This window comes from Plecotus auritus (assembly GCF_963455305.1).
Source record: "Plecotus auritus genome assembly, chromosome: 11".
In the NCBI taxonomy this organism is placed as follows: Eukaryota; Metazoa; Chordata; class Mammalia; order Chiroptera; family Vespertilionidae; genus Plecotus; species Plecotus auritus.
The window spans coordinates 37,402,751-37,546,929 of NC_137777.1; the positions used below are offsets into that span (position 1 = coordinate 37,402,751).

At 40.4% G+C, this 144,179-nt stretch overlaps 2 protein-coding genes and 1 pseudogene across 5 annotated transcripts; 2 read left to right on the plus strand and 1 right to left on the minus strand.

The window, feature by feature from the left end:
* Positions 1-7,417: 7,417 nt before the first annotated feature.
* On the plus strand, positions 7,418-46,360 carry TRIM55 (tripartite motif containing 55; the record flags this gene model as incomplete). Of its 2 annotated transcripts, XM_080646793.1 has the most annotated exons (11): positions 7,418-7,736; positions 8,246-8,418; positions 13,936-14,101; positions 16,238-16,333; positions 26,189-26,422; positions 26,773-26,795; positions 26,901-27,025; positions 28,266-28,546; positions 29,859-30,111; positions 31,456-31,543; positions 46,238-46,343. In XM_080646793.1, exons 1-11 carry the CDS (start codon positions 7,569-7,571, stop codon positions 46,341-46,343), a joined length of 1,713 nt encoding a protein of 570 aa, XP_080502919.1. In that variant the 5' UTR covers positions 7,418-7,568. The 2 variants fall into 2 exon arrangements, with proteins under 2 accessions (XP_080502919.1, XP_080502918.1); XM_080646792.1 differs by lacking the exon at positions 31,456-31,543 and having other exon boundaries at positions 29,859-30,146; positions 46,238-46,360.
* A 2,616-nt stretch (positions 46,361-48,976) lies between these two features.
* On the minus strand, positions 48,977-51,027 carry CRH (corticotropin releasing hormone). 2 transcript variants are annotated; one of them, XM_080646752.1, is made up of 3 exons: positions 50,802-51,027; positions 50,406-50,544; positions 48,977-49,976 (listed from the first exon to the last, which is right to left on the minus strand). In XM_080646752.1, the coding sequence occupies exon 3, from the start codon at positions 49,964-49,966 to the stop codon at positions 49,388-49,390; it is 579 nt and encodes a 192-aa protein (XP_080502878.1). In that variant the 5' UTR covers positions 49,967-49,976; positions 50,406-50,544; positions 50,802-51,027; the 3' UTR covers positions 48,977-49,387. The 2 variants fall into 2 exon arrangements, with proteins under 2 accessions (XP_080502878.1, XP_080502877.1); XM_080646751.1 differs by lacking the exon at positions 50,406-50,544.
* A 58,612-nt stretch (positions 51,028-109,639) lies between these two features.
* On the plus strand, positions 109,640-110,095 carry LOC308236846 (large ribosomal subunit protein eL32-like; annotated as a pseudogene). The gene has a single exon. The product of its transcript is annotated as a large ribosomal subunit protein eL32-like (transcript).
* The last annotated feature ends 34,084 nt before the right edge of the window (positions 110,096-144,179 follow it).

Consider the following 144,179-nt stretch of genomic DNA (forward strand, 5'->3'; position numbering starts at 1 on the left):
GGCGCCAGGCAAGCAGGGTTGGCGTCGGAATCCCTGAGTCCTAGCACCACACGTCTCAGACACCCGAGGTGGACACCCCAGGTAAAGAGCTCCCGTGAGCAAAGACTTACTACCTTTCTGCGCACGCGCACAACGACGCAGCACGTTCTGTTCCCACCCCTGTATTACGCCTGCGCAAATCCGCCTCTGTCAAGGGTTGGGTGCGCTCTACTTTTTATATTGAATCTCAGGAGGCGGGCCTTGGTCGCCCGTCCCTTCGATAGCTCAGCTGGTAGAGCGGAGGACTGTAGTTGATTTCTGAATCATGAGTCATCCTTAGGTCGCTGGTTCGATTCCGGCTCGAAGGAGACAAGTGCGCTTTTTATTTTCTCCACCAACTTTCTGTGGTTAAAGTCCTTTCCATGGTTACATTTCTCTAATATACATTACATTACAAAGAACATTTGGAATTTCTAGCACTTGCGCTCCAGTTTGGGCCCAGGGCCGCGGCTCCCTTGTGAAGCCTTCTGCGAACCCGGAAGCGGGCGCTGCCGTCCAAGTTCCGAACGCGGCAGTGAGTCTGCGCTCGGCCGGAGGTGCCAGGACGCAGCCTTCTGCAAGTTTCCAAGTCGTCCTTGGCGTTTCCGGGCTCCCGAGCCTCGCGGAGAAAGCCAGCGCGGTCACGCCGCGGGCTCCCGGGGCCTCGGACTTCTTCCTCAGCGTCCCGGCAGGGCGGGCGCCCGAGCGCCTGCCGCGGCCCCGGGCTGCGGGAGGAGGTGGGAGGGCCACATGGAAGGTTTTATGCTCCAGGGACCTGGGAATCAGGAAGGAAACGTGGTAGAAAGTACACCAAAGCGAAGAAATATCTGAAAGTTATGAGAAGAGTCAGGACGGAATTTCTTTGCTCCCTTCGATAGCTCAGCTGGTAGAGCGGAGGACTGTAGATGTGAATCCGCTGTCATCCTTAGGTCGCTGGTTCGATTCCGGCTCGAAGGAGAGACATCTGTGTTTTGTTTCTTTGGCCTCGGTTGTGAGGAAGGTCAGGAATGAGATCAAAGAATGTTTATCTTTGTGACTACGTATGCTGACCTCTCTCTAGGGGAAGAGATAAGGCGCCTTCGTCAGCAGTGGGGGATTAGCTCAAATGGTAGAGCGCTCGCTTAGCATGCGAGAGGTAGCGGGATCGATGCCCGCATCCTCCAACTTTTTCCCCTCTAACCTCGTTTTTCTTTCTATTCTCAATTAAAATGTTGCTGAAAGTCACCCATAGGGCAAGTGAAGGGTACAGGTAGTTTGAAGTTACCGCTCTATAAAACTTTCAGACAAGGGTTATGGGTGTTCATCGTTTATCCTTCAAGTTTTAAAAGTTTAGACCCACTTATTTGGGAAGTTGATGAAATCGTTTTTGTTTTTTTCTCTCCTAAAATGGTGACAGATTACTGTCACATCTTGCCATTTCAATTCCTTTGTGATTTCCGATTGATGGCTGCACTTCCAGGGATTCATCCAGGACTAAGCTGCCCGTACTTACAATAGCTGACAAATGGAAAATAAACACTAGCAAAAACAAACAAAAAACAGAGAACTTGGAAAAGTGAGCTGACTACTTTAAATTTAGGTTGAGCTGTGGAAGCGAGGACTATTCTGCTCCATTTCAACTGTGTACAGTGAGGTTGCTGGCTAGACAAATCTGAATATAAGGTAATGTGTACCTAAGGAAAGGTGACCAAATGGAGAATGGCCTGAACCCAGCGCTTGCTGATGGAGGAGAGTTCTAATGCCATTTTTTTTCTTCTGGGTCCCTGGGAAATAACTGTGGAGAGTTAAAAGAGAGATCAGCACCAAGGGGATTAATTAGAGGAAAGTTAAACAAAAACACACATACACTCACTGAAAGATTCAGAGATTGAGCAGAATACACACAAAGGCTCTTCTGGCAATAAGTTCTCCATACCCTAATTTTCTAGACTACAGCCACAAAAAAAGCTGTTGAACTCACACTGCAATTCTAAACACAAAAATAAATCTTCTAGAGTCTGGAATCTAGACAAAGGCGGAGGTATTATTTATTTATTTATTTATTTAGGATTACAATTAACAAATGATCATTCTTTTATCCAATGTCCATTTTAGGGTTCCAGGCAACCTGTACATTTTTGTTACCAATGTGTACAATCTGTTGTATTTTATGGTATATCTTTCATTTTTTTAGGACAGTGTTTTTATCTCATTTTATTCTTTTCAATAAAGTCTTTCAATGAAATGCATAGTGATTCACTTAAAATATAACCCTCATCATTTTGGGGGAAACAAATTACAAAGTAAGGTATCATTTTATCAGATGATATGTCCCAAATTTCGGGTGTTCTAGATGGCTGACAGGAGGAGCTGGCAGTGAAACTATAAATTACTAAAAGAACAAGAAATGATCAATAAGTCAAAAGAATGGGAAGGTATGCATCCAAAATCCAGGTGGAGAACACATGTTTAGGGCAGATGAGTGAGCAAGAATTCAAACAAGATCTCAAAATCAGCAACTCGGATGTGGAATGGAATTCATGACAAAGTGGGATTTATTCCAAGAATATAAATGTGGTTCAACATTCCAAAATCAACATTAATTCATCATACTAAACAGACTAAAGAAGAAAACCCACATGATCATTTCAATAGATGCTGAAAAGTATTTGACAAAATTCAACATCCATTCCAGATTTTTAAAACTGTCAGTAGACTTAGAAGGGAACTTCTTCAAACTGATAAGGGACATCAGTGAAAAACACAGCTAACACTATACTTCACAGTATGAATGCTTTTCTCCTAAGATCAGGAACAAAGCAAGGATGTCCATTCTAGGGTTTCTAGTGAGTGTAATAAGGCAAGAAAAATGAAGTAGAACACTTCTAGATTGGAAAGGAAGAAGTAAAGAAGTAAAACTATATTTACAGATAACTCATTTTTTAAAAATATTGATCACATGTTAAAATGATAATAGTTGATCTGTTTGGGGGTTAAATAGAATATATTAATGAAATAATTCCATTTGTTTCTGATTTTCAATGTGGCTACTGGAAATTTAAATCATATATATAGCGCATATATGTCACTCAGATCTTATTTCTATTGGATAGTTAGGTCAGAGAGATAGGTAAGGGCCAGATCAGGCCTTAGGGATCACAGGGAAGATTAATATCTTTATCCTAGGGGTAATATGACCATTAATGGGATTTAAATAGGGAGTGACATATGAGAAATAGATTGCAGAAGGCAAGAGTGAATTCAGAGAAATTAGGACACTGGGGTAGAAGGGAGGTAGGGGGGAACTGTATATACTGAGGATAGAGTCAAGGAGGGCCTGGAGCCAAGGTGAGGAGTTCATACATGGCCAGTGGAAAGCCTTAGCTAAAATATTTGCTCCTTTTTGGTAGTCACTGTTTATTTCTGGCATGTGGATTATGCCAAGGAATATTCAGAGGGAAGTACAATATGTTGGTTTTCAAACATTTCCTCAGAGATATTTATGATGAAGTAAAATTTATAAACAACAGATTTGGAAAAGGAGTAATTATCAATATGAAAAAAAAAAGCTTTCAGCCAGAAGTCTGCAAACTATCTAATGAAAGAAATGCCATAGTGTTGGCTTCTGTTAAGTACTTTTCAAAGTAGTTCATTTCTAATTTTAGATTTTGTAAATTTTTTTCATTAGAAATTTAAAAACCACATATCCAAACTGTCTATTGGCAGATAGACAGCTAAACCGAAAAGACTGACAATGTAGACAGAAGGAAAATGTTAAGTATTTTTTAGATGCCATGAGCTGAGTCCTTGTTATAAGGCAATTCTTGTTTTCTCTTCCAGTAGGGCCTCTCTGCCTTGCGCTTTACTTCAAACTGTATCTATGTTTTACTTCCCTTTATCTCTATCTGACCAACAGTTCTGTTTTGTTTGATGAATTACTCAGGTTCTTAGAGACGCATCTTTCATCCTCTGACTTAACCTGGGGGATTGGGAAACTGCTGGAGGAGGTGAGAACAGTGGTGGTTTTGCTTCAGCTTCTAATGTCTAAACATACTCCTGCCCCCGTCTAGTGAGACTCAGGCATGAGGGGCATTTGAGGCTTCCAACTTATTGCTCCCATTTGGCTTCAACCCCTTGTCCTAGTGTGGGGGAGGGATGGGGTAGGAAAAGGGGAGGAAGTCATGCACCACCTCCTATAGAGTCCAGGATACCTTCAGGAGATTAAGCTGGTTTTCATGTCTCTGTGGAGGCCCAAGTCCACCCCAAATCCCAACGACTTGAACCAGACTTTAATTCTGATTCAGTTCCAGAATTCTACCTGTCTCTCAGACTATGTGAATGATTTGGGAGTGGACTAAAATTTTCTGGTTCCTCCCTAGAACAGAGTGCTACTCCCATGTCCCATTCTCAGCTCACATGCCCACCCTATAGATTGCTGGTCTCTGAGAGCAGGGAGGATGGAGGAATGGAGAAAAGCAGATGAGGAGGAAAAGGAAATAATTACCCATCAGCTTCACTCATATTCCTATGGGATTCTTTCTTGTTTCCTGTGTAGCCTCCAGAGGCAATTCTAAGAAACAGTAAAAGGCAGAGAGCAAGAAGGAGTAGAGGGAAAAAGAGGAGAGGATAGGGACTAACTCTATGTTAAATAATCAAATTGGGGATTTTCTATGTCAAAATTAATACTGTTTCAGAGGGGAGAGGGGTTTCCCTACTAATTCTGCTAAATTAGGTTCTGAAGTGCTCTCACTTATCGATAAGAGAACTGAAATCCAGCTGGGTGAGGTCAGTTCCCTGAGATCACAAAGCGAGGAGGCCATCAGTGCGGAATAGGCCTGTCTCTGACTCACTGTGCAGCCTCCCACATCATTGCTCGTTGCTCAGACTCAGGGCATCTGAATCATCTCTGTGAGTTCTACTTTGGTAGTCAACCCAGAGTCCATTTCCTCCTTTCCTTCCCCACTGCCATCGCCTGGTGCCAGGGCTTTGTGACCTTTCACCCAGGCTATTGGCAACAACCTCCCATCTGGTCTTTAGCCAGGTCACTGTCATTTTTATCTGTTCCAACCACCACTGTGAGATTATAATCTAGCCAATGCACAGCTCTCATGGAAACATCCCTCAGAGAAACTTTTAACAATTTCCTGTTGTCTAATTTATTAAGTGTTGAAAACCCTTTAGCCTGGTGTGCCTGGCCTGCCAATGAGCCAGCACTATGCTCGGCACTCCATCCCAAAGCACCATACAGCTCTGGGCATTCCCAGCTCTCCGGTGCTCACAGTCTTTGCTTCTGTGCCTTCTCTTAGGAAGCCCCACCTATGACCCACCTAAATTCCTCAGTGGATCAATTCAATGCTACCCCACCCATGAAGTCCTCCTAACTCCTCCAGCTCTGAAATTCTGTAGCTCTTTATAACATGTTGTCTTGTACTGTGGTTCTGCATATGCATGCCTCATCTCTACTATTAGACTGAGCTCCTTGAGGACAATAACCTGTGTCTACTTTGTCTTTCAATTCCCAGAGCCCAGCACAATGGAAACACATGATAAACACTCAATGAATGTTTTTTGAAAGAATGAATTCCTCTTATAAGGAGACCCTGCTATACTATAGTATATCATTAGCTTAAGTGCTTTTCTTTCTTTATTATTATTATTTAAATATATTTTTATTGGTTTCAGAGAAGAAGGGAGAGGGAGAGATCAAAGCATCAATGATGAGAGAGAATCATTGATTGGCTGCCTCCTATAACCCCTCCTCTCCCCCCACTGGGGATCGAGCCCACAACCTGGGCATATGCCCTGACCAGGAATCAAACCATGACCTCCTGGTTCATAAATCGATGTTCAACCACTAAGCCACGCCAGCTGGGCTAAGTACTTTTTTTTAGGTCGCAAGGGCTTTTAGAGTAGAAACTTTCTTTTATTGTGTTCAGACCTTCATAGCTCACACAATGATAAACACAATTAACTGCCCAGGCTGACTGAACTGAATTAAAACAGTAAAAAGATTCTACCAATTCCCTTCTTCACTATAGTTGCTAAATAGATATTGAAAAGAATAACAAAATTCTCCAAAGATCCCTGATACGTTTATGAATATATATAACTTATTATTAGTTAATGGAGCTTTTTAGATTCTCAATAAGCTCTCAGTAAACACAGCATTAAGACCACACTTAACCAGTCACACCTACCTAGTCTCTACCGGTAATTAAGTACACATCAGGGATATGTTAACAAAGTATCTTCATTGTTTGATGTTTTTAAAATCAAAGAGGAATGAAGCTGCAAATTCATCACATAAAAATAGACATGCATTTCTTTTTCATTTTTAATCTAATTTAAAAATTTTAATGAAATATATATTAATGAAACAGTTGTTTCACAAAATCTTGGCAAATAACAGACCAGATCAAGAATATCAGAAACCACCAGGAAACTAGCATTTAAAAAAATCAACTTGGAGGACAAAGCAAATGCAAAGGGGTGTAGGGATTTCAGACCAGATAAGAAACAGGTATGGAAGCAGGACTTCATTTTCCCTTTAGTTGGCAATGGCACTGATATCTGTCACCCATCGTATGTCAAAATGGGACCATGGGTCTGCTACCCCAGGTGCCAGTTACTACCTCATTACTGACAGTCATTGCAAACTGTTTTAACCTTTTAAAGATTGTTCCCTTTTCTTTGTATTTTGGGGTGTGTGTAGGGGTGGGAGTGAGGGTACAGGATGACAAAAGGTTAAGGAAGAGGAAAAGCAATGTAAAACAGAAAAGAACACCCTGGAGTTTTATTACACAGCTTTTAATTGAAACATCCACTGTTATTTGATTTTTTTTTTTTTTTACTTTGTAGACACTTTCATAGTGAAAAGATTTGAAATCAGCTTTTAAGTTAGAATGTTTTCCATGCCACAACCCTTGCGAAGATGTAATATTTAATACTGAGCACGTCTTTTCAATGATTGTCCTTATGAAGCTGGGATAATGATTTTCAAGGCATGGTTTATTTTCACCTGAGATGATATGATCATGCTACTTGGATAACTCACTTTCTAAATTCTCAGGGCAGAAATGGCATTCATTTTACAGTCAGAGTCTTGCCTGGGCTGCATTTTCCCCGGGTCCCGGAGAAACCCGTCACCACGTCCTACCAGAGAATCACAGAGGGCAGGGCTCTGTGACTCCTCGGCATGCTCATTTGTTGTTGACAGCTGTCTGCTTCGACCTCCATCTCCTCACAACCCCGTCTAAATGGAGTTTGTAATCCTCCTTCCCACTCTTTTCACTCCCTGGGGTAGGAATGTTGGCTCCTGTTGTATGTCACCTGTCAGAATCTGTCCTCCTGTCACTGGCTTATATGGACAAGTAAGCCTTCTGTCACATGACTCCCGCTGCTAAAAACAGCCCCAGCTCCCACTCCAAACCTGGGCCTGAAACAATGTCCTCCACGGAAAGAAACATGAAGGACACTTGATCACACAATCCTTGGAATTATTTCCAGGAAACACTTGTAGAGACCATTTGGAGCACCCTTTCCCTGGTGGTGCACACTGTGACGGCTAGGAGATGAGCGCATCTTTGAATTATAAGTCTTTTTCCAAAGAGCAGCAGACCATGGACAACTTGGAGAAGCAACTCATCTGTCCCATCTGCTTGGAGATGTTCACGAAGCCTGTGGTCATTCTTCCCTGTCAGCATAACCTGTGTAGGAAATGCGCCAGTGATATCTTCCAGGTAGGTTTGTTTGGAATGTAGGAGTGGAAAAGATTCCTCGGAATCAAGTGCTTAACTTTGAGGTGAATTCCTTTAGAAAACTTTAAAAGGCTGCATTCATTTTCAAGAAAAAAATTAATGATTTGCTTTGTGCTTTGCTGTTAGCCTCCTCTTATTTCAATGCTACGAATCAAATTTGTGTGTGTGTTTTTTAAATGGAATCTGTTTCAAATTTGTAAATGAATTACTATCCAATACATTAATGTTAGAGTTTCTGGCTGGGAACTTTTGGTTATGAAAACACTGGATGGAAAATTACCTCATGGTGAAAATGATACATTGCAGTTGACTGTGGATGGGAGCTGGGCCTGTGTTTTAGGACTACTTGCCGATAAGGCCCTAAGGGATTATCTTATGGCAAGCTTAAAGTAGAAGTTGATGTTGTTTGTAGTAACAGAGAATGAAGAGGTGTCTCAGAAAAGCTATCCATGGCATTACTCAATTCCTCTTTTCTTGCTTGGCAAGAACAGGCCTCTAACCCGTACTTGCCCACAAGAGGAGGCACCACGGTGGCATCAGGAGGCCGATTCCGCTGCCCATCCTGTAGGCACGAAGTGGTTTTGGACAGACATGGGATATATGGACTTCAGAGGAACCTGCTGGTGGAAAATATCATTGACATCTATAAGCAGGAGTCCACCAGGTATGGTTCTTCCATGTATCAAATCCATTGGAAGCTTGTTTTTATTTATTTGATTGGTTGTTTTAGTGTGTCACTACACTGAATGCTTGTTTAGCAATCACAGGCTAATTGCTTTATAGCAAAATGTTTTTCTAAGTCAGTCTTTTCCAGTGGGATTGAGAGTTGCTCATGGGAAGGGAGAAGGGAGATAGTGACCAAGCTTTTGTATCAATTTAAGAATGAAGTAATTCAACACTAATCCAGTCCAAATGGTGACATTGAAAGAGGCATAATGCTGCTCCACCCAAAGCTTTGTATTACATTCAGTGTGGCCATTTCTGTACTTCACAGGATTTTTGTAGCTCCAGATTCAACATAGCCAAAAATTTATCGCATAAAACTTTATAGGAAATTACAGAAATGGCATCTTCCCAAATAGTCCATTCCTAGTTCATACAGTCTCATCTTAAAATTATCTAGATGATAATAAAAACAAAATCCTCTAACATGTCATGGAATTGACTCTGAAAATTGCAAGGCAAGATATAGTCCTGGCCTTTAGCAACTTAAAGTGTAGAGACATGGGAGAAAAATAAAAATGGAGTTCAGGTTATGTTTCCCTATCTCTAGATTGTATTTACTGCATACTATTAGCATTTACCTATTGATTGATTGATATGCAGTATATACATCTGATCATTTAAAGGGGAGGAGGCTTCTTCTTCATCAAATCATATTGGCTACAGAGTTCTTTTCCTAGAGTCAACACTGTGAGAATTCATTCCTAGAAGGCATGGTATGAAGAGCCCTCCTTCAATTGTATGCAGGTCAGGCGGGTCCACAAAGCTTGATAGCAATATTAAGACCATTTAGAAATGACCTCATTGTGATTCTAATTAGAAGGCATGTATTTATGGAACATCTGCATGCCTCTGAGAGCCTTGCACTCTTAGAAGGAAAGCTGCTTTATAAATCGAACATATAATTAGTATAATCACTATAGCTATTAGTTTCTGCTTATGATTCAAAACTAAATGAGATAGGATATAGATGGAACTGGGGAAGAAGAATGATTGCTGATGACATATTGCAGAGATACGTAGTCGACTATTTCCCTTGAGTCAAAAGTCTCTTGAGAAGAAAGGAAGTCCTATTGTTGCTGTTGCTTGGATTTCATTGTATTTCATTAATTTAAAATGCAAATACACACACTATCTCTTTAAAAAAGTTAACCAGCCAGTGAGTTATCAACCAGTTATTAAGGAAGTTTATATAATAACTGATTCCATGCCTACTACAGAACCTTCCTACATGTTCTAGTTATTGCAATGATTTTCCATTTTTCTACTTGCCACAGCAAGACCTTGAAACATGTGAAATAACAATAGTTGTTATGAAGTCCAGAGAAGAGGAGATGTTAAAATTTGTAGCATTAGTAAAACTACAAGACACCTTAGTTAACTATAAAATCTGTGTGGTACATGTGTCAAAAATAGTGCCCAGGTGAGCAAATTGTATAAAAGCAATGAACCAAATGTCCAGCAATGAAGCTCATATCCGAGTGTACTAAGGGTATTTCTGTGATTATTGAATTCTTCTTATGCTGTTGTTTTTTAAACTTGAGACTTGCCTTTGGGACATTTTTATTTGGTAACAAAACCACAGGTTGCACAAAGGGCTCAGACAAATATTTGGGCAGAAACCCAGTTGTTCCTTAGTGTCTGGAAGCCTTATCAGCTCAGAATCCTGAATCTTAGGATATATTAGGTGACTCTGGAATAACCTGGGATATATAGAATGAGATAAACCCAGCTCTGACCCACAGTCATTGGGGTTGGGGGCAGAAAGGGGAGAAGCTGGTGAACTTTGACCTCCTACAGAAAGGCTAGAAATTGTTGGTCTGGACAAAACTTGGCCTTTTTATCTAGAATTCTGCATGGTGTTGAATTAGGCACAGTTAGGGGGGGAATGACAAGAGCAGGAACTAATTTTGCTGATATTAATAATGAACATAATAATTAACTTTAAAATATAGGAAGTCAAACTAATACATATGGAGTATATGTCAACCACTGTTCAGGGTGCTTTACACATGGATCATGTGTAATTCTTAAATTATCACAACAATCCTGTGAGGTTGTGGTTAATTATTATTATTATTACCTTATTTAAAGTTTTCAATATTTTACTCATAGTAATTCATATGTATAATTTTAAACATTCAAATAGTACTACCAGGCCTCTTGTTTTAGTAGGACTTCAACAGGAAACATAAATAGACAAATGAATATGTTTATTTAAATTCTGCCATATTTAATTAGAAGACCCTTAGCCCAGTTTTTAAATATGAGTAAAAGCTGAGCCTGAAATAACTTGCTTGAGGCCACGCAGCTACCACATGGAGAAGCTGAATTAGAATTAAGCTTTGACTCTAAAGGTACTGCCTGAAATGCCTCTTTAAGACCAGATGCCCAACCTTCAGAAAACTGTAGGATGGTCACAGCAACCTCAGAGACCAGAGAGTGCAGTCTACGGACTTCTTGAGTCTAGCCTGCACTGAATGGCTAGGGCCACTGCCAGCATTTGGCACTGAGCCCTGAACCACAACTGTGAGCTTGGCTACCCTCTTGTTAGGAAAGGGCATTTACATCTTCCTTCTACACACCATGCTTGTCCCAAGTCTGTTATATCTTTTAAGTTGTCTAAAGATTTTCATTATATACTCATTTATAAGTGGGGAATGCTTGTGGACCTACATTGCCACCTAAACAAGAAAAACCTAATAAGGGACATGAGAAGTAGTTCTTAGTCTATTGCATTACAAAAAACAAATAATCACAATAAAAAACTAAACAGAGAACCTATGGCTATTTCCTTGTCTTAAGTGTATATACTGAATATACCTGAGTTCTATAACATTGTCTGTGGTCAGAGTTGTTGACATCAGAACAGCACAGGGATGAAGGCTGCCCACAGGAAGTGTCAGAGAGAGGTGAGCTGCAATAGCATCGCCTATGCCATTTTTCAGTAAGTGTGCTCCAGACACTTGCTTGATATTTACTATGAGGTGGAAACACATGAGGGAGAAAGTTTTAGAGGTGGAGAAACCTTTGACCAATCAAAGACCAAATCACCACTCCCAGTCTCCTCACAACCCCCAGAGGGCTTTGTCTTTTATCAATGGAGTCTTTAGGCTGTTGTCTGGTCTCCTAACCACTCATAAGAGCCCAGTGACCCGGGGCTTTCCCCATATCTCACATGCCTTTTCCAGATGAGTGGTTTGATTAATGGGGAGTGCTATCTATTAATCTGGCAAATTCTCTTTCAGTTCTCACTCATTCATTCAATAAATATTTACTGAGCACCCACTCTATGCAAAACTTTGGCCCGGGCCCCGGGGACCCATCAAAAAAGAAGACAGACCCTCTGCCCTCATGGAACTCACATTCTAGTGGAGGAAACAGGCAGATCTGGGAGGGGAGATAAATGTTCTCTGTTTTGGTTTATTTTCCTCTGTAGCTTCCAGGCATATGGCAGAAATCAAGTCTGGAGGTCACAGACTTCATGGAAAACGTATTGCTATGAGACCAGGCAAAAATTCCTTTTATAAAAATCAGATTCTGAAATTTTGAAGCTGGCAGGCCATACAATTTCCTTACCAGACCCAGGACTTCTCCCAGTCTCAAGCACTCAACTTCAACTTAGGAATTTATAGATGTAAATTGGCACATTCACTGACTTTCTCTGAGTTCTGGGTCTGCACCTATATTATACCACACATCAATATTACTGGTTTTCAAACATCTTAATTCATGTATCACTTAGGAAGTATATTTTGCTTTGTGATCTAGTGACCTTTACATACATGGATGGATGTAGGTATATCTGAAACAAAATATTTATTTCATGTATACCTACATCCATCCATGTATGTAAAGGTGTGTGAGTGTGTATATATATATATATATATATATACACACACACTCACACACATATGTATGTACATACATACATGTACACTGAAACAAAAGTTTCACATATCAATACTTATTCTTACTACATGCAGTTCATAGTATTGGCTATTTTATTTTAACAATGCTGGTCATAATCCCTTATATTGATATCATGGTCCATAAAAACCTGCAGTGTTTTTAAAGTAGATCTTGATAACAGCTAAAAAAATATTCAGTTTCAAATCTGAGATGCTTCTAAATAACCATGTGTTTGGCAAGGTTTTGGATTTGTATTTAAATTTTTCAAATACTTATCATCAGCCTCAGTCTTTAGATAAGATATATAAAAATTCCAGATTTTTGTGTGAGTCAGCTACATCCACACCTCCCACCATACTCACCAGAAGGAACCTAAAGCACTACAACTTGGTGTAATTTTTTTAAAAAATATTTTTTATTGATTTCAGAGAGAAAGTAAAAGGGAGAGATAGAAACATCAATAATGACAGAGACTCATTGATTGGCTGCCTCTTGCACACACTCCCCTACCCCATATCAAGCCCACAAGCTGGGCATGTGCCCTCAATGGGAATCGAACCCGGGACCCTTCAGTCTGTGGTCCAACACTCTGTCCACTGAACCAAACCAGCTAGGGCAACTTGGTACAATTTTTATCTTGATCATAACATCTAAGCCATGCTGACCGTTAGGGGAATATACAGGGTGCTATCATGCGCTATGAATTTTGGACACTACAGGTGATTCCACAGCTAACAGGTTATCCTTAAGTAGCAATGACTTGTCACCCCTCCCTCACTGTTTCTTTATTGCTTGTTCATCTTCTCTCTAGCATTTACAAATCCGATGCTTCATTATTAGCTGCTGTAGCTCGAAAAGTTTTAGCTGGTGTTGACCTGTTGGGAAAACTAAAACTTGGGGATTACCTGTGAGATTTGCACTTCCAACACTCACTATGTCCCAGAACAGCGTTTTGCATTTTTCTGATTGCCTATTCAGTATAATTGTTCACATTCCCTGAGCACATACTGCCCACTCCTAACCACTAACCACTGCCAAGTCCTCAGGAAGTTAATTACATTTAGTTTACAGGAATTGCACTAGTTGTTTTTTTAAAAATTCTTTATTGTTTAAAGTATTACATATAGTATTACATATGTCTCCTTTTCCCCCCATTGACCTCTCCCCGGTCACCCCCACCCTCCAGCACGTGCCCTCACCCCCTCCTGTCTGTGTCCATTGGTATGGTTATATGCATACAAGTCCTTTGGTTGATCTCTTACACACACACACACACACACACACACACACACACACACACACACACCATAACTTGAAATTTGCCATGCTGGGAATACTCAACACCACGGAAGTTGGCAAATGCTACAGATCACTCTCTACCACCCCAGGCACATCACTGTAAGGAAACTGAATTTGGAGGGCTCTGGGAGCCCTCTGGAATGGGTTGCTGTTGAGTACAGGGGCTAGTTGGGATTTGCAATGCTGATCACCCATCTCGGCTCTGCCCCATTGGGAGCTGACACATTTATCTGCTACCTCCTCCCAGACCAGAAAAGAAGTCGGACCAGCCCAGGTGCGAGGAGCATGAAGAGGAGCGCATCAACATCTACTGTCTAAACTGCGAGGTGCCCACCTGCTCTCTGTGCAAGATCTTTGGGGCACACAAGGACTGCCAGGTGGCTCCCCTCACTCACGTGTTCCAGAGGCAGAAGGTAATGGACTCCCTCCTGCCCCTCCTCTGCAGCCCCTTGACACAGGAAGGATAGAGGGTCCAGTGGGAAGGGATGCTGCGTGCCCATGACTTCATGTTTGAGTCTCTGGAGGGTGGTGGGGAAGACCAGAGAGGGAAGGGATGCGGGAGTGGGGGTGGGTAGGGGAGGGGGGCGGTCAAGAAGGGGATTGGAGGGGAAGGGTTGTGTTTTTGCGCCCTTTGGAGGTTGCTGAAGATGAACAGTGTTACAGGAATCTGAGCTCCAACTGCTCAAACATTAATTGAAGTTCAGACTACAGATAAGAAAAGGATACCTTTTTACTCCAGTCACAGAATATTTTTCTTCATTTACCAACAAAAGATTTCTTCCCCCCCACTCTCCACACCCCCACCCCCACCCCCGATTTCCTCCACTCCTAGTACAGGAGAGATACAATGAATGGCATTTCTTTAAGAACAATTTAAAACATTGCTGGGCCCTAGCTGGTTTGGTTCAGTGGATAGAGTGTGGGCCTGTGGGATGAAGGGTCCTGGGTTTGATTTCAGTCAAGGGCACATGCCTGAGTTGTGGGCTCGATCCCCGGTGTGGGGTGTGCAGGAGACAGCCGATCAATGATTCTCTCTCATCACTGATGTTTCTCTCTCTCTCTCTCTCCCTTCCTCTCTGAAATCAATAAAAACATATTTTAAAAATAGATAAAACATTGCTGGGCTGACCCTCAACACTAGGTTAAACCCACCTTCTAGCCTTTCGCCCTAGGCCAGTTGATGAAAGGCCTCCTCTGAGTACCCCCAACCCAGGGTCTCAGTCTCAGTCCCCTCATTCTGACCAAATGCAGCATCTCTACCAGTTTACCACCAACCTGCCAATATGGTCTCACCCATGGACAAGTAGGAACTTATCCATTTGTTCCAAATAAATGTGGAGTCACATGCTCAAATAGGTGTAGCCACTCTAGACACCTCAATTTTTTTTTTTCTGTTAGAATCATAGATTTCACATTTGCTCAGTGTTTTACTGAGTTTCAAATTTGGAAGCCAAACTTTTGGGCAACACCAGTTCCCACCAGTGAGTACTAACTGCTAAAAATGCAGTATTTCATAAGACGTCTATAACATTTATTTTTTAATTTAATTGTGATTTATTCCTCCTTTCCTTCTACCCCTAGTCTTAGTGTACTAGAACTGACTAGTACCAGTTTCACACTGCTTCCCTCAGAGCCCGGAGACTCAGGAGGGATGAACAGAAGGATAGATGTCAGGACTTCTACCCCACTCCTGTTTGGCCAAAATAGCTTCACTTTCATCCATTTATTCCATTTGAAGAAAGCATTCTGCAGCTTTAAATTGTTTTACAACTACTACTCTTGTCACTTAAAGTGTGAGAAAATTAGATTACACATTTTGCACAACATCATAGAGAAGTTAAAGGCAGAGTTGGACCAAGCAGGTAGATCTCTTACTTCCCCATTCTGTGTTCCTTCGTGCTCCTTAGCCAACCTTGGGAAGGGAGTAAGTACAAACAATGGAATCTCTTTGCATCAAGAGCCTGAAAGGAATTTCCCCTAGAACCAGTTGAATGTTAGTAGTTTCAAGTTACATTGTAGTGACTTAGTCTAGTACACGAGTATGTGTACACCTAGCACATAGAAGGCGCATGATAAGTATATGTTGAATAAGTATAAGGGAATAGATGAATGGTAATCACTATATACATTTCCCTAGTAAAACTAATCCTCAGCTGTACTCAGCAAATCATTTATTTTCTGTTCCTGATGTCACATATTGGGCTCCATTCAATTTATAAACAATCCTTAGAATTCTTTAGCTTGAATATGCTATTTTCTATCTATGGCCTATAATTAGCATTCTTAATGTTTTTAACAGGGTCACAGTCTGGTAAGAATTTGATGAAAAATATGAAGCCTCTCCTCACACAAATGCATTTCTATACTCATCCATACGGAATTTATTTACAAGATTAGGAGGTTCACGGACCTCCTGAGACTCTCTGTTCCTCCTTTGGGTTTTATGGATCCTAGGTTAAGAACCCATGAGGAAAATACTATGATTAATTCACAATCAGTGCTGACTAGAAAATCCCTAATATCTTGCACCCCTCTTTTCTCGTCATTAGTCTGAGCTCAGTGATGGCATTGCTGTTCTTGTGGGAAGCAATGATCGAGTCCAGGGAGTGATCAGCCAGTTGGAGGACACCTGTAAAACTATTGAGGTAAGTAAGACTCCACAGAAGTGTAACCCAAGATTGAACTCCTAGGGGTGTGGCTTCCTTAACACCACACTAGAAAACCGTTTCAATATTTCAATCTCCCCTTATAGAAGGACCTCCTTCCTGATAAGTCTCTAAAATATTCACCTCCTGTGATTTTACCATATTTACTAGGTTTTTGTTATATGCATTGGTCTTCTTGGTCAACCCATTTTGAAAGATTAGCTACAGGGAAAGTATTCCCCATAATAAAAATGAGTGTTGTCAGCCTTTATAACACAATTTCTTTGTGGAAATCTAAATTGTCTTAAGAAATGCTAGTTGGTGCCTTAGGAATTCTTGTTCTAGTTTGAGCTGCATATCTGTGCTCTGACAGTGGGGCTGCGAAAGGCCAGCAGGAAGAGAGATCTGCCCGATTGTGCTTAGGGAATGGCTCAGAAACTGGGAGCTCATGGAGGCCCGAGTTCTGGTTTGTTCAACTCTGTTTGCCTTCTGCCTGGCTCAGTACCTGGCACATAATAAACACTCAATGAAAACTTGATGAACAAGTGGATGAATGGCTGGCTATTTAGTTCAGACTTAGATTTGGCATGTTAACAACATAGGGAATCCACTTTTTTCCCAAGGTCAATGATAAACTGTGTAATTGCTGAAGGCAAAATGCTGGAACCTAAAAAGGTTTAGCTCTGTAGCAGATATCTTTTCAAGACTTGAAGATTCACAGACTAGTGGAGCCATGTTGCAGAGAGACAGGTGTAAGACATCTAGGTCTCTGGCCCTGTACCCTGGAGCCATTTACTCCTCCCTCTCTGCTCAAAGTTTTAGGGTAATTTGTTTTTTAGTTGGACTTCAGGTGCAGAGAGTTGAGGCATTGTACTGCTCAGTTCATGGCTTATTTTCTTCATATTTGTGGGCAAGGCCCCTCTTGTTATCTATTTATTTCCTTTTATCCCTATTTTGCACTCCTGTTCTCTTCTCTGTAAATAACCATTCTAACATGCTTGATGTTCCATTTACCTGTATCCTTATAAAAATGTATTGTTTTATATGCATGTTTTTTAATTTTATAAATGGCATTGTGTTATATTTCTCATTCTGCTTCTTACTTTTAAAAAACTAAGCACATGTACATTCAGTCATTCAGCTTTCTCCTCTGTAAAAGTGGAGTAATCATAGTACCTACTTCATAGTTACTGTGAGAAATTAAAGGAGCATAAGCAAAATGTTTAGCATGGTACCTGGCATATGGTGAGTGCCCAGCAAATGCCCTAGCCTTATTATTTTATCATTAGAAAGGCACTTTCTATCAAAAGCCAAAGGCCAGTTCCTAGGTGATGACTTCAAGATATTGGCCATAATCATCTCATTTTAGATTCACAATTCATGAAAGTCAATCTTCTCTCTTCTCCACACTCATATTCCTATGAAAACCCATAAATCTGGGATCCATTTATAGAAGAAAAATTTTCTCTTGGTGAAAAGCCCAAACAGATTCTGAAGTGGACAATATTAACTTTTTTCTTTTTACTTGTTTATAGTAAAGATCAAATACAACTCAATCAATAAGACATGAATCAGCACTCCAGTGTAGTACCACACTGAGTCTTGAGTGTATAAATAGGAGTGTGTTGCTTGTGGGCCAGTGAGATAATCTCTATACTTGTCTCTGCTTGGCCTTCATCAGAGATACCTCTATCATGGGATGGCTTTCTGTGAGGGACGTTTAGGTTGGGGACACATACAGGAAAAAAGTCCTGTGAGTCGCAGTTGGCCTTGAGCAAAGCCAGTGTCAGAGGACACTGAGAGGGCATGGCGAGATTAGACAACAGTTTTGTTCCTGGGAGCTCAGGTGCAACAGGAAGCGGCTGTTTTTATTTCCACTGAGAACAAGACTAGAAGGAACAGGTGTGAAGTTATGTTAGCAGAACGGATTTAGTGCAGATGTCAGGAAGAACTTCCTGGAAGCCACCATCAGAATTATTATCTCTATCATTACTGATAAAAACATTTCTCAAACAGTACTTTTATAAATACTTTCACAGGTTACTAGAGGAGGGTATGTGATTGTCTCCTGGAAGGCTTCAAGATGAGACTGCAAATTGGCAGGAGTCTTTGTTGTTGTTGCTAATCCTCACCTGAGGATATTTTCCCATTGATTTTATTTATTTATTTATTTTTAGAGAGAGTGGAGGGGAGAGAGAGAGAGAGAGAGAGAGAAACATTGATATGAGAGAGACACATTTATTGGTTGCCTCCCACCTGAGCCCAGGGATCCATTCTGCAACCGAGGAACATGCCCTTGACTGGAATCAAACCTGGGACCCTTCAGTCCACAGGCAGACTATCTACTGAGCCAAACCAGCTAAGGTGGCAGGAGTCTTAAAAGTGCCTATCTCTTTTACCTGTTTATTTCAACTCTGGGGTTTTATCTTAAGAAAATCTGATGAAAAAGTGGTATATAAAACAGTATGGAATGTATATATTAAAAAATAACCCCATATACATCCATAGGGGGGTGAAACGCCAGGTTAAGAGCAATGAATAGTAGGACCACAGACAATTTTCAATGCCTTCCTTATATATCCCTGCATTCCACATTTTTCTAAAGCAAGCTTGACATTTTTAATAACCAATAAAATAAGTAAGGGTGAGTGAATGAATGAGTGAATATGGCTCAGATAAGCATAGTTCCTTCAGATCAGTTTAGGTGGCTTATCAGGAAATGCAGGGATTGGTTCAGAGTCCCATGGAAGTATCTGCTTTTAGGATTCCTACTTGAAATACAGTGGGGTATGCAGGAGGCCCTGAGGATAGAGATGCTGACACAAAATGGTCACATTGTGCACACCTGTAATCACTAAGGTGCTCTCCTGTAGAAGTAGGACCTTATCAGTGGGCAAAGCACCAGCGCTCACTTCCTGCTGGCCCAGAAGCCAGCTAGTGAAGCACAGTGGGTCTTTGGCTTGGAGTGAAATTGTCCTACATTGCCAAGCAGGTGAATTCTGTACCCAGGTCAGGGTCCCAGAGTTCCTGTGTCCCTTGTTCTGCCTGGGGTTGTTCTTTCCCTTTCTGGCTCTGCTCACCACCTGCTGGAAAGCCTTTGGTGGCTGTGGACCAGGGGGTGGGGAGCTGTTGTTAAAGAATTCTCCTTTCTGATTGGTGAGGAACCCCTGAGGGACAGGAAATGGAGCAGCCCCTGGAGTGGGCTCTGTCCTTCCCTAATTACTGGCCTCTCCCCACGAGGAGCCTGACATCTGCCCTTTGGTCAAGTGTCCATTCCCTTTACATGTCTAATTCTGTCCCTAATCATGCAGTGTCTTGCAGAGCTGGCCTGGGCAGGCACCTGGCCCAGGACTGGCCCTGGTGAGCTGCTGAGCTTAGGATAAATCACATTGTGGACTCCTTGTTATCCTTTAAAAGTAATGTGTTCAGTTGAGGTGAGTTCCCATTGATGATGAGAGTGGCATAGTCACAGGAGGGCAGTCTGAGCTGTGTGAGAAGGGGAGTGGCATTTCCCCTGTTGCTGTGTTCTGATGATGGATGAAAGAGCCTTCAGTCCTTCTAGCCATCCTGGCTGATGTGGCTGAGGCTGGGGCATTCCCAGGGCTCTGGATTGCAAGGGCATGGTCTGGGGCTACCTACCCTCACCTTACCAGGCCCAGAAATGTCCTGGGACAGGCTGGGACTAAGGAGGGGGGCTGCTAGTGGGAGTGGAGAAGTGTACTTCGGGAGCTCTCTGCTTCCAGAAAAATGTGCTTGACTTTCATTCTTCATCTCTAGAAAATGTAACCTCCCCCATATAGTCTTTGTAAATGGCACTTATCCTATATCACTGGACCCCAAGAGAGCAGGCAATTAATATTGGCCTTCCTGAGGCTAGTGGGCAGGCTGGCTAGAAATAATCCTGTTTTCTTGGATGCCTGTCTAGGGGAAACAGTTACAAATTGAATAATAAATATTTGATTTTGAGCATTTGCAATATCTGAAAAATGTCAACTTTAATAAAATTCTCTAATAATTTTTCAGTGAGAAAAAATCCACTGTATTTCCAAAATAGTGATTTTACCCAAACAGCTTTGAAACATTGTCCATGACTATAATAAGAATCATTTTAAAAAGCATGCCCTAATTTTTAAGGCAGTATTCAAACGGCAATATAACATGTGCTTAAAAGAACAGAATTTAGAGTTTGATTTTTATTGTATTTTTTTGGAAGGGTGATACTGGTTAGCAAAATTATAGAGGTTTCAGATGCACAATTCTACAACATATCATCCGTACACTGTATTGTGTGTTCACCACCTCAAATCTCCATCCATCACCATTTATCCCTCCTTACACTCTTCTACACCTCCCCACATCCCCACCTCCCCTCAGCAATCACCACACATTGGTGTCCATGAGGTTTTTCTTTTTTGTTCAATCTCTCTACTCCCCCGGCCCCTACCCCCCTACCCCGGACAGCTGTCAGCCTGCTCTCTATCTATGAGTCTGTCTTTATTTTGCTTGTTAGTTCATTTTGTTCATCAGATTCCACATATGAGTGAAATCATATGATTCTTGTCTTTCTCTGACTGGCTCATTTCACTTAATATAATGTTTTACAGGTCCATCCATACTGTCAAAAGGGGTAAGATTTCCCTTCTCTCTCTCTCTCCCTCTCTCTCTTTCTCTCTCTCTCTTTAGTGGCTGAGCAGTATTCCATTGTGTAAATGTACCACAGCTCTTTTTATCCACTCATCTACTGATGGGCACTTGGGCCACTTCCAAATCTTGGCTATTATAAATAATGCTGCAATGAACATAGGGGTGCATATCAGAGTTTAATTATAGCACTGTCACTTAATTATAGGACCCTGGGCAAGTAGTTACTTCAGCTCTCTGTCCCTTAATTTCTTTAACAATACACTGGGAATAATAATACCTTCTTCACAGTGTTGTCGTGATGACTAAATTGATGTAAGAGGCACAGGCCAGGGGCTTGATAAGTGTCACCTTGTATCATCCTCAGAGTCATTTTATTCTAATGATGTTCATGGTCATTTAAACCACTGGAGCATCTGTAGCAACTTTTAAAAGGAGTCAGAATGAGCATGTCAGGCTCTTGGTTGATTATGATAGGAGGGTGAAGCAACTCCCTGCAGAGGGAATATTTGAGAATGAATGGAAGTTCTATCTTTATCTAGGAAGCTTTATGGTAACTTAAAATATTGGTAAGCAAGGGAGACTGAACCTCTTCCGGGAAACATACTGACTACCCAGAGCACATGGGACTGAATTAAACAGCTGCTCAGTTTGCCTCGGTCTCATGGCTTTTACTGAACCATGGGGCTTGAATCAAGATGCTCTCACCTGGCCCTCAGCCTTCAGGGAGTTTACTCAAGGAACTTTTAAATGATCAGAACGAATTCATAAAATCCCTAATGCCAAGAACTCAGGAGTAAGCATCAGAATTTTCATAAATTATAACATTATTTTTCTAACATGAAGTGGGGGCGATACAATATGGTATAAATAAAAGCATGAGTTTGGGAGTCTCAAGGCCCAAGGCCATTGAACAGAGTTGTTCCACTGACCACAGCACAGAGGCCAGATGGCTGGAGAGGGACTGAACTCCAGCCCATGTGCCTGGAGAGACAGTGTCTTTCTAATGTGTCGGTCTCTTTTCTAGTGCAGCCTAGCAAAGACCTGGACTCTCATCCTAGTCTGCACTCTTGGGACTTCTTCCAGGTGCTTGTAATGGGCCTTTATAAGTGAGGAGTTGGGTTTGATTTCCTTGAGAGAATCTTCCTACCTTAATATAGTTCTTCCTCTAGTATTATTAATCGACTGTCTACTTTTTAAACCTTCATTTTTGCTTATTGAAGGGAATTTTGAAGCACTGTATTTCAAGTGAAGCTGAGTGGGCACTTACAGACCCAGAGCTGCAGGTCCAAACAAGTGTATCTTGAGTGGAGGAATGTGGTAGACATATGAATACTGGTAGGCTTGGCAGAGCCAGTTGCTCAATGACAAGTGGTGGGGCTAAAAGCTTATCTTCAGCTCTATTTTTGTCACAAAGCCATGCTCCTTACATGGTAAGAGCAGTGGTCACAACTGTCTCAGGTTTTTTTCTATCGTGACCATGGCACAATGCCAAGCTGACATTGCAGGGCTAGAGCATGCAGTTTATATCTTAGTGCTATAAATGACCATTTTGAAACTCGCCAGGAATCAAAAGAGGTATTTGAGATATAAAGAGGCATTTCATAAACTAAAATATTGGAACTGTACAGAAAGAAGGGATCTGAGCAACTATTTAATCCTATCCCTTAATGTACAGATTAAGAAAAAAAAACTGTTCTGAGGTAAAATTAATATATTTAATCCTTAGGGTTGCATAGCAATTTCTTGCTTTTTTCTTTTGAGCATTGAATTAAGAAGAGGCTTGGGATATCCAGTTAAATACCCATTTCTTTGGAACAGAACAAAATAGAAACTTTTGAATGAGGACTGACCATTCCTAGATTTTATTCATTCATTCAATCATTCACACCATATTTCTCATGTGGGCATTGTCTGCACAGGTAATGCTGGGAAAATATTGGTGAACTAAACAGAAGAGGCACCTGCTTTTCAGAAAGATGTTATTCTAGTAGAAGAGATAGATAATAAGCACATGAATAACAAGATAATTTCAGACAGCAATAAGTGCCTGGGGAAAAAGTGAGCTGCTGGAAGTCTAGCCATGGGGTAGCATTTCCTAAACTGTAAAGTATAAGCAAATGATAGTTGCTATTAAAATGATAGCAATTTTATAAAAAAAATCAATAAAGTGCAAATCATTAAAAAACCAGAATAGAAATAAAATAACACTTGGTATTCCACTTAAGCCACTAAATAAAAATTATATGGGCCAACTTAGTGATCTAATCTTTGACCTGAGAGAATACACTAGCCATGACACATGACTTCACATTAGCCTCACTGAAAAGAATGTTCTCACACATATTAAATCATGTAGGAGAAAACTCTTATGAAACAAAGACATTCTGCTAGTATCACATACTAATATAATACTCATTATTATGAATGTTTTAAGTGCACAATTCATTTTAGAAAAATAAGCTAGAAACGATCATATAGTCACAGTAAACAGTACAGCATCTGAACATCAAAGGCATATTTCAGGAATGCAGTGGGCACATAGTTGCTTGTAAGCTTAGAACAGGAGGTAATACAGAGAAAGAAAGTTTGATTGGGAAGCTACTAACAGGCTTCAGTTCCTAGGCTGCATAATAGTCTAAATCTTAAGCTAAAGGGCTGGAAATGGATGGGAATTTGGTAAGTCCAGCAATTTTCATGTCTGGACATGCTGTGTGGGCCCTTGTCCTATTACTTTGACAGCTTCCAAGTATCTACACATTTTCATACCCTCCTGTATTCCTGTTCATCCTTTATGGCCAAATTTGGGCACCACTTCCTGAGCTAATATCACCACCCTCGTCCTGTTCCCCTCAGATATCCTCCACCCACACAAAGGGTTGATTAAGGCCCCACCTCTATGCTTCTATGAAGCCTGATATAAATCCTTAATATATTTCAATTATTCAGCCTACTAGGTTATATTATATTATTGGTCCATGGTCTTTCTCAGTCAGTGAACTGAGAGCTCCTTGACAACAGGAATTATGTTTAATTTATTGTTAGGTCCCCAGAGCCTTGCACAGTGGTTGGCACAAAAGACATGCTTAAGAATCTTTTGTTAAATGAATGAATAGTTGGGTGGATGACAGTAATACTATTATGAGAACTAACTATATTATCCAACTAGAGGCCCGGTGCATGAAAATTCATGCACTGGAGGGGGGATCCTCAGCCTGGCCTGCCCCCTCTCACAGTCCAGGAGCCCTCAGGGGCAGGAGGCAACCTGGCCATCAGGGGAAGGCAACGCCCCATCACACCTTTGGTGCTGCCACTGCCGGCAGCACAAACATTGGCCAGCCCTGGTTACCTGAGCCTTGGGCGGCCCTAGGCGGCTGGGCAGCCAACATCCAAGGCTTGCCTGTGCCTCGGGCCAGCCCTGGGTGGCTGTGGGGCTGAGGGGACTGGGGGACTCCAGAGACAGGCACCCCAGTGGGGCTGAGGGGACTGGGTGCCGCCATCTTGTGGCTGTGGGTGCCGCCATCTTTGAGGGCGTGGTAGTCAATTAGCATATTCCCTCCTTATTGGCTGTTTATTCCCCCTTTATTAGATAGGATGGAGGCAGTGGAATGAAGGATGTATTGCTTGCACATTTGTGGAGCATCTTCATAATTAACAATTTGCTTGAAGTCATTCTTTTTCCCCTTTTAGTCTGAGAATAGTAGAGAAATGGGGGAAAATGAAACGTGATTTTAAAAAATTTATTCAGCAGATATTTATTGAGCATCTGTCCAAGGTGGTATGTGTCCTAGGCAGACCCAGATTCTATCCCCAAGGAGACTATAATTTAGATATTTAAGAAACTCATGTAAAGAAAGAAATATGTGATATCAAAGAGAATAATATTTACTAAAATAAAAGAACAGGTAATAAGGGTCGTACAAAGGTCAGATATGTCAGAGATAAATTGGCTGGATCTAGGAAGCACCAGGCAGGAGAGCTAGGTTGGATCATCATGGCTCAAAACCTGCTCTCAGTCATAAAGGTCCTGGACCCAGATGGTCAAGTCCAAGGAGACAGGTATACACACACACACACACACACACATCAAGCTTACTGGAGCTTGAAACACCAAAAGGCCAATGACCAGGCTAACTGGATTTAAACATGGATTCAGAGTATAAAGGGAGCTGGATGGTACTGGAGATGCTTTAGTCACACGTGCAAGTGGATGAGGCTGACTTCCCATACAGCCTTTCCCTTCAGGAATCCAAGACTAGATTCAATATTTCACTCTATTAGACAGTATTGGATAAATAGAGCACCTGAATGCAAGTATATGCCATAAGTGATAAGTATTATGGAATTTCAGAAGATTAAAAAATGACATTCAACCATAGAGATCAAGGACAGCTCCATGAAAGAAGTGATATTTCAACAAGTCTTCAAGATAGTTTAGTGTTTGCAACTGTGAATTAGGGAATAACATTCTAAACAGAGGGAGAACATGAGAAAAGAAAGTGAGTGATTCATCTTTGCTGGACACAGGCATGGTATGTGATGGAGAAGAGTAAAATATGGCGAAGGAAAACTGGAATCAGGTAATAAAAAGATTTGAAAGCCAGTTGTAAAGTTAAAGTGTTATTCTTTAGGCAATGGGAAGTCATAACAGAGAAAAAGCACTGTATCCCAGGAAAATGAATTTGGCAGCAGCGTGTTTGTTGGCTTGAAGGGGGCATCCCAGATGCTGAGGCCTTTGGAAGCTTCAGAATCTACATGGGATGACTGAGCAACAACAGTAGCAGTATAGACAGGACAGAGAAAGACTGAGGGTACAAACCAGGAAGTACCATAGTTTTTTCCTTACACACACACACACACACACACACACACACACACACACACACACACTCATTCCAAAGCAAAATATAAACCTATAAGCTATATAACCAATATATAATTTAAAATAAAACCTGTCTTAATTTGTATGAAATTATCCATTTATAAAGAACAGAAGATGGAAAAATAATTGATCCATTTAGCCAATTTGAATGCTCTTGGATTGGCCAAGTATCAAAATTGATAAAAGTAGGATTTTCAAAGTATTAACACAGTAGGTATCTGTAAGTGATAGCTTAAGGGAAAAGTATCCTACATAAATAAATTTTCTTATCTCCCAAAATGCCCAGGTGATTTTTCCAAACACTTTCTAACATTAGCTAACCCAACTAATAGGAATGCTGCAAAAAACAGAAACAGGAACTTTGTGAGAAGTTTGATTACCTGTATGGCATCCTGGAGGAGAGGAAGAATGAGATGACCCAAGTCATTACCCGAACTCAAGGGGAAAAACTGGAACATGTCCGTGCTCTGATCAAAAAGTATTCTGATCATTTGGAGAATGTATCAAAGTTGGTCGAGTCAGGAATCCAGTTCATGGATGAGCCAGAAATGGCAGTGTTTCTGCAGGTAAGTCTCCTTTTGGCATTGGAGGAAACTAACGAAGCAGATGGGTGTTGGAGAAGTAGTTGTCATCACATTTTTGTTATGTACATCTCATTCTGATCTATTTTACTAACTAAAATATAAGTTCATTATGTGCTTATTTTCAATCTGCTTAAACAATTTCATGAGCATATACTTAAGGGACCATGACATTGCTTAAATATAAGATGGTTCTGGTATAAAGGAGCAGTTATTTATGGCATTTAAAATTTAAACTATGAGATTTTCAGAGTCAGCAAAGGAAAGAATTAAGTCTCAACATCATGTTTGATGAAAAGAATTTAAGTAGGCTTGTCTTTTGTTTGCTTTCACAGAATGCCAAAACCCTGTTACAAAAGTAAGTAATTTTCATTTTATGGAAAAAATGCAGTACTTTTCATTTTTATCCAAGGCTATCAAACTATAAACAGTGACAGAAAGTAGCAACTTTTCTTTGTTGCAGAATTTCTGAAGCATCGAAAGCATTTCAGATGGAGAAAATAGAGCATGGTTATGAGAACATGAACCACTTCACAGTCAATCTCAATAGAGAAGAGAAAATAATACGTGAAATTGATTTTTACAGAGGTTTGTTATTCTTGTGACCATTTGGCCAAAATTGCAAGTGTGTGAAAGCTGCAGAGGAGTTCAGTGGGAGGAAAGGTGGATTCAGAGTCACTTTCAGAATGGATGGTGACAATTATACAAGGATTATAATCTAATGTGAAGCTCTATTTCATTACAAAATCATACAGTTTGTTGACAGTGTTAATTTAGCTTTGCATATCACAGTGCCCATTATAATGCCATTATTGAGCATTTGACTCTGGGTAGTCAAAACTTAATAGTTGATGGTGATGATGAAATCTCAATTTCAACCCTACACACGGTGTTAGCCACAATGATGTAAGATATCATCAGGTGCAAGGTTAGAGATGAGATAAAAATAAAACATAGAAGACATCTGGATAGATAGTGTAGCACATCTACTTAATCAAACTTTCAAGGGCAAGAATAGTAGAAAGTCAAGAATAAGTCACAACCTGGTAATAAAACTTGGTCCATGTGACCAGATGTACTCCATGAGTTATAAATGCATCACTATCATTTGGCCCAGAAATCCCACTCCTGGAAATTTATCCTAATGAAATCACTGAAAAGAGGAAAATAACCTTGGAGCTGACCAAGTCTTTGATGGTCTTGATCCATCCTAGCCCATTTAGGTGATGAGGCACCTCAGCTAGACTACTGTTAATGCCAGGAATCTGTATTAGTGTCTACAGATATAACTTTAGAAGCGAATTTTCTGGATGGATCTTTTAAAAAATTAATATTGTCTGTCCTTAGTATTGTCTGAGGGAATATTAAGAACAATGGGCTAGGAAAAGATGACATTAATTGTGGCAAAAGTCAGCATTCACTGAACAAAGGATGTAAGAAATTAAAATAAGACTAGATAAAGAAGAGAGTTGCATTTTCATTTGACTTGATGGAGATAAATAAGTGACAATCCTAACCTTTCAGGAGCTTGTAGATGTGACAGTGTGTGGTAACAATGTGAACAGGCTCTAGGGGTCAGGGGGATGGTGCTTGGTGGTGTTGAGAACTAGACATCATACTGGGGAGGGGAGCAAGGAAGATGGTAATGATTTGGCCCCCTTCACATTTGTCCTGTCCACATTTAACCAGAAGCGCGAAACTCCAGCATGATGGTGTACTTGGGCGATAGTCAAGTTCTGTTAGAGATGATTTCCCTAGCCCTGGCCATTAATTGTTTTCATGGCTGTAGTAGTCATTGTAATGATTTAAAAATACATTACCTTACCAGAAGATGAAGAGGAAGAAGAAGAAGGAGAAGGAGAGGGAGAAGGAGAAGAGGAAGGAGGAGACAGAGAGGGAGAAGGACAAGGAGAAGAAGAAGAAGAAGTAAAATTCGAAGAGGTAGAACATGTTCAAACAGAGCCATCAGAAGAAGATGAAAGTCCAGAGAAAGCCTTGGAGCCCTCTCAGCTGGCCTCAGAGGTCCAGGCTGCCCCAGAAACACTTCCTGTTTCCTCTCCAGAGCCACCTCCAGTCCTGCCACCTGCTGCAGATGCCCCAGTGACACAGGTAACTGTTCATGAGTACTTTCCTACAGGACATGCCGGTGTGCTTCCTTGACCAACAGCCTAAACAATTTATTCTGTCTTGAGGAAAAGATAACTATATGCCAGACATTTGTATGTGGAAGACAAAAGATTTCAGGGCAGTCACAATGTTTGGGAGAAAAGTTCCTGTAGGTTAACAGATCAGTTGTTATAACTGGTTTGACATGGTTTTCCATTAATAACACCCTCAAATTTGAGGCAATCTTCATCTAGAAATTGTGTATATGTAACATATTCATAGAGAGCCAATATCATGAAGATTAGGTCTGCTCTGAATACAGATTTATGGTATAGGGTGAGAGTATGTAATTTGGGATGAAAAATAACAATGAATATACTTTTGAAACTCTGCATTTTCTATAGATAATATAGAAAGTGAATAGAGAAGCCATGGTAGTTTACGTCCCTCTTACCTACCCTGAAACACAACTTTCATTCAGTGTGCAAATGAAGCATCATTTTCTATGTATGTCATTTGATAAGATTATGTGTTGACAGAATTGTTTAAAAATTTTCTAAGCCAATTAGCTCATCCCAAATGTTGTACCTGATTGGCTGACCTTAAATTTCTAAGATGTCACTGGCCAGTTTTCAAGCCTTTGTGCTGACTACATGACACCTTCAGCAGATGAGTGCCAACTTGCTGAGTTTGTGGACAATGCAGACTCATCACAAATGAGCCCTGTTTTTGCACCTGCTTTCAAAGTGGATTGAAATTACCTATATAAATAAAACCTCAGAGCAAGAACTGGGGGATGGAAGTATATAATCTATGCTCTGCCTCCAAAGACAACCAGGCTAAAATACTGTTATTTATAGTTCCTAAAATCTTGAAAATCTGAGTATACCAATTGCACTGAAATTGAAAGAGTGGTGATAACTAAATGGAAATAAGCTCAATGGCTGGTTTTAGAAAAGAGGTTTCAGGAGCCCACATATATTAAAAATTAATTTTGGTCAATAGTTTGACCTTTCTCCCATATCAAATGTTTTGTAAGTCACCTTCATTTTAGGGTTCCTGGTCAGGCTACCATCTTGTGGAAGACAAGCCCAGAAAAGGAGAGGGGGCACTGCAGAGGCCACAAAGAGGGTACTGTTAGCATTTCTGCCCTTAGCGCTTGCCAAGGGTGGGATGAACTAAAGCATGCACTGAAGCAGGCACTGCACACACAGCTCACAATTGTCAAACCCGAAGGGAACTAAAATCGACTGCCTTTTTTTCCCCTCTTCTTCTTTTTTTTGTTTTACTTTTGAATGTATCTGTCCTGATTAAGGGGGAGGTTGTAGCCACTGGCTCTCTGCAGACCACAGAGTCTGAAACTCCAGCCCCTACAGCAACGGACACTGCGGATCCCTTGCTTTACCCTAGTTGGTATAAAGGCCAAACCCGGAAAGCTACCACCAACCAACCTTCCACCCCAGTGAGCGAAGGTCTGGGGCACATAGGGCCTCCTGGTTCTGAGGATTCGAGTGTGCAGAAGGCAGAAGTGGCAGAAACCGCAGCCAGTGAGAGGGGAGCAGTGAGTGGTAAGGAAACTAGTTCACCTGCAGCTACTTCTCAGGTTAGTGTTGATGCTCTTGTGTCTGAATGCTCCCCTGTGCCACCCAGGGTCCTGCTAGTAACCAGGGCTTCCCAAGGGGCAGACAGAAACCATGGCCTGGGGAAAATCTCAGGAACAGCTCAGCCCCAACCTTGGCTTACTGTTTAAGCCTTCTATTGACTTGTTTTTTAAACCTTATATAAAACATAAAACAAAAAATAAAAACCAATTTGACCTCACTCTGTGCATGAGTGGTGACCTCACACCTGGCTTCCCAGGGGAGGGGTTCCAGAGAGCCTGGCTCTTAGGCATGCAGTTGAAAGCTGCTTTGCCTGTAGTGACTGGTTGGTGTCCCCGTTCCCCTTTGCAAGGCCACTTGCCCTTGCTCAGCCTAATCTATGTCCTCCCTGGGCTTCCAAAGACTAATAATCTGCTTTTGTGCCCTTCCCAGCAATCCTTAAAGAGTATGTTTGAATTGAGTTCTAAGTCTGCTCTGGAAAATAACCCGTGATTCACGGATTCTGGGAGTGTGCTGGCTACAGCTAGGCAAAGATAGTCTTGGCTTGATTAAATTAGTGCTTCCCCTAAGCATGTGCTCCTGGGAACAGAAAAGCACAGGTTTTCTTCCATTGAATTTTTAAAAAAGGGACACTTACTTACTTTTTTCCTTTTTCTTATAATGAAAGTTTGACATCAGTGTCTTCTCCCTAACACTGGTTAGATGTTTTGCATGGCTCAAAGATTCCCCAGAAGAAAATTACAATTTCTTCATGAGGAAGACTGTTCATGGTTACTCAATACTCTTGAGCATTCTTAAATACTGTGTGGGTGTGAGTGTCACCCAGACAAGGGGGCTGTCAAACAAATACTCTCGTTCCATGCTCCTGGGTCATCAGGATTACGAACAACAAACAACATTTTTTCAAAAATTAGAAAATTAGCTACTATCTTGACTGTATCTGCTCAAGTGAGCCTTCATTTCATGAGAGAAAAAACCAAATGAGTTTTGGAAAATTAAAAGTAACAAACAGGCTTTTGTGCCATATACTTATTTTCACAGATAAAAATGACAAAAATAAATATTTGGTTTGAGGAAAACTTTTGAAGTGGATTTCAGGTTTAAAAAAAATGGAGTGGGCATTGATTATTCTTAGAAAATATGTGGGAATTCTTACATCTTTAGTGGAAGTTGAGTGAGGAGGAGATGTTTTCTGAAAAACCCTGTGAACACAAAATAGGGCTCTGAACCAAAATGAAAAGTCCATCTGAATGATGTTGGGAAAATTATTTGTGATAATATCAGTGAAGTTTTCTTCTTGTTTCCTCACAGGAGTTAGCAATCTGCCTAGCACTTTTGGCTTTTCTTATACTTCACTACATCTGGAGTCAGATTCAGTGCTTGATTTTTACTTTAATGGGTAGGAAACATTTTCTTTTCCCTTGACTAACATCTCATGTAGTTTCTTTTATCATGTTTCTCTTCTGTAGGCCCAGAGATGAATTTCTCCCCAACCTTGAGGCTCAGCCACCTAAAAAGAACCAAGTTCCTAGACAATACTGTGGCATCGAGCTCCCACAATGCAATCACCTCAAGGCACCTTCCTGAGGAGAATTGCTCCATTATCTAATCCTGCATGGAGGGGATCCTGATTCAGAAGTGACTCCGTGGGCAATTATTCAGTAATCCAGTAACAATGGACCCTCCAAACCTCCAAATGGCCATTAAGGGGGGGGGGGCAGTTTCAAAAGGCATCCATGATGCTGTGGGAATTCACTACTCTTAAAATACAGGGAGGAGTAACAAAGGACTCTGTAGGGTTTCCATAGATTAAGTAGCAGCATTTCATCTGCTTATACCAGAGGGGCCCAGGAGGTGGCCAGATGACTCCTGTTGGGGATACATAGGCAATTCTTGGTCTGGTGGGCAGTTGGACTAGGTGATTTCTCAGTTGTCTTTGAACCCTCAGACTCTACAGTCTTTCCTGGGAGAGGGGGGCCAGGGGGGTTGCAGCCAGGTGAGATCTGAATGAGTAAAGAGTCAGAGATCAATGTTCTCTTACCAGCCATAAAGAATTAGAACCAGAGAAAAGTCATAAAGCCAACATTCAGCTGGTTATTTTTAAGACACCTCTCTCATAGTCAATCCTTTTCTTGATTACTGTTGGGAGGTTTGCTCAGGGACTGACATCTTACTACTTTAATAATCCTTTGAATGTTACCAGTTTAATAATATTTAAAAATTCAAACCCCATGAACTTTTAGTAAATGACCCTGCTGGACCTGAGACCCAGCTCCCTGTGCCTATAGCTCAGAAGCAATTCAGGGTGACTGTGCTGAAAGGCCTCAGCTATTTCTGGCTCACTGACTTTTTCCAGGGTTGACATCAACTCTTCTGAAAGCTCCCATCATACAGTTCCTTTTTGCCTCATTAGCTATCTTCTCAGCAAAGGCAGTGGGATCTTAGTGGATTCCTGTCATGTCTTTAACTGTGTGTGAGTGGGACCTGCCCCCACTGGTTAATAGTTAGTCAGAAACCTGTGCCCCTAGAATGTTCTGAGTGCCCTTATAGTCTGCTGTCATTATTTATGTGGAAGAGTAGTGGGAGGATGTATTGGCCATGGACTCAGTAGGGCAAATGGGGAGAGAGAAAACTCCATGCATTACTGGAATAATCTAATGTGGATCTGAATAATTGTCTGAAGAGTCTAGCTTACATTCTGAGAAGTCAGGTTTTGGGCTTGGTTGCCATACATCCTTGTAATACTTCTCTGAGTCTGCAGGGGGAGAGTCATGCTTCTTGTCTGCCATCCACTGAGCCCATGTCATGTACACTGACATTCATGTGTCTGTTTGGTGGGATGAGGGTGAGGCAAGTGGGGACGAGGGGAGGTAGGGTGAATTGACATTCAGTTTTGCAAAGAGCCCTGCTTGTGTAGTTCTTGGTGTTTGAGAAAGGGCCTTTCACATAGAGAAGAAAATCTGTTTATGATGAAGTACCGTTCTTTGATCCATGAAAAAAGATATGGACAGATAGATAGAGACCTCACCAAAGTATCAGACTCCTGGCCTCTGAACATTTTGCGGGCCTGATTCACCTTCATCACCTCAGAACCCAGCTCACTAAATTAGTATTTGTCCAATGCAAGGTTAGCTTGTTGGAATTTCATACTTCATGATCAATCTTCCCCTGAACATTTAGAGTGTGATACAAAGTACTCCTTGATTCACTGGTCCCATGTCAGGGAATGAGGTTGCCTCAGAAACTCAGAAGCATCTCAGCTCACTTGCTCATCTGTAAACTCACTTCATACTTCATCAGCCAGACTGCAAATCTTTTGAGACCAGTATTCTATTATTAGGTGCTTTCCTCATGGCCATTCACCTGCCTTTACTTTTGCTGCCTGTGATTTCATGCAATCTCTACTTTATCATGTACCTTCTCTCTTCACCTAATCACATAGGCAGATTGTGTGTTAGAAGCTGGTCATGGCAAGAACTAGACATCAATTCCCTCCACCAGTGGGGAATGGGGACTTAGCTTTTTGATAGATCAGAAGAGCATTGTTGCCTTCCCCATCCTCATTCTGGAAGAAAAAATAATTTCTGAACAAGGTTTGAATTCAGCCCTATATCAAGTTGGATCTCATAGAAGACATCCTTCTGCAGGATACACTTTGAAACTGTTCACACCCCATTCCTTCCAGAAAACCTTGTGAAACAGGTCAAACTATGCAAAGTCTCTATACATGAACTCGTCTTTAGCTACAAAATTGCCCTCTAAGTTTCACCATTCTAGGCCATGACTGCTATATACTCAGTCAATGCAAAGAGTATGGTGGAAATGATATTTGACCTATGTCATGTGTTAATTTTAAATTTTATTTTGAAAAAATTACACCAGGCCCTAGTTAACCTCAGAAGACAGGACAATAATAAGGTAGGGAAGACTTTGTGAGACGTGTTGGCTTCCCTTGGAAAGCTGTCTCTATGAGCCTCACTTCCTGGGGATGCCTGGTTCAATCTGCTTCCATCTGCTGTCCTTCCTCTTCCTACACTACTTACATGAAAATTATACCTGGGGATTAACACAGGGACTGCCTCCACTCCCATCCCACCCTCATGGACAATTGGGTATTTTATTGGGAATGTCAGTGGCAATTAGATTTTTTCAGAAGTGGGAGCAGTAATGTTTCTGTTCCCCTTTCTTTCTTCCCAGGGAGGTTTAGTGGCCTTGGGTGAAAGAATTTGTCCAAACCATTTAATAGGAGCTGTTCAGGGAACAGGGATTTCCAAATAAATGTCTCCTTATTTGGTAGATTAACTTTGCAGCTGCTCTGGCTGATACTTGAGCTTGACCATGGCAGCTGCCTCAAGGTCAGAAGACCATCCCATCTCACCCTCTACACACACACACACACACTCTACAAACAGCTAATTACTTTGGAAATAGGGACTTTGACATTAAAATTTCTGCCTCTATGAAGAACCACAGCTCATATATTTTACCAGAGCATGAATTTGTAGTTATATAAGACCCAACAAACTTTACAGCTATTTGTTGTTTTCAAGAATAGAATATCCACTTGTTACATTCCATTCTTCAAGTGTGAAAATAGACAAATAAGTTGGTCAGACATTCTGCTAAGATATGAGGCACTGAAAAGATCAATGAAATTAGGAGAAAGAATTTAGGTCCCAGACTTTCTGCTTCTACACCTGACTCTGGGGATATTTCTTTGAACCTCAGTTTTCCCACCAGGAAAATAAAGTAACTATCAATGAGAAGATTAATCTATTTATACAATGGTAGTACTAAAATTTTAATAAATTGTTTCAGGATGTTTTCATTGGGAGGATTATGGACTTAGGACTGATACAAACCACTCTGAGTGACAATAACAACAAAAGATTCTCACTAAAATTGATAGCCCATTGCATTTTCCAAAATATATTTCTTGTCTTGAAGCTCTTATATAAATCCCCATTTCCCAAACTGTTTTTCCAACACCCATTTAACTGAATGCTTACACAGCTCTTACTACCCCTTTAGATGCTATAAACTCCATAAAAACCCATCATGACTCAACTCTGAAGTCCACCAAAAGACATTTTTAGAATCCATTGCCCAGTAGAGCAAAGACAGAATGTACACGTTAGAGACAGTCACAAAATATTGGTGAATGAAAAGATCAAAGATGTGATTTTTAAAAATTTACCTATTTTATGTGTAAAGTTCAAAAACTTTTTACAAATATGTAGCATTGTATAGCCACTACCACAATTAAGATATAGTATATTTCTGTTATTCCAAAAAGTTCCCTCATGTGTCTTTGCAGTTAAGTCAACTCCCTGTATCCCAGCTGATTTTTTGCTTGTCATTATAGTTTTGCCAATTCTAGAAAGTCATATAAATGAAAAGATGCATTCTGTAGACTTCTGTGACTGGTTTCTTTCACTTAGCATAATGCTTTTGAGATTTCTCCATTTTGTTTCATGTATCAGAAGTTCATTTCTTTTTATCCCTAGTAATATTCTATCAAATGGATATGCCACAATTTATTTATTCATCACTTGATGGATGATTGTTGTGTTGTTAGCAGTTTTTGCTATTTATAAGTAAGGCTTCTATGAACATTCACATACAAGTCTTTGTGAATGTGTCTTTCAGTAAATACCTAGGAGTGGAATTGCTGGATTATGTGGTAAATTCATGGTTAACTTCATCAGAAACGGTCAAACTTTTCCATACTGGCTTTTCAATTTTGTGTTTCTCCCAGCAATGTAAGAGAGTTCTAGTTACTCCACATCCTAGACAGAACTTGGTATTGTGCTAATCTTTTACATTTTTGCCATTGTAATGGATCTGTATGGTATCTTCTTGTAGTTTTAATTTGCATTTTCCAGATGACTAATGATGTTTAGCATTTTTTCATGTGCTTCTTAGTCATTTTAAAATTTACTTTAATGAACTATCTGTTCCCATATTTTGCTGACTTTTTATTCGGTGTTCGTCATCTTGGAGAATTATAAAATTTTGGATAAAACTCTCTTACCAGACATGTTTTGCAGATATTTTCTCCCAGTCTATGGCTTGCCTTTTAATTTTCTTAATAATGTATTTTGAAGATCAAACATTTTTAGTTTTAATGAAGTCCAATTTGTCATTTTTCTCCTTTTGATTTGGGCATTTTGTATCCTATTTAAGAAATCTTGGCTTACCTTAAAATCAAAAGATTTTCTCCTATGTTTTCTACTAGAATTTTTTTATAGTTTTAGCTCTTAAATTAGATCTAGGATCATTTTAAGTTAATTTTTATATGTGTGGAGTAAGAATAAAGGTTTTTAGTTTTTGTGTGTTTGTTTGTTTTCCATATAGATATTCACTGGTTTCAGCACTGTTTGTTGAAAAGACTATCCTTTCCTCACTTGATGATTGTAGAAATTTAAATGACCACATATGTGTGGATCTACCTCTTGACTCTCTATTTTGTACCATTGACCTGTATGCTTGTCCATCTACCAATATCACACGGTTGTGATTAGAATAATTTTATAGAAGTCTCCAGAACAGGTCATGTAAGTCCTCCACTTTATTGGTTTTATTTGGCTTTTTTTCTTTTCTTCTATTTTTGGTCTATTTCCTACTGCATTCATTTTTGCTCTTCATTATTTTTATTCTTATGCTTACTTTGGACTTCATTTATTTCTTCTCATTGTAGTTCCTTAGGGTTAAAGCTTGGATTATTGATTTTAAATATATTTCTTTTTTTTTCTAATAAAAGCACGTAATGCTATAAATTTTCCTTTAATCACTGCTTAGATCATCCCACAAGATTTGATATGTTGTATTTTTATTTAATTCAAAATATTTTCTAATTTACCTTCTGCTTTCTTCTTTGACCCCTGTGTTATTTAGATGAATAGTATTTAATTTCTAGATATTGGGAGATTTTCTAGACATATTTCTGTTTAATTTCTGGTTTGATTCTGTTGTGAAGAAAGAGTATTCTTTATATGATTCCAATCCTTTTAAATGTATTAAGATTTGTTTTATGGCCCAAAATATGATCTAACTTAGTGAATGTTCCATTTGCAATTGAAAACATTGTATTTTCTGTTGTTGTTGGGTGGTGTGTTCTATAAATATCAATTAGGTAAGTTGATTTGTAGTGTTGTTCAAGTGTATTATAACCTTACCAATTTTTGTTTAATTTGTTTTATCAATTGCTGAGAGAGGGATTTTGAGATATCTGACTATAATTGTGGATTTATCTACTTATCTTCTAAGTTCTATCAATTTTGAAACTCTGTTTAGGTGTATTCACATTTAGCATTGCTATATTGTTATATTTTCTTGAAGAATTAATCCCAAGGTAAGTGCTTAAAAAAAGATAACTTCCATCTTTCTTCTTTTTCTGTCTGCCTACTTGAATGGCTATAAAGAGGGGTCTTCATTCACATATACTATCTTTTAAGGCAGCTTAGAAAAGAGAGGGGGCAGGTAAGAAGGAACTTGGAGGAGGAAGGTGCTGACAATCCTTAAGGCATTCCAAATGGTTGGCCATAGGGAAGGCCTCATGGCCTCAATCTAACAAGTCTGTCTCCCCTTCCTCCTCCAGCCATGCACAAAGTCAAATATAGCAAAGGCCGGGATGACTGAGGTTCCCGATGCTTTTAAGTGACTAGGCTGAACTTTACAATCTGGTGATCAGTTGTCACTGGTCTTTGGGTTCCTATTTTTAGTTTTGATGTAAATTGCTTTATGAGCTAATGTCTCTGTACACTTTCATGACACATCTGCACTCTAGTTCACTCCTTGTCCTGTCTAAACCTGTCAAGAGCCAGGGACTTCCAGAACCGGGCTTGTTTTCTTAGTAAAGAAGGTCCAAGGTTCCAAATCTAAGAAGGTGCAGTTTGTCCCTTCTGTCCTAAGTGTTCCTCTCTCCATATCATAAGCTCAGAGACAGAACCTGAGGAACAATGTGGGTCACCCCGACCTGTGAGCTCTTCATTCTAAAATAACAGAAGGATGTGTGGAGATCAAGGCCAGTATGAAAAATGTCACCAACAAAACTAGCCCATGGCCATCTTAGTTCCCAAAACAGGCTCTATAAAGGTACTTCCAGAGGAAAATTTTTTTAAACAATTGAGAAAGAAAGGAGGAAAGAAAAGGAAAGGTAAGGAAAGAGAAAGACCTATGGTTTAAATGGTTAAAAAGACACTTGGGAGCTAACAAAGATTCTTTAGTCTTCTTGAAGCTCTGGGTTTAGTACTAGGCTCTCAGAAACTAATATGTGTCCAGAGACCTAAGACCTTATCAAATGTTTTATCACCCCAAGATTCAGTCCCCTTGAAAATATTCATGTGTTCCTAAACTAGAATGAGCAATAGGCCAAAGTATCCTTGGGGAGCCCTGGGTCTCCACAAGGTGTCACACACAAAAAAGATAAAACCATTTTCATGCAAATAACCTTTGAGACCAGATCTTTGACTCTGATTTCAAGGGCAAATATCAATTCCAGCTGCTACCAGAGACTGAGAGGTGAGAGATACCTGAGGCTTGAGGGCTGGAAGGCTTCTTTTCTGAGCAAGATTAATTTCACAAGTTATTACAAGAACATTTAAAAAAATAAAGCAGATCAAAAACATGATTTCCCACGAGTGTGACTCTAGGTTCTGTGTTTTTTGAAATGATCTATTTAATCTTCCAGAACAGCAGAAATGAATGAAAATGTAACTATGTTCTCTAAATTTAATTGAGGGATTCAGGGTGTCAAACTATTTTCTAACAGAAATCCCTACCAAGAGTGATTGAATTAGGAGATTTGAGCTTACGAATCACTGATACGCCCTGTGTCCTGACTGTGCTGGAATTTCAAAGCTTATAAAAAATAGATAGGAAACCGACCAGTGGACTGGCCTGCATTTACTGCTTAACATTGTCCAGGATTTAATAATTCTGGAAATCATAAGACGTTATAATAATGAAATACACGCATTTTTACATAGAAAAATTATAGAAGAGAGTAAGGTTTTTCTTAAACAAGTAAGCTTTAGTGAGACCATTACATTAACATTATTAATGCTCTTTCATTTATATCCTATAATTGCAATTTTCTTTTTCTGGGATTTTTTTTTAGTCTTGCTGGAAAAGTGACATCCTAATAATTGTCAATTGGGGGCTTTTCTAGAAGGACAAAAAAAACAACTATATTAAAAAGTGTAGAATAAATTTCTCAGGGTCAAATAGCATCCTTAGTAAATGTCACTCTAATAGGAAGCTAAATGGATGTATCCATTTTAAGGGAAAATATAATGTAAATTATGTGTGAGCAATGTAATGAATTCATTTCCCCTGGCAACCTGTGCTTACAGCTCTACAATTCCATGAAAACTGTAACTCAGGTACCAGGGAGAGCTCTCTGGGGAAGTTGTTATGACATTGCTAATTGAGTTTTGCTTCCTGTGTTTTTAAATTGTTTTGTTATTTTCATTAAATCTAAGACCTATATCAGTGTTGTACATCCTGTGGATTTTTTCCTGTCCTTATTTATGTATCTCAGTGATTTCCATGAAATGCCTTTGTCCCCACTGCAGCCCACAAAAATAAGAATTAATCCACCATAATGTTAAAGCATTTAAAAAACCAATTCTATGTGGCAACGGCTGTAACTAATGTGTACATATTGCTTTATCATTTACAAAGTCTTTCATAGAGATTCTCTCATCTAAACCTCTCAACCACCCTGTACATAAGGAATTGCTAAACTTCTCCATTTTATATTGAGGGGTCATAGAGGATGAGTGACTTGCTCAAGATCACAGAGCAGTTGGAGCTTGGTGCCCTATGATCCCTCGTCTTTCCCTATGGAGTGTGTGTGTACAGTACAATAGAGGCCAAGCCCACATCTAGGAAAAGTGGGTAAATCCCCACTTCACCTGGGCTGATGTGACTGAAGCAAAAATAGTGTGACCAAAGGTTCCCTTGGTTTGATTCACTACTCATGACATATTGGCACAGCCTCCAGAGGGCAGAGGTCGTTTCTGGCCTCCACTGCTTATAGGGATGCGACTGTCTATTGCAAATGAGAGCATTCCTATCCTGTAGTTGCACCCCATGCTGCTGGCCAACCTCCTCTCTAGCTGACTTCCAGGGTGGAGTGGGCCATCCTGAGTCTCATCTGCTCAACAACAACACAAGCTGCCCCTTTTCTCTTTGAATTTGTGGTCACTATTAACAACTCTCAGCACTTTATCTTAGAATTACTTGGAGCAAGTTCTTCAATCTTTCTGAGACTGAGTTTTCTCATCTGTAAATTGGGTATAATAATACTATCACCCTCCCATAGCTCTTGAGAACCTGTGGACCTATTTGTCTAACACAAGACAAAGAAGCCCTTGACTGAAGAATTATCTAATTAGCAGTTCTTTGTAATTCAGTTCTTTCAGAAACAGTGAGGACACACACACTCTACACTGGACACACGATTGTCAGGTCCATATCTGAGAAAACAGCTGGCTTTACGTTTTTGCTAGACTCTGACACATGTGTTTTACCTCCTTCCAGCTCCCCACCTGACCCCATCAATTCCTAGACACCATGTTTAAAACAAACCACACAGAATACACCGTACATCTTCCCCTGGGTTAAGAGCTTGTTTCATAAGCCTGAGGAAATGACTCTGGCTTCAGATCTTCCCTTAGCAGAAGGAAGTGGCTAATGGCAATGAAGCTCCCAAATTAATTTCCTTCGCCCATCCCCTCAGTATGTATAGCTATAAATCCTCTCAAGGGAAAAAAAAAAATGCTCTTTAGCGAGCGTTTCCCTTCCAGAGCTCCTTTTGGAGTAGGGGAATACCTATTTTCTTCTTCCTCTAGCTTTCATGGAGACTGTGCTATATTTTCACAGTTCTGTGCTTCATTCCTAACATATCTTGGTTGCTCTGCCACCACGCGGAAGTGTCTGCGTTCCTGTGAGAGAGATGCCCACAATGTCAGACCTGAAAGTTTCCAGGCTTAGACTCTTGCCTGTGTGAGTCACAGACCTGCCTCAGTTACTTCTCAGACATAACAACTGGCCAGGCTCTTGGCTGTGCTTTCTTTTCCAGTCTGGAATCCATAATGCTTGAGCTATCCAAGGGTCTGAGGTTCAGGAATGCTAAGTAGGGGAGCGGGCCAATGCCTAGGTTTAGTCTTTCTGAATGAGCATTCTAAATGTGACTTCAGAGTTCATATTCACACCTGTTTCCAGCATCTGGCTTTGATTCTCTGACCCAGCCTAGCAGGTGCAGAGTGCTTGCCCACTCAGAAGCCTCAAGTCTAACCTTACCCCTCCTATCCACATTCCTTTAAGGCAAATGTATTTCATTATAAACAGGCAAGGTTTCTTCTGAATTGGCCTAGAAAGACTGGCATTTCACATGCAGTGGTTACCAGATCCTGCTGTCAGGTTGGATTTGTGATTAACACTCAGAGCAGAAAGGAGACAGAGGCCCAAGAATAGAGATCTGGACACAAACTTCCCCACTGTCCCTAGAATCTCTGTCAGTGCCTAGCATCGTAGCTAACATGTCCACAACAGTCATGGCAACAAAGTCCACAGACAAACCAAACAGAATACACTGTACATCTTCTCCTGGGTTAAGAAAAAGTGAACGAGTTTCATAGGATAAGACATGGATATTTCTAGGCAAAATCTTATCTTGCAGGAGTGTACATCAAGCCATGGTCACCCATTAATATATTACTTGCAATTCAGTTAATCAGATTAATTACTATCGCTTGGATAAGCCTGAGGGAATGGGACACAAGATTGATAAATTTTAATGGATCAGGATCATGGGTGATATAGGGGATGATCATTTGGGGAAGGACTGAGGCTGGCACCTCATGGAGTCTTAGAAAGCTTAGAGGCAGCCTGAGGGCACTGATTACGGATCAAAATGACCTAGCAAAGCTCACCCTTTTACTTTGGGTCAGTCAAAAATCTAATAATTCTCCTCCCAAATGTGGCTACCCAGACTTGTGCTGGAATGAATGTCAGGAAAGCATCTGTTTAGTTTTGTTCAGTTGGTGGACCATTTAGGTAAAAAGGGGTTGCTGGCATTGCCCGCAAGCCAAAGCAAGAGCATGTTCACCAATCTGCACCCAGTTATATTCCTATGCTAAGTGCCCAGGAACACATCTGGCCTCAGCTGAGCAAGGAAAGCAGTTTCATGCTTTGATTTTCAAGAATCTTGCCACAAGAAACATGTTGGCTTTAAAAAAAATTCATCACACTTAGCATAAAAATCAAGTCAAATATTCCACTGAGCATTTTACTCTCTTTTCTTTGACACCTTCCTACTAAACCTAGCCTTCTATTAAGAGCAACAAGCTGGTGTTGCCCTTCTGACTAAGAAGGTAACATTAATGGAAAAGCAGGTCAAGTAAAAGAAAATGTTGACAGATGCATAAATACAAGATATAATTTGCTTTCCTCTTAACTCTGCTCTGAGCATAGCAATTGTACAAGCACAATGATAAGTAGCCACTGAAACCAGGCTTGCATCAGGGAGGCAAAAGGGGGTTGTGGACACTGGAAAGCAAAGCAGGAGAGAGAGAAAGACAAGAGAGAGAGAGAGAGAGAGAGAGAGAGAGAGAGAGAGAGAGAGAGAGAGAGAGAGAGAGGACTAACTCAGTTCAAAGGAGCAGCGCTGCTCAGCACTCCATGCAGGTTATTTCTGGGTGCTACATTTCCATTTTGTCAAGAGAACCTACAAATTCAGAATTTAATGTGAAGTCTTCTAATTAAAAAAATAATTGTGGTAAAAATATATAACATAAAGATTACCATTTTAACAATTTCTAAATTACATTTCAGTGGTGTTAAGTATATTCCCTTTGTTGTACAACTAATCGCCAGAACTTTTTCATGCTGCAAAACTGAAAGTCTGTACCCAAACTGAAACAACTCCCCATTGCCTTCTACCCCTAGCCACTGTCAACCACCATTCTACTTTGTTTCTATAAATTTGGCTACTTTAGATATTTCATATAAGTGGAATCATACAGTATTTGTCTTTTTCTGATGGGCTTATTTTATTTAGCCAGTGTCCTCAAGGTTCATCCATGTTGTAGTGAAATGGAATTTTTGGACCAGAACACGCAGTGTTCCTCTGGGCAAGATGGTTCCCGGGCTCTTTGTCCACGGACGGAAGGTGGTACAGCAAAGGTGGAAATTTATTAAAGAACAAGTACAGACTCCCATGTCGGGCGGGGGAAGAGTCCCACTGAGTCCCTGTTTCCACAGTTTATAAAGGCTGTAGATCTGTGTGCCCTGATATCCCGTCTGATTAGTCACTATTCCCTTAGACTGGTTACTATAGTAACTCCTGAGCTCCCGTCCCATGTTTTCTTATTTTCTTTGGGCTTTCTTCTTCTTCCTCTGAATGAGGGGCTTCCTTCCCTTTATTTTATAAATATAGACCTTCTGCTGTTTCCAGCTCCCTCATTCTATGGAAATGTACCTGTTGGAGCTTTTCAGCTCCCCTATTCTATGGAAATACACCTTCTGCTGCTCTGCAGCCCTGTGCTTCTTCCATGGTCCCCTTAATTTCTAAAATTTCCTAAACCTGTCTTTTTTCACCCCTAAAAATTCCTATTTCAGTAGCATGTGCCAGAATTTCCCTTCTTTTTAAGGCTGAATAATATTCCATTATATGTACATGCCACATTTTGTTTATTCATCCAGTGATGGACACTTGGGTTGCTTCCACCTCCTAACGATAATGAATAGGGCTGCTATAAACACAAGTGTGCAAATATCTGTGTGAGTCTCTGCCTTCATTTCTTTTGAGTATATAACCAAAAATGGAATTGCTGGGTGATATGGTCTTCCACGTTGAATTTTTTGAGGAACCATCTTACTATTTTCCACATAGCTACACCATTTTACATTCCCATCAACAGCAAAAGAGTTTCTTTTTCTCCACATCCTTGCCCCTGATTTTTAAATACTTTTCTCCCAAAGATATTCTGGATAACCTATGCTCTTGGCCCCCACTCTGGCACTGGCCTTTCTTCTCTGAAAGACAGCTTATCTGAAAGATAAGTTCCATATTGTTTGGAAGGAAATCTCATAACTGACTGAGAAGATGAGGGTGTGAAAGCAGCAAACTGTTTAATATCAAGTTTTGAAGGCTGTAGGGTATTAGCAACTAACAACATTTAAAATGAAAGATTTTAAACTCGAGTACAGAAAAGCACAAAAATATATGGAAATTCTGAAAGCAGTCCCAAATGGTTTGTTAGCAACCAGCAGTTTCACACAGACTATATCCTTCTGCAGAAAATACGTTACCCAACTAGCATCATCCTTTAGATATTTTAGAACAGCTACTGTGGTAGTTTTTTTAGATTAGAAATTGTCTTCAAGGAAAATAAGCTACAAAATGGACTTGGTGGTCTGTTCCTCCAGGCAGAATTCATATTCACTCCTTCAGAATGGTTAGAAAAAAGTATTTTACACATCAATGAGATGCCCAGTTTACTTAGTGGTTGTTGTTTGTTTGTTTGTTTTTTAGGATTTGTGAGAGTAAGGTGACTATGGTGGGGAGACTAATTTGATGTGTGTAAATAGGCACAGGATTCTGTCAAAATGATGTTCATTCCACCTCAACTTCAAGCACATTGAAGTAGCCAGCCCATTACCAACAGAATCCAATAGTAACTTTTTTGTAAAAGCCCAAATGCACTTGATGTCTCAACTGTTCCTTCATAGAAAACCACATGCCTCAGTTTTATTCTACTGTGGCTAATATGATTTCATCATCTTAGGGAGCAACATAGCCATGGAGAGATAATTCCAAAGTCATAAGGACTTGGGATAATTTTGCTGAACTTGAAACAGTACCCCAAAACATATATTTAGGGTAAAATCTGGTAAAGTGCAGGACAGGCACTCATTTTTCACTTGAAAGTATTTTGAGTGGCAACAAAACTACTACATACTAGTATTTATCCAAGTTCTGCTTTGCCTGTGATAGGTATTGTCCATTCATATAGCAGTTTCATAAAATCATAAGGCGTGTCTAAGTTGAATGCATGTGCCTACCTCATTGCTTTGAAATCAATGGCGTTTTAATCCAGTGGGATAATCTAAGTCATCAGAATATGTCTTAGCCTGTCTTTGGTAGTTCTAGGAAGACCTGTGTTTGTCATGGTCCCTTTAAGTATAAGGAGTTTGAGTTTATACATCGAATTGCATTTCAACAAGACTTCTTTATAATTGTCTCTCATTTTACCAAGTTATAGTTTAAACTCAAAACAACATAAATACAGGGTGTGGCAAAAGTAGGTTTATAGTTTTAAATATGTGAAACATGTTATTCTTGTATTATTATTTTATTATTATATTATCTTCTACACAAATAACTGTAAACTTACTTTTGCCCTACCCTGTAAATTTCACTTATAGATTAGATTGAACAATTACTTCAAAATTATAACTTGTATCTGTCATGTATCTATAAAAGATAAGTGTTTTTATAGTGTTATCTATAAAAGACAGATATTTTTTTAGAAGTATTGACGTTATTAGATTTTTATGGCCTAAAGAAAAAAAGTCCTTTCATTCATGATTTGCTCAAAACTAAGCCTGCATTTTTGCAAAAATTATACTATATATATTCACATCCTAGTAGAAATTCTTACTTTAGCAGTGCAGAGATTTGTCCTGCAATATCATGTTATATAACAATGTCATTTAAAACAGGATTTTATTTATTCTGCAGATTTTTCTAAATCCGAATTCCCATTAGCTTCATAGCAACTTTCCTTTCAGTAAATAATGTACAAGTGGCCTTTAAAAAAAGTAGAATAGCCTGGACTCTTTCCCAAGAACTTCCCACTGCATGCATTACTGTTGCCCCTTTTTGGATCATGAGTGTGCATTTTTCATGGCTCTTGACCATGGCCAAAATAACCTGAGCTTGCTTCCCATCCCTAATAATAATTATGTTCTATATAATTATTATTGTGATGATCCTTTCTCCTCAGTAGAAAAGTGGCTGGACCAACCCAAAAAAGGACTAGCCTCTTCCTCCTCTCATTCAGATTTCCTTCTGTTGCAGATTGGATTTGAGGATCCTCCCTTCCAGGGACAGGCTGCAGCTTCAGGGAGTGGGAATGGAGCTGATTCTGAGCCAGCTCGCCATATTTTCTCCTTTTCCTGGTTGAACTCCCTGAACGAATGATGTTCATTCCAACTGCTGTCCCTCTGTCTGCCTGGCTGAAATGCACACAAGTAGCAGGGAACCTAGATGAAATTAATATGATGTAAATGATGAAAGGGACCTCAGAACAAGATTTCTGCAACAAAAGAAAAATCTTTAATTCCAGATGACTTATCTAACACATTAAGGGAAAACAGCTGCAGAAAGCATTGGGAAAAAGAAACTTGATCTTATGCAAGTCTTTATTGTGTGGGAAACAGTATGAAGGATGTGTCAGTGTAGTATGTGTGAGCATGTGTCAGTAACAAGTGGCAAGCACTGAAAAAAGTGGGCACTACACTCTTGTCTCTAATAGGCACTGGTTTTTGTTATTATATAATAGCTCTTTTCCTCTTTCCTTGTTAACAATGCATATGGTCAGTGAAATTCACTATTAATGTAGAAGTGACTGATTTATCAATATATGGACAAAAGGTAAATCATTGACCAAAGGTATGATATGTTTCACAAAGGTTTCCTCTTATCCATAATATATGTTGCTGGACATATATCTAGAAATGTTCTTTGACTCTGACACTTTCGTAGTCCAGAAGGCTGAAGGCCTAGGACATTTCTTGTGACATTTTTCTAATCTAGTTTTAGATATGCAGATAACAAGCACTTTAATTGGGGGAAAAAACCTTTCCACAGGAACCATCTACTTTCTCATGTATCCAATGAGACACAACTTCATGTATTTAAATATATATATGTATGTATACACACACACACACACACACACACACACACACACATATATATATACACACATATATACATATATATACTACATTATATATGTATATATATTTAAATCATGTTTTATTTGTCCCACCATAATGCCTCCTTCAGAACATAAATACAACTTTACTCTGTATGAACTCTTAAATAAATGCTGTTTTTAACAACTTAGTCTTATAATGATTTATTCAGTGTTTTATTTTATCTTATTAATCCATTAGTCAAGTTATTTAAAGGGTCCCAAGGGAAGAAGCATCTTCATACATCCAAATTAATTTTGAAGTATTAAACGATCAATTGATTTTTTTTACCTAGGAGTTTTATAGTCTTATATTTTAAAATTAACTCCATGATTAATTTTGTGTTAATAATTGTGTAAGATGTTAAATTTTGGATGAGATTCTTTTTTAAAAATATATTTTTATTGATTTCAGAGAGGAAGGGAGAGGGACAGAGAGATAGAAACATCAGTGATGAGAGAGAATCACTGATCAGCTGCCTCCTGTACACCCCCCACTGGGGATCAAGCCTGCAACCTGGCATGTGACCCTGACTGGAATTGAACCCGGGACCCTTTAGTCCAGTGGTTGCCAACCTTTTGGACCTCACGGACCACTACTAGTAGTCCACAGGCCGATGCTCTATTCACTGAGCAAAAACCAGCTAGGGCTCAATTGAATTTTTTAAGTTGTAACTAAACTTACCAACGGTGAATGCGTTGTAAAACTAACTAGATATGTTGTTTGAATTTAGAAGTGAATAGAGATAGTTTATATTACTAAAATGAAAGTGATTACTGTTGGCATAGACATAAATGAGGAGGGTATTTGTGGAGGTATTAAAGTCAAAATATTTATAGAAATTGTCTCAAGTGCCATTTCATAGCAACTAAATTTAGTTGTTTTAAGTGGAGAGGCTATCAAATTTCTCCTATTAGAAGTAGGCATTGGAAAATAGCTTAGAAAAATTATTTATGATAGCAAAATAATGGCTGAATAATGTATGAAACTTTCTCATAGGAAAAAAAATGAGGCATTTGGCCCTATAGTTTGTAGACGTGCCCTTCCTCAACCATTCTCCTCTTTCCCTTTCCTCCTTCCCCACCCTCCCCAATTAGTTTACATCTTATAGTTAATCATGCTAAATGTTATTTCCATTATGAATAGATCTTCCATGTATAGAATTAGCAAGTCTTAGAGCTGGAAGCAACTTCTCAAATTATTTAACTCAATCTTAGAAGAGTAATCTGAGGTACAGAGATGAACCCAAGGAGACTGCAGGATCTGTGTTAGCCACTAGCTTATCTTTGTATTTGTAGTAGAAAAAACGCAAGGGATTTTGTCTTTACTTGTGTCTAAGTAAGTTTGGAGGAGTCCAGTAGCTGAGACTATTTCTACTACTATTATTGAAAAGAAAAAGTAATCAGGATTACCTTTGCAGCATTTATTAAAAATAATAGAGGCCCAGTGCACGGAGTGGGGGGGGGGGAGGGGTCCCTCAGCCCGGCCTGCTCCCTCTCACAGTCTGGGACCCCTCAAGGAATGTCCACCTGCCAGCAGTCGGATATCCCCAAGGGGTTCTTAGCACTTGTGTGGAGGCGGGAGAGGCTCCTGCCACTGCGCTCGCCAGCTGCGAGCCCGGCTTCTGGCTGAGCAGCACTCCCCCTGTGGGAGCGCACTGACCACCAAGGGGCAGCTCCTGCGTTGAGTGTCTGCCCCTGGTGGTCAGTGCATATCATAGCAACAGGTCGTTTTGCTGTTTGGTCAATTTGCATATTAGCCTTTTATTATATAGGATAACTATTGCACACTCTCTTACACAAACAAATTGACCAAGGATTGTAAGGATGTTTTATTACTGAAACATTTACAAGGAAAAGTTGATTCAGAGAGCTTACATGATTTCTCTCACCCACCAAAGAGAATCACATTCTCTTTGGTTCAGACCACAGCAAAATCAATTGGGTGATTTCTGTCTGCTTCTTCAAAACGTTTCCTCCTGGGTCTATACTCTTTTAATTACATTAAGCACACCTGGAAATGGAAACTAAAAGTAGACAATACAAATACCATTTTGTTGCTATTACTGCACATGAATACACTTTGTGCATTCTAATTAAGGAGAAGAGGCGCTCTTGTTATACATCCTCTACGTTTCAAGCTATATAAAAATAAACAAATGGTATCAGAGCCACGCTATGGTACAGAATACTATATTATTTTTTATTTTTGTGCTAAATGCAGAATCGCTTTGGCCAAACGCGCCGTTTCATTTCCCAACAATCTCCATCAGTTTCCTGTTGCTTTTAGCTTGCTGTGCTAACTGCTCGGCCTTGGCCATTTTCAAGACTTCTCGGAGGATGTGGAAGGTGAGATCCAGTGAGGTGGTAGTTTCCTTGGATCGCCTCTCCCTTTCCTGGGCCTCCTGGCGACCGCTGAGGGCGCTCTCGGCACCTCGCTCAGCAGGACCCGCAGGTCTATTGAGCGGGCGCCGGGGAAGCGATCGCAGCTGCCTCAACGCGTGGAAAAAGTTGGCGGCTACCTTGTGAGGGAAAAGGTGGCTGCTGCTGCGGCCGGCGAGGGGCGAGGAGGCTGACCAGAGGGGAGCAGCGGGGCTCTTATTGAGGTTACCTTGGCGGAAGAAGTATTCTTCCCCCATGATGAGCGGGACCGGCCGAACTGGAAGGACCTGCGTCGGTGGCGGCTGGAAGAAATCTAGGGGTTGGGGAAGTTGTGGGGCCTGTCGGGCGCCTGGAACAGGCCCCCGGATGAGGAGGGCCCTGCATGGCGGGCAGGGCAGGAGAGCCACGAGCAGGACGCCCGCGGTCATGAGCAGCGGCAGTCTCATGTTAGAGGCACTAGAAGAAGGAAAGAGAGAAAGAAAGAGTTGGTCATAGTTTAGCTCAACTGGGAGGTGCGCTGTGCTGTGTGTGTGTGTGTGTGTGTGTGTGTGCGCGCGCGCGCGGGGGGGGGGGGTGCGGGGGGGAGGGTGCGGGGGGGAGGGAGGGAGTATGTCGTCTTCCCACAGGACACTCAGACTTGGCTGGGGCTCGGGCGGGCGCTGTCCGCGGTGCTGAAGCTCCCGAAGTAGGACTTACAGAGCTGGAGTGAAAGGGGGAGCAGGAAAACGGACGCCTGCGGGGCTAGGCACCAAAGCTCAGCCCCTCGCCAGGCTGGAATGATCCCTCTCCTTCCGAAACCCCCAAAGAGACAGTCCCCAAATCCCCTTCCTAACGATCTCTAAAACTGATTTCCCGAGCTCTAGAGAGGATCTACAAATTTAATACCTCAACCGCTCTTAACTCCCACTCCCTTTCGGATGTATCAGCTTTTTCCTCCAAATTAAAAGCTGCGTCTCGTCCTCCTCCTCATCCATCCCTGCTCCAGCGCCCTTCTTTCGGGGATCGGGATCAATGGGGTGCTCGTCTACACAGCCGGAAAGGAATAATTGGAAGTTCGGGTAACGATGAGTAGCCGTCTAAGTTTGCTTTTGCCATATCCCAGCTACTATCGGGATCTTGAGGCAGTCAGCAAACACAGACACAGACACACACACACACACACACACACACACACACACACACACACACACCACTGGAAGGGCAGGGTCAGGGCTCCGCAGCGCGCACGGTGGCAGCTCAGGCATGCGAAGTTGGAGCCGCGTTTCCGTCTAGGCTCCCTACCTTCTGAGGCGCTGCTGCAGATTAATGTCTCCGGGCTTTTTCAGGGGTTTTCTTTCTTTCTCCTTTCTGTTTCCACTGTGGGTTTTTTCTCCCCTCTTCTCTTTCTCTTCAGTCTCTCAACGGACTTGGGCTCTGAGTTTCTCCACACCGGAGCCTGGAGTGGGATTTTATAGCGTCGACCCTCTTCAGAAATCACGCAGCATTTGCTTAATAAGCTGACGCTCTCTTGACAGCTCGATTGCGTGCTGCCTCTGCTCCTGCATAAATCATTGGGCCCTGCCAGGAAATCAGGGGCAGAAATTTTGCTATCTCAACACTGAATCTCACATCCAATTATATCAACAGATATTTATCGCCTCCTTGGTGACGTCAACCAGCCCTAAAATGGAAGAGCTTCTTATGACTTGTCCATTGACAAAAATTCTTGAATGAAATTTCCCAAGCGTGAAAACATATTGACCTTTTACTAGGAAAGGCCAATTTAAGGATCAGAAAAAGAGACAGCGAATGCGAGGGGAAAGGAAGGGAGAGTTGGAGGAAAGGGAAGTCTATCAATGCACAGTACTGCAGGGAAAGCAGCAACCACTTATGGGGGTGGCTCCCGATCCTCCTCTTCCCTTGCCCTCCTAACTTCTCTGACCAGTTGTCTTGTGCAATACCTCAATATCTGAAAATATTCCTTTGCTAAGAGACAAAGTGTCCCATGGCCTTCCTGCCTGGATAAGAATGAAGAACAAGGAGACAGGAGTGTAGAGGCACTCAGCTTTCAAGCCTCTTTTTGCTTTTTCCTCCCAAGAACAGGTAATGGAATTATGAGTCTGCAGAGGCAAAACCAATAATACCAGTAAGTCTCTTAAAATGCAGGTCAAGCTTTTTAATGATGGCAAGAGCTATTCCCATGATGAAGGGGCACAAACCGGGGGCAGTCTGGGGTGCAGCAAAGATTTTAAGTTCTTCCAGAAGCTTACTGCTCCTCCTTTGTCTCGTCTCTCAGTAATTGTAGACTTTTTAAATTACCAAATTAGAGAAAGGACCAGTAAGAGGTGCCTGAGTTAAACAATCTTTATTTAGTTGCAAGCCCAATGAGAAAAGCATCGATTAACTTCCTATTCTATATTGGAAAAGGTTTAAACTGCTTGCTAACAGGGCATGTTTGCACTGATGCATACTGAGCCTGCTAAAAGGTAAATTCATTCATTTTACTTCCAAATACTATGATAGTATCCATATCAAGGGCACCCAGGTTGTGTGTTGTTTTTTTTAATTAATCATTTCTTTTTCCAAATTCAAATGTGCTCCATGGGAGCCTGATAAATAAATGCTCTCTGGCACTACCACAGAATGGAATGACTATAAAACCACACTCACATTTGGAATTAAATTGATATTATTATGTAGGTGGGAGGCAGTTATCTCTAATTGTGCAATTCAAATTGCAGTGTCAAACTCTGATATCTATGATTCAATTCACCTTCTAGATAACCATCAGAGTTGTTTATCAGAAATTTCCTCGTTTTCATTTCTGGTACCTCTGCTGCTTCCTTTGTAGCTAACATGACAAATGATGCAATGCACATTTCAACTCCCATTTTGGCTCTATGCCAATCTACAACTGGTGTTAGAATAAAAGGAAGGTAAAAAGAGAATTCTGGCAGTTTCCAGAGAAGTCAGCCCATAGTCGGATCATTGCACTATGGAACATGCTTTAAAATATATATATATATATATATATATATATATATATATATATATATATATATATATATATATAATTGATTTCAGAGAGGCAGGGAGAGGAAGGGAGAGATAGAAACATCAATGATGAGAGAGAATCATTGCTTGGCTGCCTCCTGCACACCCCTTACTGGGGATCAAGCCCGCAACCCAGGCATATGCCCTGACCAGGAATCGAACTAGTGACCTCTTGGTTCCTGGCTTGACACTCAACTGCTGAGCCACACCCGGCTGGGCTAGAATGTACTTTTGACATGAGAGAACAGAGAAAGAAATGTGTTTCCAGGAAAGATGTGAATTGTTAATAGAAGATCAGGATTATGAATAATGATTGAGATTTTAGAGAAAAGCTGTGTTTTATGTTGGTAGGGAGCATATAGAACCATAATTTTTGCTTCAAGTTGAAATGAATCTCAAGTTTTTTGCTGACTGTCTTTCATGAACCCTTCTCTGTCTGCATTGGCAAATATCAGCTTGGATGTCAATCTAGAGGTGGAAGTAGATTCGGAGGGGAAGTTCAGATAAGTGCATGCAGAAGAAGAATGAGGAAAGGGATAAGACCAGGACATTAAGCTAGGGAGGCCTGGGAGGTTCCTCCAGAGAAGACACATGCTTTGGATTTACCTTATTGGGCCAGATGGAGGATGTTGTTTTAGTATAGCTCCCTCATCACTGTTGAGTCCTTGTAGTGAGATTTTCCTAAAGTAGGTATTGTTGGTTAGGAACGAAGTGGCTCTGACTAAAAGTGAGGAACAAAAGGCCCATACCCAGAGGAACAGCGACTGTGCAGAGTAGTCCCTACTCACAATTTATTCAAAAGATAGATCTCATCAAATCACTGAATGTTCACTTTAGAAATGACTTGAAGAGATCATTTGGTTTAAATGAGAACCAGAAAGGTTAAAATGACTTACCGGAAGTTACTCAACTAGTTACTGGTAGTTCTTTTGACTACCAGCCTTTTGTAGCAGAGACACATGAACAAACTGAAGTGAGAAGATGAATTTAGGTAAAGTGTCATATTCACACACCAATGCTAAGGTATCTTTTCTTAGACTTTCCTTATATTGGTAAATATTATCACATGTAAATCTCCCTAGGCATGAAAACACACATAAGTTTCTGTATGTATATACTGCAATTTACCTTTAAGCTGAATCTTGTAATTATAACATTAGGTTTCAAAAGACATTGCCAACTTAATATGCTTACTTTGATTTTCCACATAGTTCACCTGGGAAAATAGAAATCTTTTGATAAAGTATAGAGTTATGTGCTTTTCAAAATAATTATAGAGATGTGTGGCTGGAGAAATAACATGATGTAGAGGACTTACATGTGCAGTAAGCTAAATACCCAAGTCCATAAAAATCGCCACTGACAGATTTTTATCTTACATGTAGGAATAATTTTTTAAAAGGAGTCTTTGGAGAACCAATTTAAATAAAACAGAATATAGGGTATGGGTAAAATTAAAAAAGACAAGGCACAGCAATGCAATGAATAAAGAAATATTAGAAATAATAGGTAACTGCTGGACTTATTCCTGCTGTCTGCATCTCCTTGCCCTTTTGAGGAGTACCCCAATGTGTGCTTCAACTAGCAAAATTTATGGCAAAGACAATCTTCAAGTTGCTAACTGAAACATTTGTGTGTGTGTGTGTATGTGTGTGTGTTTGTTTGTTTTAAATATATATTTTTATTGATTTCAGAGAGGAAGGGAGAAGCAAAGAGAGATAGAAACATCAATGGTCAGAGAGAATCATTGATCGGCTGCCTCCTGCATGCCTCACACTGGGGATCAAGCCTGCAACCCGGGCATATGCCCTGACTGGTAATTGAACCGTGATCTCCTGATTCATAGGTTGACCCTCAGCCCCTGAGCCATGCCGGCTGGCATATTTGTTGAAATGAATCTACATCTTCAATGACAGCCCAGGTTGGACAGGTGGCCTGGTAACTACTTGTAACTGTGCTTTAGATAGATAGATTAGTAACTAACTACCTTCTGCTTCCATAGGAAGATCTCAAATTGCACAGATATCTAACTGCTTCACAGGTAACAGTAACTTCTAATAATCTCTTTAGATTATCAAAGCTATTCATCCTCCTTGTAGGAAACTTGGAAAAATTACAGAAGTATAAAGAAGAATACAAAATTACTCAGATTCCAGATTCTAAAGATGATCTCAACTAATATTTCATTGTTTCCCTTGAGAAATTTTCCTGAGTTAATAGATTTTTAGTAATTGAGGTAACACTGCTCCTACTAAAAAAAAACAACAACACACAAATAAAAAAAACCCTCTTATTTAAAAGAAAACTAATTGGTTGAAGGAATCTTTCCCAGATTCCTAGATTAGGTTTAGGACCTGTGTTCTATGTTCTACTAACATCATGAATGTCCTCCATCATAAAGATCACTTTTTTTTTAAGATCACACTTTTAAATCATCACTGGTTCAATATGTATCTTCCTCGCTGAAATGTAAACTGTGTAACAGAGATTTGATTGTATTTATAAACTGTCATATTCACTACTTCAGGCCCTAGCAAATGTTAAAACATGGTAGATACCCAATAAACCTTTTGAATAGATAAACTATAAAAATTTGTTGGATGAATGAAGCATAAAACAACCATCCATAAGTCTATCATCCAGAAATAACAAGATATTTTATAACAAAAATTTTATAACCTACTTTTTTTACACTTAAAATTATATTTCAAACATTTTCCTATGTCTAAATGACATCCATTTTATTGACTGCATGGCATTCCATCAAGAGATGTATTACAATTTCTATTCATTCCTCATTGTTGATCATCATCCTAATAACCTGCTTTAAAATTTTTCTTTGCTATCTTACCCTTGCACCTTTAAGTAATATTCCCACAGAATAATTTCCTGGTACCTCTGCTGCTTCCTTTGTAGCTAGCATGACAAATGATGCAATGCACATTTCAACTCCCATTTTGGCTCTATGCCAATCTACAACTGGTGTTAGAATAAAAGGAAGGTAAAAAGAGAATTCTGGCAGTTTCTGATCTTTCAAATATAAACAGTATCTGTTAATTCCCCAGATTATAAAATGAGCACCCTGACTCACCTACCACCTTCTCCCTTGCATGTCCACTCCTTTAAGCAAGTCCTCAGGACAATGAGGTTCTGACCAGCATCAAATAATCTTAGGAACAAAGCCTCAGGTCTGTTGACCACAGAGACAGAATTTTGGTCAAACTAGAGATAACATCTAGGCTTCAGCTGTGTTTCAGTTCCAGACCCAGAAAAGCAGCAAAACCAGAGGAAAACCATGGCTGACATCAGGACCAGATTCAATGACTAATGACCCCCTACCCTAGCACTGACCAACCAATAGAGACCACAACCTTGATCTTATATGCTCATTTTTATGAATCATCATATTAAAGGGCATAGGGAAAGCTGATGAATATTCTATTGAGACCCTCCCCTAAAATGTCTGCCTTTAAATAGAGACCCTTAAGACAAAGGACCTAGTGCACACTTTCTCTCTAGAGCATCCCAAGTGCCTTCTTTCCTCAGGCTCCTATCTTTGCTTTTTCCTAAGCTGTAAGGGTCCCCATGAAACTTGCAACCAGCGGAGCAGTGGGCAGCGGCAGCTCACTCCAGCAAAACCCCAGAACCTGTCTCCAAGGGCCCTTCTTTTGCCTCTGTAACTTGTTTCCTGAGTCCATGCAGCCCAGCTGGCTTACTCTGTCTCCCCAACATTCTTTGTAAAAGGCCAAAGCAGCTCTCTGAGCAACCTAGTCTAATCTTCTCTTTGAGTGTGCTTTTGCTTTGCATGCTAAATAAACTTCCTCTTATGCTAGAGTTCTTGGCTCTGAATTCTTTCTTTGTCAAACTCAAGAACTGAGAGCCAAAATCACTGGTAACAATCACCAGTGGACCTCTATAGAATGAGGATCAAATGCCAGTTGTGATAGGAGCTGTACAAGACACTGGCAGGGTCTCCTGTGGATTGCTCAAAGAGCCCAGGATACGACCTTTGGGCAACCACACTCCTAATCAGGGGTTTGTGGGGCAGGGCTTCCTTTCAGTTCCCCATCAGTCAATAAACATCTCAGCAACCAGAAATTATCATTGGGTACTTTATATCCTTTCCTCTGTGAATGGCAAGGACTTTGTTACCTGTCCCTTTATTTTTCCAGAAGTTAGGAAGTAATCTACCCTGAGGAGATGATTCAGAGCATTAGAAAAGGGGCATAGTTCTGTTTCTCTAACAAGCTTTTGTCTTGATAGACAAGATTGACCTTTCTGTTTACATCGTAATACATCAAATTTTCTGTTTTAGGCTCCAGATAATGAATGGAGGGCAGTGAGAGGATGTGTGTGAACTTTCTGTCAAGAAGGGCAATTTGCAGAAACTGATTCTCTAACAACAGTTGGTCATGAGAAAGAAATCCATCATCCAAGCATCCTGAATAGGTATTTATATTCATGAACATTTCTTAACTCTAAAGGACGATTCCCAAAGAACTCCCCTATACATGTTACGTGTGTTACAAAGGGGTAAAAAGGGTGTCTGTGGGTGGTGTTAAACAAAGGTTAAACACTTTTTTACTGCAGAATTTTCTAGTGTTTTAAAATATTTTTTTTTGTGGTGTAAATCCCCAAAATTTCAGAATTCTCCAGACTTATTTGACCACAGAACATGTTTACTGTGGGACTAGTTGGGAAATATAATAAGACAAGGCATCTTATGAGGAGTCCAGCTACACTTCTTTTCTTTGCCATTCATATCAAAGAGCTATTGAGTCATTTTCTACCACTTTCAGGAGAAACTTTTAAAATGACACGTCTTACCCTTGAAGAGATAGTTTCAAGGTATGGGAGACATCTATTTCCAGGGCTTCTGAGGATTACCCTGGGAAGAGTCACCTTACAGCAAGGAGCTACTGAGCCCTCCCTCGTTACCCAAGAAATGGTCAGGTTTGTTTGCACACTTCCTAGTCAGGGAAAGGAGTTGGTCTCTACAGTAATTTAGCACAGTGGAAATCTGTGGGCCCACCTTGCAAAGGAGGACCTCTTTTGGGTGTGAAAAGGCAGAAGTGTTCTAGACAGAAATGATTGCAATGCGTGACACTGGTTTTTTCATAAAGAATATTCAGTTATTCAAGAGGCAATAGGCAATAAGGGTTGCAGGGGTGAACAGAGACAATGGACTGCCAACCTTCAGGAGCTATGGATTTCAAAGATGTTGCTACTGGTTGTGGGTTCAGACCTTTTGTGAACATTGCCACAAACTCTGTTTATCTCTGAGGCTTCTATCATTCATCTGTGGGAAATGTGATGTTAGCTATCATGATAAAACCTACAGTTAATTTTCATGAGTGTACTTGTTTGTCTGTCTCCCAGTTTGTTGTGAGCTTACTTCTCACTTCTTTGTAGTCTGTAACTTCTATTACTCTGCTTACACATGGTAAGTGTTTGTTGGTTGTTGGAGATTGACTATGTATTTGCTGACCTAAGAGAAAGACTATATCAATTGAAGGTGGTTTCATAACTGTGAGTCAGTGAACTTTTGAAAGAATGGTTATATGAAATCAATCTGTGGGAAAGAAAGGATCCGTCTGATTTGCCACATTCACTGTTCTCTTTTGCTTAAATTTTAAAAGTGACCTGAGCAAGAATGTTCCCAGGATAATGGAAAAGACTTAACTGCCTCAAGATGCAGCAAAGTTTAATACTCCTATTTATATAAAGTTAAATACATATTACTGTATATAACTTAATGTATTTTTATCTTATCAGCAACAATAATTGCAATGAAGGGATTTTATTTTAATGAAGAAATGCAATTAAATAATTTGATAGACTTCTTCTATAAAATAGTTATTCAACTTTTTAAAGCAGAACACCATATCTGATTCCTGTTTATGATGGAATTTGTTCTAATATCTTTACTCAAAGACTTCACTAAGAATAAAAATTGTCTGTGCAGCCTTGCAAATAAAGTGTTACCTGGCTCCCTTTCCCTGTGGAGAAACACTAGATTTCCAAGTATGGCAGTTGTCTAACTACCTTAGTTCTGTTTTGACATGATTACTTACTAGCTAGGTGACCTTGGACAAGTTATTTAAATTTCCCAAACTTGTTGCCTTATTTGTCAAAACATTGTAAAATATCAGTTTCCTTATTTGTTCCTCTTAGGTGTGTGGGGGTTAAGTGAGATAGTGAATTCAGGGCCTAGAATATAAGAAGCATTCAATTAACATTAGTTACTGTTGTTGGGCTAGTGATATGGTTGTTGTTATGTTTGAAGGTAGTGATTCTCCTATCTAATCTCAGCTCTTCAGAGCCTAGCATTGTGCCCAGTATTTATTAGGCTTAATACATGTTTGTTAATGAAATAAAATAAGTGTAATCACTAATTTTTTTTCTTCTAATACCAGAGGTTTTCAGCTATCCAACTGATTTTTTTAAAAATTTAATTAATGGACTTTATTTCATAAGAGCAGTCTTAGGTTTACAGAAAAATTAAGCAGAAAGTAGAAGCAGTTCCCATATAATCTTTCTCCCCCTCACCTATCCTCCTCCTAGTTTTTCCCTATTATTAATATTACTATTAGTATCTTACACTGGTGTGGAACATTTGTTACAATTGATGAGCCAGTGTTGATGCATTATTATTAACTAAAGTCCATAGTTTACATTAGGGTTTGCTCTGTGTTGTACATTCTGTGAGTTTTGACAATGCATAATGTCATGTATTGACCCTGATAGTGTCACACAGAATCCCAGGCCTAAAAATACCCTGTGCTCCAACTATTCATTTCCTTTTCCTTCCATTCCAACCCTTGGCAACCACTGATCTTTTCACTGTCCCTATATTCCAGAATGACTTATAGTTGGAATTATACAAATTATAACTTTTTCACACTGGCTTCTTTCACTTAGTAATACAATATGCATTTTAGGTTCTTTCCTGTCTCCCTATCTTTTTACTTATAAATAGCATCATTTTGACTTGGGAAGTATCTTTTGCCTGATGTTTCTCTACTTAGTAAATGTCTGCTCACTTAAGGATTATTTCTGTGTTGAAACTTCTATTCTCAATCAAAGTCTTTACTGATTTAACTAAAAATAGGTCACTCAAAAGGGAATTTTGCATCTTTAATTAACATTTCTAATTAAAAATAAAATACTTTTCTATTCTAAGATCAATAGGCCCCCACTTCCCGTGGAAGCCTCTGTTGCCCCACAGGCTGCTATGTATCTATCAGATTCTCCAAGTGTGACCTGGATAACCACTGCCTTTAAACTGGCGGAGAGTTCATTTTCCTCCACACTCCAAATGCTCCTAGACAACCTTACTATTGTTTCATTCTTAGCCTCTGCTCTTAAGACAGGCAATAGAAAACAATCATTCACCATACATTTAAAAATTTGACTTTTATTCATCTTGTCTGTCTCCCTGAATCAATCCCTGGAAGGCCCACCTTCCAACCTGAGAGAGGAGGCCAGAGAGCACAGGTACACTGCCTTTCCCGAATGCCAGCCCCCAACTGGCAGGCCTCTTCTGGACTTCATTTCCTTGATAATTTCATGTTCATCCTATTCCACAAGACATTCTAAAATATAGTCTCTTCTGCAGCCCTTCAGTTTTCTCTTACCTTAATGTTTGGACCTTTCAAGTACTTATAAACAGGATGTCTCTCCACTGGTCTAAATTTAGAAAATCCATAATTATATAATATATTTGACTGCTTCAGTGCTTTGTTAAAAGCCATCTTCCTGGGTGCTTAAACTTTTCATAGGGATTTTTGCTGGGGAGATGGAGAAAGAGTAGGCTTTTCACCAAACCTCTTGGAGCTAGGTGATTTGGATTTCTCCAAAAGATCTGTTGTATTCATTCTGTTTCTGTTTCTTTGTCTAATTATGGGGGTGGCTCCTGATCATGGAGTGCAGTACCACTGGGACCTCCATTCCCATTTGCACAGGTAGACTCCCTAGTTCAGGGCTAGGGTGTGAGACTGGTCTGAAAGGTGTTCAGCATATAAAGAAGGGGACAGCTCAAAGCAGAGTCCTGTGTCTTTCCAAGTCTCAATCACATCCCCAAAGCAATGTCAGAGCCCCTGAAACCATGTCACCTCTTTGGGTGAACTCTGTACTTGACTAAGAATCAAGAATAAGGCTAAGATTAAACATAAGCAATGGCTGTAAATTGGGACTTCGGGGTTTTGATGAAATATAAAAATGCCAACCTATGTTTGTATCTGCTGGGGTTTTATCAGAAATCTTCTGGGGTTTGCTGAAAGGGGCTGCACAGGTTCTCAGAAACTACCCACTGAGAATTCTCCTCTGGGAACCTTGGAACACTGAAGCTTTCTCCCTTTTGGTCAAGAAAAGTATAATAGTGGCTTGCCTTGTTTATGCTCCTTCCAGAAACCCCACTGCCCTTATTTCTAATCCTCACTAGAACCCTGCTAGGAAGTAGATATTATTATCCACATTCCATAGTTGAAGAAGCAGAGGCTCAGAATGGGCAAGTAACTTGGCTGGTGTCTCCCAGCTGATATGTGGAAAGGTGCTGGGATCCCCAAAGAGTTCCTCTGTTCTCTCTCTCTCCTCATTCCACTCAGGTCCCCCAGGAGCTCTGGGGAGGAGTGGGCAGCGTTACATGGTTGTGAAGGAACAGGTCCCATATTTACGGCATTTTCCTGGGTTGTCTCTTCCATCAGCAGTAACCACAAGGTGTGATATGGAAGAAAACCAACCATACTGTTTATGCTCAGGTCACTAAAGAGAACACTAACTAAAATGTCTGGGCTGAGTGAAAGTCCCTGAAAACTTGTCCAGCATTATCCAGAGCCATTTGCTGTTTGCTTTTGGTTTTTCCTCTTTAATTTTAATTCTCACACCTCTTTTGTGTACACCATGCTCAACATCACATTCCATCCATTTTTCACTGCCATTTCCAGGAGCAATTGGGACAATCTACTTACAACTGTGCTTATGTATTTCCTCAAAATAGATTCCAACCTCCCCAAATCACTGGGCCTTGAAAACCTGTGCACAGTTTCTCATTTTATAATGGATGATATAAATTGATGCTTCTGCTTCACACCAGTTTCTACATTAATATTTGCTCTACGGAGTCCTACTAATTAACATGTACCTTTCCTGAGATTTCAAATCATCTATCTGAAATGGGAAAGAGGCAGAAAGCAACTTGTAAATTCTGTGCATAATGAAGTGAGGAACAAGCTCACATAATGAAGACAAACAATTATACAACATTTGCATGATTCCTTTTTTCTTGCAACACGAGACAAGACACAAGGAGCTGATTAGCATGCTGTCTTTGCTGAAAGTCTTGTTTCTTATTTCCCTACCATTTGGTAGGATTCTCAAAGCCAAAGGCAGGTCACACTATTTAATTATATTATTCTAAGGACTGTCAGGAAGCCAAGATCACACTGCCAAATTCAACCTGACACAAATGACTTCTGTTTCTGTGACTGTCCGCAAGGGTGTGTCCCTCAGCTGATACACCTATGCCTTGAGTTAGGCTCCAATTCATGTTCTAATCACTGAACTCAACTGGCTATAAAGTACTAAAACAATTCTTACTAGTCCCTGAAATATTTACTGAACATCTCCTATGTCCCAGCCTCCGTAAAAACCCTGCTGCCTTTAGGTGTTCACTGCCAACCAAGGAAGACATGTCAACAACAGCATTTGTAGTGAGTGCTCTGTGAGAACAGAGAAAGAAGTGTATCTGATGGGGACAGGAGGAAGGGTTTGGGAAGAGCTCCATGGAGGGGGAAGTACCTGAGATGAGACTGAAAGGTAGAACAGGAATGGTCAGAGCTATGAAGAAGCTCCTGGTGTTCCAAGAATGCAGGTGGTTTCCTGTCATGTGTGAAGATGTGCAAAGAGGAAAGTGCTTGAAGGCAAAGCTAGAAAGGCCAATAAGGACCTGCTCCTGAAGGACTCTGAACCGGAAACATGATCCTGGGCTGATTGGGACCCACTGAGATTTTTTTTTTTTTAAATATATTTTATTGATTTTTTACAGAGAGGAAGAGAGAGGGATAGAAAGTTAGAAACATCGATGAGAGAGACATCGATCAGCTGCCTCCTGCACGCCCCCTACTGGGGATGTGCCTGCAACCAAGGTACATGCCCTTGACCGGAATTGAACCTGGGACCCTTCAGTCCGCAGGCTGACGCTCTATCCACTGAGCCAAACTGGTTAGGGCGACCCACTGAGATTTTAAGCAAGGAGATGACAAGGGAAGATTTGCATTTTAGAAAACACACTCAGGCTGGTTGGACTAGATGGAAAACATGTAAAATGATGATGATGATAAATACTTTTAGGTCCCTTCTGTGTGCCAGGTACAATGCTGGACAAGACAAGAGCAGAGGCACCAGTCAGAAATCTTTAGACCTATTCAGCTGGGATCAGTCCAAGGTGCGTGGGAAGCTATCAAACAGCATGGGTAAGATCCTGTCTTCCCAGATTTCCAATCCCATATCTGTTATTTACCAGTTGTGTGACTGGGTAAGCAATATAAAACTTCTGTGTCTTAGTTTCTTCTTCTGTGAAATGGGGATAATAATAGGACTCACTTCACAGTTATTGCTGTGAGGATTACATGAGTTTTATGTAAAGTCCTTAATAAAACGTGTAGAACAGACAGAGACAAAATAGCGGCAGAATAGACGGATGTGTCCTGAGCCTTGTCCCAGAGCAGATAGAGGGAGCAGCTGAAACGAGTGGAATCCAGCCTGAATTGGCGAAGGAGGCGCAGCTGGTGAGACAGTTTGCAGCTGGGAAGGGCAGAGATCCCCCGATAAAGGTAAAGTCAAAGATCTAGGCATTAGAATCTGCTGGACCTCTGAGCCCAGGTCAGGGAGAAACTACACAGTGCCAAGCCGCGTCCCTGAGGACAGGCAAAGCGTCTGACTGGGGAAAAAAAAAGTACAAAAAACGGGTCCACGGGACTGCGGGAGAGAGGGGATTTTAGACCTTGGAGTCTGGATTTGGGATCTGAGCTCTAAGGCAGCCCTGAAGAGCTGCCGGACCGCGCAGTGCCAGCAAGAAAGGAACTTGCAGAGACACGGTCCCTCCTCGTGCTGGGGCCTGCGCCTTTCTCCACTGAACCTGATTCGTAGGACCCTTAGGATACAGACGCTTACCTGTGGTTGAGGTGCAGAAGAGGGAGTGGGGTTGTGGAATCTGGGGAGAGTAGGCAGTGGATGGTGCAGGAGAGGTGGAAGCGAGTCTGGTGCTGAGTCATATCTAGGCCCCATCGCCATTTTCTCCTGAGGGATAGCCCCTCCCTCCAGTCTCCAGGCAACCAATATAGTCACACCCAGATCCCACCCTGAATAACACCATGGCATGTGAATACTCCTTGAGGCCATAGGATCTGCCCTAAAGAGAAATCTTTAGAAGTTAAGCACCTCAATTACACAGCTACACTGCCAGAGCCCTTCAGAGTGCTTCAGTGTGCCTTGCTGGCAAACTTACCGCGGGTGCTCCTGTGAGCCGGCACTGGGAATAAGCGCCTATCCACCACAGGTGCAGCAGTGAAATCTGAGTCTGCCCACCCCATAACTACAGAACTCTGGGCATCACACTCACACCTTTCCAGAGTGCAGGCCCCCTGAGCCACATCACCCCGACAGACAGTTCCTTGGTGCCACTGTGAGTCCCCACTGGGCACACGTGATTTCAATTAAGGGTACAAGACAGCAAAAATTGGGATACTCCCCTCCACGGCTGCTGACTTCTAGACACGGCAGTTGTGCCTCTCAAGCTCGCAGGCCTACATTAAGAGAACCCAAATAGCTCAAGTAGGGAGCTACACTAGATTACCAAGCCCAGGAGAACTGAGAGATTACACCAGTAGCACCATCACCAAAAGAACCTGGGTAGCAAAGCAATTGGATCTACAATTAAAACATTACAGGAAAACATGGGGAGACAAAAAAGCAATCCCCAAAGGAAAGAAAAAGAGGAATCACCAGAGAGGGAGTTAAATGAAATTGAGGCTAGTAGCTTAACAGAGAAAGAATTCAGAGTAATGGTTATAAGGATGTTTAAACGGATGGATGATAAATACACACAACTCAATGACAAATACACACAACTCAATGAGAACTATAAGGAGCTGAGTGAGAATGTCACCTACATGAAAAGAAACCAAGAAGAGATGAAAAATGACATAGCTGCAATAAAGAACACATTGGAAGGCTTAAACAGTAGACTAGAAGAGGCTGAGGACCGCATCAGCGAAAAAGAAGACAAGGTAGAAAAAAACACACAAACACAGCAGTAAATGGAAAGAAGACTTAAAAAGCAAGAGGAGAGACTAAGGAAGCTTTGGGACAACACAAAACGAAACAATATTAGAATAATAGGGATACCAGAAGGAGAGGAAGAGAAGTAAGGAATAGAAAACCTGTTTGAAGAAATAATGACAGAAAACTTCCCTGATATTGGCAAGAAAAAAACTATGCAAGTCCAAGAAGTACATAGAGTCCCAAACAGGTTGAACCCGAAAAGACCAACACCAAGACACATCATAATTAAATTGGCGAACACTAACGACAAAGTAAGAATCTTAAAGGCTGCCAGAGAGAGACAGAAAGTTACCTACAAGGGCTCTCCTATTAGAATATCAACTGATTTCTCAACAGAAACACACCAGGCCAGAAGGGAATGGAATGAAATATACAAAGTGATGCAAAGCAAGGGTCTGAATCCAAGAATACTACACCCAGCAAGGCTATCATTCAAAACTGAAAGTGGAATCAGGAGCTTCACAGACAAAAAAGGGCTAAGAGAGTTTATCACTACCAAGCCAGCAATGCAAGAAATGCTAAAGGGACTGCTGTAAAAAGAAGAAAGAGAAAGACCAAAACAAACATAAACTCTAAGGCAAAATATGAACAAACATGTACTTGTCAATAATAACATTAAACGTAAATGGATTAAATGCACCAATCAAAAGACATAGGGTAGCTGAATGGATAAGAAAACATGACCCATATATTTGCTGTCTACAAGAGACCCACCTCAGAGCAAAGGATTCACACAGACTGAGAGTGAAGGGATGGAAAAACATCGTTCAAGGAAAATGGAAATGAGAAAAAAGCTGGGGTTGCGATACTTATCTCTGATAAAATAGACCTCAAAGTAAAGGCCATAACAAGAGATAAGGAAGGCCACTACATAATACTGAAGGGAGCAATTCAACAAGAAGATATAACTCTGGTAAACATATAAGCACCCAATACAGGAGCACCCAAATACATAAAAGAACTCCTAGAAGACATCAAGGGAGAGATTGACAACAATACAATCATAGTAGGAGACTTTAATACACCACTGACATCGCTGGATAAATCCTCTAGACAAAAAATCAGCAAAGAAACAGCAATTCTAAATGACGCACTAGATCAAATGGACCTAATTGACATCTTCAGAGCATTTCACCCCAAAGCCACGGAATATACGTTCTTCTCAAGTGCACATGGGACATTTTCAAAAATAGACCACATACTGGGTCACAAGCAAAGTCTCCCCAAATTCAAAAAATTGAAATCATATCAAGCATTTTCTCAGACCACAATGGCATAATATTAGAAATAAACTATAATAAAAACATTCCAAAAAATTTAAACACTTGGAAGCTGAATAGCATGCTATTAAACAATGATTGGGTGATAAATGAGATCAAAGAAGAAATTAAAAACATCCTGGAGACTAATGACAATAAAAACACAACAATGCAATTGCTATGGGACACAATGAAAGCAGTCCTGAGAGGAAAGTTTATAGCTCTACAGGCCTACCTCAAAAAACAAGAAAAAATGCTAATAAATCATCTAACTCAACAACTCAAAGAATTAGAAAGAGAGCAACAAGAAAAGCCCACAGTGAGCAGAAGGAAGGACATAGTAAAGATGAGAGCAGAAATGAATGACATAGAGACCAAAAAAACAATACAAAAGATCAACAAAACCAAGAGCTGGTTCTTCGAAAGGATAAACAAGATTGATGAACCTCTAGCCAGGCTCACCAAGAAGCAAAGAGAGAGGACCCAAATAAACAAAATCAGAAATGAAAGAGGAAAAATAACAACAGACCCCAAAGAAATACAAAGGATTGTTAAAAAATACTATGAAAAACTCTATTCCAACAAACTGGACAACCTGGAGGAAAAGGACATATTCCTAGAAAAATATAACCTTCCAAAACTCAATCAAGAAGAATCTAAGCATCTTAATTGGCCGATAACTATGGAAGATATTGAAGCAGTCATCAAAAAGCTTCCAGGAAACAAAAGCCCGGGGCCAGATGGCTTCACAGGGGAGTTTTACCAAACATTCAAGGAAGAACTAAAACCTATCCTCCTCAGACTATTCCAGAAAATTCAAGAGGAAGGAACACTTCCAAGCTCCTTCTATGAAGCCAGCATCACCCTAATACCAAAACCAGATAAAGATAACACAATGAAAGAAAATTACAGGCCAATATCCCTCATGAATATAGATGCCAAAATCCTCAACAAAATTCTAGCAAATCAAATCCAGCAGTACATCAGAAAGATCATACACCATGACCAAGTAGGATTTATCCCGGGGATGCAAGGATGGTACAATATCTGCAAATCAATAAACGTGATACATCACATAAACAAATTGAGAGATAAAAACCACATAGTCATATCAATTGATGCAGAAAAAGCATTTGACAAAATCCAACACCCTTTCTTGATAAAAACTCTCAGCAAGGTGAGAATAGAAGGATCATACCTCAACATCATAAAAGCCATATATGACAAACCCACAGCCAACATCATACTCAATGGGCAAAAACTAAAACCATTTCCCCTAAGAACAGGAACAAGACAGGGATGCCCACTCTCACCACTCCTGTTCAATATAGTGCTGGAAGTATTAGCCATTGCGATCAGACAAGAAGAAGAAATAAAAGGCATCCAAATTGGAAAAGAAGAAGTAAAACTCCTTATTCGCAGATGACATGATACTGTACATAAAAACCCTAAAGACTCCATCAAAAATTTACTAGACTTAATAAATGAATTCGGCAATGTAGCAGGATACAAAATTAACGCCAAGAAATCTATGGCATTCCTATACACCAATAATGAACTTACAGAAAGAGAGACTAAAAAAGCAATTCCATTTACCATCGCACCAAAAAAATGAAGATACCTAGGAATAAACTTAACTAAGGAGGTAAAAGACCTATACGTGGAAAACTACACGACACTGAAAAAAGAGATAGAGGAAGACATAAACAGATGGAAGAACATACCATGTTCATGGATTGGTAGAATCAACATCATCAAAATGTCCATACTACCCAAAGAAATCTATAAATTCAATGCACTGCCCATTAAAATACCAAAGACATATTTCACAGACCTAGAACGAACTTTCCAAAAATTTATCTGGAATAAAAAAAAAGACCCCGAATAGCTGCAGCAATCCTGAGAAAGAAGAACAAAGTTAGGTGGGATCTCAATACCGGATATCAAGCTGTATTACAAAGCCACTGTTCTTAAAACAGCGTGGTACTGGCACAAGAACAGACATATTGATCAATGGAATAGAATAGAGAACCCAGAAATCAACGCAAATCACTACGCTCAATTAATATTTGACAAAGGAGGCACGAACATACAATGGAGTCAAGACAGTCTCTTCAACAAATGGTGTTGGGAAAATTGGACAGATACATGCAAAAAAATGAAGCTAGATCACCAACTTATACCATACACAAAAATAAACTCAAAATGGATAAAGGACTTAAACATAAGACGGGAAACCATAAAAATACTAGAGGAATCCACAGGCAGAAAAATCTCAGACATATGCCGAAGGAACTTCTTCACTGATACTGCTCCTAGGGCAATGGAAACTAAAGAGAAAATAAACAAATGGGATTACATCAAAATAAAAAGCTTTTGCACAGCAAAGGAAACCATCAATAAAACAACAAGAAAGCCCACTACATGGGAGAACATATTTGTCAATGATATCAACGATAAGGGTTTAATCTCCAACATTTACAGGGAACTCATGCAGCTTAACAAAAAGAAGATAAACAACCCAATCAAAAAATGGGCATCTGATCTAAATAGACACTTTTTGAAAGAAGACAGAAGGAAGGCCAAGAGACATATGAAAACATGCTCAAAGTCACTAATCATCAGAGAGATGCAAATCAAAACAACAATGCGGTACCATCTTACACCTGTCAGAATGGCTATTATCAACAAATCAACATATGACAAGTGCTGGCGAGGATGTGGAGAAAAAGGAACCCTCGTGCACTGCTGGTGGGAATGCAGACTGGTGCAGCCACTGTGGAGAACAGTATGGAGTTTCCTCAAAAAACTAAAAATGGAACTCCCATTTGACCCAGTGATCCCACTTCTAGGAATATATCGCAAGAAACTAGAATCACGAATCAGAAAGGATATATGCACCCCTATGTTCATAGCAGCACAATTCACCATAGCTAAGATTTGGAAACAGCCTAAATGCCCATCAGCAGATGAGTGGATTAAAAAACTGTGGTATATCTATACAATGGAATACTACACTGCGGTAAAAAAGAAGGAGTTCCTAGCATTTGCAACAACATGGATGGAGATGGAGAGTATTATATTAAGTGAAATAAGCCAGGCAGAGAAAGATAAATATCACATGATCTCACTCATTTGTGGAATATAATGAACGGCATAGACTGATGAACAAGAACATATCTAGAGACTGAGAAACGTTGAACAGCACGTCATACCTCAGGGAAGGTATGGGAGGGTGGGTTAAGGGGGAGAGATCAACCAAGGGACTTGTGTGCATGCATATGAGCCTAATCAATGGACACAGACAACAATGGGGTGGGGCATAAGTGGGGGGTGGGGGGTTATGGGGGAATAATTTGTGTTTTTGCCTCCCTGACAAAGTTTATATAAAGTTACAAAAAGAAATTGTCAGCCAGTTTGAAATTGAATTGCCATGGCCTAGAGCAAAGAATATCCTTACATGATATTATTCTACAATGTCATTATAATTTTAGATATTTTACAACAGCATATTGTACAATTATCCCAAACAAACTTACAAACTAATTCTTGGAATGTTTGGCAGCAATTTTAAAAAAAAGGACATGAAAGGATTTAATCCCTTTCAGAAGGAATTAAGGCACTGGGAAGGCACTTGAGCATTCTATATTGGCCCCTCTTGCCTTTTGTGCCAAGAGGGACCCTCTTCTCACAATCCAATTGCCCTCAGCTGTTGCCTGAGCTTTCTGTTCATGCTGAGCTTGAAGCCTCGTGGTGGCTGGTACCATGGATCTGTCTCTCGCCCAATCGTGTGAGCTGGGCCCTCCCTGGAGAAGAAACCTGAGTTCCCTGAGATATGTGATCAGTTCTGGGGATCCCAAGGCAGGTGCTGGGCGTGGAGGCCACGGGGGCATAGGCTACCAAGGAGACAAAACTGAACCTCACATCACCCTGCTTGGCCCCGGAGGATGACTGGTTAGCCAGAGACGGGTAAGATTCCTCAGGTAAGGAACAACCTAAGACAGGCACAGTCGCAGAGGGGCCATCAGGAGAGAAGTTGGGGATCATCAGAGGTGGGGCACAGACCGCCACCCTCCCAACCTTGCAGGGGCCTGAATCCTCACCCCGTCTGAGGGAGGTCTCCTGCTCCCATGGCTGCTTTGCTTCCCACGCCCAGCTCAGATCGGGACACAGGTGACAGACAGTGTGACTTGGCCCAGCTCAGATTGGGACCCAGGTAACAGACAGAGACTTGGCTGACAGCAGCTGCTCTATATCTAAATCCAGCCTAGCACTAGGAATGCTCAGGGCCTACTCAAGAATGCAAATAATCCTTCCCACTAATATTTACAGGGTAAACTAAGATTGTTGGTAGAGTATTAAATTTGACAGTAAAATAATAATCAAGTTTTCAGATTAATTTAAATAGGCTAATTGAAATAAGTGAATATTAAAGAAAATTTAATTGTACTGGACAAAAAACTGTTCCTAAAGTGTTAACTAAAATTTCTATTGGTAGTTCATCTCATGGTAAAATTCCTGAACATGCAATGAAACTAAAGCAGTCATGTTTTTGTGCAAAAAATTAAAATTTAAAGTTATCAAGACTGCATTATAAAATTTACAAAAGCCTCCATTAATCAAAAAAAGGGGGGATAGTAGGGTAATATCATGTAAGGAAAAATATCCTATAAGTAAATTACATCTAGAAAATTTTTACTTTACAAAATTAATTTTCATTTGTAATACTAACAGCAAGACACCCATGAAAAACACACATGGTGTCTAAATAAGACAAAGGAAAATCGTTTGGGCAAAAATAAAAAGGATCCCAAATCAATTATATAGAAAAGATTCCTTTATTAACTTTTGGTTGAGAATATGTTTGTATATTTTCAGAAAACAACTCCAATACCATGTGGATTCCTGCAACAGAGAGGAATTGACAGGTCTGCTCCAACCACGAAGACAAGAGGAGAAACAGTCCAGAGATGGGAGACGCTGACGACGCCTTGCCACGCTAGCAGTCAGAAGCTGTGCGATGCAGCAGGTTGCCTAGGACCAAACCAGAGAGGGTTGGACCTGCATTGCCACCATGTGCCCACCATCCACATATCATTGCTGACATGTACTCATAAGGAACTGTTTGACATTGAAACGGGGACTCAGAACTGTTGGACATTGAAATTGGGACGCAAACATTTTTTGTTATTATATGTTTATTTCTAGTCTGCAGAGGCAAGATTTTTTAAAGGAAAGAAAAGGGGGGAAAATAGATACAGAAGCAAAGAAGCATTGAACAGACTGTCAAACTACAGTGGGAAGGCAGAGGAGGTTTTGTTGGGGGGGTGGGGGGTTGTAAGAGATCAACCAAAGGACTTGCACGCATGCATATAAGCATAACCAATGGATAAAAGACACTGGGGAGGGGGCAGGTAAAGGCATGTACTGGATGGAAGGGGAGAGTGGGGGGAGGTTAATGGGGAAAAAAAAGAGACATATGTACTACTATTTTTAATACTTCAAACAATTAAAAAAATGTAAAAAAATAAAATAAAATAATTTTTTTAAAAACGTGTAGAACAGAGTACATGCTTTATAAGCTTGTATTATCTGAACTATGACAGGGGCTGGATATGGAAGCTATTGCCTCAAGAAATGTTAAATGCAAGAAAAAGGCAGGATGTGAGGGAGAGGGGAAGTCCAAACCAATCTCATCATTTTGTCTTAGGCAATGGGGCAGACAGTGAACATAGCAGGAGAGCAGTTTGGAATGAGAAAATGACAAGATTTATATGGGAAATATTGAGATTAAAGAACTTGGGGCATAATCAGGTAGAAACATCTAAGCAACAGTTGTAAACAGGAGTGTGACCTCTGGAGAGAAGTCTGAGCAGGGTTGGAAAACTGGAATCCTCAGAAAAAGGTGGAAGCCATGGCTCAGAATGACCTACAAGGAGCAGTATGAGAAGACCAGGGAGGGAGCTAAGGAAAGCCAAGCATTAAGGGGTAGACAGAGATAATGGGGGAGACTGAGAAGGAGTCATTCAAAAGTGAGAATGAGAACCAAGAAAGAATGGTATCATGAAACCGAAGGCATGGGGGGCAGGAGAGCTCTTGAAGAAGAGAGTAGTCAGAAAAGTAAAATACTGCACAGACGTGCTATGGTGCAAAAATTGAAAGAGATCCATTGGTTTTGGCAACCAGGAGACTTTTGGTGACTTGTGTTCCTCTCTCAAGCTTTTGCTGTTACTATGGTGTATTATTTTTAAAAATCCAATAATGTGCCATAGCCAGTTTGACTCAGTGGATAGAGCACTGGCCCACAGAGTGAAAGGTTCTGGGTTCAATTCTGGTCAAGGGCCCATACCTTGGTTGCAGACTCAATCCCTAGCCCTGATCGGGATAAATGTGGGAGGCAACCTATCGATGTGTCTCTTTTACATCCATGTTTTTCTCTCTGTCTCTCCCCCTCCCTTCCACTCTAAAAAAAAAATCAATGGAAAAATATCATTGGGTGAGGATTAACAAAAAATATAAGTAAATAAGTAAGTAAGTAAATAAATAAAATAGTGGTGGGATTATGGTGGGGGAAAAAATCCAATAATTCGTTGGGCATTTTTTCCTTTACAGAGAGGAAATCTCTCTCTGAAGAGAATGGCAGTGGAAACTACCAGCCTGCAAGCATCCCCTTCTCCTGACAGACTCACACACACACACACACACACACACACACACACACACACACACACAACTCAAGATGAGCCTGTGGTCTGGTTCATATCTGGTTACAATGATTCTCAAACTATCTGAAGTAAAGGTAAGTTTTTTGTTTTTGTTTTTTGTTCTTTTTTTCCAAACTTTGATACTTTTGTAAAATACAATGAAAATAAAATGCTTGAATACTTAAAAAGATATTCTAATATTCCCAGAAAGAGTAAAAGTTATTGCATTAACAAAATTACCAATAGCCAACAGTAAGAACTATTGTAAAATTAAAATCTGACTCTGAAATTCAAATAGATTGTAAAATCTAATAAAACCACCAGGTGGTAGAATAAAGAGATATGAAAAAATAAAAGGTAAGACATATGGAGGATCAATCCAAGAGGTCCTACATCTAATCAAAAGAGTGACAGAAAGGAAACAAAGAGAAAGAAATTAAAGGAATATCACAAAGGATTTTCCAAGGTTCAAAAGACATGAAGGTACAAATTAAGATGCTAATTAAGTGTCCAAGACAATGAGTTACCTAAGTTATTTATATGCATATACATCTAGACTCAGTATTATAAAAATTCAATACATCAGAAATAAAGAAAAGATACTAAGAAGCTTCAGCAGGAAAGAGAGAAGTTTAAAAGTTAACTATAAAAAAAAAGAACTCTGACCAATTTCAAACATCTCTTCATCAGCTACACTGGATCTGAGAAGACAGTGGAACAAAAGCCTTCAAAGTTCTGAATTAAAATGGTAGTCAACCTTGAATTTCATACTCAACTGAACAATCAAGGATGAGGGTGGAAAAAGCCATTTTTAGGAATGCATAAACTGAAAAATATTACATTTCACACTTGTAAGCAACCCTATCTTGAGACTCCTACCCCCTTGAGGGTACTTTTCTTCAAGTTCTAAGTCCCCTTCCTGGGCCTGGGACTTAGCAGTGCTGGATAAAACAAGCTCAGTTCTGGTTTTTCATGAGAGCTGGTCTCCAGAAGTATCCAGAAATATACTAAGGCCTCCCTCATCTGGTGGCTGGGACCAGCCAGGGCCAGAAGAACCCTCCTGGTAAGACATCCTAGGATCCATAGGGGCTCCAATCCCCTTCATCCCCTTACCAGTGCTCTCCTATAATCTACCCTGCACCAGAGTTTGTCCAGATACACCAAGGAGTTCTGGACTCATGCCATGGGTTTTCCCGAGATTCTGAACTAACCCTGGTTCCAGAAGGGCATCTTGGCAAGTAAATTGCTCCTGCTGCCTGGTGTCATCTTTCTTTCACCGAATCATGTGAGATTGGGCTGCCAGAATGGCACTGACATGATTACTTTAAGTGACTCTCAAACATCAAATACAGGACAAGTTCTAGGTTCAACATTGTGGACCCTTGGCTTGACCTGCATGTGTGGGCCCATCTGTCTGTCAACTCTTGCCCAGCTTTGTGTTTGGTGCTGCCTCCAATAGCAGCCCAGGGTGGAAGGAGGCATCCTTCCTTTTGTGTGACCCCAAATGATGTCTTTTCCTGTCTCCTTTAATGTGAGGCTGAAGCCATGCCTTAAGAGGGACAGACATCCCTTGTGCCCATAAGGCTGCTCTTCTCATTCCTCCTACAGTCCTCTCACTGGTGGTAGTGAATGGAAGGAAGAGTGCAGTTAACATTAAAATAAAAATCAGAGGAGACAAAACGGTAGCGGAATGGAAGGAAGAGTGCAGTTAACATTAAAATAAAAATCAGAGGAGACAAAACGGTGGCGGAATAGATGGACGAGTCCTGAGCCATGTCCCAGAGCAAATAGAGGGAGCAGCTGAAATGAGTGGAATCCAGCCCGAATTGGCGAAGGAGGCGCAGCTGGTGAGACAGTTTGCAGCTAGGAAGGGCAGAGATCCCCCCAATAAATGTAAAATCAAAGATCTAGGCAGTAGACTCTGCCAGACCTCTGTGCCCAAAAGGTAAGGGAGAAACTACACAGCGCCAAGCCCTGTCTCTGAGGACAGGCAAAGCATCTGACTGAAAAAAAAAGTGTCCATGGGATTGCGGGAGGTAGTGGATTTTAGACCTTGGAGTCTGGATTTGGGATCAAAGCTCAAAGGCAGCCCTGAAGAGCTGCTGGACCGTGCTGTGCCGGCAAGAGAGGACTTGCAGAGACGCGGTCCCTCCTCGCCCTGGGGCCTGTGCCTTTCTCCAATGAACCTACTTCGTAGGACCTTTTGCATACAGACACTTACCTGTGGCTGAGGTGCAGAAGAAGGGGTGGAGTTGTGGAATCTGGGAAGAGTAGGCAGTGGACGGTCCAGGAGAGGTGGAAGCGAGTCTGGTGCTGACTCATATCTAGGCCCCGTCGCCATTTTATCCTGAGAGATAGCCCCTCCCTCCAGTCTCCAGGCAACCAATATAGCCACACCCAGATCCCACCCTGAATAACACCATGGCATGTGAATACTCCCTGAGGTCATAGGATCTGCCCTAAAGAGAAATCTTTAGAAGCTAGGCACCTCAATTACACGGCTACACTAGCAGGGCCCTTCAGAGTGCTTAAGTGTGCCTTGCAGGCAAACTTACCGCAGGTGCTCCTGTGAGCCGGCACTGGGAATAAGCGCCTATCCACCACAGGTGCAACAGCGAAAGCTGAGTCTGCCCACCCCATAACTACAGAACTCTGGACACCAGAGTCAAGCCTTTCCAGAGTGCAGGCCCCCTGAGCCACATCACCCTGACAGACAGTTCCTTGGTGCCACTGTGAGTCCCCACTGGGCACGCATGATTTCAATTAAGGGTGCAAGACAGCAAAAATTGGGATACTCCCCTCCACGGCTGCTGACTTCTAGACACGGCAGTTGTGCCTCTCAAGCTCACAGGCCTACATTAAGAGAACCCAAATAGCTCAAGTAGGGAGCTACACTAGATTACCAAGCCCAGGAGAACTGAGAGATTACACCAGTAGCACCATCACCAAAAGAACCTGGGTAGCAAAGCAATTGGATCTACAATTAAAACATTACAGGAAAACATGGGGAGACAAAAAAGCAATCCCCAAAGGAAAGAAAAAGAGGATTCACCAGAAAGGGAGTTAAATGAAATTGAGGCTAGCAGCTTAACAGAGAAAGAATTCAGAGTAATGGTTATAAGGATGTTTAAACGGATGGATGATAAATACACACAACTCAATGACAAATACACACAACTCAATGACAAATACACACAACTCAATGAGAACTATAAGGAGCTTAATGAGAATGTCACCAACATGAAAAGAAACCAAGAGGAGATGAAGAATGACATAGCTGCAATAAAGAATACACTGGAAGGCTTAAACAGTAGACTAGAAGAGGCTGAGGACCGCATCAGCAAAATAGAAGACAAGGTAGGAAAAAACACACAAACACAGCAGTAAATGGAAAGAAGACTTAAAAAGCAAGAGGAGAGACTAAGGAAGCTTTGGAACAACACAAAACGAAACAATATTAGAATAATAGGGATACCAGAAGGAGAGGAAGAGAAGTAAGGAATAGAAAACCTGTTTGAAGAAATAATGACAGAAAACTTCCCTGATATTGGCAAGAAAAAAACTATGCAAGTCCAAGAAGTACATAGAGTCCCAATCAAGTTGAACCCCAAAAGACCGACACCAAGACACATCATAATTAAACTGACGAACACTAACAACAAAGTAAGAATCTTAAAGGCTGCCAGAGAGAGATAGAAAGTTACCTACAAGGGCTCTCCTATTAGAATATCAACTGATTTCTCAACAGAAACACACCAGGCCAGAAGGGAATGGAATGAAATATACAAAGTAATGCAAAGCAAGGGTCTGAATCCAAGAATACTACACCCAGCAAGGCTACCATTCAAAATTGAAGGTGGAATCAGGAGCTTCACAGACAAAAAAGGGCTAAGAGAGTTTATCACTACCAAGCCAGCAATGCAAGAAATGCTAAAGGGACTGCTGTAAAAAGAAGAAAGAGAAAGGCAAAAAGAAACACAAACTCTAAGGCAAAATATGACAACAAACATGTACTTGTCAATAATAATATTAAACGTAAATGGATTAAATGCACCAATCAAAAGACATAGGGTAGCTGAATGGATAAGAAAACATGACCCATATATTTGCTGTCTACAAGAGACCCACCTCAGAGCAAAGGATTCATACAGACTGAGAGTGAAGGGATGGAAAAACATCATTCAGGAAAATGGAAATGAGAAAAAAGCTGGGGTTGCGATACTTATCTCTGATAAAATAGACCTCAAAGTAAAGGCCATAACAAGAGATAAGGAAGGCCACTACATAATACTGAAGGGCGCAATTCAACAAGAAGATATAACTCTGGTAAACATATATGCACCCAATGCAGGAGCACCCAAATACATAAAAAAAAAAAAAACTCCTGGAAGATATCAAGGGAGAGATCGACAACAATACAATCATAGTAGGAGACTTTAATACACCACTGACATCACTGGATAAATCCTCCAGACAAAGAAATCAGCAAAGAAACAGCAATTCTAAATGACGCACTAGATCAAATGGACCTAATTGACATCTTCAGAGCATTTCACTCCAAAGCCATGGAATATATGTTCTTCTCAAGTGCACATGGGACATTTTCAAAAATAGACCACATATTGGGTCTCAAGCAAATTCTCCCCAAATTCAAAAAATTGAAATCATATCAAGCATTTTCTCAGACCACAATGGCATAATATTAGAAATAAACTATAATAAAAACATTCCAAAAAATTTAAACACTTGGAAGCTGAATAGCATGCTATTAAACAATGATTAGGTAATCAACGAGATCAAAGAAGAAATTAAAAACATCCTGGAGACTAATGACAATAAAAACACAACAATGCAAATGCTATGGGACACAATGAAAGCAGTCCTGAGAGGAAAGTTTATAGCTCTACAGGCCTACCTCAAAAAACAAGAAAAAATGCTAATAAATCATCTAACTCAACAACTCAAAGAATTAGAAAGAGAGCAACAAGAAAAGCCCACAGTGAGCAGAAGGAAGGACATAATAAAGATGAGAGCAGAAATGAAGGACATAGAGACCAAAAAAACAATACAAAAGATCAACAAAACCAAGAGCTGGTTCTTCGAAAGGATAAACAAGATTGATGAACCTCTAGCCAGGCTCACCAAGAAGCAAAGAGAGAGGACCCAAATAAACAAAATCAGAAATGAAAGAGGTGAAATAACAACAGACCCCACAGAAATACAAAGGATTGTTAAAAAATACTACGAAACAACTCTACTCTAACAAACTACACAACCTGGAGGAAATGGACACATTCCTAGAAAAATACAACCTTCCAAAACTCACTCAGGAAGATTCTAAAAATCTCAATAGGCTGATAACTATGGAAGAAATTGAAGCAGTCATCAGAAAGCTTCCAGCAAACAAAAGCCTGGGGCCAGACGGCTTCACAGGGCAGTTTTACCACACATTCAAAGAACTAAAACCTATCCTCCTCATACTATTCCCAAAAATTCAAGTGGAAGGAACACTTCCAAGCTCCTTCTATGAAGCCAGCATCACCCTAATACCAAAACCGGATAAAGATAACACAATAAAAGAGAATTACATGCCAATATTCCTAATGAATATAGATGCCAAAATCCTCAACAAAATTCTAGCAAATCGAACCCAGCAGTATATCAGAAAGATCATACACCATGACCAAGTAGGATTTATCCCAGGGATGCAAGGATGGTAAAATATCTGCAAATCAATAAACGTGATACATCACATAAACAAATTGAGAGATAAAAACCACATAGTCATATCAATTGATGCAGAAAAAGCATTTGACAAAATCCAACACCCTTTCTTGATAAAAACTCTCAGTAAGGTGGGAATAGAAGGATCATACCTCAACATCATAAAAGCCATATATGACAAACCCACAGCCAACATCATACTCAATGGGCAAAAACTAAAACCATTTCCCCTAAGAACAGGAACAAGACAGGGATGCCCACTCTCACCACTCCTGTTCAATATAGTGCTGGAAGTACTAGCCTTTGCGATCAGACAAGAAGAAGAAATAAAAGCATCCAAATTGGAAAGGAAGAAGTAAAATTGTCCTTATTCACAGATGACATGATACTGTACATAGAAAACCCTAAAGACTCCACCAAAAAATAACTAGACTTAATAAATGAGTTCAGCAATGTAGCAGGATACAAAATTAATGCCAAGAAATCTATGGCATTTCTATACACCAATAATGAACTTACAGAAAGAGAGACTAAAAAAGCAATCCCATTTACCATCGCACCAAAAAAATTAAGGTACCTAGGAATAAAATTAACTAAGGAGGTAAAAGACCTATACGTGGAAAACTACACGACACTGAAAAAAAGAGATAGAGGAAGACATAAACAGATGGAAGAACATACCATGTTCATGGATTGGTAGAATCAACATCATCAAAATGTCCATACTACCCAAAGCAATCTATAAATTCAATGTACTTCCCATTAAAATTCCAACGACATATTTCACAGACCTAGAACAAACTTTCCAAAAATTCATCTGGAATAAAAAAAGACCCCAAATAGCTGCAGCAATCCTGAGAAAGAAGAACAAAGTAGGTGGGATCTCAATACCAGATATCAAGCTGTATTACAAAGCCACTGTTCTTAAAACAGCGTGGTACTGGCACAAGAACAGACATATAGATCAATGGCATAGAATAGAGAACCCAAAAATTGACCCAAATCACTATGCTCAATTAATATTTGACAAAGGAGGCACGAACATACAATGGAGTCAAGACAGTCTCTTCAACAAATGGTGTTGGGAAAATTGGACAGATACATGCAAAATAATGAAGCTAGATCACCAACTTACACCATACACAAAATTAAACTCAAAATGGATAAAGGACTTAAACATAAGATGGGAAACCATAAAAATACTAGAGGAATCCACAGGCAGAAAAATCTCAGACATATGCTGAAGGAACTTCTTCACTGATACTGCCCCTAGGGCAATGGAAACTAAAGAGAAAATAAGCAAATGGGACTACATGAAAATAAAAAGCTTTGTACAGCAAAGGAAACCATCAATAAAACAACAAGAAAGCCCACTGCATGGGAGAACATATTTGTCAATGATATCAACGATAAGGGTTTAATCTCCAACATTTACAGAGAACTCATACAACTTAACAAGAAGAAGATAAACAACCCAATCAAAAAATGGGCAACTGATCTAAATAGACACTTTTTGAAAGAAGACAGAAGGAAGGCCAAGAGACATATGAAAACCTGCTCAAAGTCACTAATCATCAGAGAGATGCAAATCAAAACAACAATGCGGTACCATCTTAAACCTGGCAGAAGGGCTATCATCAACAAATCAACAAACGACAAGTGTTGGCGAGGATGTGGAGAAAAACTCTTTTGCACTACTGGTGGGAATGCAGAATGGTGCAGCCACTGTGGAGAACAGTATGGAGTTTCCTCAAAAACTAAAAATGGAACTCCCATTTGACCCAATGATCCCACTTCTAGCAATATATCCCAAGAAAGTAGAAACACGAATCAGAAAGGATATGTGCACCCCTATGTTCATAGCAGCACAATTCACCATAGCTAAGATTTGGAAACAGCCTAAATGCCCATCAGCAGATGAGTAGAGTAAAAAACTGTGGTATATCTATACATGGCATACTATGCTGCGGTAAAAAAGAAGGAGTTCCTAGCATTTGCAACAACATGGATGGAGATGGAGAGTATTATGTTAAGTGAAATAAGCCAGGCAGATAAAGATAAATATCACATGATCTCACTCATTTGTGGAATATAATGAACGGCATAGACTGATAAACAAGAACAGATCCAGAGACTGAGAAACGTTGATCAGCACGTCATACCTCAGGAAAGGTAGGGGAGGGTGGGGGTAAGGTGGAGAGATCAACCAAGGGACTTGTGTGCATGCATATGAGCCTAATCAATGGACACAGACAACAAGGGGGTGGGGCATAAGTGGGGTTTGGGGGGTTATGGGGAATAAGGACACATATGTAAAAAATAAAAATTAAAAAAAAGTTTTAAAAAATTATAAAAAAATAAAATAAAATACTAAATCTAAAAAAAGTAAAATAAAAATCATTCCTTTCTAGGAATGCAGTGATTATCCCATAAAGAATTTAAGAGAGACAGAGTTGGAAGACATGCTGCTCTATGTTTATGTTATAAAATTCCAAGTGGTAAATTTAACATAAGCAGGAAACAAATTATTGTTCACATTTTCCTGCATATTCTGGATAAGACTTGCATTTGTGGTCATCATCAATGAAATACAGCAACAACCTCTGAGAGTCATTGGAAGCCAATATTCATGAGCGGCATGATGGATGATGCGGCATCTTAAGCAAAAATAGAACCAGCATTCAATAAATGGTTATTTCAGAATTGCAGAAATACAGATCTATATTGTTTCAATGCAATAAGTTCCCAAGATCTTGGCATTTTGAGTAATAATAGTATTGCTACTCTTTTCTCATGGTGGGAAATAGTCAGGAATAATGCATTTAACAATGAAGAACATGGAACAAGTCTTTACATACAATGCAAATATCTCATCTTTATGCAATATTCTAAATTAGGTCCAATAAAAACGCTATACTCCACATGAGTCCATGAATTTTGTAATATTTTAAAAAATCAAGTTATTTATGTAAGAAAGAGGCCCCACAAAAATTATTTGTCTGAGGCAGTCCTGTTTTTAGGAAATTACTGGAGGATCTGCTTTAACCCATTAAGTAAAATTTAAAAAATAAAAACAAAAATGAAAAACTAAAAGAAACATATAAGTCTTGAGATCCAGAAAGTGCAAGATTCAAAGATAAGTCTAAGAATATCAAATATGAACACAAATATAGAAATCAACCAGAGGAGAATGGAAGCTTCCAGGGGGGAAAAGAGGACTCGAGGAATACCTAATATAATTTAAAAATTTTGAAATAAGCAAATGACAAGAGCAAAATTTTGATAAAGAAAAAAAGTTCAATTAGAAACTCCAGGAAAAACAAAATGCTGTACATGAGGCAGTGGAATCATTGTCTTCCACTTGGCTCTACAGTACACCACATTTACTTAACCACTTAGGTAAACAGTTTACTGATTTTAAGCCTTTAAAAACAATCTATAAACAAGGCATGAGACACTTAATTATAATTATAAAACAGAATGTAAATGTCACCAACTTTAGCAACATAGACATAAAAATTCAAATGATAGAAACTAGGAAGTGGGAAGCAGTGAAGAGGGGTGAACGGAAGGGAGGGGTGCCAATGGCCTCATCTTTCAAAGTGTGAAGTCAAGGATTATAGCCTCATGATAAATTTAGAAATAAAATTGGTTAATTTTTGAAGTTACAAAGTTATGCTTGAAGAAACTAAAAATAGAGATAAGACTGTATTGGGAGGACAGGTATAGATGGTGGGTATAATAAAATAAATATTCATATATCAGAGCAGCAAATACAAGATACTGTCTAAAATTAAATTTGTCAAGACATTATCTTCTAGAGAGTGGTATCTGAGGTAAGAAATTGTTGTTTTTTATTATATTTTATTTTAAAATTATATGCAGGTATTTCTTTAACAAAGAATAAATTTTAAATACAAACTAAAGTATGATGGTTGGACAAGATGATTTCTAAGATTCCTTTCATATCTAAAATCCCAGGGAAGTGCTCCCAAAGCTTAGTCCACTCAGGAGGAATCTGGAATTTTTCCCTTCAGAGAGGCTGACTATCTGATCAGAAGCCAGTCCTTGCCCCTGGGAATCTCACAAACATTATTTTGATAAATGTCAAATTTTCACTCCTGACCTTATTTTATCTTCGCAACAGCTCTATGAAGCAATTATTTTAATCATCTGCATTTTTAAGATGAGATTCAATGAGGCTAAATTAATTGTCCTGAATGACAAGAGCTTTAAATTGCTAGAATGCGATTGGATGCATGGCCTCCTCACTCTAAGTTTTTACTTTCCCACCACATTTTGCTTCTTGTTGGGAAGAAAAAGAAAAGTCAGAAAATCCTCTGCCCCAGAGCCAATCCCCCAGTGAGATGTTTATATAAATGCCTTGTTCTGCTGTTATAGGTTTGCTCCTCTGGGAATCCCTTGGAAGAGGCTGGCAACCTACAGCCTTCTTCTCTACTTGGGCTCATGAACATCAGTGATCTGTCAGCACATTTAACCAAGGCTTTAAGGGCTCATCAAGAACCTGGAAAGATCCACCCTAAGTGACTGGCACCAATGTAGTGTACAGCCTTCAAAGGGCTCTGACAGTGATCATTTGGAACCCCAACTATAGCCCTTTTTCTTATGTTTGACCCACCCTCATTCTTGACATTTTTTACAAGTTCCAAGACTTAGGAGATACTCCTGCATTTCTTGCTCATGATGCAGTTGGAGAGAATGTTTCCAGGGCAAGTGGCTATCTGGAGTGGGGAACTCCAGGAAGATTCTGGATGGGATGCTGCTCTTGGCTGCTAGAGAGAAGCTCCCAATACCTGTCTTCATGGAGCTGGGACATTCAAGTTACCTGAGTCAAACTCCTGCTGTGCCACAGGGCAGCAGAGTTTCTAAAGAGGGCATGTTTTATGTTAATATAACAGCAGAGTCCTTGACCTGTGGAAACTCCATGAGAAACTGGAAAGAGCTTATACAAATTTCCTCTGAAATATTACTTATTCCACGTGGCTCTGCCAACTTGGAAACTGCAGCCTCATAGCAGTGAAGTCACTGTGGTTCCCTCCCCCCGACCCCCCCCCCCCCCCACTCCGCCGCCCGCTGCCCGCCATGGCAACCACCTGATCCTTCCTTCTTCCTTTTCTTAGTGTTCTCCTTTCCCTTCCCCCAAAACTGGCTGCCCAGAGACAGGAGGTGCAGTACTCCTTCCATCTGGGCCAGAACAAAGTTGCCTCTCCAGATCTCCTCCTCCTTCCTGTTTTCTCTGAGCCACACTTAGGAGACAGGCCAGTTAACTTGATAACTAATGATATCAGATGCTATGCACTGATGTATTGTCCCTCCCAGAAACATGTTTGCATTCTGCAGGAGGCCTTCAGTGCCTAAGTCTTGACAGATGGAGGAACATGTGTGCCCTGTGGCAGGTATACTGATGTAGTGGCACTTGGAAGCAAACAACTCAAAACTCCTCAATTTACCCCAATGAGGCAGGATGCCAGAGCTGTCCTGGGACACACTATGGATGACATAGGCCACTTAAAGGTCCTATTGTCAACTATGCTTTACTGTAGTAATATAGAATATTTTTCTTTTGGCTCCTATGTATTTCTTAATTTTACATTTTAATACTATGTCAGTTTTATAGTCAGGTCTCCTTGGCCACAGTAAGACCCAATTTATCAAAATTCTACCATTTAGTAAAATAAACTCAGATTATTGATAGTGGTCACCTCTCCACTACAAAGAAATAAGTGCACAAAGTCTCCTTGATATATGGACTTATATTTTTAATTGATGTTTTTAAAAACATTAAAAAAAGACATAAAGGGAAAAAACTCAAGGCTCAAATTCAGACTCAAGAAACACAAGAAATAATAAAACCGTAGCAAAATAAATATGAGGAAAAGAGCAGCTTACATATAAATCTTGTAGAATAATTTTTTATATTAGAATAGTATATTCTAAATGAAATAGGAACCAAATGTTTTAAATGAACACATAGGCGCTCTCTTTTAGTGGCTAGGACATATAAACATAGTCTAAATTTCTTGAATGAATATGCAATAAACTATTTATGATATTTTTTTCTGTCCTACTTAACTTATGGCTAATCCTAAACAATTAGAGAGCCATATGGTTAAATATTTAAAGAAACTAACATCCCAAGTAAACAGAGGGTCCATTCTACCTGAAATGTGGACTCCCACACCCCTTTAGATACATGGTTATGGGCTGCTCAGCAATAGCTACAAATGAAAGCTGCAGAAGGAATCCTATAGAATCCAGCAGTCTGAAAGTAAGGAAAAATGAAGGCCCCTTAAGATCTGGATAGCATGGTCATATGGTGGGGGCCAGAAGGACTCCACAGGCACCTCTAATAACTTGAAAAGCAACTTTCAGTTTTCTGCACATCGCATGATATTCTACCATGTGGAGCCTTCTCCTGAAAATTTGGGAAATAAAACCTACAACTACTGCTAATTTTTTATGATGCCAACACCACTAAAATCCCTCACCCCCACCTCCACCAACCCCAGCACCAAGATAAATTTTTTATAAAGCAAGCCTGGGTCTGCCCCCAAAGCCTATCATTTCACTAACGCTTAAAATATTTTCTCAACATTCTCAAGCAGTGTTCAAAATCAGCCTGATATATATATGTATGTATGTGTATGTATATATATATATATCCTTCTTTGTGGAATAACAAGATTATTTTTATCATTTTCCGATTCTCAAAAATCTGACCTGTCACTAAAGTACTTCTAAAAATATCAGGACAATAATGATATCCTTTGTCATTTCCCTCCCAGCTTATGGCTGCATTACAGGAGTTGGATTTTCATTTATTTCTGAGAGTCTCTCTGAACACAGCACTCATTGTCTCATTGCTTCAAAATGTGGGACAGAATAGCCAACTTGGGAAGGTGGCTGACTTTTCCTTCCACCTTTAAAGATAAGTTGTTTTGCAAAACATTCAGTTTCATTCACTTTCTGCCTGTCTCATAAATCACATTTTTGAGTTGGAAGTATATTGGAATGGATCCTAGAAAACAAATGCTGACTGAGAAGTATTTTGTTCTTTTACTTTCAGCAGCAGCATTTTCAAGTACCTACTATGTGCCAGGAATATAAAGATGAATAAAATACTCTTTGCCCTCAAATAGCTCATGGCTTACCAGGATAGACAGTCCTAATAACAAATAACATTATTAAACTGCAATAGAGCTATAAATTGTATTGTTGTTTGTATAAATATACAAGAATGAGAGCACCAATAAGGGAACAACAAATATTGTGTGGGGGCATCAGAAAGGAAATGTAATGGGAAATCAAATGATATTTTAGAGATAGACCTCAACAATCTCTTGTTGCTCAGAGATTGTGTCTCAATCTTGATATATCTGGGTTAGTTTTTTTGTTTTTTGTTTTTTAACAGTTCTAGACAGTTTTTAGAAGCATCTGCTTTTGGGGTAGAATTTAGAATACATTCTTGAGGGTAAGTAGTCTCCCATTTGTTCTTGGTGGTTCATTTTTGTGAGTTGTCTTTAGTCATGGACAGAGAGAAGTAGCTACTTGTTGGTCTTTCAGAGCACTGAATAGAAGGAGTCCTGAAACGTTAGATGTTTCACATGGATAATGTTTGTTACTCCAAAAATGACAAATTCTATCTTCTGATTGGGCAAGATCTGCCAATTATATTGTCAACTATTGTATCATCTATTACACTGTCAACAGGTTATCCCTTACTTTGATTGTAGATCTGGGAACACAAGATAAAGGATATTTCCAGGCACGGAGAAGAGCAGACCCTTGTTCCAGGGGCAAGAGGTGAGGGGCAGATGAGAGAGAGAACCAGTAGGAGATTGTCTACCATGTTCAAAGGGACATGACGACGGAATCTAAAAATAGTGATATACGTTATCTTGTTTTAGGTTTTCCTTTTTATCATTATAAAGTTTGTTGAACATCATTACCTCGTATTGTGTTAGTAAGTATTGGAGAATGAAAAAAAGCTTCTGTATCCATGCTTTGGAGTAAAGTGGACTAAAAAAAGCTGTGGCAAATTCAGAAAAATTCTTATGAGAAGGCCAGAGGTGATTGTGGAAAAGCTGGGAAAGAGGTGGGGCTCAGGTACCCATCGGGCTGAGTGGTGAGGCAGAGACCTGGGGTCTCAGTGCTCCTTCACCAAACTCTCAACCAAGCCTCCTGCTTTCAGCCTTGCTCAGCACCCTTGCCTTCAGCAATTCCATGTGTTTTCTTTTCTAAGGCTTTCCAAGATTCCACATCAAAATTTGCTTGCTTGCTCTAGTTGGTTTTGATCAGTGGATAGAGTGTCGGCCTACAGACTGAAGGGTCCCAGGTTCAAATCCAGTCAATGGCACATGCCCAGATTGCAGGCTCGAGCCCCAGTAGGAGGCATGCAGGAGGCATCAGGAGGCAGCCGATCAATGATCCTCTCTCATCATTGATGTTTCTATCTCTTTCTCCCTCTCTCTTCCTCTCTGAAATCAATAAAAAAATTTAAAAAATAAAAAAATTTTATTCTTTCTTGTGGGCTTCTCCCCTCCATATACTTGCAGCTTTCAGCTGTCCCTAATCTACTAAACATGTTACTGCTTAGTAGTATTTGCTTTCCAGCTTCCAAAATTTTTCTTTCTCATCATCTCTTCTCTTCTCTTGTTCTTATATGTTCATATATTTTAAATGCCTTTACTGTGAAGTTTTGCACAAGTGTTCAATATGTGGTTTTCTTTCTCATTTATATCTTATTTATCTATTCATTAATAGCCCACCTAATTAAAATTAACATGACACTAGGATCTTGCTTAAAATTATCATTCAACTTCTAAAAGGGCCTATAAAATGAAGACCCTTAGGATTAAAATGAATTGTAAGGTCAACTTGTCTAAGCTCTCATCAGATGTTTAATCTAGGAGGCTCTTCAGCATGCCTGATATAAATTTAATGTATTGAATGAAAATGTGTAAAGCTATTATTTTGCTTATCATCACACATCATCCTATCTAATAAAAGGGTAATATACAAATTAATTATCACTCCAACACAAAGATGGCGGTGCCCATAGCCACAAGATGGCAGCGCCCAGTCCTCTCAGCCCCGCCAGAGTCCCCCAGTCCTGGGGCAGGGGCCGTTGAGAGTGGGCAGCATGAGTGGCCTGGCAGAATGCTTGCTTAGTCACCTTGATGACGAAGCAAGCGTTCCATGCCTGGCCAAGGATGGGCCTCTGGGCCGCCGAGAGCCTCTGGATAGTGGGCGCAGAGTGGCCAGGCCCCACTAAGAGCTACTGGCGCATGGATTCGTGTGCAGGGCTACTAGTATTTAATAATAAAAATAGCTTCCACTTACGGTACATTTTCTATGTGCCCACCCTGTGCTAAGAGGCATTTATACCTCCCAACAATCCTATCAGGGAGGTATCATACTGTGCTCCACCCCCATGCACACCATTTTTCAGAGAAGGAAACTGAGGTTTAGTTCAGGTTTAACTCACTTCCTAGTTGCTTGTAGCTGGTACATGACAGGCAGAGATATTTTTGAACCGGCTTTCTTAGACTTGATAGCTTATCCTCTTAGCTGTGATGGTTCCCAGATTTAGGACTGCTTGACTCTTAAAGAACTTAATTGTTTCTGCAGTGTGACTGGTGTGTGCTTTTTCCAATTTGATGTTCTAGTCATTAATATTATTGTGATTGTATACTGTTGCTGACATTTGGGTTCTTGGGGTTATAACCCACCATACTCCCAGTCTGACTTCTAGCTGCTATCCAGATTACTTCTCTTTTGACTTGATATGAGCCCAGGAAACAACAACTTTTTCAGTTAATTTTGAGCAAATAATGAAGGTTAAATCTATCATAAAAAGATGTGTAATATATTTTTTGGGTAGACTATAAATTGTATTGCATGTACTATCCATTATATCAAATCACCATTATTTATGTGTTGAGTATAGTTAAGTTAGAATGTTGACCAAAGATTTTGACTGATGGATTTTTTTTTCAGGTAAAATAATCACACACAATTTCAGTGACTGAGGGTACACTATTAGAATAGGCAAATATAGTAGAAAACCACCCAGAAGCCCAAATCAGCAGACCCAGGGTCAAGTCACAGTTATGTGTCTTTGTTTATTTTGAACAATTCACCTAACTTCTCTGAAACAAAATTTCAGGATCTGTATGAAAGAGAACCTAACACACAATGGTATTTTGAATGCAACCGAGACAATGTGTGTGTAAATGCGTGCTTGGCACAGAGTAGGAGCTTAATAAAAGCTCATTTATCAGCTTGTTTCAAGAATCTCCAACAAATGTTGAAGGGATACTTGTTGAATAAATTAGGGAATGGAAGATAGACCTTGAGAATGTGTATAAGCAAATAAAAGAGCTTGTATGTCTAAAATTTCACCTTTCAAAAATATCCCCAGGATTCCCAGAGATGGGCCATCTACCTCTGATAGCTGCACTAGTCATAGGAATGGGCTCAGAAACTCGGAATTGTCAGGTTACTTAACTGTGCCATGATTTGCAATGTTGAGTGTGGCACACAGTGTTGGCTGCAACTCCCTTTACCTCTACTGCTATTAGCTATAACCCTGCCTGGCAAAACTCTGGTCATCTACAGAGCAGAAAATAGCAGAATCTTCTCTTGGACCCACTATGGATGTCTTCTGAGGATAAAAAATGCCATGTGAAAGGCAATTTATCTAAATAAACACTACAGTCTCCTAATGTTCAAATTCTGCTAGACTTAAATTTAAACACTAGCTGAAAGTCTCTGAGAGGTTTGCCTCTGTCTTAGGTCTTCCAACATCAGAAGGACTTTAAGGAGAAGGGGAGACATTTTTATTCTCTTGGGTATTTGGGAATCATTGCACAGACTCAGCGGGGAATGTCCCACAAAGAATTGAATCCCTGAGCTTAAATCAGAACAGCTCCCATCTACAGATGTCCCCTAAGACCCCCAAGGAACCCTTATACCAGCAATGGGTCAGTGCACAACCAACTCTCCCAGAGCAATTACAGATTGAAGCAGGCTCCTTAGAGGTCCTTGGTGTTCAGTCCCAGCCCCACAGTGGAGCTGAAAGTGCCTGGACAGTCTCGATTTGTGGAGAAAAAAGGGCATGGGGGAAAATAGATTCATCTTATTTCTTTCCTTATTATCTCCCAAATGGTCCTCATCCTAGAGACATGTACCTCTCAGGCAAGAAGTCAGAATGACACGGAAAAACTTCTACATGAAGTGGGTCATCAGAGTGGCACAGTAAATAGAGTCCTTAGTGAATTGGGGAGGTGAGTGCAAAACTGAACCACAGTCCTGATGTAATACTTCAGGCAAGTTACTTAATCTCACTGACCCTAGAGTTGTTTTTTAATTTGAAAAAATTTTAATGGGACCATGGGATTCTCTCTGGACCCTTTTAATTCTAAATACCTCTAATATATCTATTAATCTGACAGGAATAAGCGGAGCTAATAGAATCATATGACTAATAGGGAACACTCCACACTACAGTCAAATACTTCCTGTTTCCTTTGCTAAGTATTTGACAAAACTATGAGTTATAGGCTGGGGCTTCTGGATCCTGTCTGAGCTGCCCATACTAGAAAAAAATACAAGAACTGTGGCCTTTAAACTGTTGAAAAGATATATTTTTCATAATCTAAGTAATTGTGACACTACTCACCATGGCCTGACAATTAAATTTTTTTTCTCTCTCTCTAAATTTCAACCAGTGAGTATGTTACATTTTGAGTTGAACTGTTCTGATGTGAAGACATTTCTTTTCTCTCATCAGAGCCTGAGAAGCTGCCAGTGCTAGTAAACAATCTGCATGATCAGACAGTTCCTCACATTTTATACCAAGTGAAAATGCTGCCGTCCGAGAACAGCAAAGCAAACACAGCTGAGGAATGGAGAAGAGCTGAGTGGTTTGCAGAAGGCTTTGGGAGCTGAAGTTAAATGTGCTGCTCACCTCACTAAGGCAGGAGAAGCAGAGTGCTGCTCAAACCACGGGGAAACTTTCCTTGTCAGTGATGTGGAGCCGGTGCCCTGGAGAACATTTTCTATGGCTTCATTCGAGGAATTGATCAGCTCAGGCCTTAGCCTGTGACTGCTTTTTCCTTTCAATAGGTACTCTTTTCAATCAGCACAAGTGGCACAGTTTTCTCCAAGGGAGCTGCTGCCAACTTGACAAAATTACCAATGTACCCTATTCCTTCCCTGCCATTGCATGGGAAACATACTACATACCATATACATCTTATCTGTGACTGATTTATCGCAGGGCAAGGGAATCTGGAAGCTTGGTCTGCCTCCCCCAAAACGGTAAGGCTCTTGAACAAACTGGTCTCAATGAAACCTGCTGAGTGTCATTTGTCACAAAAGACCAAGACCCCCCCAAGAGAGGTGGCCATTGGTCCCAGTGGAGAAAGTAAACAAGGAGGACACCCAAAGGAGAAAGGGTTTTTACAGAATTCCATGTGCGTATACTGGGGGTGTAGAATATGGGTAATGGAAATGAGGGATGGAAGGTGGAGCAAAAACTGGAATCCTGGAAGATCCCAACCAGTGAGAGCCCTGGATCTGAAGGGAAGGGAAGTGAATGGAAAGCCAACAAGGTCCATGTTTTAAATGGGCATTTTTATCCACTCTGTACTCCCTCTTCTCTCCAGCTAATGTAGCCAATGGTTCTCTTGTTCTGCAGTCTTGGATCCCTTCAAAGTGACGAGTGAACAATTTTCTGCCTTCAAAGGCCCCTATATTCCTTGACTCACCCTTTAAGCAAGGACCAGAGGCAAACTACCTTTTTTACAGATTTCAGTGACAGTACCCATTTTACTGTAATAAAAATAAAAATATCTTGCTAAAATAAAATGTATCACCCAAATGGCCAAGAAAGCCAGCCATTTGGATATGAGCACTATAAGTCTCAACACAAGTTCTTGTGTGTTCTCTAATAATACATACTCACTCTTCTGTCATAGCCTGATGATTGAGTGCAGGTACTTTTTTTTTTTAAGACAATTCCTTTTAAATATATTTTTAGTGATTTTAGAGAGAGAGAGGGAGAGGGAGAGATAGAAAGAAACATCAATGATGAGAGAGAATCATTGATTGGCTGCCTTCTGCATGCCCCCTACTGGGGATCAAGCCCACAACCTGGGCATGTGCTCTGACCAGGAATCCAACTGGGACCTCCTAGTTCATGGGTTGACACTCATCCACTGAGCCACACAGGCCGAGCAAGTGCAAATACTTTTAATTTTTTTTTTTTACTCCAGTAAAATATACATCCAGAAAAATGCACATATCAGAAGCGTAGAGCCTCATAAACTGAACTCGCCATGCAACCATCATTCAGATAGAGAAACAAAATCACCAGAAGCCTTTTCCCTCATCCCTTCTAAGCAATTCCTCAAAGAGTAATTATTAACCAGCCTTACAACAGCATAGATTAGTTTTGCTGCTGGGTTTGTACTTTATAAAACTGAAATCATACAGTATATTCATTTTTGTATGCATTATTTCGCTCACCACCATTTGTGAGATTCATCTACATTGTTGGGTGTAGATGTAGATTATTCTCATCACTATATAGTACAGTATTCCACTGCTAATAACCACACTGTACCCATTCTGCTGTTGGTGGGCATATTGATAGCTTCCAGTTTGGGGCTATTTTAAACAGTCCTGCTATGAACATCCTGATACATGTTTTTGGTGAATATATGTAGCAACTCATATTTTTCAGTGATATCTGGCCCCATAATAGATGGTCATGTGTTTGTCTGCCTTCCCCGGCCCCATTTCAGAAAGCTCAATAAGAAAGTATGTGCTGTGTGTATTTAGGAATCTATTAGAAAAAAGTAGCATGATTTGATATTCACATAATCTCTCCACAATATTTTGATAGTTTGTTCTCTAAAATCAAGCAGCAATGAGTAAGCTTATGCCACAGCCCTGATTCTCACTGCTGTGGGATCGCAGCGTTCTTGCCTGACAGACTCATCCTGCCTCCTGGCAACAGCTCATGCCATGTCATCTATTTTCAGCTCACATAAATTTTTTTAAATTAAAAAATTAAAAGAAAAGTTTTCAAAAATACTTCCTCCTAGTCTAATTTTTTCTTCTTTAAAATTCTTTGGTGATTTTTAAATTAAAATATAAAGATACACTAGTTCAGCCTAGTATCCTATCTCAAAATAACACTGCAAGATGTTTTATGGAATGTGGGAGAGAATAACCTTTCTATTTCCTCAGAGGAGATCCTGTGTTCTGTATTTTAAAATGGAAATCAAAATGAGCAAATTCAGAAAAACTATTCCAAGGCTATGTGTGTGTGGTGTGGGGGAGTAAGAGGGGGCGGTGAGGTAAAGTATAGCTTCAACACTCCTTGACAGTCCTCCCATGAAGTGATAGAATCTGAGTGGACTGTGATTGGTTTGACCAATTGAGTATGGCAGAAATCACACTGTATGACTTCAGGGCTGGGTCATAAATAGACAAATTGGCTCCTATATGGTTCTCTTGGAATGCTTACTTTCAGAATGCTCCCTCTCAGAATCTAGCCACTAATATGTGAGATGCCCAAGCCTGAGAGAACACAAACAGGTGCTTTAGTCAATAGTGCCAGTTAAGCCCAGCCTTTGAGTAATCCCAACGGTTATGGGTTGAATTGTATCTTCCCAAAAGATATGTTGAAGTCTAACCCCCCTCAGTACCTCATAATGTGATCTTATTTGGACACAGTCATTGCAGATGTAATTAGTTAAGATGAAGTCATATTGGAAAAGGGTGGAACCTTAACATGTCCTTATAAAAGCAAGAACACCCTGTGAAGACAAAGACACACAGAGAAGATGAGCATGTAAAGGCAGAGGCAGAGATTGAAATTATGTTGCCACAAACCAAGGGACACCTGGAGACTACCAGAAGCTGGAAGATACAAAGAAGGATTCTTCTCTAGAGGTTTTAGAGGGGGGAAGACCCTGCCAACACCTTGATTTTAAACTTCTAGACTCCAGAACTGTGAAAAAATACTTTTCTATTAATTTAAGCAACCCAATTTTTAGTATTTTGTTACAGCATCCCTAGGAAACTAACACACCAGCCCAGGTGCCAGACATGTGACAAAGCCCTGGTAAAGCCAGCCCCAGCCAATCACATCTTCCCAGCTGAGGAACCAGGCATTGTAGAACAGACAACATCCCCACTGTACTCTGAAGTCTTGCCTCACAGAATATGTGAACATAATAAGATGGTTGTTATTTAATGCTTCTAAGAATTGAGTATTTTTCCAGGTGCCTCACTCTATACTATACAAAAGACCAACCAGCCACATCTACTCTGAAAGTGTGCTGAGCATCAGAGGTGTCCATCAACAAAAAAGAGGAACTCAACTGGCTGTCCTGTGGGAAGTATGAGCATTGAGCCAGAAGTAACAGATACTATAAGCCAGACAATGCTATAAGATTTCACATGGATTGTCTCATTTAACCTTCCAACAGCCCAATGAAGTAGGGCTATTTTAATAGAAGAGGACCCTGACACACTAAGAGGTTAAGAGACCTGCCAAGTCACACAGTTGGTATGTGGCAAAGCATAGGCTTCATTTACACTTAGGAAACTGACACCAAGAGTCAGGTTTAGTCATTGAAAAAAAGTGGATGTGCTGCAGCTAGTTTTCAGTGGCCCAAGTGTTTATTTGCTTACTTAGTGGACATTAATGAGTTCTGCTCTGTGTCACTGTGTCCCTTAGAGAAAGGATGTCTAATGGAAGATTCAGACATACAAATAGATATCTTTTCCTTTTCATTCAGTCCAAAGTTGAATTACTTCAAAAGAAACTGTAGTGATTAGGAAAATAAAGCAAATAAGAGAAAAGGAACAATGGAGTTTCTTTGCAGATAGAAGCAGAGAGAAAGTTGAGGTCAAAGGTAGTTAAAGTTCTTAACTAGAAAACAGAGGTTTGGGTTAAATCAAGAAGTGGAATGTGAAATTCAGCTGTGACCTGGTCCTATGAATCTAAGCCATGTGCCATATTCCCTCGGTGCTACACAGCATCTGATAAGATCAGATCCAGCACAGCTGGGACAAAAACATTTATGACCACATCTAGATGAGTTCACTTTTGAATTGCATTTTCCCCTCAACCAAAATGCACACTTTGAGGTCCCAAAGGAAAGGAAAAAGGAGGAAAAGGCAGAGATAATAAGTTCAATAGGAGCGGGTGTTCTCCTGCTCTCCTTCTGCTCACCACACTGCCTCAGAGTGGTCACCTGGGCAGATGTGTAGAGAAATGAATTCCAGACGCAGGGAAGATGCCTGTCATTGGGTCACCCTGACTATCATCCAATCAACCCAGGGTGAGGGTGTTGCACTTTTGCAAAACTGGCAGAAATAGTTCAATTAAGTCCCTAGAACTTGAGCTCATCCTAGATTTTTGTCCCTCAACCTAGTCACAGTTACTTTACCTTTTTTTTTTCAAATGGAATGTTCCATCAGCAACTTAAAATAGTTTCAAAAAATGTTTCACAGAAAAGAGAAAAGCTCAAGGTTATATGAAGCTGGCTCAATCACTTTGTGAGATAAGATGAGAACTTTAATTTTTATTTCTGGTATATTTTATTGCTGCTTTAAAAGTGAGAGAGTGAAAGACATTTGGGGATGTTAGGTCAGGGAAGGCGTGGCCTGTACCAGTCCAGAATTTATGCGGACTCTCTCTCACATCCAGTACCCACTAGTTGTCAGTGAGAAATGGAGGAAACTGAAATTTCTAAAAGCCAAACAGCTTTCTTTGCTTCTGTTCACCAGACAGCAACTCATTACCTACTGGGTACAGAGTGAGGAAGACATATTTCTATAGAACATACCATGTCTGCTTTTGAGGACCTTCTATCACCTTAATTGTCTTTATTGTGTCTAATGGATATGCAGCCAGGACTACAACCAGAGCATACCTGGTTTTAGAATTCTTCCAGTTCCCAAAGAGAGATGCTTTAAAACTCTTAATAATAGTTGTCCTTTTTTCCATGAGTTAAGCAAATGAGATTGGGATGGACAGGTGATAAAAGATGCACTGGGACGAAGACCTCTTTGAGTCTCTTTGTCACATCTAATAGTGAGTGAGGATATGACAGATGAAGGATATTTCCCTAATTGGATTAACTTTGGTGTGAGAAGCAGTGAAGTTGGAGCCTTCTAGGCCAGACATTTTGGGGTTGAATTCCAGCTCTGCAATTTACCAGCTGTGTACTTTTAAACAATGACTCAATCTCTCTTGGTCCCTCTTCCTCATCTGCAAAATGGGGATAATAATATCATCTACCTCTTAGGGTAGCTGTAACCTTGAGTTAATATAGGAAAGGCCCTTTAATAACTGTCATAATGTGTTTGCTATTATAGTATTCATGTAGAAAAGGGAGGATAAGTTGGGGCAATTGAGATCCTGAAAGATAGAAAGCTAGTCCCAGATTCTGGGTCCTCCTTCAGAAACCACTTAATCATTAGCATCGATGATGGTTCTCCCATCCTTGTGGAAAACACACTCACAAGCAAGAAAGAACCCTTAATACTTATTCTCAAATCACCAGAAACCTATAGGAAGTCACAAAAAACCAAAGTGAGAACTCTATCTTGTTAACAAACTGCCTTATGTTGTACAATTTGTAGGGCTAATTAGTTAAGGATTATGTGACAAACATTTGGTAAGAAAAAAATCAAGGGATTGGTAAGGTTCAGTGGATTTGCCTACCTGTCAAATTCTTCAATGTAGAAAAATAGAGTGAGTAGTAAATGGATAAGAAAAGGTAAACCATGAAGGTTATGTTCTTTCTGATCCTGTCTCAGATCAGTCCTTAATCCATATAAGTGTTCTTTTAAAAATCTTTTTTTTAGGAGTCTTTATCCTTTGAAGTTTATAACCTTTCTCTGAACACAATGCCTGACAGCACTCCTGATTTTTAAAAAAGAATGACTGGATGGATGGATAGATGGATGGATGGATGAATGGATGGATGGGTGATAGATAGATAGATAGATAGATAGATAGATAGATAGATAGATATTCAAATACCTGACCCATATGAAAGATTAGTATCTAGGTTTTTTTTCACAAATCTCCAAGATCTTAATTATGGAAACTTCTAGAAATTTACCCAAATCAGTTTTCTGTATAGACACAGACTTCTTGTGCATATCTTTATAACACAAATTGTCTTTTCAATTTCCACTAAAATTTTATCTCTCGCTTGATGAGCAATTTTTGTACTAGCTGAGACCAGCTGAAACTGTTTCACAAAGTACTTTTTTCTTGAAAATATATGGTGAATTGCTTATATTCATAGAACCGGTTCACTGCTGAATTTCACATTCCACTGCTTGATTTACCCCAAACTTCTGTAGTTCTAGTTAAGAACTATAACTGTCCTTGACCTCAACTTTCTCTTTACTTCTATCAGCAATGGGTTAACTTTCTTTTCAAATGTTTTTAAACCCACAGAAAAATCTAATTCTTTTTATTTCGTGAATACTGTCATGAGATGTGGAGGTCTGGGCAGTTGGCTAGGTGAACTCAGTACCTAAAAGTCTTAATCTCACATATCAGTCTGGAAATATGACATATCATAGAACTTGCTTCCAACTTGAGTCCCCATGATCTAATATCTCAACTTGCAGGCCACCTTTATATGAGTGTGTGTGTGTGTGTGTGTGTGTGTGTGTGTGTGTGTGTGTATATATATATATATATACATATATATATATATTATATAATTATAGCTAACACTTGTATGACTTTATCATCATAAATAAAACACCTCAGTACAATCCAAATCTCATACATACAACCATCTAAAGAATGTGACATCAGCTTGGCCAGCATGGCTCAGTGGTTGAGCGTCAACCTATGAACCAAGAGGTCACTGGTTTGATCCCTGGTCAGGGCACATGCTCAGTTACAGGCTCGATCCCCAGTTGGGGACATGCAGGAGGCTGCCAATCAATGATTCTCTCTCATCATTGATATTTCTGATGTTTCTATCTCTCTCTTCCTCTCCCTTCCTCTCTGAAATCAATAAAAATACATTTTTTAAAAATGTGACATCAATATGATCAATATTTCAAAAACATTTTCTATAAAGTAAGACAATATTCATTCAATCAGTGAGGAAGGCCTTCACTTTTTTCAGGTAAGATAATATAATGTCTATTTGGAAATAATGCCATTTACTTTAAGATTTAGAAATGAGGAAATATTTTTTATAAAGAGTGATATCAAATAGCATATGTGAGATAGTATGTGCACCTCATGTATATATATCCTTGCTTTATGGGCTGGTCTTTCAGTACCTATTTCAGGAATTCAAACACCAGCTTCTTAGATTTCTGGACTTGATTTTGAGGTTTGAGCAGATAGAGCACTACCTACTTTTCTGGAATGACTTTGCTTGTATTGCACCCTGTGAAATATTCCAGGTGTTGTCTACTAGTTCTGAATCTATCTGTATATTAAAATATACTGGATATCTCTAAAGATACCGTCTATGCTACCTGAAAATGGATTAAGCTTATATTTCAAGTCTCCTATTAAAGCTACAAATGCTACCATAGAAAATCTCCTTCAAGATCATCCTTGCACAATGGAAGATGCTCCTGGGTTGAATGTTCTTTTTTCTTCCCTGTTAGATGTTGCTCTTCTTTCATCTTGGTCTCAGCCCAGTCCATGCTTTATTAAAGCCAATTCATTGTGGACTGGTGAATTAAAAAGAAACCAATGACATGTAAAAGAACTTTCTTTCTCACAACCCTGGCTTCATAAAAGACAAAATCTCTTTATTGATAACAATGCCTGATGTTGGAGCAGTGCTTTAGCTTTTCAAAGCTTTTGGTTCCACAGGCATTCTTTCCTTGGAGCTCTCTGAGGTTGACAATTATCACAGTGAAGTGCTTGTAATTATCTGCTCAGGCCTCTTAACTATTGTGAGATAACCCTGGGATCTCCATTTAGGGAAGGGGGTCCTCAAACTTTTTAAACAGGGGGCCAGTTCACTGTCCCTCAGACCGTTGGAGGGCCGGACTATAGTTTAAAAAAAAAACAACTATGAACAAATTCCTATGCGCACTTCGGGCCCGGGATGAGTCGGCTGCTAAGCAGGACAGGCAGCGGCACCCGGTGGGCCGAATAAATGTCCTCGGCGGACTGCATGTGGCCTACGGGCTGTAGTTTGAGGACGCCTGATTTAGGGCAATAGATGTAACTAGGCTTCAAGTTATCCCATTATACAGCCTTGAAATGAATTGAAATTTTCACTCAATTAATATTTTATTCAATTAAGAAAATACTCTGTAGCCCACTTAGAGATGCAATACCTGCTCTAGTAGTTAATGGAACCCAATGATAGCAAGATGGCAATGTTACTTATTCACACTATCCACCTCTTCTTGTTGGTCACTTTGGCCAAAGAGGTTGGACAGCAATGTGAGTCAATTATTAAGAGGCTGGTTTAAATCCATTCTTTTTATGCAACAGATACCCTTATATAGTAATGGAGGGTTTAAAGCATCCTTTGAGTTTATAGCTGTTTTTCTAAGTGTGAAGATGATCATGCTCAAAGTCGCTACTCCAGATCTACCAAATTAGATTTTCCAAGGGATTCATATGCCCAGGAAATTATGGGAGGTACCAGTTTCAAAACAACCTTTATCTAAGAAATGATTGCAAAAACACAATTCAATTTTATTTCAAACTAGAGGCCCAGTGCACAATATTCGTGCATGGAGGGGGGTCCCCCTCAGCCCAGCCTGTACTTTCTCCAATCTGGGACCCCTCGGAGGATGTCCAACTGCTGGTTTAGGCTCAATCCTAAGGATCAGGCCTAAATCGGCAGTCAGACATCCATCTCACAATCCAGGACCACTGGCTCCTAACTGCTCACCTGCCTGCCTGCCTGCCTGATCACCCCTAACTGCCCCCCCTCAGGGCCTGGTCACCCCACACAGCCTGCTGCTCAGTCATTTGGTTGCCCCTCTCTAACCCCCCTGCCAGCCTTGTTGCCCCACGCAGCCTGCTGCTCAGTTGTTTGGTCGCCCCTCACTAACCCCACTGCTGGCCTGGTCACCCCACACAGCCTATTCGGTCATCTGTTCAGTTGTGATGGTCGCTTAGGCTTTTATTGTTATAGATATTTATAAACTGAACTAGGGGCCTGGTGCACGAAATTCATGCACTGGGGAGGGGTCCCTCAGCCCAGCCTGCCCCCTCTCACATACTGGGAGCCCTCAGGAAATGTCCTACTGATGGCTTAGGCCCACTCTCCGTTGGGAGCGGACCTAAACTGCAGTCTGGCCTCCCTTTGCGGGAGGCAACCGGGCTGATCAGGGGAAGGAGCCAACCCTATCACCCCACTGCTGTAGCCACTGCCAGTCACCACAGCTGCCAAGGTATTTTCATCAACATGGACTCCAGTCCCTTCACCATGAAAAAATGACAACTTTCTTTAAGCATTTTCAAGATGTGTCTTTCATAGGATATGACATTTCTTTCTTTATTTTTCTTTTTATCCTCACCTGAGGATATGTTTCCATTGATTTTTTCCCCCTTCCCTCTGGTCCCAGGCTCAGCCTCTGCCCAAGCCTAAAGCCACTGCCCCAGGCTTTAGGCTTGGGAAGGGGGACCCCCAGCACCTCCGATCACAGGCCCAGCCCCTTCCTCTGCCTAAAGCCTCCACCCCAGGCTTTAGGCTTGGGAAGGGGGACCCCTGGCACCTCCGATCGCAGGCTCAGCCCCTTCCCAAGCCTAAAGCCTCCGCCCTAGGCTTTAGGCTTGGGAAGGGGTTTCTCCCCTCCCTTCCCCCTGCACCTCCGATCACAGGCTCAGCCCCTTCCCAACCCTAAAGCCTCCACCCCAGGCTTTAGGCTTGGGAAGGGGGACCCCTGGCACCTCCAATAGCAGGCTCGGCCCCTTCCCAAGCCTAAAGCCTCCACCCAATGGCCAGCTGGGAGTGACCTGGGTGCCAAGGAGGTTCCCAAGACCCAGGTATGCATGGAAATTAACCGCCATCTTTGTTGGGTTAATTTGCATACTTGGGTGTAGCGGAAGTACAGTCAATTTATATGTTTCTCTATTATTAGGTAAGATAGTGCCCTACCTACTAAATTCTCCAACAGATATACAAAGAGAGAGAAGATAGATAGATAGATAGATAGATAGATAGATAGATAGATAGATAGATGATAGATAGATAGATAACCAGATGCTTTGCATAGTTTTCTCTAAATCTTTATGACAAATGCATGAGATAAGTCATAGATTCCCATTTTACAGGTAAGGAAACTGGGACTTAGAAAAGCTAAGTCACCTGCTCACATAACTAAGAAGTAATGGAATCCCAGTCATTCTGGCTTCTTATCGTCTAACCACTACCTCCACTGCCTTTATTTTCTCCAAGTGAGATAAGATCTGTGCCTAGAGCAGAATACAAGTTAAATGTTGTCTGTACCCAATGAGGGTATAGATAGATCTGGACCAAGTCAGGAAGACTTCAAGGAGGAAGCAGGAGGACAGGTAAGATTAGGCAGGTGGGAAGAAGGAGAAATGGTATTATAAGTAAGAGGAAGGATAACACAAAAAGATAGTGTTGCTCTATTTATCAATAAGTATCTATTAAGCACTTAAATGCCAGACACTTTTTATGTACTTTAAATGTGTTCTCACAGTTAGTCCAATCCTCACATCAGCCGAATGAGAGCAGTGATTCAGTCTCATTTTAACTTAATTTTTTAAGGCCACCTGTCATAGAGAATAACTAAAGCTCCATCCACTTTCTCCCTACTGCAATTCCTTCCCTCCCCTTGTCCCGTGTCCACAACCACACCTCAGGGAGGAAATGCACTGAGTGTATCTTCTGTAGGCAAGTCCAGATGTTGGTCATATTGGGGCCCAATATAAGCAGGGGTCCAGCCACATTGCAAATGCCATGGAAAACTTTATTTCATGTTCTCAAGTAAATTCTGATGTATGTGGGATTGTGAATACCTCATTTGAAATGGGCTAAATGGTTCATGATAATTTAGATGTTCAGTCCTCTTCAAAAAGTTCCAGGCCATTGGTCACATTGTTCTGTTCCATGAACTTGCTCTCACTGGATTATGAATCTGATGTGTGGCCCTTTGTGTGAGTCTCTGAAGGGCCCTAAGGGGAAGGCAAGTGCTCTCAGAGGGAGTCAGGTGTGGTGAATGCTGCTCAGAGAGGCAGGACCACTTCTCTTCCTCATGGTTGCTTTTAATGTTTCTTTGAAAAACTTTACACTAAAATTTACATGGAATGGGAATTGGCCTTAAAATAGTAAAATGATCAAGTATGGTCTCACTTCCATGTCCCCTCCCTCCCTTCCTTTGCACCCAGCATCTTCATGCTCCCAGGCACCAAAGCCTTCTGTGGGGCCTAACCCAGGGAGCCAGGCTTGTGGTGTAGAACTGTTTCTTCCTCTCTCACTTCTTTGCAATCTCTCATCATGACATTTATTTCAAAAAATTTCTGAAGGATGGAATCTTGAGATCAGGGTGCCAGGGTAGTGAGGTTCTTGGTGAGGGCCCTCTTCTAGGTTATGTCCTCGCAAGACTTTCCTTGGTGCATTGGGGCAAACACACACACACACACACACACACACACACACACACACACACACACACACAGATTTCATGTCTCTTCTTATAGGGGCACTATAATCCCATCATAAGTTCCCTACCTTATTGACCTCATCTAACCCTGATTACCTCCCAAGGAGCTCACCTCAAAATACCATCACATTGGAAATTAGAGTTTCAATATATGAATTTGTGGGCAAGGAGACACAAACATTCAGTCCATCATACCTGTGGTCCTTGCCAGGGTGTTAATGCTCATGTCCCTAGAAAATGCCCCCAAGAAAGTAACTTCTTATTAATCTAGTCATATATTCTAGTCCCCTTGATCAAGTACCCTCAAAATCTAGTTCCAAGAGTACTTGTTCTCCTGATGGCAGGTACATTCTAGCTAATTTTTAAAGCTCCTTCAGTGTATAATCTCTTTCCTCCTTTATCAGGCCCACCATGGTTCATCAGGTTATGCTGAGATTTAAATTGTTATCCTGAAATGACAATGCGGTACCATCTCACACCTGTCAGAATGGCTATCATCAACAAATCAACAAACAACAAGTTCTGGTGAGGATATGGAGAAAAAGGAACCCTCGTGCACTGCTGGTGGGAATGCAGACTGGTGCAGCCACTGTGAACAGTATGGAGTTTCCTCAAAAAACTAAAAATGGAACTCCCATTTGACCCAGAAATCCCACTTCTAGGAATATATCCCAAGAAACTAGAAACACCAATCAGAAAGGATATATGAATCCCTGTTTTCATAGCAGCACAATTTACAATAGCTAAGATTTGGAAACAGCCGAGGTGCCCGTCAGCAGATGACTGGATCAGAAAACCATGGTACATCTACACAATGGAATACTATGCTGCCATAAAAAAGAAGGAATTCCTACCGTTTGCAGCAACCTGGATGGAACTGGAGAGCATTATGCTAAGTTAAATAAGCCAGTCAATGAAAGAAAAATACCACATGATCTCACTCATTTGTGGATAATAAAGAACATTATAAACTGATGAACAAAAAGATAGATACAGAGGCAGTAAAGCATCAAACAGACTGTCAAATTACAGCGGGAAGGTTAGGGAGAGGTGGGGGAGATAAGAGATAAACCGAAGGACTTGTATGCATGCATATAAGAGTAATCAACAGATGCAAAACATTGGGGGGTGAGGGCATGTATGGGAGTGGGGTAGGGGGGTAATGGGAAGATATGTACACATGTAATACCTTAATAAAAAAAAATGGGGAAAAAATAAACTGTTATCCACGTGGCAGCCAGGTGAGGAAGTGGGAGTAGCTTCTGTTGTTTTGTGGAGATGAGGTCTCTTCAGCATCTCTTAGCACAGGGGAAGTGCTAGCTTGTACTGGGAAAACTCTGAGGAATTCTTCTGAGACAGCCATTCAGATGTCTCCCTGCCATGTTTCAGGGTATTAGGTTTTCTCAACAGGGCCCTGACCTTAGTGTGACAGATTTGCCTCAGTGAACATTGGATGTCTCTGAGTTCTGCAATTCTCTCTAAAGACACTGCTCAGCGGGATCTCTTTGAAAGCTATCAAAGGCTCTTATGGTTAGCCTTTAACTTCTTGTCAAAGGCCCCCAGTTTCTCCTAAAAAGGCCCCCATCTCTTTCTCAGCAGGGAATGAGTACAACTACAGACATACCTCAGATATTGAAGATTTGATTTCAGACCACTGCAATAAAGCAAATATCACAATAAAGTCACACAAATTTTTTGGTTTCCTAGTGCTTATAAAAGTACACTATACTGTAGTCTATTACATGTGCAATGGCATTATGTGTAAAAAATATATACATACCTTAATTTATAAATACTTTATTGCTGATTGAACCTAAAGAATTTCACTATTGGAAGAGATCTTAGAGTTACAGCTTCTAACCTGCTGTTTGATTCTCCTTTTCAAACCCCAGCACCATGACCTGTTATTCCTTAAATGCTGCCATAGTCTAGGAACTCACCACACCCATAAGCCACACATTTCATCTTCAGTTAAGTCTGGCAGCCAACTTCCTCCTCAGACTGAGTTGATAAGTTTACCTATGCTACTTCTAGCCTCCTGAATGGTCTCACTGCCCTGGATAACCCTTACGTTCATTCTACTCACTGCTTCCCAGCTGGTATATCTTATAAATATAAGTATCCCATTAAGGATTCTACATCAGGAAGTTAGTGCTGAAGGCAAGTAGAGCTTTATCCTATTTGGGACCTCTGAAGGACATTCCACAGTCAGCACACCTGAGGGGCGAGGAAGTTAGGGTATCCTCCAAAACGCACCTATCATTGGTCAAAGGTTATTTTTAGGGGCACATTGATTCTCTGTCACTTTTGTTTTGCATTATGGGCAAAGTTAGTGTGTTGCCACAGTCAGAACAAGTGCATAATAGAGGAGCCTTTGTATGTAGAAATCTGTGTCTTAGAGGGTATGAGCAGGACACCAGCAATATCTGCTATAGGGAGTGGGGGGTAGTGGGGGGTAGAAAGTTTTTGTTAAAATAGCGATCTCAGCTACTGAAGAACAGAAACAGAAAATAAAAAATACTTTATTGCTAAAAAATGCTAACCATCATCCGAGCCTTCAGCGAGTCATAATCTTTTTGCCTTCAATTTGTAAAAAGTGCAACATCTGTGAAGTGCAATAAAGCAAAGCACAATAAAACAAGGTATGCCTGTAAGTAGTAACGAGCCAAGTCCACTGCCTTTGTAGACATTTCCCTCACCCCAATCATATTTCAAATGCTGACAAATTGCTCCCTAAAGGAAGTTCTCCTCACTAGAGCATTTTCCCACGTCCCCACTCGCAAAAAGTTTAGTCCTTGAACCTCCATCCTATGCCAGGCATTTTCCGTTCCCATATACTACTCAGGATGGTGCCCTCTTTGCTTTATGGGCTTACAGCCCATTTTACAAGCCCATCTTAACTGTTTTTTCAGATCACTCCTGGCACAACTTGTGTTAGTTTAGGTCCTTCAGGGGTTAGATGTGCAAAAGATTTGAGGGAAATGCCTCTGTCAGAATGCTTCACTCTCCCTTCCTGCTCACAACACAACTCCTAGACCAGAAGCATTAGCTTTACTTGGGAGCTTGTTAAAAATGTAGACTCCCGGGCCCCATGCCAGTCCTACAGAATCAGAACCAGCACTTTAACAATATGCCAAGTGATTCTGTGTGCACTTTAAATTTTAGCTGCTCCAATCTCATGTACCTTGAGCAAGTGATTTAACTACCTCAGTTTCCTCATCTATCAAATGAGGGAGAAGGATAAAAAGCTAAGAGCCCTACAGCTCCTAAATCCTCAAATTCTCTGCTTCCACTCCTTATCCTTACTTTCTCAGGTGCCTTGACCTGTGTCCAGAATTATCCCGCAGTCTGACAATGAAGGCAGGGGAAAATTGATGGCTGATACAATGATATATCTCATCTCTTTCAATATTAATAGCTATAAATGAGAATCTTTAACTCAGGAGGGGCAAGGCGCTGGTTTTGCAGCCTGGAGTCATTTGATCTCTCTTCTAATTGAATACCAGACTTTTAGCCGAGTTCCAGAAATACGACACTAGCACAGAGACCCATTCCACAAAAGGGCTCTGAGATGTGTCTTGTTCATCAGAGTAGGGGTGGAGGGATGAAAAAGGCACCTCTCTGTGGGAGAAAAGAAGCATTCTTTTGGAATCAGCTGATCAGAGTTCAGGTTGTAGCCCAGCCTGTGTTCCTCAGTGTGCTCATTTGTGACTAAGTAGGAGTAAGAGCACACATGCCAAGAGTCACTATGAGGCTCAACAAATACTCAGTGTATTTTTATTTTGGTCAAAATTCATTTTTACTAATAGAAAATAAACATTCCACTTTCAGTTGTCATACTTGAGGTTTCTAATTTAAAAAAAGAATTTAAAAGAATCATTTAATAATCCTGTTTTAACTAAAACAATGAAACTGTGGCTTTAAAAAAAAACAGTAGTCAGCACCATTTACTCACAGGCATTTCAGAATTTGTTCTTGAAGTTTCTGGAACTTTGCTTTCTATAAAGTGCAAGAATTGCAGAGCTATCTGGGACAACCAATGAGAAGTGAAGAAATCATCATGAAAGGAATCAGTGAACACTCAGCAGGGTAACTTGGACTGTAAACACTCCCCTCCCCTCCACATTAAGTCGTGAAGGACGTGCTTTGAAGCACTGAGGTATGAAGTGTCAGACTGTTATTTGATGTTAGAGTTAACTCTCTGGCATAGATGCTATTGGTCTTTAATGTCCTGTGACTTTTAGGAGATGTTGTAAATAATTTGTATTTAATTCAATTTATTCAGAAATTAAATATGTTTAATAAGGTTCACTACTTTGCCAGAGTATCTGCTGGTTTACTACCCCTCTAAAATATAAATAATACATGTAAGTAAATCGTAGTCTTAAAATATACTTAGAATGCTGCATTATATAAAGCAAAGTATATTTTTAACAAAATGTCTATAATTATATGCAGCTGACAAAATAAATCCGAAATTATGACAGGGGAGACTCACTCTCCCTTAAAGCTGTGCTACATGGAATGCTTTCAAAATCATGGGCCCTTAAAGCCATTCAAAGAGAGGTAAGCAGGCACTATCTCCTCATTCTTTACTATAAGATTCCAATTGGGGCTGGGCCAGAGATGAACATTTCTAAATACTTCAGAAAAGTCCATAGAAATGTTAAAAGACTTTTAAGCAAAAGAATGTCTGTCTTTCTGCATCCACGAGTAGTAGTGCTCATCAGACTTTCCTAATAACACAAAGGCAAAGGCAAATCCATACACTTGATCAGATGTCAAAAGAATGGGAGGTGGACTAGTAGGTCACCTTAGTCACCCTTAGTCAGAGCTTCTTCTGGCTTTTTCCTATATACTGTGCACCAATATGAGTCAGGTGGACCTTTGTGAGAGAAGTGTTTGGTGGCCTGGACCTCTTTGGGGCATTTCTTTCTAAATAAAATACATAATAGATAAGGGAGTAGAGGAGGTAATACAGGGAAGCTACTCTTTCAGTTCAGAAGGAGTTGATGAAGCCCATACATGCATTCAGGAAGACCATGGGATTCTCTAGCTGTGGGTAGTGGCTAATGTGGTCATTCAGAATCAACACTGTGGACCTTGGCAGTTTTTCCTGTACAGCTTCAAAAACTTCAGATAGGAATTCACTGGATTCAAAGGCCCATAGATAAAATGAATTGGCATAGCTACAGAGCAAAGAGCTCCCACCCAGTGTCTTTAAACCTCTTCCTCTGATTGATGTACTGTAAGAGACTAAGTTCCCATCATTGCTGTATATCACTGTCCACATATCCCACAGCTCACTCTCAGAGGGTCAGGTATACGGCCCAAAGATTGGGATGAGACTGCTACAGAATACAGAGAAGTTAATCAATAGTGTGAGGATGGGTGACAGCATGCCCTTTGAGAAGCTTTTGGTAAGTCTCAAGAAATATACCTCCATTTGACAGACAGAGACTCCTTATGGTAAGCCAATCAGATCTATTCTGCTTGAACCTATATTAATATAATTTTTACATGACACAGGAGCCTTTATAAGAAAGTGAAGACCTGAAGAAGTAAGTTTATTGCAGATTTGATGAAAACTTGGAAGTTGTGTGAAAATGTAATAGGACAAAGGGTGTGAGTTAAAGGTATAAACTAGAAGAAACTTAGCAAGGCCAGTTCATTTGTATTCCTCTTGGCATCTCTCCATCTTCAGAGATAAGGATGCTTCTTTCCTCCAGGTACAGGGAAAACATCCCTCACATGAGGGTCTTATGACCTACTACAAGGTAGAAGGGAGAAATCAGAGATTTCTTCCTACACCTGCCATTTCTCAAATTTCCTCAGCTTAAAAGAGTCAATATGCCAAGGCTCCATATTTTGGGGTAGCATGTCCTGAATCCCACCATATTTAAAAGGATATTTATTTCAACACTGTTCATAATAGTAAGAGCTTGAAGGGGGAAGGAGCCCTAAAACTAAATACTATTGATAGAAGGATGGTTAAATAAATTATAGTAATCCATACTATGGAATACTATACAGTTATGAAAAAGAATAAAGTAGCCCTAGTGAGTATGGCTCAGTGGATAGAGTGTCAGCCTGGAGACTGAAAGGTCCTGGGTTTGATTCTGGTCAAAGGCATGTACCTCGGTTGCAGGCTTCTCCCTGGCCTGGGCCCTGGTTGGGGCACATGCAGGAGGCAACCAATCAATGTGTTTCTCTCACATCACTGTCTCACTGTCTTTCCCTCTCTCTTCCACTTTCTCTAAAAATCAGTGGAAAAATATCCTCGGGTAAGGATTAAAAAAAAAAATAAAGGGGACCAATGATACTGGAATAAAAAAATCTCTAATATAACATCAAGTGAAAAAGAGCAAGTCACAGATGCTTCTTTGCAAAGCAAAACAAGATAAAATAACCACTATATTAACATATGTGTGTATATACACATATGCATGCAAAACAGCAGTGAAATGACTAGAATTATGTTATTAATTGTGAAGAGGGGAATGTATGTATGTGTGTGCACATGTGTGTGTTGGGTGATGGCAGGTGTTAGGGGTCTACCATATTTTATTCTACATCCTTTTTATTGCTTGAGTCTTTTACAAAAATGCAGTTATGCACTGCTTGTATAATAATATACAATTTCATAAACAATAATATTTAAAAATCAAAAATTTTTATCTTCTTTTGGGAAAAACACAATAGCATATAAAGTCTTAGGACATGCCTGGACGGCATGGCTCAGTGGTTGAGCATCAGCCTATGAACTAGGAGGTCACAGTTCGATTACCAGTCAGGGCACATGCCTGGGTTGTCGGCTGGATCCCCAAGTGTGGGGCGTGCAAGAGGCAGCCAGTCAATGAGTCTCTGTCATCACTGATGTTTCTATCTCTCTCTCCCTCTTCCTTCCTCTCTGAAATCAATAAAAATATACATATTTTAAAAGTCTTAGGACATATCAGTTCTGCCTCTTAAATTCTCTGGACCATTATTCCTTATCTATAAAACGAGGTCTTGGGCTACATTATCTAACTTCTCTATCAATTTTAAAGTTCTATGAGCCTATAAAATATAATTTTTCACTTTGTTATTTTTGTGTTTTTATTTATTTTTTGTTGACGAGAGGGGGAGAGAGAGAGAGAGAGAGAGAGAGAGAGAGAGAGAGAGAGAGAGGCTGACTTGTTGTTCCTCTTATTTATGCATTCATTGGTTGATTCTTGTACGTACCCTGACCAGAGATCAAACCCACAACCTTCACAGCCATGGTGTATCAGGATGATGCTCTAACCAACTAAGCTACCCGGCCAGAGCCTTTCTGTATTTTATTTCTAATTTGTATTTAACAATTACTAGGGCCCCTCTCTTCCTCGGCACTGCCTACGGAGGTGGCAGCCATCTCCTACTTGGCACCATGACTGCCCTCAGACCCCTCATGAAACCCAAGACTGTCAAAAAGAGGACCAAGAAGTTCATCTGACACCAGTCAGACCAATATGTCAAAATTAAATGGAACTGGCGGAAACCCGGAGGCATTGACAATAGGGTGCATAGAACATTCAAGGGCCAGATCTTGATGCCCAACATTGGTTATGGGAGCAGCAAGAAAACAAAGCACATGCTGCCCTGTGGCTTTCGGAAGTTTCTGGTCCATAACGTCAAGGAGCTTGAAGTGTTGCTGAAGTGCAACAAGTCTTAATGTGCTGAGACTGCTCACAACATCTCCTCAAAGAACTGCAAAGCCATTGTGGAAAGAGCAGACCAGCTGGCCCTCAGAGTCACCAATCCCAATGCCAGGCTGCGCAGCGAAGAAAATAAATAGACAGATTGTGTACACATTGTATTTGTATTAATAAAGTCATATACCAATGTAACAAATAATTTTTTTTGTCTGAGTAACTAAATTATGTCTACCATTAGTGTGGCTAACTACTTTTACATTTAAAATGATAGAGTTCAGTTTAGTTCTTTATCTTACCATAATTACTATAATGCAATATGATTACTGCTATAAAGTAGGTATATGTGAAAAAGTATGAAGGAATATAGGGAAGGGAGCCTCTAACTATGTTTTGGGTAATCAGAAAATGCTCCATAAATATTTAATCTTAGTTCTATATTATTAGTAGAAATTCCAGAATTATGCAGTAGATTATTATCTCCAAAGTAGGAACATTAGTCATCAAAAGCAATGGCTGAAGCACCAACCCAAACATAGGAATAGAAAGTAAAAAAATGTCCTCTGGGATACAAACATTGGGGAAATAGAAAGAGTTCACAAGCTCAAAAGCAAAGCAAGAATACCCACTCTTTCCACGTCTATTCAATACTACAGAGCAAAATGACCAAATAAGATGCCCCACGCTTGATACCAAAAGCAAAGGGCAATAAGAGCAAAAATAAACATCATGCTAAAAACTTTCTGCACAGCAAAGAAAACCACTAACAAAATGAAAAAGTCACCTGCCAGGGCTGACCAGGAGACCCTGAGCGATGAATAGATGAATAGATTACCCCAACACACGTTTCTGTGAAAGAGAGGCTAAGGGGCTAGTTTACTTTAGGAGCAAATAGCCCTGATTGCCTGCCTCGTTAGCTTTTTATTGTAACAACAGCTTGAACTCAAATTAACTTCTAGATACACTCAGCAGGGTAACTATCCTTGAGAAAGTATATGCTTCTACAAGGTCGGGTCTTTAAAGACTAAACATAGAGATTCTAGCAAAACACCCCAGGGATCAGACTTGTTTGGAAAAGTCAAGGTAGGGGCTGCCGCCTTTGGCAAGGTCCCCTCAGAGGCCCCTGACCTTTTGAAGAATCTTCCTTACAGACCTTCCAACCAAGTCCCGTGCTTCCCCACAGTCACCTACCAAATGAGAGAAAATATTTGCAAATCATATATCTGATAAGGGGTTAATATCCAAAATATATAAAGAACTCACACAACTTAAAAGCAAATAAATAAATAAATAAATAAATAAATAAATAAATAAATAAAATGATTTAAAAATGGACAGGGGATCTGAATAGACATCTTTCCAAAGAAGACATACACATAAACAACAGGTACATGAAAAGGTGCTCAACATCACTGGTTATCAGGGAAATGAAAATCAAAACCACAATGAGATATGACCTCGCACCTGTTAGAATGACTATTATAAAAAGATAAGTGATAATTAATGCCATGGAGGATGTGAAGAAGAGGAGAGCCTTGTGAACTGTTGGTGGAAATATAAATTGGTGCAGCCACTATGGAAAACAATATGGCAGTTCCTAAAAAAAAAAAAAAAAAAATAGAACTAGCATATAACCCAGCAATTCCACTTTTGGGTATTTATGCAAAGAAAATTAAAACACTAAATTAAAAAGGTATATGCACTCCTGTGTTCATAGCAGCATTATTTACAATAGCCAAGACATAGAAACAACCTAAGTGTCCATTGATAGATAAATAAGTAAAATATTATATATATCACATATACACTGAGTGGCCAGATTATTAGTTTTCCTTACAATGCCTTTGTTTTTGCTTTTAACCTCACATCTCCATAGGGCAGTCAAGTATTACTTGTCAAGAACAGCGCCAACACTATGAAGATTCCCAAATAATTAGACATAAATGCCAAACATTTAAAAAAGCACAGATATTAGATACCAATCCTTCCTCTCAAAGACACAGTCCAGCTTACAAGACATATCTAGAAATTATTGCAATAGTGGAGCTTGAAAGCATTTGCTTGAAGGTATGAAGCAAGGAGGAAATTTAGCTACTATTTTATATTTCACCCCTGCTGTGAGTAACATGGTTGAGTCTAGTTTTAGCTAAATCCTTGTCTAACCGTCCTGTCCTATCATTGTGGATTCAAGATCAGGCCACTGATGGAACTTAATGACTCCATAAGAAATATGGATTCATCTGTACAATGCAGTTAATTTCCAGTACTATTGCTTTGAGGACACATTTGGTATTTACTTAATATAATGCTTATTAAATAAAAATCAATATGTTAATTAACTTGAAAGTGTTATCTAGTTTCCTAATTGGTATTTGTGATATTGTGATTAGTAATAAGAAATACACATTTGGTCTTCATCCCTTTTTCTTGGCTCACAGCTCTGAAGAAACCCTTTGGAAATCCCTAAGTGATAAGAGCAACAATGATATCTTTTGTTATGTTAATGAATGAACTTTGGCCCTAACCCAAGGATAGGAGCTGATTGTCAATAGGAGCCTACCTTGTGTTTAGAGGATTGGAACTTTCAGTCCCACCCCCTGATTTCTGGTAATGAAGCCTCAATAAAAAAAAACAAAAAAAGGACAGCTCACTGGTGCTTTTTCAGAGAGCCACCTTGCCAGTCCCAAGCTCCATGAGGACAAAAGCTCTTTGTTGTAGCCCTATGTATTTCTTCATCTGGCTGCTGATTCATATCCTTTAATATTCTTTGTAATAAATTAGTAATCTAGTGCATAAATGGGTTTTCCTGAGTTCGCTGAGCCATTCTAGCAAATTAATCAAACGCAAGGAGGGAGTCATAGGAACCTCTGATTTATGATCAGAAGTACAGGTAACAAGCAGGGCTTGTGACTGGTCTCTGAAGTGGACTGAGCCCTTTACTTATGGAATCTGATTCTATCACTGGGTAGAGAGTGTCAGAATTTAGTGTCTGAAAATTGCTTATTGGTGTGGGGAAACTACCACATACATGCACATTAAAATTGGTACCAGAACCTCTTTAGTATTAATGCTGGTTTTCAGTAGCAAATGCTTTGGAGTGAAAATCACTTAACTTAGGTAATATTTACCAAGTTTCCCCCATTGTGTTTAGTTTTCATTTGTGTGACAAGTTTCACCTCACAAAGTGCTTCCTCCTACTTGGTTCTTTTAAAACACACATTAAAATCTGTGTATATATTAATTTCTGCTAGAATTACAGACATCTCCTCCCCCATGTCTTCTTTCCAAAGGACTAAAAAGGCCTCTTGAGTGGCTATTTATATCATTATAAACACTTAATTACTAACTATGCCATAGTTAAAGTCCATCTGGTCTATACTCTCCATGCCAAAAGCAAATTCTTTCAAGCTGTGTATTTTTACCATTAACTTTACAGTGTGGCTTTCGAATATCAATCAATTCTTTAAGAAATGCAAATGTTCTTTTCCCTTAACTTAGCAGTAGCCTTGGGAAATATATATGTATAATTCCTTCCTGGCTGTGCACATTCTGTAACAATAATGAAAGCTAGAAGCCAGCTTGCTATTGGAGGCCATTTAACTTTTTGCTTTCCCCTTGGTACAGCCAGAAAGACAGTGAAAGTGTCTTTATGCAGGCTGTTCACAGGATTAATCTTTTTTAAAATATTTTTTATGTTTTATATTTTTTTGTTAATCCTCACCCAAGGATATTTTTTCCATTGATTTTTAGAGAGTGAAAAGGAAGGAGGGAGAGAGAGAGAGAGAGAGAGAGAGAGAGAGAGAGAGAGAGAGAGAGAGAGAGAGAGAAACATTGAATGTGAGAGAGACACATTGATTGGTTGCCTCCCGCACACACCCCAACCAGGGCCAGGGATTGAACCTGCAACCCAGGTACATGCCCTTGACTGAGAATCAAACCTGTCGGTGCTCAGGCTGACATTCTAACCACTGAGCAACACTGGCCAGTGCACAGGATTAATCTTAATCCATTCTCATAATTCTATTTCCATTTCTGCTGTTGGGCCCCTTGCCTACAGTGATCTCTCTCTCTAACTCAACCTCCACTCTCTTGCCAGGATGTTCTATGGCCCTTCCTAGCCTGCCCTAGACAGCACTCCAGGGTCATCATTTGTATTCCACTTAACACCAATCCCAATAACATACATATGCTCTATTGACATCACTAGCAATTCCCAAACACACAATGGGGTTGCTTGCCCCTTGCCTTTGTACACATTCCCTCTGCCTGCAATGTCCCTGTGCCCCTGGGTGATCTCCCATCCATCCTTCTAAACTCAGTTTAAAAGATATCTCTCCTGTGAAGTCTTCTCTCAGGCTCTATACTGCCCTGGCACAGTTGAGAATTTTCTCCACTGGTTCCTATAACACTCTGGGCCTTCCTCTCTCCCAGTATTTATCACAACATATTTCATTATGAGTTTTTTGACTATCCCTTTAGTATCTTGTGAGCTCCTTAAAAGTGGGGATTTTTTTCATTCTTACATCCCCAGTTGCTAGCACCATGTTTGCCACCTGGCAAGTAATCAAGAGGTCTTTATGCAATGAACATAAGGAGGTGATACAAATCGTACAAGTATGCATTTTCCATCTCCCCCATGCACATGGAAGCATGTGAGTCCCATATTCATGAAGATGAATGACCTCTGCTCCGAGTAGGTTTAACTCCCTAACCAAGAAAAATATATTGGAAATGACATCATCATTTGCAGATCCCTCTCACCAACTGTAAACTCTGTGCCTAATGGGACATAGGCATAGATCATGGAAATACATATGCCATGAGGGGGTCCAGAATACACCACTGTAACATGAAAATTATTTTGAACTGAAGGCATTTGAGTTCCTGAAATCCCTTCTCTGCCTAAAAGCAGAGCCTCCCAAAAGAACTCAATGGTCATAAATCCTGTTCCCAGGTATAACCAAGGAAGACTGACTCTTACCACAACACATAGACAGTGTCAAAAGAAACTATCACATCTCCCATCTATACTCCTAAGAGCCCATTTATCTTTCCAAAAAGTAATTTCTTTTCTCATAAGTGTCCTTTGTTCCTTTTCCCTTCCTCTATTAAGAAGTCATATATTTGCCCTAGGTGGTTTGGCTCAGTGGATAGAATGTCAGCCTGCGGGCTGAAGGGTCCCAGGTTTCGATTCCAGTGAAGGGCACATGCCCAGGTTTTGGTCTCAATCCCCAGTCGGGGCATGCAAGAGGCAGCCAATCAATGATTCTCTCTCATCATTGATGTTTCTATCTCTCTCTCCTTCTCCTTACCTGTCTGAAATTAATAAAAATATTTTTTAAAAAAGAAGTCATGGAGGAGACAAAATGGTGGTGGAATAGACGGATGTGTCCTGAGCCTTGTCCCGAAGCAAATAGAGGGAGCAACTAAAACGAGTGGAATCCAGCCCGAATTGGCAAAGGAGGCACAGCTGGTGAGACAGTTTGCAACCGGGAAGGGCAGAGATCCCCCCCACCCCGATAAAGGTAAAATCAAAGATCTAGGCAGTAGAATCTGCCGGACCTGTGTGCCCAGAAGGTCAGGGAGAAACTACATGGTGCCAAGCTGCGTCCCTGAGGACAGGCAAAGCGTCTGACTGAAAAAAAAAGATCCACGGGACTGGTGGTAGTGGATTTTAGACATTGGAGTCTGGATTTGGGATCTGAGCTCAAAGGCAGCCCTGAAGAGCTGCTGGACCACGCTGTGCCGGCAAGAGAGGAACTTGCAGAGACGCGGTCCCTCTTCGCCCTAGGACCTGCGCCTTTCTCCACTGAACCTAGTTCGTAGGACCTTTTGGATACAGACACTTACCTGTGTCTCAGTCATATCTAAGCCCCGGTACTGATTTTCTCCTGAGAGATAACCCCTCCCTTCAGTCTCCAGGCAACCAATATAACCACACCCAGATCCCACCCTGAATAACACCATGGAATGTGAATACTCCCTGAGGCCATAAGATCTGCCCTAAAGAGAAATCTTTAGAAGCTAGGCACCTCAATTACATGGCTACACTGGCAGGGCCCTTCAGAGTGCTTCAGTGTGCCTTGCTGGCAAACTTACCGCGGGTGCTCCTGTGAGCCGGCACTGGGAATAAGCGCCTATCCACCACAGGTGCAGCAGCGAAAGCTGAGTCTGCCCACCCCATAACTACAGAACTCTGGACACCAGAGTCAAGCCTTTCCAGAGTGCAGGCCCCCTGAGCCACATCACCCTGACAGACAGTTCCTTGGTGCCACTGTGAGTCCCCACTGGGCACGCGTGATTTCAATTAAGGGTGCAAGAGAGCAAAAATTGGGATACTCCCCTCCACAGCTGCTGACTTCTAGATACTGCAGTTGTGCCTCTCAAGCTCACAGGCCTACATTAAGAGAACCCAAATAGCTCAAGTAGGGAGCTACACTAGATTACCAAGCCCAGGAGAACTGAGAGATTACACCAGTAGCACCATCACCAAAAGAACCTGGGTAGCAAAGCAATTGGATCTACAATTAAAACATTACAGGAAAACATGGGGAGACAAAAAAGCAATCCCCAAAGGAAAGAAAAAGAGGAATCACCAGAAAGGGAGTTAAATGAAATTGAGGCTAGCAGCTTAACAGAGAAAGAATTCAGAGTAATGATTATAAGGATGTTTAAACGGATGGATGACAAATACACACAACTCAATGACAAATACACACAACTCAATGAGAACTATAAGGAGCTGAATGAGACTTTCACCAACATGAAAAGAAACCAAGAGGAGATGAAGAATGACATAGCTGCAATAAAGAATACATTGGAAGGCTTAAACAGTAGACTAGAAGAGGCTGAGGACCGCATCAGCGAAAAAGAAGACAAGGTAGGAAAAAACACACAAACACAGCAGTAAATGGAAAGAAGACTTAAAAAGCAAGAGGAGAGACTAAGGAAGCTTTGGGACAACACAAAATGAAACAATATTCGAATAATAGGGATACCAGAAGGAGAGGAAGAGAAGCAAGGAATAGAAAACCTGTTTGAAGAAATAATGACAGAAAACTTCCCTGATATTGGCAAGAAAAAAACTATGCAAGTCCAAGAAGTACATAGAGTCCCAAACAGGTTGAACCCCAAAAGACCAACACCAAGACACATCATAATTAAACTGACGAACACTAACAACAAAGTAAGAATCTTAAAGGCTGCCAGAGAGAGACAGAAAGTTACCTACAAGGGATCTCCTATTAGAATATCAACTGATTTCTCAACAGAAACACACCAGGCCAGAAGGGAATGGAATGAAATATACAAAGTGATGCAAAGCAAGGGACTGAATCCAAGAATACTACACCCAGCAAGGCTATCATTCAAAATTGAAGGTGGAATCAGGAGCTTCACAGACAAAAAAGGGCTAAGAGAGTTTATCACTACCAAGCCAGCAATGCAAGAAATGCTAAAGGGACTGCTGTAAAAAGAAGAAAGAGAAAGGCAAAAAGAAACACAAACTCTAAGGCAAAATATGACAACAAACATGTACTTCTCAATAATAACATTAAACGTAAATGGATTAAATGCACCAATCAAAAGACATCCGGTAGCTGAATGGATAAGAAAACATGACCCATATATTTGCTGCCTACAAGAGACCCACCTCAGAGCAAAGGATTCACACAGACTGAGAGTGAAGGGATGGAAAAACATCATTCAGGAAAATGGAAATGAGAAAAAAGCTGGGGTTGCGATACTTATCTCTGATAAAATAGACCTCAAAGTAAAGGCCATAACAAGGGATAAGGAAGGCCACTACATAATACTGAAGGGAGCAATTCAACAAGAAGATATAACTCTGGTAAACATATGCACCCAATGCAGGAGCACCCAAATACATAAAAAAACTCCTGGAAGATATCAAGGGAGAGATTGACAACAATACAATCATAGTAGGAGACTTTAATACAACACTGACATCACTGGATAAATCCTCCAGACAAAGAAATGAGCAAAGAAACAGCAATTCTAAATGACTCAGTAGATCAAATGGACCTAATTGACATCTTCAGAGAATTTCACCCCAAAGCCACGGAATATACGTTCTTCTCAAGTGCACATGGGACATTTTCAAAAATAGACCACATATTGGGTCTCAAGCAAAGTCTCCCCAAATTCAAAAAATTGAAATCATATCAAGCATTTTCTCAGACCACAATGGCATAATATTAGAAATAATCTATAATAAACATATTCCAAAAAATTTAAATGCTTGGAAGCTGAATAGCATGCTATTAAACAATGATTGGGTGATAAATGAGATCAAAGAAGAAATTAAAAACATCCTGGAGACTAATGACAATAAAAACACAACAATGCAAATGCTATGGGACACAATGAAAGCAGTCCTGTGAGGGAAGTTTATAGCTCTACAGGCCTACCTCAAAAAACAAGAAAAAATGGTAATAAATCATCTAACTCAACAACTCAAAGAATTAGAAAGAGAGAAACAAGAAAAGACCACAGTGAGCAGAAGGAAGGACATAATAAAGATGAGAGCAGAAATGAATGACATAGAGACCAAAAAAACAATACAAAAGATCAACAAAACCAAGAGCTGGTTCTTTGAACGGATAAACAAGATGGATGAAACTCTAGCCAGGCTCACCAAGAAGCAAAGAGAGAGGATCCAAATAAACAAAATCAGAAATGAAAGAGGTGAAATAACAATAGACCCCACAGAAATACAAAGGATTGTTAAAAAATACTAAGGAACAACTCTATTCTAACAAACTACACAACCTTGAGGAAATGGAAACATTCCTAGAAAAATACAACCTTCCAAAACTCACTCAGGAAGATTCTAAAAATCTCAATAGGCTGATAACTATGGAAGAAACTGAAGCAGTCATCAAAAAGCTTCCAGCAAACAAAAGCCCGTTGCCAGACGGCTTCACAGGGGAGTTTTACCAAACATTCAAGGAAGAACTAAAACCTATCCTCCTCAGACTATTCCAGAAAATTCAAAAGGAAGGAACACTTCCAAGCTCCTTCTATGAAACCAGCATCACCCTAATACCAAAACCAGATAAAGATAACACAATGAAAGAAAATTACAGGCCAATATCCCTCATGAACATAGATGCCAAAATCCTCAACAAAATTCTAGCAAATCGAATCCAGCAGTACATCAGAAAGATCATACACCATGACCAAGTAGGATTTATCCCGGGGATGCAAGGATGGTACAATATCTGCAAATCAATAAACGTGATACATCACATAAACAAATTGAGAGATAAAAACCACATAGTCATATCAATTGATGCAGAAAAAGCATTTGACAAAATCCAACACCCTTTCTTGATAAAAACTCTCAGCAAGGTGGGAATAGAAGGATCATACCTCAACATCATAAAAGCCATATATAACAAACCCACAGCCAACATCATACTCAATGGGCAAAAACTAAAACCATTTCCCCTAAGAACAGGAACAAAACAATGATTCCCACTCTCACCACTCCTGTTCAATATAGTGCTGGAAGTACTAGCCATTGCTATCAGACAAGAAGAAGAAATAAAAGGCATCCAAATTGGAAAAGAAGAAGTAAAACTGTCCTTATTCGCAGATGACATGATACTATACATAGAAAACCCTAAAGACTCCATCAAAAAATTACTAGACTTAATAAATGAATTTGGCAATGTAGCAGGATACAAAATTAACGCCAAGAAATCTATGGCATTTCTATACACCAATAATGAACTTACAGAAAGAGAGACTAAAAAAGCAATCCCATTTACCATCGCACCAAAAAAATGAAGATACCTAGGAATAAACTTAACTAAGGAGGTAAAAGACCTATACGTGGAAAACTACACGACACTGAAAAAAGAGATAGAGGAAGATATAAACAGATGGAAGAACATACCATGTTCATGGATTGGTAGAATCAACATCATCAAAATGTCCATACTACCCATAGAAATCTATAAATTCAATGCACTTCCCATTAAAATACCAATGACATATTTCACAGACCTAGAAAGAACTTTCAAAAAATTTATCTGGAATTAAAAAAAGACCCCGAATAGCTGCAGCAATCCTGAGAAAGAAGAACAAAGTAGGTGGGATCTCAATACCAGATATCAAGCTGTATTACAAAGCCACTGTTCTCAAAACAGCCTGGTACTAGCACAAGAACAGACATATAGATCAATGGCATAAAATAGAGAACCCAGAAATTGACCCAAATCACTATGCTCAATTAATATTTGACAAAGGAGGCACGAACATACAATGGAGTCAAGACAGTCTCTTCAACAAATGGTGTTGGGAAAATTGGACAGATATATGCAAAAAAATGAAGTTAGATCACCAACTTACACCATACGCAAAAGAAAACTCAAAATGGATAAAGGACTTAAACATAAGATGGGAAACCATAAAAATACTAGAGGAATCCACAGGCAGAAAAATCTCAGACATATGCCAAAGGAATTTCTTCACTGATACTGCCCCTAGGGCAATGGAAACTAAAGATAAAATAAACAAATGGGACTACATGAAAATAAAAAGCATTTGCACAGCAAAGGAAACCATCAATAAAACAACAAGAAAGCCCACTGCATGGGAGAACATATTTGCCAATGATATCAACGATAAGGGTTTAATCTCCAACATTTACAGAGAACTCATACAACTTAACAAGAAGAAGATAAACAACCCAATCAAAAAATGGGCAACTGATCTAAATAGCAACTTTTCGAAAGAAGACAGAAGGAAGGCCAAGAGACATATGAAAACCTGCTCAAAGTCACTAATCATCAGAGAGATGCAAATCAAAACAACAATGCAGTACCATGTTAAACCTGTCAGAAGTGCTATCATCAACAAATCAACAAACCACAAGTGTTGGCGAGGATGCGGAGAAAAAGGAACTCTTTTGCACTGCTGGTGGGAATGCAGACTGGTGCAGCCACTGTGGAGAACAGTATGGAGTTTCCCCAAAAAACTAAAAATGGAACTCCCATTTGACCTAGTGATCCCACTTCTAGGAATATATCCCAAGAAACTAGAAACACCAATCAGAAAGGATATATGCACCCCTATGTTCATAGCAGCACAATTCACCATAGCTAAGATTTGGAAACAGCCTAAATGCCCATCAGCAGATGAGTGGATTAAAAAACTGTGGTATATCTACACAATGGAATACTACGCTGAGGTAAAGAAGGAGTTCCTAGCATTTGCAACAACATGGATGGAGATGGAGAGTATTATGTTAAGTGAAATAAGCCAGGCAGAGAAAGATGAATATCACACGATCTCACTCATTTGTGGAATATAATGAACGGCATAGACTGATGAACAAGAACAGATCCAGAGAATGAGAAACGTCGATCAGCACATAATACCTCAGGGAAGGTAGGGGAGGGTGGGGGTAAGGTGGAGTGATCAACCAAGGGACTTGTGTGCATGCATATGAGCCTAATCAATGGACACAGACAACAAGGGGGTGGGGCATAAGTGGGGGGTGGGGGGCTATGGGGGAATAAGGACACATATGTAAAAAATAAAAATAAAAAAATATATAAAAATTTATAAAAAAATAAAAATAAAATACTAAATCTAATCCATACTAGTGGTCACCATAACCTTAAGAGAAATCGTTTCATGTGACAAAGATTTTTAAATGAAACTCTTTGTAGCCGGAAAATTATTTTGGAAGGAAACAAAGAGAAGTTTCTTCAAAAGTCGTAAGGATTATAACTGAAAGTCAATATATTTGGCCTCTTGAACTAAAGTAAGTAATTTGTGTTTTTGCCTCTCTGACAAAGTTTATAAAGAAAACTCAAAATGGATAAAGGACTTAAACATAAGATGGGAAACCATAAAAATATATAAAGTTACAAAAAGAAATTGACAGCCAGTTTGAAATTGAATTGCCATGGCCTAGAGCAAAGAATATCCTTACATGATATTATTCTACAATGTCATTATAATTTTAGATATTTTACAACAGCATATTGTACAATTATCCCAAACAAACTTACAAACTAATTCTTGGAATGTTTGGCAGCAATTTAAAAAAAAGGACATGAAAGGATTTAATCCCTTTTAGAAGGAATTAAGGCACTGGGAAGGCACTTGAGCATTCTATATTGGCCCCTCTTGCCTTTTGTGCCAAGAGGGACCCTCTTCTCACAATCCAATTGCCCTCAGCTGTTGCCTGAGCTTTCTGTTCATGCTGAGCTTGAAGCTTCGTGGTGGCTGGTACCATGGATCTGTCTCTCGCCCAATCGTGTGAGCTGGGCCCTCCCTGGAGAAGAAACCTGAGTTCCCTGAGATATGTGATCAGTGCTGGGGCCCCGCCAGGAGGCCAGGGATCCCAAGACAGGTGCTGGGCATGGAGGCCACAGGGGCATAGGCTACCAAGGAGACAGAACTGAACCTCACATCACCCTGCTTGGCCCCGGAGGATGACTGGTTAGCCAGAGACAGGTAAGATTCCTCAGGTAAGGAACAACCTAAGACAGGCACAGTGGCGGAGGGGTCATCAGGAGAGAACTTGGGGGTCAACAGAGGTGGGGCACAGACCCTCATCCCCACAACCTTGCAGGGGCCTGAACCCTCACCCCGTCTGAGGGAGGTCTCCTGCTCCCATGGCTGCTTTGCTTCTCACACCCAGCTCAGATCGGGACACAGGTGACAGACAGTGACTTGGCCCAGCTCAGATTGGGACCCAGGTAACAGACAGAGACTTGGCTGATAGCAGCTGCCCTATATCTAAATCCAGCCTAGCACCAGGAATGCTCAGGGCCTACTCAAGAATGCAAATAATCCTTCCCACTAATATTTACAGGGTAAACTAAGATTGTTGGTAGAGTATTAAATTTGACAGTAAAATAATAATCAAGTTTTCAGATTAATTTAAATAGGCTAATTGAAATAAGTGAATATTAAAGAAAATTTAATTGTACTGGACAAAAAGCTGTTCCTAAAGTAGTAACTAAAATTTCTATTGGTAGTTCATCTCATGGTAAAATTCCTGAACATGCAAAGAACCTAAAGCAGTCATGTTTTTGTGCAAAAAATTAAAATTTAAAGTTATCAAGACTGCATTATAAAATTTACAAAAGCCTCCATTAATCAAAAAAAGGGGGATAGTAGGGTAATATCATGTGAGGAAAAATATCCTATAAGTAAATTACATCTAGAAAATTTTTACTTTACAAAATTAATTTTCATTTGTAATACTAACAGCAAGACACCCATGAAAAACACACATGGTGTCTAAATAAGACAAAGGAAAACCGTTTGGGCAAAAATAAAAAGGATCCCAAATCAATTATATAGAAAAGATTCCTTTATTAACTTTTGGTCGAGAATATGTTTGTATATTTTCAGAAAACAACTCCAAGACCATGTGGATTCCTGCAACAGAGAAGAATTGACAGAACTGCTCCAACCATGAAGACAAGAGGAGAAACAGTCCAGAGATGGAAGACGCTGACAACGCCTTGCCACGCTAGCAGTCAGCAACTGTGCATCACAGCAGGGTGCCTAGGACCAAACCAGAAAAGGTCGGACCTGCATTGCCACCATGTGCCCACCATTCAGATATCATTGCTGACATGTACACATAAGGAACTGTCTGACATTGAAACGGGAACTCAGAACTGTTGGACGTTGAAATTGGGACTCAAACATTTTTTGTTATTATATGTTTATTTCTAGTCTGCAGAGGCAAGATTTTTTAAAGGAAAGAAATGGGGAAAAATAGATATAGAGGCAAAGAAGCATTGAACAGACTGTATAAACTACAGCAGGAAGGCAGGGGAGGTTGGGGGGGGCGGCTGTAAGAGATCAACCAAAGGACTTGTACGCATGCATATAAGCAAAACCAATGGATACAAGACACTGGGGAGGGGGCAGGTAAAGGTATGTACTGGGGGGTAGGGGAGGCCGGGGGGAGGTCAATGGGGAAAAAAAAGGAGACATATGTACTACTATTTGTAATACTTTAAACAATAAAAAAATAAAAATAAAAAAATAAAAAGAAGTCATGCCCTAACCGTTTTTGGCTCAGTGGATAGAACATTGTTGGCCTACGGACTGAAGGGTCCCAGGTTCGATTCTGGTCAAAGGCATATACCTTGGTTGCAGGCACATCCCCAGTAGGGGGTGTGCAGGAGGCAGCTAATCAATGTTTCTCTCATGTTTCTCTCTCATCGATATTTCTAACTCTCTATCCGTCTCCCTTCCTCTCTGTAAAAAATCAATAAAATATATTTTTTAAAAAAGAAGTCATATGTTTTCTGTAAGTACCCTACTTCTTCTTACCTTCCCCTATTAAGATGGTAGCTAAACCCCATATTCTAACTACTCCTTTGAGTTACATTTTTCTGTAAACTCCCATGTAATAAAATTCTGTCTTTTCTCTTGCTAATCTGTCTTTTGTCAGTTTAATTTGCAGGCCCCCACAAACCAAACCTAAGAGGGTAGAGGAAAAGTTTTTTTTCCCCTATACCTGCACACACACACACACACACACACACACACATACACACACACACACATCATTCTCTCTCTCTCTCTTTGACTATCTCATGTCTGTATATGTGTATATATGTATTTATGTGACTATGTATATGTAGTCACATAGACAACTGTTAATGCCTACAGAGCAAGGAAGGAATAGCTCTTTATCCTTTTAATTTTGTGGTTTTCAAGTGGCTGGATCTTAGGATAAGGGGGCTTAAAACTAAAAACACTAAAAACAAATAGGGGAAATAAAAGAACAAATAAAAAATAGCCCAAATGGATGACAGAGTCAAGATAAACGGAATCAACGAAAAATTCCCATGTCTGCTTCCCATTTCCAGCCTTCTCCCAGATAAGCTTTTTCTAGTTGTTCACTTATAACATTGACCTTCTCTGTCAATCTTCAAGTAAATATACTAATGAGCAATAATTATGTAAAAAGGGTGAAACCAAAAGGAGAAAGAGAATCAAAAGAACAGTTTTTCTCATGACTGGGCCATTGCCTTGAATGAAAATGTCTCAATGTCTGTTTTCCCATCCTAAGCCTCAAGTACAAGTAAGTTCAAAGTGGGTTCTTCTCAGTCTGGGAAGGTGCCCCCAGTGGCACTGGAGATGAGAGAAGAGATCCATCCCCTGCCTTCAACCAGAAAGTTCCAGCTTTGTTCTGTTTTGAAGTTGGGCTCAAATGAAAGATTCTGTTTGGAGGAAAAGTTTTATAGCAAAAACAAAAACAAAAACATCAGCCCAGAAAATGAAGCCATTGGCTCTGGTGAAATCCCATCTGACTTTTTCAAATATTAGAATGGCCCAGCAGGCTGGGCAGTAACCTGTAGCTTCCCTTCAGCATAGTGTAGGAGAAGGAACCCAGAATAAGTGACAAGAGATCAAGGCCTAAGTCCCATCCTGCTGGCTATGACTGTCTGCTTCCTCATGAGATTTCCAGGATCCATGAGGGCAGCCACACTGTCTGTCTTGTACATCATGGAACACCCAGGGCCTAGCACAGAGCCTAGAACATGACAGCTATTCAATGACTAGTTGTTGAAAAAACAATTGAACGGTTTCCTATGCTTGTCTCAGGAATTCTGGATCCTCAACTTGCTAAGGTAACCTCTCTAAGCTTCAGTGCCATCACTGATAAAGCAAACATAATGGTAATACCTATACAGAGAGTTGTTTTAAAAATCAAGTAAGATAATTCATGTAAAATGCATAAGCACAATGCCTAACATGAAAAAGTGTCCAATAAGGGTTACTATTATTTTTGCAATGATTATTACTATAGTACTCCTTGAGCAGGATTGAAGTTCCTCTTGGAAGCACTTTTTATTTTTAACCTCTTAAAGGGAAGGTAGATGGAGGCTCAGTATTTAGGGCAAATTTCTTAACTTCTCTGAATCTATTGTTCCTTATCTTAAAACAAAAGTAATCATGCCTTCTTTCCAGGGTTCTGATGGGGATAAATAAGGCAGCTTAGCTATTTATATAGTCAGTTTTCAATAAACATTAGCCAATTTTCAATTAACATGCTCATCTTGGTGGTGACAATGCTAACAGCCACACTCACAGAGTACATTTTGAGTCTAGATAAATCAATCCATTCTCACAAGGTAAGGTTTACTTGCCCCATTTTATGATGTAGAAACCAAGGCTCAGGAAGGTTAAGAAACCTGCTTGACATCACACAGCTAATATGCAGAGCAGTGGGATTAAAACTGAGATGCACTTCACCCTGAAGCACACAATCTTTTCTCTGCTTCAGTCCTGCTGCTACTGGAAGCCTTGTCCCAGGAACCTCTGCCTGCCCTGTCTGCACTGTCCCCAGGAGGGACGTGTTTTTGAAGAGGATCCTTACCCAGCACGTTGAGGCTGGAATCCAGTGCACCTTTGTCCCTCATGAATCAGTCAGCAGTGGAGACTGACATTAGCCCCATGGCAGACAGGGACAGCACTGTCCTTTATGCTCCTTGTGAGAGAAGCAAAGTTGTCATCTAACATAAGCAAGTAAAATATTTTACAGTCTGTATTTTGAACTGGCCTAATGTCTATATCATTTTGTCTCTAGTCTTGTTTTTCTTCATCCTTTCTCAACTTTTTCTAATTTGTATTTTACAAACGTTTGTTAGATATCTTAAAACATATTGCTAAAAAAGCCAGCAAACATGCACCACAGGGGGTTCGCTTGAATGCCCTGGAAAATTCAAGAAAGAACTACCTTCCCCTTTCCCTTTTCCCTTTTCTCTTTTCCCCTTTCCCCTTTCCCTTTTCCCTTTCCTCTTTCCCCTTCCCCCACAGAAGTTCTGTAACATGGGGCAGAAACCCTGCATCCCAGCCCAAACCCCAGCTGAGGGTCATGTGAGTAACATAAAAGAAACACATACCTCCACAACCAAGCTTCAGCACACTGCCTCACCTTGCCCCAAGAAGCAGTGAATGAGCAGTCACTCTAGACACAGGTTCCAAACCAGAGACAGTAAAGAAACAGAGGCTTAGAAGCCCAAGCTTGTAAAACAGCACAACTCAGGCAGGATGACAGAATCAATGACGAGGGTGAATGGAGTCTTGAAAGGAGGTTTGGGGTGCCTGCTCACAAAGCCCCTGCTGCCTGACAGCCACCAGCACCCCCAAGACAGGAGAGGGGTGGAACAGGAAAGCCTTGAACTAGTGCTCTGTCCCAGGAAAGGCCAGGGAATGAGGCTTAGGCAGTGTTTTCAAAGGGATGAGAAGGAAGAGTCTACCTTAAATCTTGCTGACTTTTCAAAGCCCAGTGTCACCAGTTTCAGGCTAACCCTGAAATTCTGCTGGCTTTTCATGGCAGTCTCACCATCCAAACTTACTTTTTCTTCATTTTTCACTGGTTTAAGTTGCCTCTTCCCACTGGAATGTGAGTGCCATGAGAAGGGAAGACCTTGTCCTGTTAGTTCATCAAGCTCTCACTGTGTCTAGGCCAGCCTTGGGCAAACTACGGCCCGCAGGCCGGATCCTGCTGTTCTATCCGGTTCTCTTTCTCTCCCCTCCGCTCCTTTACTTTGAATTTATATTAGTTCACACAAACACTCCATCCATGCTTTTGTTCCGGCCCTCCGGTCCAGTTTAAGAACCCGTTGTGGCCCTCGAGTCAAAAAGTTTGCCCACCCCTGGTAGGCCCTAATTTCACACTGCACATGCTACTCTCTCCACTCTAGGGAGCCCCATGTCACAGAAGGAACTGGCCCAGCACCACATTGCCTATGTATAGCATTGAGACCCAGAGCAACCTATCTCTACATCCTAAAGTGTTGTCTCCATAAATATTTGTGGCAGAAAGGCAAGAAGCAAGAAAAGGCAAGAAGAAGAAATAAAAGGCATCCAAATTGGAAAAGAAGTAAAACTGTCCTTATTCGCAGATGACATGATACTATACATAGAAAACCCTAAAGACTCCATCAAAAAATTATTAGACTTAATAAATGAATTTGGCAGTGTAGCAGGATACAAAATTAACACCAAGAAATCTATGGCATTTTTATACACCAATAATGAACTTACAGAAAGAGAGACTAAAAAAGTAATCCCATTTACTATCACACCAAAAAAATTAAGATACTGAGGAATAAACTTAACTAAGGAGGTAAAAGACCTATACGAGGAAACTACAGAACACTGAAAAAAGAGATAGAGGAAGACATAAACAGATGGAAGAACCATTTGAGTTCTTACCATTTGCAACAGCATGGATGGAACTGGAGAGTGTTCATGTACTGGTAGAATCAACATCATTAAAATGTCCACACTACCCAAAGCAATCTATAGATTCAATGCACTCCCCGTTAAAATACCAACAGCATATTTCACAGACCTAGAAAGAACTCTCCAAAAATTCATCTGGAATAAAAAAAAAGACCCCAAATAGCTGCAGCAATCCTGAGAAAGAAGAACAAAGTAGGTGGGATCTCAATACCAGATATCAAGCTGTATTACAAAGCCACTGTTCTCAAAACAGCCTGGTACTGGTACAAGAATAGACATATAGACCAATGGAATAGAATAGAGAATCCAGATATCAACCCAAACCACTATGCTCAATTAATATTCGACAAAGGGGGAATGAACATACAATGGAGTCAAGACAGTCTCTTCAATAAATGGTGTTGGGAAAATTGGACAGATACATGCAAAAAAATGAAACTAGACCACCAACTTACACCATACACAAAAATAAACTCAAAATGGATAAAGGACTTAAACATAAGACAGGAAACCATAGAAATACTAGAGGAATCCATAGGCAGCAAAATCTCAGACATATGCCAAAGCAATTTCTTCACTGATACAGCTCCTAGGGCAATGGAAACTAAAGAGAAAATAAACAAATGGGACTACATCAAAATAAAAAGCTTTTGCACAGCAAAAGAAACCATCAACAAAACAACAAGAAAGCCCACTGCATGGGAGAACATATTTGCCAATGATATCAACGATAAGGGTTTAATCTCCAACATTTACAGGGAACTCATGCAGCTTAACAAAAGGAAGAGAAACAACCCATTAAAAAAATGGACAACGGCCAAAACCGGTTTGGCTCAGTGGATAGAGCGTCAGCCTGCGGACTGAAAGGTCCCAGGTTCGATTCCGGTCAAGGGCATGTAACTTGGTTGCGGGCACATCCCCAGTGGGAGGTGTGCAGGAGGCAGCTGATCGATGTTTCTCTCTCATCGATGTTTCTGACTATCTATCCCTCTTCCTTCCTCTCTGTAAAAAATCAATAAAATATATTTAAAAAAAAAAATGGACAACGGACCTAAATAGAAACTTTTCGAAAGAAGACAGAAGGAAGGCCAAGAGACATATGAAAACATGCTCAAAGTCACTAATCATCCGAGAGATGCAAATCAAAACAACAATGTGGTACCATCTCACACCTGTCAAAATGGCTATCATCACCAAATCAACAAACGACAAGTGCTGGCAAGGATGCGGAGAAAAAGGAACCCTTGTGCACTGCTGGTGGGAATGCAGACTGGTGCAGCCACTGTGGAGAACAGTATGGAGTTTCCTCAAAAAACTAAAAATGGAACTCCCATTTGACCCAGTGATCCCACTTCTAGGAATATATCCCAAGAAACTAGGAACACCAATCAGAAAGGATATATGCACCGCTATGTTCACAGCAGCACAATTTACAATAGTTAAATTTGGAAACAGCCTAAGTGCCCATCAGCAGATGAGTGGATTAGAAAACTATGGTACATCTACACAGTGGAATACTACACTGCTATTAAAAAGGAGTTCTTACCATATGCAACAGCATGGATGGAACTGGAGAGCATTATGCTAAGTGAAATAAGCCAGTCAGAGAAAGATAAATATCACATGATCTCACTCATTTATGGAATATAATGAACAACATAAACTGATGAACAAAAATAGATCCAGAGACAGAGAAACATCGATCAGACCATTAAACCTCAGAGGGAAGGTAGGGGAGGGTGGGGGTAAGGGGGAGAGATCAACCAAAGGACTTGTATGCATGCATAAAAGCCTAACCAATGGTCACAGACAACAGGGGGGTGAGGGCATGAGGGGGGGTTATGGGAGATAATGGGGGAATAAGGACACATATGTAACACCGTAATCAATAAAGAAATTAAAAAAAACAAAAAAGAAAAGGCATAAGGAAGAGGTTGTATGGGTTTTCCCCTACTTCTACAGTCCCTCATGCTCCTGCCTTCCTCTGCAGAACTCCAGGATTTCTCTCACCTGGCCAAGACTCAGTGAGGTCACAGCAGAGGATGATGAGTCCCTGGGAATGTGGATCATGTTCTTCCTGGTCATTGGTGTGTCGGTCAAGTCACCGAGCATAAGGCACAGCATCTGGCTTGGAGCCAGCCATCAATAAATAAGAATATGGATGAAGATAGGTGAAGGCAATCCAGTCTCTGCAATTCCTGACAGTGCTGTGGGTCACGGTGGCTCTCAGAGCATTGCAGCAGTCCTCTAACTTAAAGAGGTGCCTGAATCTCCATGGGAACTTCTTAAAAATATGGATTCCTGGACCTCACCCTGCAGATTCTGTACTTCCAGGTTAGGGAGCAGATGCAGAGCCAGATTGGGGAGTCAGGGATCTAATATGAAGGGTTACTGGTGATTAGAATCCACATGATGAATTTCTCCCTTATTGTCAATAATGCAACCACTCTCTGTGCTGTATGGAGCCTTGTGTACTATTAGGCACCTGGTAAATGTTACTTGATATTAGTAGTAATAAAGCCTTCCCCTTTATCCTCTGAGCATCTTCTAACTAGGAATCCAGTTCCTGCCTCTCATTGTGAATGGTTGGCTTACAGGTCTTGAGCTGAGTTTAATATAATTCACCGGGGCCTGAAAGTGAGTCTTAAAAGAGAGCAGGTTTGGGAAAAGGTGAGATACAAATGGAGAGAAATCAAATACTGAGCATGATCTCCCAACAGAGAGTCAAAAACAATACAGCGGTCTTTCCAGCAGAGAAGATATTATTAACAACACTGAGATATAATAAAAAATACAGTTACAAGGTACTTTTCCTTCAGAGAGATCGAAGTATTTTACTGTGGCATCTCACTTTAATCCTCCACAGTGTGATCTGATAGAGACCCTGACTGGCAACGAGGTAAGGAAACTGAGGCACGGAGAAAGTAAGCAGAATAAAGCTGCCTGTACAATTCACTATGGAAGAGTCATACTCTACATGAGGGCTCCAGGTTCAAAACCCAGGATTCTTTCCACCAACATCTCAAAATGACCATGATGAAGTGCAGCACAGATCAGTGAGACCAGAAAAATGGGGAATCTGGATTAAGAGTTCTTAGGCTTATTCTAGCAGATGAACTCAGATCTCTAAAATGGATCAGCAGGATTAAGTAGCCAGCTATGGTCCATCCAGTGTGAACCCAGATCCCAATCAGGGCTGCAGCCATAGAGCAGGAAGGAAGGAGTGGGGCCTCTTCAGGTTGCAACACAGTCCCTTTGAACACAGGAAGAAGTGGGGAGTGTCCCAGAGGGACCTGTAAGCCATCCTCAGCCCTGTCTTCCTCTCCACACTTTTCACAGGTGACTGTGTCCACATTAGGCAAGAGCCTGGTCAGAGTCTCCTAAATTCCTCACATTTATCAAGGGCCATGCAAATTTTCTCTATTGAAATGCTTCACCAGCTCCTCAAACCCAGCAGGCCCAGAACAGCACCATCTTCCCCTGCAGGCAACTGTTCCATGCTTCAGTGAAGACCACCAGCATCCAATTAATTCCCCTAGACCAGTGGTCGGCAAACTCATTAGTCAACAGAGAGGCAAACCGCGGCTCGCGAGCCGCAGTTTGCCGACCGCTGCCCAGACCATTCAGCTCCCTGGCTCTCTCCTCATCCCCCACAGCCAGCTGGTCACCATCCCCTCAACAGCTTCTTCTCCAGGTCCCCCTTCTCTTGGTCTCTGAAACAGCTTCAGAGGAAGCTCAGTGCCTCCCTCTCTGAGCTCCACCTCTTGCAGCTCAGCCTATGTAATGCTGCCAAAGGGCAAGTTGACTGTGATGGAGCTCCCTTGTAGCTCCCCATCACTTTTAGGACAAATCCCAAACTCTTGGCATTAGATCAAGATCTTCACAATAATACCCTCTTCTCCAGCTTTTTTTTTTTTTTTAATGGCAGGAACTAGGAAACGAATACAAGGACTTGGGGATTATCAGGTGGAAAATGATGGGAAGGGCCCCCACAGCCCTCTCCTGCATCAATTCCTGCCACAGTCCCATCCTTCCTGTTCCTATGCTTCAATTGTAGCAGCAAACAGCACACGATGTCCCTGTCTCATGCCTTGGCTGACAGCTCCCTTCCCCTTTCTCTTTGCCAAGTGTGTGTATTAGTTTTTTAGTTCCCCCCATAACACTGTACCACAAACTGGTTAGCTTAGGACAGAAATGTATTTTCTCACAGTTCTAGAGACCAGAAGTCTGAAGTTAAGGTGTCAGCATAATACCAATTTTCTCATGACATTATCCCTGTGTCTGTCACTACATTAGGGCCCACCCTAATTATCTCATTTTAACTTGATTACCTCAGAAAAGACCCCAACTCCAAATAAGGTCACATTCTGAGGTACTGGGGGTTAGGACTCCCACAAGTTTTTTTTGGGGGGTGGGGGGGGTCACACTTTTTAACTCAGAACAGTCCTTAAAGCCACAGTTTGAGCACTACCTCCTGACTAAGCTGGGCTGGGTGCCCATCCCCCTACACTTCCCTGGGGTCCTGTCTATTCCTTTTCACACTGCATTATAAAGTCCACTTGTCTGTGTCCTCAACCTGACCATGACTCTGAGAGAAAAAAACAACAACACAAGACTTTCACCTCTGTAGCTCCAGATCCTACCAGCCCAGTATTGGGTAAATTGTGGCCATCAAATGTTTGTTGATGAATGAATGCAGATGATGATGAATTTTGCAAGCTGTGTGGCTGGCCTCCTTACCTGCCTTCACCACAGGATTATAAGGGAACACATGGTCAGCAGGCTCTAGCCTCAAGGACAGCTAGTTAGCTGCCAAATTTAGTCCATTTGTCTCATACCATCCTGGTCCCAACAGCTGGAGACTTCAGCAAAGGCAGGGACCCATGATGTAAAACTTCAGGAGCTCTTTGTTCTGAATGTCATCTTTCAAGCTCTGCTCATGAATGTTTGACAAAGCAAAGACAGATTTTTTTCCTGGTTGTTTTCCTTAATGACCTCTCTCTATGCCCTGTGAACCCATTTTTTAGATGAAGACCCTTGAGCTGGATCATCAATAGTAGACTCAGAGCTACAATATGCCACTCACTTTTCTTTCAATATGTGGGAAAGTCATGAGGCTTCAGCTGTCTTTGCTTCTTCACATTCACACTCCCTGCATGTCAAAGGCCACCTGGAGTTGGCCCTGATCCCTGTTGTGGCTGGAGTAGCCAAAAGCATTGCTTTGTGCTGGGCCCTTTGCTCCCGCCCATAGCACCTAGTCTTCTCAAAGTAAGTTTTGAAACTAAAACTACTATCTTCTACCTTGACTACCATAATAATGCTGAAGATTCATTTTGAAGTATAGATCACAGCTGTCCTTTAACAACTGGCACACCTAAGATTGTGCCTGTATTTACCCCTTCCTCTCTAACTTTATGAATTGTGAAATGGGGTGCTGTCACCTCTGTGTAAGGCTGCTCACCCAAGGGGACTTAATGCCCCTTAATGTAGGTGGCAGAACCAGCATTCCAGCCCAGATTGGCTCCAGAATGGAGTCCATATCCCTGGCTAATTCACCTTCAATGCCTTTAGGGCTTCAGAAATCAAAGTCAGAAATAAAACTTTGAATTGAATGAAACTTAATTTTGTCCTTTTACACTTCCAGCATAGAGTACAATCTTATTGGCAAAAAAGGAATCTTCGCCCCTTGTCTTCCCCACTCCCTGCTGCCCCGTTGTTGACACAGATGGTGGGATGAGGCAAGAAGGCCACCTGGGTAGAAGCACAGAATGAAACAGTACCAAAGAGATTAAAATAACTTCCCTGTGCCCAAGTACAGCTCCAGCAGATTGGACCCTGTGGGCATCCTTGCACAGTCTCATTGTAACAGCTGTGACTTGGGTTCCTGTCCCCACACTTTCTACAGACTGCAAAAATGACACAGGTTCCTGCATGCCTCACAGGGAGAGTAACTCAGCTCACACCAGGCAAGCAGAGACAAAAATATGTCATGGGCTCCTACAGAAGTCACTCTTGTGCCAAGGCAAGAACTCATGCTGGATGAGAGTCCAGGGCTTCAGTCACAAGAGTTTTCAGGAACTGGTATATGAAGAGAAGAAGCTGAGAAGGGCCCTCACTGACCCCATAAACAGGACCAAACACATGGATTTTCTTCATTTTAATTCACTTCTAATTCATGCCTGTGGATAAAATAAGTTTGGGTCTGAGAACATTTATGACATTGGACTTCTGACATTTAATGAAAGCATCGTTGACTGCCAGAGGAGCTGGAGGAAATAAGGAAGAAGAGCCTTCATCCCTGTCCACTGCTTGAAGCCCTTCGGTGGCTCTCATTCCCTTTGGGTAGAAGTCCCAGCATCTTGGATGGTTATGAGGCCTGCATAGCATGGCTCCTGCTCCAGCCCCAGGCCTCACCAGGCCTGTACTCCTAGGCTTCTCTAAGTTCTGTAACACACCTAGCTCTCCTGTCTCCAAAGTAGATGTGCCCTGTACTTAGAAAAATATTCCCAAACCCACACCTTCTTATCAGATGGCATCTGCTCATCCTTCGCGTCTCCACTTACTCCACCTCGCCCTGAAGCCATCTCAGCTGCCAGAGTTGCAGGACAGTACATTTCCTAAGTTGTCTCCTAATATTTCCACACCCAATTGAAGCACTCATGCTGATGGAAACTGCTTATTACTAGTCAGAAAGCTCCCTGGGGGTAGGTCTAGATCATTATATCATTACTGTACATCAGGTGGACAATATTGTGTTGAAAAAATGAACTCATAAATGAATGGAGTAAGTGAATAAAGGGATGAAGCTTGATTTATTCCCTCTGCCCCTGAGAGGTGTCTTCTACCTGCTCTAAAAATAGATCCCTGTGGTCTTGTTGACAGAGTCTGTCCAAGCAAGGAGTGCCAAACCAAGGACCTATTCAGGTTCTTTGAATTTTGACTGTGTCCCTTTAAAAATATAATCCATAAACTTGGGACAAAGCTTCATCCGTCAGACACCAAAGGCCAAGACTGCCATCATCAATAACGGGACTGATATTGTGGTTGGCACCTAGAAGTGAGAAGAGTGACACAGGCCCACAACTCAGGGACACCAGCAGCTGCACCAGCTCTGATGGATTGCCTATGGATGCCCAAAGAGCATGTCTGAGAAGCAAAGGGGGCTTTTGTGCAACAAGATGAGAACTTTGCAGATATGAAGCTTAGCTGTTTGGGAGAAATTAATAAAATGTTACTTTGTTATTTAGATGTATATTCATTTTTCATTGGGATTAAAGATATATCACATTTTTGTTATGAATTAAAACATGCTGCTAATTAACACTGACCTGCTCAGGAGAAGAAAAGCCAATGTTGATTCCTTGTAATTCTAGAGCAGGGGAGTAAAGGTGCCTCTGATTAGGCTGGAGGAAATTTTGGCATTTTTCTACCTTTGGAGTTGTCTAGAGGAGACTTCAGGAAAATAGCAACAACATGCCAGTGAACCTACTACAATCTCCATTCCCACACAGGAGGACACACACCCAACATTCTCCCTGACCCTTAGGATCCTAAAAAGTAGTCCAGGGAAGACACTTTTTATGTTGCTCACCCAGTTCTCAACAATCTCCCTTCTCTGGAAAATGTCTCTTGCCAAGCTCGGCATTCCAGGCATATCTGTCCTCTGCGACCCACCCTCCCAAATGTGGGTGACCTAAGTTGGGCCAGAGTTGGAAATTTTGAATCAGGGCTAAGAGTGTGCAGTTTCAATCTGGGCTGGCCCCTTGAACAGAGGAGATATAAATACCCAGGGGCTTTGAGAACAGCCGTTTTCAGCCAAGTGGACAGAGTAGAAGAGAAAGCCAATGTGAAGAAAAGAAGCAGGAAGCAGCTGCAGCAGTAACAGAGATACAAGAGGGACTTCCTGGGTTCCCTAACCTAAACCTTCACTGCTCTCTTCCTCCAACACTTTCCTTCTGACCCTGGACCCTGCCCATTGCAAATGAATTACTAGACCCTCTTAGACTTCATGGAGCTCTACCTCCACCTGAATTATCCTCCTTGACTTGATTGAAAGATGGATTAGAAGGGTGCTGATTTTGGTACAGCCTCATGTTTATTTCCCCAGATAATGACTCTAAGGACACATTGCTTTCCCAGCACCTACATGTGCTCAACACATATTTATTAAATAGTATTGTTATCCCTTTCCTGAGGGCCTCTCTGTGGGAGTTGCTCATTCACTTGCTTCCCACACACCATGAAGACATTCTTCCTGCTCTGAACTGCTGCTCCCAGACATCACTCCCCCTCCCTTATAAAAACAAAAACCACAAACAGAAAACCAACAATAATTATTCTTCTCTGAGGTTTGTGACATCACAGTGATGCACACATCTTGACCGCATTCCTCAAATCAAGTTCTCTCCATCCTAACATGGACGCTCATTAGCCCATAATCTGATTCCTAATTTTTCCTCAGGGTTCCACAGAATCCGTTTCAGGGTAACATTTGAGAAGAACTATTTTTCACTTACTCTGAACAAAGAACAAAGAGAACACTGTTTTAGTTGAAAGATGAGGGATTTCACTTAATATTTTGCCTTTGGCTTTCTGATATTCCTTCCCCGGAATTTTTTTGAAGTAGGATATTTTCATCTTTCTGAAATGCTTTTAAACCACTAAACTTGAATGTAGAGATGGAGCTGATGGTCTTTTAAGGACTCTTCATCTATAAGATGTTGGGCATTCAAAAGGTTCAAGAGGAAAGTGTACTTTGTCATTTGATAGGCAATTCAATTTTAGCAAACATTTCTAAAACACCAGACACGTATTTCTCATACAGATGACGTCCTATTAGCTTTCTCACCCATTTAAACCTACTGTTTGATTTTCTCTCCAAGTTATTGGATACTGTCCACCCTTCCTCCAACTGTGTGACCTGTTTCCTTCTGTTCTTTCATTCTATCCATGTACCTGAGAACTCCCACTGTTCTCTGAAATAAAGGGGGGGGGGGGAGGGTTTCCCTACATAAATCATACAATCCTTTAAAAAAGGATTATTAAGCACTGCGCCGTGATCAAATTCCATCGTGGGAAGTTACATTTTGCCTCCCTACACTTTCTTCTGTCATTTTAATTAAAAGTACTCTTTAATATTTCACTCAAAATAAAACTTGTTGCAGAGAGAGCTGCCTCAGAGGAGTCTGCCTTTTCCAGCACAAAGGAGACAACGTTTCAGAGATGTATGACTAATACTCCTGGGGCAGGAGCTGAGTACATTGGGATCCTTTAGGAGTAAAGGTACCTCCAATGGATCAAATTGATTTTTATTTTATGCCTGCAGTAGACAATCCCATAAGACAGATATTTCCCTCCAGCATTTCGCAGCATCTGAGATTTAGAATCAAGGCAAGTGCTGCCTGGTAATATTGGGTGGATGACGCATTGCACAGAGCTGACCCTGTGACATCATGTTGTCTTGTTCTTAGTTAGAGCAACCCGATGTGCCTGTCCTACAGAAAAAGCTCCGTGAGTCACTGCATGATATATTGTCAGGAAATGCAAAATGATGCTCTTTTTAAAACTCAGGATTTAAAAAAATTGAGGTTTCTGGCCAGGGAATGTAGAGTGAAAAAAAGTAAACTCTCAGGAAAGGCGTGTTCTCATTTTGGTTTTTCCTTTCATTATTGTTTAAGTGTAGAATCTAACAAGGGATTGTATTATAAGTAAGCATTGCAAGTCTTTGATATTTTATTGCCTCAAAAATGAAGTTTATTTTCCACCAACCAGAATTTTCCATTATGAACAGCTATGCTACTTAACATCCCAAAAAGATTTTTATCATAAAAAATAACTGAAGATCTATGTGTGCTGACTACAACAAGCTAAATAAGCTCCACTTGTATCTGAAGATCATGTAATACAAAACAATCTTGATACATACAAACAGGGCAAATTGGAAAAAGGATAGAATAAAATGAAATACTAAGGATAATCTACTAAAGAGAAAATTAAAATTTAGCCTTATACACATACTTCCAAACAAACAAACAAGCAAAAACAAACAAACAAACACCAGGTGCTAGACTCCAAACAGTGGGAATTCAAATTCTTTGCTTCTTCTATCTCTACCTTCCAAATTTCAGGAAATAAGAGAATTGGTAAACCAAAGAGCCAATGAACAAAAATTACAGGAAAAGACAGAAACAGCAGAGATTAATCAAGCCAAGATACTAACAAGGACAGAATCTATTTCTAGCAAGGCTGACCTTTCCAACCCTTTACATAGTACTTCTCACTCTGGGACTTTAAGACACTGGGACAGTTGGACAAATTAGCAAGAGCCCAGATACCCATAGCTGAAAAGGAATCAGGCAGAGAGTACATGCTAAAAACTCTCCCTTACCTCAAAACCACCAACCTCATATTAGGAATGTTGTTAATGGGGGAAGCATCATTTTAGGCTTTAGGCTAGAGGCTTGACTTGGACCACTGTCTAGTTAAATCCCAAGGAGGTCTGCCCTATGAAGATAGCACTGTGGGTTCCATGGAGGAGGGATCACTCTGGGGCAGTCACTTCAACAGGCAAAGAACCACTATTGAATTTGGAGGTCAGCCAAACATGCAGAATCTGAAGGATCGTCTGGGTCCAGTCACTCTACACCCCCAGGAGAATTTTATTTTCTCTCTGCCACATGCAATTTGTCTAATGGGAGTCATTCAAGTCCTCTTCATTGGGTCTGGGGCTGAGAATTCAGTGGGACTTCCAGAGATACTTCATGTTACAGGTGCATACTTACCTAATAGTGCATTCATTCCCTTTGGCTTCACAGCTGGAGCATGGGATGCGGAGGTAGCAGGTGGGAAACTGAGAGTCAACTTTGCTGTTTTCCCACTGTTACTCAGGGCCAGTCATGAAAAACCTCATATGGGTCCCAAATGGGATCAAAGTCAATGTTCCAGAGAAAAGAGTAATGATTACAACTATAAAACTAAAAGTTGTCAAAATTTCAGAGATATGATGTTCATCCAAGAACTTAAAAATAAAGGCAATAGGATGGCTTAAAATAAATACTCAAGAAAGAGCAAAAGAAACCCAAAGCATCTGAGACAAGATGGCTCCCAGGCTTGTGGATTTGACCATAGCTTCATTGAAAGTAACTGCTATTTTTATTTTTATTTTATATTTTTTTATTGTTTAAAGTATTACATATAGTAGTAATACATATATCACCATTTTTTCCCCATTGACATTCCCCCAGTCTCCCCTACCCCCTGTCGCATGCCCTCATCCCACCCCCCTCAGTGATTTGTGTCCATTGGTTGTGCTTATATGCATGCATACAAGTCCTTTGGTTAATCTCTTTCTCCCCCCGGCCCAAAACTTCCCAGCTTTCCTGCTGTAATTTGACAGTCTGTTTGATGCTTTACTGCCTCTGTATCTATCTTTTTGTTCATCAGTTTATAATGTTCTTTATTGTCCACAAATGAGTGAGATCATGTGGTATTTTTCTTTCATTGACTGGCTTATTTCACTTAGCATAATGTTCTCCAATTCCATCCAGGTTGCTGCAAATGGTAGGAATTCCTTCTTTTTTATGGCAGCATAATATTCCATTGTGTAGATGTACCATGGTTTTCTGATCCAGTCATCTGCTGACGGGCACCTAGGCTGTTTCCAAATCTTAGCTATTGTAAATTGTGCTGCTATGAACATAGCGGTGCATATATCCTTTCTGATTGGTGTTTCTAATTTCCTGGGATATATTCCTAGGAGTGGGATCACTGGGTCAAATGGGAGTTCCATTTTCAGTTTTTTGAGGAAACTCCATACTGTTCTCCACAGTGGCTGCACCAGTCTGCATTCCCACCAGCAGTGCACAAGGGTTCCTTTTTCTCCGCATCCTCGCCAGCATTTGTCATTTGTTGATTTGGTGATGATTGCCATTCTGACAGGTGTGAGGTGGTACCTCATTGTCGTTTTGATTTGCATCTTTCAGATGATTACTTTGAGCAGGTTTTCATATGTCTCTTGGCCTTCCTTCTGTCTTCTTTCAAAAAGTGTCTATTTAGATCAGTAGCCCATTTTTTGATTGGGTTGTTTATCTTCTTTTTGTTAAGCTGCATGAGTTCCTTGTAAATGTTGGAGATTAAACCCTTATCGTTGATATCATTGGCAAATATGTTCTCCCATGCAGTGGGCTTTCTTGTTGTTTTGTTGATGGTTTCTTTTGCTGTGCAAAAGCTTTTTATTTTGATGTAGTCCCATTGGTTTATTTTCTCTTTAGTTTCCATTGCCCCAGGAGCAGTATCAGTAAAGAAATTGCTTTGGCATATGTCTGAGATTTTGCTGCCTATGGATTCCTCTAGTATTTCTATGGTTTCCTGTCTTATGTTTAAGTCCTTTATCCATTTTGAGTTTATTTTTGTGTATGGTGTAAGTTGGTGGTCTAGTTTCATTTTTTTTGCATGTATCTGTCCAATTTTCCCAACACCATTTATTGAAGAGACTGTCTTGACTCCATTGTATGTTCATTCCCCCTTTGTCGAATATTAATTGAGCATAGTGGTTTGGGTCGATATCTGGATTCTCTATTCTATTCCATTGGTCTATATGTCTGTTCTTGTGCCAGTACCAGGCTGTTTTGAGAACAGTGGCTTTGTAATACAGCTTGATATGGTATTGAGATCCCACCTACTTTGTTCTTCTTTCTCAGGATTGCTGCAGCTATTTGGGGTCTTTTTTTTTATTCCAGATGAATTTTTGGAGAGTTCTTTCTAGGTCTGTGAAATACGCTGTTGGTATTTTAATGGAGAGTGCATTGAATCTATAGATTGCTTTGGGTAGTGTGGGCATTTTAATGATGTTGATCCTACCAATACATGAACATGGTATGTTCTTCCATCTGTTTATATCTTCCTCTATCTCTTTTTTCAGTGTCCTTTAGTTTTTTGCATATAGGTCTTTTACCTATTTACTTAAGTTTATTCCTAGGAATCTTAATTTTTTTGGTGCAATGGTAAATGGGGTTGCTTTTTTAGTCTCTCTTTCTGTAAGTTCATTATTGGTGTATAGAAATGCCATAGATTTCTTGGTGTTAATTTTGTAACCTGCTACACTGCCAAATTCATTTATTAAGTCTAATAATTTTTTGATGGAGTCTTTAGGGTTTTCTATGTACAGTATCATGTCATCTGCGAATAAGGACAGTTTTAATTCTTTTCCAATTTGGATGCCTTTTATTTCTTCTTGTCTGATAGCAATGACTAATACTTCCAGTACTATGTCAAACAGGAGTGGTGAGAGTGGGAATCATTGTCTTGTTCCTGTTCTTAGGGGAAATGGTTTTAGTTTTTGCCCATTGAATATGATGTCAGCTGTGGGTTTGTCATATATGGCTTTTATGATGTTGAGGTATGATCCTTCTATTCCAACCTCGCTGAGAGTTTTTAGCAAGAAAGAGTGTTGGATTTTGTCAAATGATTTTTCTGCATCAATTGTTATGACTATGTGATTTTTATCTCTCAATTTGTTTATGTGATGTATCACATTTATTGATTTGCAGATATTGTACCATCCTTGCAACCCTGAAATAAATCCTACTTGGTCATGGTGTATGATCTTTCTGATGTACTGCTGGATTTGATTTGCTAGAATTTTGTTGAGGATTTTGGCATCTATGTTCATGAGGGATATTGGCCTGTAATTTTCTTTCATTGTGTTATCTTTATCTGGTTTTGGTATTAGGGTGATGCTGGTTTCATAGAATGAGTTTGGAAGTGTTCCATCCTCTTGAATTTTCTGGAATAGTCTGAGGAGGATAGGTTTTAGTTCTTCCTTGAATGTTTGGTAAAACTCCCCTGTGAAGCCGTCTGGCAACGGGCTTTTGTTTGCTGGAAGCTTTTTGATGACTGCTTCAATTTCTTCCATAGTTATTGGCCTATTGAGATGTTTAGATTCTTCCTGAGTGAGTTTTGGAAGGTTGTATTTTTCTAGGAATATATACATTTCCTCCAGGTTGTCCAGTTTGGTGGAATAGAGTTGTTCATAGTATTTTTTAACAATCCTTTGTATTTCTGTGGGGTCTGTTGTTATTTCACCTCTTTCATTTCTGATTTTGTTTATTTGAGTCCTCTCTCTTTGCTTATTGGTGAGCCTGGCTAGAGGTTCATCAATCTTGATTATCCTTTCAAAGAACCAGCTCTTTGTTTTGTTGATCTTTTGTATTGGGGTTTTTTTTGTTTGTTTGTTTGTTTGTTTTGTCTCTATGTCCTTTATCTGCGCTCTGATCTTTATTATGTCCTTCCTTCTTCTCACTGTGGGCTTTTCTTGTTGCTCTCTTTCTAACTCTCTGAGTTGTAGGGTTATGTAATTTATTACCATTGTTTCTTGTTTTTTGCAGCAGTCTTGTCGAGCTATGAACTTCCCTCTCAAGACTGCTTTCACTGTGTCCCATAGATTTTGGATTGTTCTGTTTTCATTGTCGTTTGTTGCCATGATGTTTTTTATTTCTTCTTTGATCTCTCTGGTAACCCAGTCATTGTTTAATAGCATGCAATTTTGTCTCCAGGTGTTTGATTTTTTGGATTGTTTTTATTATAGTTGATTTCCAGTTTTATGCCATTGTGATCTGAGAAGATGCTTGATATGATTTCTATCTTCTTGAATTTGAAGAGACTTTGCCTGTGACCCAATATATGGTCTGTCTTTGAAAATGACCCATGTGCACTTGAGAAGAATGTATATTTTGTGTCTTTGGGGTGAAATTTTCTGAAGATGTCAATTAATTCCATCTGGTCTAGTGAGTCATTTAGGATTGATGTTTCTTTGCTAATTTTTTGTTTAGAGGATTTGTCCAATGGTAATAGTGGGGCATTAAAATCCCCTACTATGATTGTATTGCTGTCAATATCTCCCTTGATATCCTCCAGGCATTTTTTTATGTATTTAAGTGCTCCTGTATTGGGTGCGTATATGTTTACCAGAGTTATTTCTTCTTGTTGGATTGCTCCCTTTAGTATTATGAAGTGGTCTTCCTTATCTCTTTCTATGTCCTTCACTTTGAGATCTAATTTGTCAGATATAAGTATTGCTACCCCAGCATTTTTTTCATTTCCATTCGCCTGAAAAACCTTTTTCCATCCCTTCACCATCAGCCTGTGTGCATCTTTTTTTTCTGAGGTGGGTTTCCTTAGACAGCAGATATATGGGACAATGTTTTCTTATCCACTCAGTTGCCCTATATCTTTTGATTGGAGCATTTAATCCATTTACATTTAAAGTTATTATTGATAGGTACTTATTTGTCACCATTTTTATTCTTTACCCCTGTGTTCCTTCTTTGCTTCCTATTTCTTCTTTTTACAGCAGACCCTTTAGCATTTCTTGCATTGCTGGATTGGTGGTAATAAACACCCTTAGTCCTTTTTTGTCTGTGAAGCTCCTGATTTCACCTTCAATTTTGATTGATAGCCTTGCTGGGTACAGTATTCTTGGATTCAGACCCTTCCCTTGCATGACTTTGTATATTTCATTCCATTCCCTTCTGGCCTGATGTGTTTCTATTGAGAAATCAGTCGCTAGTCTGATAGGGGATCCTTTGTAGGTAACTTTCTGTCACTCTCTGGCCACTTTTAAGATTCTTACTTTGTCATTGGTGTTTGCCAATTTAATTATAATGTCCCTTGGCTTCGGTCTTTTGGGGTTCATTTTGTTTGGGACTCTGTGAGCTTCTTGGATTTGTGTGGGTTTTTTCTTCCCTCTATCAGGGAAGTTTTCTGTCATTATTTCTTCAAACAGGTTTTCTATTCCTTGCTCAGTTTCCTCTCCTTCTGGCGCCCCTATTATGCGGATGTTGTTTTGTTTCATGTTTTCCCAAAGTTCCCTTGGGCTCTTCTCCTGCTTTTTAATTTTTTTTTTCTAGAAGCTGCTCTACTTGGGTATTTTTTTCCTACCTTGTCTTCTAGCTCACTGATGCG

Coding starts and splice junctions, on each gene's coding strand:
- CRH (XM_080646751.1), bottom strand. CDS start 49,966: ATGAGACTGCCGCTGCTCATGACCGCGGGCGTCCTGCTCGTGGCTCTC.